This window comes from Trachurus trachurus (assembly GCF_905171665.1).
Source record: "Trachurus trachurus genome assembly, chromosome: 21".
Lineage (NCBI taxonomy): Eukaryota > Metazoa > Chordata > Actinopteri > Carangiformes > Carangidae > Trachurus > Trachurus trachurus.
The window spans coordinates 11,974,414-12,118,592 of NC_139899.1; the positions used below are offsets into that span (position 1 = coordinate 11,974,414).

Here is a 144,179-nt window from a genome sequence, read left to right on the forward strand (position 1 = left end):
GATTTGTAAGTAAAAACATGTACAGAGGATTAACAATATGAAGATGCAGAAGATTAATTTTAACACTAGCAGGAGCAAAAAGTTGTATAACCGTATAAAAAAAACAGCAGTGAGTCTCACCAGGGGTCACAGACAACAGGAATCAGCGGTTGTATTCACAGGAGAAAGCTTTAGGCTACATGAATGAATATAGTGAGGCCCAAAGCTCACAAACTAAACTATCTCTTTGGCGGCATTCTGTACTGTAGGAAGTGCCGAGGGAGAAACAGTATGTTGAAGAGCTCATACCAACAGCAGCAGCAGCAACACTGAACATATGGGATTGTATGGCTGGCTATGTGATAATGAACAGTGTCATCAAAGGGAAGAGCATGTCAGTTAGTCACAACTTGCACTGCTTAATGCTAAACCTTGTCAAATAGCACTCAAGTGAGTTTAAAACACTATTTAAGATTGTAATGCAGCCATTTATATGACTGGCAGTTTAATATAGAAGTCAGGCAGCGGTGAGAAGGTGAAATCTTTTGTCATGGCAGCCTTCAGAGTGAAGGCATATTCAAAGCACTAGCTACATAACAGTGCAAACCCTGAAAAATGCTAGTGTTAAAGATCAGTTTGTTCATTTTTGGACAGTGCAGCTGTGACAGCTTTGTGCTCCCTGCGATATAATGCAATGTATATGTACACCCACTTACTGTCAGCGCTGTTATTTATGCACATTCTGTACATCTCTGGAGGTCAACACATTAATTCTTCCGCAGTCCACTTCTGCAGACAGATAAACATGGTGTGCAACGATGGTAATTAACACATGACATCGTGGCCCTTTATCAGTGACCTATGAACCCAGTTAGTGAGCTCATGAGGGTAACAGCCTCACAACAGACAGTGAGGCTGAGCTGAGCATTATGAGTTTGCAACATGGAGCAGGGTCTTTCAAAGCAGCTGCACACAGCTGGAGGGCAGTTTTTTAACAGGAAACAGGAGACAAAGGCGATAGAAAGATGTGGATACAAGCAGCGGTCCATCGGGAATTCTTCCATCATCTCTATTTAAGTAACTAAACATGCTTTTTAAAATACAAACAGCAAAAAGGTGTAAAAATGTTTCTCAAGAACTGGATAAATTCACACAGTGCTCTGGTATAAATGACTGAACAAGTCAAAACTCAGATAAACAAACTCTGGACCCATAATCATGATGAAGGGAAGGGTTTAAAGTAGTTAGGTTACCAGAGATATGAAGCAGTCAATCAAATTAGCATAATTCATTAAATGGATTTTCACTGTATACAGGCCAACTGGCACAACAAATGGAAACAACAAAATAAAAAAAGGTTCAGTGTTATGTTTTGAATCACAACCTATGACCGCATGGAATTGGTTCCCGTAGACAGAGACAGACCAAGACCATGAGAGACAGAGAGTAAAAGATAGTGGGAGATAGAGACGTGAAGGGTAGATACAGTGGACGATTGACAGTGAAAGACATAGACGCAAAAAACAGTGAGCGGTCGAACCAACCAACACCGGCTCACATCTTCAAACCGTGATAAAGACACATCACTGCAGGGAAAGGACGCTGAAACCCACTGGTCAGACAGAGAGGATAGTTCAGAAGGTTAAACATATCAGCTATGCTACTAAAACAACCACTATTCACCAACGTGTCAAAGACACGCACATTAGGTCTGACATTAACATCAGCATTGACTGCAATAAAGTTTACCAGTTTCTCTCTCACTATGACCACGCCTGTCCGACCTCACCTGGACAATCAGACAGCATCCACAGCATAATTGTACCTACACAACTCGTTTAACTGAAGATCTGCAATAGCCCATGGCCACAAATGGGAAAGAAAAAAAAACTGTTTGTTCTCATGACTGTACAGAGGGTATTTTTTTCATGTCTTCCCCCAGCTAGTTGTGCACGTTGTGTATCGCAGGGTCAGGGGACATAGGCCTATACACTGCTATGTTAGCGTTATGATCATTATTATTATTATGGGGGGGGGGGGGGGGGGGGGGGGGGGGTAATCTCGCCTAGGACACCAAAATGGCTAGAGCCGGCCCTGGGTTAGTGAGCCACAATTGTTTGCCCTAAAACTAATATCAGTGAGTCAACACACAGTCCTCAGCGAGAGGCCACAGCTGATGCAAACCTCCAAGATTTCAAGGAAATAATGTCTTACCTTGACTCCTGGTATCCACCTAAAACAGTCAGTCAGTAGCAGTCATCCAGCAGCTCTCCAATAGGACAGGTAGATAGTCCACTGATGTTATCCCCATTTCCATCATGTCCCTCCCTCGCTGTCCTCTTGTCGCATCCAGTCTCATCCATCCACAGAAAAGTTTTTAGCTAGCTTTAGCTTCTCATGTCCTGGCAACAGTAAATCCTTCAGACATGCGTCAAAAAATATTATAGGCCTATGCCTATGGCTCTGATCATATCCCACGGGAACAACCTTAAGGGAAGATAATTTACTTTTGGAACATACCAATTTTTTGGATGAATGTGTAGTCTAATTCTCAAACTGCCGACCGTCTCTCCAGGAACCGCGCTGCACACCTGTCTTCTGATTATGTTGAGTAGTGGACTGCGTCACTGCGTCACTGCTGCTTCCACCTGTAGCTACTGTAGGCCTACTGTATATGGGTCGCTGCACGGTTTGGACGCTGTACCAGGCTCGAAAGTACAGGCAACGGCGTGTTTCACGCACCATTTGGACACTGACCTGCAGCCACCAGGTGAGTGTTTCACTGTCCACAGAAACAGACCAATGGTACCAACTAACCGCGATACGTAGTGACGTCACATCAGCATGGCTGCTGACTAGCCAGGTAGGTAAAAATTATTGCAACGTTCAATAAAGTTGAAGAGAAAAAAAAACAGGTAGGTAAAAATTACGAGGATAATAATAATGACTTCAATTTATATACGGTAGTGCCTTTCAAGAAACCCAAGGTCGCTTTATAATGAAAAATAAATAAATTAAATATAATTAAAAATAAATAAATTGTATGATTAAAAATAAATATAAATACATAAAATGAATGAATAAAGTAGATAACTAATTGGCTGATTTGGAAAAGCCATGGAAAAAATGAAGAAAAATTAATTCTCATACTTGTGAAATGTATTTTTTAGCCCTTTTTTTTCAAGGCGTTTTGGTAACAAAAAACAGACTAAAAAAAGAAGGAACAAATAGGAACATTTTTTTTAGGTCTGTATGCACTGTTTAGAGATTGAGTCAATATTTTTTAAATGACATGTGCTTATTTTCCTGTGTTCTTTTTCCTTTCCTCCTTCCTGCAGAGGGTTAAAGAGATGGTTAGGCCTCGTGCAAATAAAATTCAAGTTGAAGACCATTGTCAGTGATGATTCTGTGACACCCAGCACCGTATAGAATAAACAAGTGTTGTCAAAAATGTGGTAAGAGGAGTAATGTCTTATTGCAGAGCTGTATTTCTACTGATGGCATATTACCACTGTTTAAAGTAGGAAATCTATTTTACACATCAAGACTTTGTTTTCTCATTATCATTACTCTCCAAGTGGAACTGTGCTTCCTTTATCTGCAGCAGCTAGGGGAGCGCATTTCAACAGCGCGCTGACAAGCAGGATGATGAATGGTGGTTAATCTTCTCCTGCGTTATTGTGTTATCGTATGCCATTGTTGGCAAAGTTCTTATCTAGTTGGACAGAACTGACAGGCTTTGCACCTCCAGCACACCTGCCTTCTATCCCCCTCTCTAAGGTTTCATCTCAACTTTCACTCTTTTTCCCTCCCCCACTTCCACCCTTGTTCTGTTTTTGGTGGATTTAGATTGAGGTTTCATAGATAATAAAAAAAAAGAAAAAGAAAAAAGAAACAAGGCTGAATTGGTGGCTTTGTCAAGCATAGACTGTGTTCATTGTTTCCTGACTTGGGGAAGGCAATGTCATGTTTTCTCTATGTGCACATCTGCCTCAGAGCATCTGGATAGTGTCTGCCTTTCAGCATTGAGCAGAGTGACCATCACTCTTTCCCCTCTCTGACACATCTCAACCCCTCCCAGTTGGCAAACAGAGAGAAAAGGCAGATCTTCCACATTTAAATCATACAACAAATCCACTAACTATGCGTGTTCGGAAACAAGATGCTTTATTAGATGTGGCCGAGGAAATAGGGAGCTGGCAGCATGGTGGACAGGATTAGAAACAGAGACTGAAGTGGTTTGGTTGGAGGCTGGTTCACAGATGTGGGAAGACTTGTGGACAAAGTGTAGTAGGTCCTAACACGTGGAATCAAAGGTAGTGAGAACACATCTTGTGACAAGACAGAACATTGATATTGAAACATATTTATGCATATGGGAAATGAAAGACACGAACACACAAGAAAGGGGAAAAATGTCTGTGGGAGTCCTGACAAAGTAGACATAATAATTTGATCTAATTATACAGCTTCATCTTCCATTTGTGTGTACATGGTGGATAAAACTTATAGTTGCTGCCACCCAGTTCTGCTTCTCAAGGTTTCAGCCTCTTGAAAAAACACACAAGAAAAAACATTTTTGTTGGTTTATTCGTTTGTGTTTCGAAAGTAAGTTTTATTTTTCCCTTGCCACTGTCACCAATTGCTTGCTCTTGGTGGGAATTATGGTCTCTCTGTGAATACTATTACAAAGAAAGGCTCTAGACCTCTATTTGAAAAGTGCTTTGTGATAACTTCAGCTGTGAATTGGCACTTTACAAATAAAATCTGACTTGATTTGACATGTTACATTCATGTTCTTTTCTCATAAGGGAAGAAGTCACATCAGCCTCTTTTATAAAAATTTGTCAAAGCCACCGAGCAAAACCACAGATCAGGTTGACATTTCAAGTAGTTGTTGGAAAATGAAAAGTCTCGACATAACGGTAATTCAACCACAACTTTAAATATGATAATTTTATACCTTTATTTTTTACACATTGATTTAAGAAACTGTGAAAACTAAAATATCTACAGTATAGTATACTGTGTAGAGATTTAGACCCTCCCTGGCTATAGATGACCTTTCTATGGACTCCTCCTCTGTTATTTGAAACACCTGTCCTGTATGTTATACATTCCAGTTTTTCTTCATCTTTTATCCTGGAGGCAAGATGTGCCAGCAGACTGATCTATGGAGTCTAAAATAAAAAATATGGCAACTGAGTTATGAGTGTTTCACTTCCACTTCTGATCTTATAAACACATGGGAACACAATTACAGTTAAAAGAAAAGCCAACATTTAGTGTCGGGTCTGTCACATCATCATCTGTTAAAATGAAAACACAGGAGCAGGTCTATCATCATCCATTTTTTGGAAAATATTTTGCGAATATTTATTATAAAAATATAAATGTTTCCACTACAAATCATTTTACAATTAGTAGACAAGGCCATCTACATTTGCACACGTAAACTCTCACACAGACACACAGGTCAGTCTTGAGACAGAAAATGAGGGATCTGGATATAGGGTGCATAACAGTATTGCTCTCTCAGATGTCCCAGGTTTATAAAGTAAGTCAAAAACCAAAACACAGATAGCATTGACACATAATTTACTGTACGCTACAAAAAAGACATCAACATTGCGCTGTATAATGTTAACAAATAAATAATAACGTAATCATAATTGTCTTTTTATTGTAGAAAAAAACAAACAAAGCTGACAATTATAATTCAAAATAAGATAAAATATAATACAGATGATTTTTGTCTCTTTTCTTTTAATTAAAATGTTGCACAATTTTTTTTTATTTGTTCTTTTATACATACAAACATTTTTACAAAGAGGGATGGCCATGTACATATAGTGGGATCTGTAGCGCTAGTTGCTATCATTACGATGGTTTACATTATGTACATGCTAACTAGAACACATAGCAGCAACAGCAGCATCCACAGGTAGACCAAGTAACAAAGGACCAACTGATACACTGAACAGGGCTGGGTTTCCCAAAAGCACCAAAAATCAACCCTGTCCATAGGTCTATAGCCAAGGCAATAACATTTCCATTCAAAGTGCTCAAATATTCTGTACTAAGTGCTGAGAACAAGCTTAAAGATATGTATCCTCGTGGTTAAATATAACCCATCCAACAGCACAAAGTACCAAAGTGCCAGTGTAGAAATACTGGGTATGTGTTGCACTGACGGATTGACTGGGTGACATCAAAGCAGGAGAGTAGCATCTTTAATATGTACTTCATTGTACAAAAGTCATCTAAGTTCTAAAGGTGCCTTTAGGAAATCCCATCCTGGACGAATGATATATCAGAAAGCAATCATCTCTTGCAAGTGTTGCATCTCTTTCAGGGCATTTGCACTCTTTGGGCAGTGATGGTAAACCCCCATACCCTGATGAGAACACAGAAAAACAAGACCAAGGCTGAAGGTTGAAAACAAGTAAAACTTGGAGCGTTTTGCTTGGTGATCCCACCATGAACCAACCCAACACACAAGCTACAGGAGGCACTCTACTTTTTGCATTTAACACACCAGGATTATGGATTAAGAGCAAATTTTTAAACTAGATCAAACTCTTTTTACAGCAAATTTTCAAATTCAAAAGTAGAAAATGACAGATCGCATGTAGCTTTTGTTAATAAGTTATGGATTCAGACCAAAACAGACTATAGGTTATGGAGAAGCAGTGTGATAATCTAAAAAGGCTGAACAGAGAATATATCCACTGCTTGGAAAAGTAAATTATACCTGGTGTTGTGTGGGTTTCATGATTCTAACCTGCCCTATTGGAAGAAGAAACTCAAGTACAAACTCACGACTAGTTCAAAACACTTCCTCAACACAACATCTGAAACAGAGGCCTGAATAACACTGCTTCAATTTAGTTATCTTTCCGCTCTCTAATTTCTCTCTCGGCGCTTCCCGCTTTCTCTCACACTTGTCTATCTTCAACTGCTCTCTCAGTTCCTGGATCTGCTCCATCTCTCTATCTGTTTCTCCTTCTTAGAGAAAATAGAGTGAACATATACATCCTGAGATTTCACATAAAGGGCATTGGGTTGAGGGAACAGCACTAAAACTGTACAATATCTGCTCTTAAGCACATAGAAACATAGATGTCACCATAAAGGAAAATTCTGTGTGTGTGAAGTGCATTATGGCCCCTGTACCATCAGAGCACAGCGTTCGTTAGATTATGTGACAGACTCATGGCTTCCATACTACAGACTATTTAACTGATTATCATAATTATTGCTTTTATGTGACATGTCTACTGAATGCAAATGCTATAGGTTAGAGCTAGAGAAAAATGGCTCGGTTATTGTCTTGGTGTGTTCATACCAGCTCAGCTCTCTCATGGATAGAGACAGGAAATGCAGGCAGCTACAAGAAAATCTCACGCCTCAGACTTCATTAGTCCAGGAAGGGCCCACATCCAGGTGAGCTGCTGTTGTCTGCCATGCTTGTCTACACAAGGCATCTCATCCATTTCACCGCCTCATTCCACAGGCTGGTGGGAGGAGACTGTGAGCATGCCCGTCCATTATTAGCTGTAAAGGGAAGACTGAGCTATCCAGCTTAGCCAATAATGGAGAGCTCCGGCTTTTATGTTAGTCCAGTCCTTGCCCCGTATCCCAGTCCAGTCCCAGTTTGAATCACCGACCAGGTCTCGTGGACCTCCTTGGCTCTCCTCTGCTCTCTCTACCCTCCTATTAGTCTGTAAGGCATCTCATCTTGGGCATGGAGGGATGGAGGATTGAAGAGTCAGCCAATTAACCAGCTGGCAGATCTGCACTGAACTCTTCCTGTTTCTCTCTCAGGACTTGATATCGTCTTTCAACGAAACAATGAAAGCCCTCATCTGAATCATACATCCCCCCCCCCCCCCCATTTCCATCTGTTTCTAGCTTGGATACGCAGCCACTGTGTTAGAGTGCAATTAACAACCACAGTCTGTTAACACAGACGGAAAGACAGGTTCAATTTTTAAACAGGTACTGGGCCATTCTTGGTGTGGGAATCTAGGGCTTTGAGGCTGCTCACGATCTTCTTCTGCGGTCCTACGATAGTCACTCCAACCTTTTTAAGATCCCTGATTTGTGAAGGAGATAGAGAGAGAGATAGAGAGAGAGAGAGAGAGAGAGAGAGAGAGAGAGAGAGAGAGAGAGAGAGGGAGAGAGAGAGAGAGAAGAAAGGGGGCCGGGGTTGAAAATGGGACACAGCAAAAGAGTGAAAGACATGACAGAGGGGGAAAATGGGGAGAGAAAAAAATGTGTGTTAGCAATAGAGGATGTGACACACATGGCTTTAATGACACACTCACAGTGCTGCTCCTTCCACCTTCCCATGCAGCTGTCACTCACAAAGGACCGCATTTCCCAGAAGACCACTGGGCTGCCACATCTCTGAAGGAGATATGTGTGTGTGGGCATGAGCTGCTGTACCGCCTCCACTCTCCATCACTAACAAACATGGAGGTGGGCCTGTGGGGCTACACTGACAGCTGCTATTATGACCCTGTCAGCGGAGGAAACAATTGCATGCATGAGCCCCAGTGGTAGAGAAGAAGACCTAGTTTTCCTGGGCTGATCTGGATTTCTTTGACAGGGCAGGTGTATGTGGAGAGGAGCAGCACTGGATCTGGTGCAGGATATAACACTTTGATTCAGGTGTGTCTGTTAACTTGTTAATAGTCTGAAAAACTCTTCAGAGATTATTAGTTACTACATGCATTCAAGTGTAGCAAAACACATTTGTTTATGAGACTAGTTTAAATCATTTAGAGCTATAGAGTCAGTTTCACACTTGTATCATACATATCAAATGCACACAGTAGTTAGTCAGCTTAATTCAAACAGAAGCACATTTGAAAGATACAGCAACAACCTTTAAATGTGTTTTACATACAGAGCAACACACAGCATTATTGTACATTACAGTAAACAAGAAGTCAAAGCACATAGAGACTCATCTCTTCTGCTTGTCTAGTAAAAACATTGCATTAGTAGAAGCAGTGGAGGTGCAGTTGGAGTTGTGGTATTTCTACAGTACAACAGATAACAGTTCTGTAGGTGTTATTGAAATACATCACAGATAGAGTTTTATTATCTGCAAGCAAAAGATTTAGTTTGCCAAAGCAGCCAAAAGACATTTAGAAAAGGAAAGCCGTTTAGAAAGTTTTCAACTACCCAGAAAATCACAGACTTTCACTTTTTGTCACAATACAAAGGGATAGTTACCACAAAAGTAAACAGTACAATTTAGTGTGTATTTCCCAATAACTAGTTTTTTCAAAGCTCAGATTCCATCCATGCATTAACAATGCCATATTTTTTTTTATGTACGATGTAATTACCAATAATACTCGACTAACACATTTACAAAATAATATCACCACTCACTCTTTACTCTGCTTGTTTGAAATGTTCCTTTGCATGCTGGTACCATGAAATATTGTGAGTTTATATAAAGTAACTATCCCTTTACATATCAGACAAGTGAAAGCCTAGCAGTGATTCTGGAGGTCGGGTACTGCTCCCTGGTGTGGGGCCTTGACCCTCAGACTCCACCCACCATCCAGAGCCTGAGGAGGCGGAGAGGAGCTGGGCGTTAGAGAGTGGTGATCCCCATGGATGGCTCCCATTCTGGGCAAGTGGCGGGTGTGACGTGGACCTCCGTCAGAACCACTCTACTGAGACAGAGCCAGGCCCGGCAACGTTAACACATGAAACTGGAAATCATCAATGTTTTTTATCACTAGGAGGATATCTAAAGCACACTAAAGCTGTAATAATTCAGGCTAAATCATTTGGATTTACCTTCCAGTATACTTTAGAAGGGAAGATGCTCATAAAAAACAAACGCAATACTTTTATGACCATGAAATATAAAGAAAATCCCATATTTATTGGTCCTCATAGAGAGCCCTTATCCAAAAGAATAACAATCTACCATTAATCTGACAAATAATAGTATATGATACACAATACGCTGAAAGTAATACAGCTCAAAAAATTGCAAATACAACACATTTTTTATATAATAATCCTATGTGATGAGAAAACAGTGTTAAGTTGCAGACAATGTGATATTATACAACAGGGAGATAAACTTGAAATTACAGTCACTAAAGATGTTCTTAAACTCGGCCAAAAAGTGTGCAACACACTGTTCCAGCATCATTACAGCTATACTTATACGATTAATTTAAAGCTACATCTGAAACACTGACATACAAATAATTAATGCCAGCTGAGCCTCAGTGCAGTCCTATTTAGAGTCAAAGCAGTTGTGCTGACATCTTTTCAAAAACTGTGTTTCACAATGTTAAGCCACTTTACTCTCCTTATGGCATGAGTAGTGATGAGCATAAATTATTTTTTTCCACATCTTAATCAGACGGGATGTTTTACTGTCAGGAAAACTGCATGAATCATCTCAAGAAGAGACAGTCATGATGAAAAAACAATAAGCTACAATTAACGAGTACAACATGAAACACATGCGACATGATTATAAATCAGAACCAGGGATACGTCGTCAACATATAGAAATACACACACAGCATCACACGAGACGGATTAGCAGTTGAAAGTTTCCCTCTACAGCGTGTCACATCGTTGACTTAACAATTCCCATCATCCCACAGCAATACCTCTACTGGGGGTTTTTTCTGCAGTTTGGTTAGCACTGAACCCTGCTGTAAATCAGTTTGCCATGAACAGAAAGCAAATAAACACAACCACTGTGTCAACTTACAAATACACATGGGCACAAGTAACTGTCTCATTTGTAATGTCACTTTTTGATCTGCTGAAAGGAAGGGGATGCTGCGTGTTTTCACAGCCTGTACCACAAAGGGTTGTTGGCCCTGTCATGATTAGCAGAGAAGCGCAAAGCCGTTGTATAGACCCTGAAACGTACATACCACCCGCATCAAATTTTATCACCCCATTACTTGCCTGTTATCAGTTGCCATCCGGACCATAAACATGTGAGTTAGGGGGGTTCTCCTCGTTGCCTCAGTGGGCTCTTATTTTGTGCGTGGATTGTGGGCATTGTGTCATTATGGTTACAAAGATAAAAGTGGAGCATACCAGATTTAAACTAAATAAATCAAAATAAGTACTTAGTATGAACAGCTGGCCATTTGGAAGTCAGATGATGTTACCAACTTCGCCAGACCTTTGCTTCTGTTGATACTGTGGCAAATAGAGGTTATCTAATTATAAAAACCTAATACTAGTATAATAGTGTCAGCGATACGCATTTTCTTGGTTTCTGGTAGTTACAGTTTACTTCTCTTTAAGCATTATTATGTGAGTGATGACAACTGATACCAGCCAAGGGTGGTGTTATACAAGAAATTCTGCTGGTTTGAACACTTTAGACTTCTTTTCTTTGTTCAGCAGATAAGTCAAGTTAGTCATCACTTCCTCTATCAAATAATGGAAATGAACCTTTCATGCACCCTGCGCAGATGAAGGAAATAGTCCTAATGATGGGGTATTTCCTGGTCTGTCTATCCCGTCCCGTCTTGAAAAAGGACTTCAATTACTCCAGCAGATGAGTCAGCACGCTACAGCCAAGTATGATTACTGCTCCTCAGAGGTCACAGCATTGCCAAGCCTTGTGCTGAATATCAAGAACTAGATTAAGACTGTACAAATCAATAGAGCAATCTGTATTGAGCAATGCATGGTGTCAGCCAAGGCTAGCCTTGTAGCTGAGCTAGCCTTGGCTGTCTTAGCCTCTATCTTCAGTGGATTAATACCACTGTGATCCAATTTAGCACCTAACCACAGAAAAAGCATTGTAGGTCAATATGATTTCTCCAATATGAGGTTACTCTGCTGCAGTGCATCTCTAATGCATTTTGCAAATACCAAATGTGGATTTGTTCCATTTCTGCAGTGTGAGCTATTTTCTTTTGTAACACGTTGACAGAGGAGAAAGTTCCATTGATTGGAGGTATTTGTTGATTAAATTGCACAAGGAATGCATGGAGGAAAAACTATGCATCTACTGTGCTGTAGCCCAGACAGACAGAAATGTAGAATGAAACTTAAACACAGAAAATAAGTTAAGAAAGAAATCAAAGCTTGAACTCCAGACAAGTGTCCTCCACCTTCTTTCTAACACCTTCAGCCTGACATTGCTGCTGATGTGTGGTTTGGTAAGTTATAGACAGCAGAGCTATAGCTGCAGTACTGACCACCCTTTCCCAACTGCCCCAGCTGCTGCTATCACCACAGTGAATGGCTGCCTTTGATCACATTAATTAGAAATGTCCAATTATTTACCCGGTCACATTCCACATCAATTAAAACAGCAGTGAGCCAACAGAGCAAGAGAGGCAGGGAGAGAGAGACAAAGAGAGGGAGGTTTCTGCACTTTAAATTCACACAAAAGAAAAAAAGAACAAAAAGATTAAAACTAGCCCGGTATCCTTGATATTTCTCAAGTTGCTGCACTCTGAACTGTAAATCTGAAGGTTTGCTCGTAATTATAATGTCCAAGTCTGTTATCACTGTGCTTGGGATTCAAAATTCCTTTAAGCCTGCCAGTACAGGACTCTGGCCAAAACCTGATCCACTATGTCAGAACCTTTTTTTTTCAGACTGAGGATCCTGTCAACAGGCTCACATACCTCTGCTTCGTCTCAGAGTAAACCCTATGATGTGACAAATACCTTGCATCTTTGTTTTTCCCTCCAAGATCTATACACAACCACAAAAAACAAAACAAAACAAAACAAAAAAAAACCTTTGTACAGAAATAATTTGTTCCACAAAATACATTGTCAACAATTCTGACATCCAGGATGTGTGAACATGCCTTGACTTGTACGTAAAATCAGTGTTGACGTTACACAAAACCATCACATTGTTATGTTTAGGAAACCAGAGCTGCTTAAATCAAACCATGAAAATATCAACCATGCTTTGGTTGACAGGAGCAGATGTTTAAGATGTTTTAGGGGGAACAGTAATACAGATATTTGAAATTCATTTGTCTTAAAGCCACCACTCATCTAAATCAGTGGGGCACTGCTTTCTTCTTTTTTTTTACACAAAATATAGACCATAGAAAACTAGCTTTATATGTCTGTATATTTTAGAAGATATGCTCAAATGAGTATGGGATTGATGGAACAATGACTGATGTTACCATATGGTCAGCGTGACATTAGTATGTTATCATATACTCAGTGTGACCCAGGTCAGTATACTCAACCTGGACAGAACATTGAGTTGTGAGTTGCTGAGTGAGCTCTCCAAATGTGATTCCTGGAGAGTGACATATTTTTGCATACCTAGTTGACAGCTACAAAATTGTTTGTCTTTCCATGGTCTCTCTCTCTCTCACTCCACTCTTTTATCTTGTCAAATCTCGCTTCTTATTCCCACCGCAATAGCTTCTCTCTCATTCCCTCATGGATCCCACAGGCAGCCCAGGCTCTCTCTCTCTTTTAGTGTCTTGTCTCTCTATTTATCTCTCTTTCTTTTCATGCTCTCACCTTCTCCCACTGTGGTCACTGTGCTTGCAACACTGAGAGCGTGGCTAAAGCCCTGTCATTATGAGTTACCATGAGTCTCATCTGGACACTTTTAGTAATGGTTGTATAGCTTTCTTTACTTGCTGAGAACAAGAGTATGTGTGTGTGTATGTGTGTGCGTGTGTACTTCACCAAGAGCCTCTTCGAGTTCCTGGGCCTTGCCACGGGTACTGGGTCCCTGTAGTGACATGAATAGACAGAATGTGTGTGTCTGCGTGTGTTGTTGCCTTACTCTGTGGAGGTCTTGGCCAGGGTGTCGCAGGAGCTGTAGCTGACCCCCGAGAAGGCCTCCTTGCAGGGTAAGGTCCTCATTCCATCCATCCAGTCACCCATCGTCCCCATGGAGGGGGCCTCTGAACTGCTCCTGTCCAGCAACAAGTTGGCCGGCCTTAAGAAGAGAGAGAGAGGAAGGAATAACGTCATCGACTATTGTTCAAAGACTAATTTCTTCGAGCAATGACCTGTAATGTTGTCATCTAGTAAAACAACATAGTTTCAGAAAAGGAAGGTCACTCCACTTGACACTTTAACCGTACTGCCACTGCAGCTGCTGTTGTCATAGAGGTGATAGTTACTGTCTGGGCACAGACCTCATCCCCTGAAGCATGCACAAAGAAAGCATAGAACAGAATGGGGACAAAAATACCCCCACCCTTCAATATGAGTCAGAGTCTACAGGTGGACACTAGGTTGGAAAAACAGGGTTTATGTAATGCAATGTGAGCAGCAGCAGCAGCCTGTGTATTAGCCTTAATAAATTCAACTTGGCAGAAGACATAGCAGAGGAGTAAAGAAGCTGTGACAATAAGAATGAGGACTAATTATATTTGCTTCTACTTGAATTAATGGTTTGTGCATTTTAATATACAGTGCATAGTGTCCTATGAAGAGAAATAATTCTTTATCTGATAGGGCATCTCTCTCTCTCTCTCTCTCTCTCTCTCTCTCTCTCTCTCTCTCTCTCTCTCTCTCTCTCTCTCTCTCTCTCTCTCTCTCTCTCTCTCTCTCTGTGTTTCACACACACCCACACACACACATACAGACACAAATCTGCACAGTGCCTTTGGGCTTTGAGTACGGGGAGGGAAATCAAACAGTCACACAAAACATTTCAATAATATTTTTAACATATTCAAGAATAAGATTACTAACAAAAGCGGCATTCGTTTCTGTCTAATTTCATTATGGTTTCCTGTACCATGAGGCAAACATGCTGTATTAGATTTGATTAGACTTGATGGTTTCAATTGGATCAAATCAAATCAAATGCACTGCGTTGGGCTTTAGTGTGCTCAGTCAACAGTAGAGGGTAAAGGAATCACTTTGATTCTGACTCTGGTCGCTCTGATTGATGTTTGCTGAAGATAGGGGAAGAGGAAGGATGAGAGAGGTAGACAGACATACAGGAGCAAGAGCTGGAGAGTGTGTGGGAAGCTGAAGACTACTTTATCAGTAATCTCTGATGTTACCACTGATGCTGCACTTTACTCATATGTGGTTGATTCTATTGTGAAACGTAATCACATCAAGGCAAGAAATGATAAACTAGGTCAAAGCACATTAGGTCAAACAGGAACTAAAACACAATGATCAATTAAAAAATGCCCAAATAACAGGTAGGCTCAGTCACTTTTGTGTGGTTACTGCTGTGTTTGTGAGCGGCATTTAAAACTGGGTTGCAAGGCCACTCTGTTTTTTTGTTGTTGTTTTTTTCTAAGGACGTGCTGCACCTGTCTTGCAGATTAGACAAAGGCACCTGCGTCAGAAGAAGCACAAACACACATGCACATACACAGGGGAATAGAGCTTTGAGAAAAAGGCAGGACAGGACTGAACAGAAAAAGTGCATTTCTCCCTGAGGGAACGCTATTCATAGCTTTGTAAATAAATTGGTTAGAATACCAGGAAGTCCACCTCCGCCTGACTGACTTGGATTGGCAGGAAGGTTTGGCGCCACTGTGCGCATTTATGTGTGTGGAATATCTGGGAGATATTACTTAGGTTAGGACACCTTCATGGAATAAGGAGTATTTAATTCATTAAAGCATTAAAAAACCTAAAAAAGGTTTAGCAAGTATATGTGTATGACTGATGTACATAGATATGAATATTATTTCATCTTTTTAAGAAAGCATTTTGTAAAAGTGCAAAAGTCTTCTCAGTTTTTTTTGATGATCATCCTTAAGGTTAGGGATGTGATGCACCTTGTTGCAGTGGTACAAATTATTCTCTTTTCATGTTGATATGATATATTTTGATTCAAAGGATCAAAATCAAAACACTTTACAACAGATCATCAAGCTTCCATCCAGCAGCAATGTCAGAAACAGCACACTGAGCCAACAAAAGTGAGATGACATCTCCAACAGAGGCAGGAAAAAAGGAAGAAAAAATGGGAAGGAAAAAGCGATGCATTTGAGGCAGTGAAGTGGGTGTTGTTACAAAGATTGAGTCTTTTCCTGCCAGATCAGAGGCCTGTCAAAATGCTGAGGGTCCCCGAGGACCCCCTGGAGAGACTGGTTTGTAGGAAAGGGGAGGGGAATTGAGGGCTTGACGGTGGGGGTGGTTTGCATTAGGGGAAAAGAAGGAAGCCTGTAAATCTCCCAGAGAGGACAGTATTATTATTCTAATGAGAAACAAAATGCAGCAATATAGTTACCATTATATTGTGTTAATGGGGCATAAAGGAGTGATTATGATGGGTGTGACTGATTTACATTTGCTGAAAAAGAAGTTGGGACACAAATTCAAAAATGTCAGACAGTTTTATATTGTATGTTTTGGGATGTTGTGATGCGGATGTTCAGATTATTGATCCTCTCCTCTTCTGTACCCCCTCTCTTCTTTTTCTCCTCTGATCTCATGTCCTTCATCCTTTGCTTTCTTTCCACTTCTCCTGTCTCCTCCGAGAGGTAAACTGCAAATGACCCTGTTTCCCCTCCCTTATCGTTTTCTTTCTTTCCTTTGTTGTTACATTTTCGGCAACTTCTCACAGCAGCTCAGGAGACAAGATGATGCGAAAGGAAACAGAGAAACAGAGGGATGTGATGAAGGGGAAAATAAAGAGAAAAGAAAGCATCTGTCTCATGGCAGAGGAGGGTTTCAAAACCCCTTGTGGACTTAACAGCATATAGCATCGCACAACAGACCTGCTCAAACAGAAGGAAGTAGAAGATCACCACAGAGAGAGTAAAAAAATCACCCCCCTCTTCTTATTTTCATTTCCCTTCCCCTCTTTTGCTCAATATCTCATTCTTTTGACCTCTAAATAACCAGAGCAGTGTAGTCTCTTGTTTTAGAGCTCTCAAGGGAGGCATGAGGTGGATGAGGAGTCGAGCATGAACAGATTCATGTGGGTAGGACAGTGTGGGAGGAATTCACCTCTCACTGTGTTACTGGGACTATTCCCATGGTGTCCTTAGGAGGGGTTAGACTGATGTGCAGGGCCAGTGTCAGCCCTTTTAATTGAAATTTTGATAGATGGTGATGAGGTTTCATCTGCCTCTGCTGGATATGATGAATATGATGAAGTTTTAATCAATACTACTCAGGTGGTCTGCTGTATTTATATCACTGGCCAAAGTCTGACTGTAGAATTTTACCATTGTTCAAGAGTTTTTGACTTTGTGTATACAGTATGAGCTTTATTTGCATATGAAACAGACATAATGTTAGTAATCGGCTACTTAATCAAATGATACTGGCCTTCAATGTGCTGTATCTGCAATGTGTTGTATCTTCTTATATATTCATATCTCTGCATTAATGTTGGTGCTCTTCAGTACCCTTACCTGATTTGCTTTCACCATCAGAAACCTCATTTCCATTCCCAGTCTCAGCCATACCCTACAGGCCAAGATACATACTGTAGATCTCAGCTGAATTCCTTGTGAAGCTCCTGGCTCCGGTCCCTGTTACTTTCTCCCAAGCCCGTTACCAGGAAGCTGGTTAGCTCTTGTTTCAGCTCCAACCTCATTTCCAGCACAGACCTAACTACTGAAAATGATCCAAAGCCTCTTATCCCCTGGACAGAGTTTGTTTGAAAATTAAGTAGAAGAGTAATATTATAAATTTGATTTGTTGTTACATGTTCACAGAGGCTTGTCACCATTCATTTTGTCTTGCATGGAGAGAAAGTTAATTATGTAAGAAGTCCAAACTGGCTACATCTGTAGCAGCACATTATTGACCACAGCATATTAACGCTGGTTGACATCTATTTAGAATGAGCTCTAGGCCCAGTTGTGCTTTAGTACCGCCAGGCTGTGCTTTGTTAATCACATATACAGACAGGTTTTCAGCCTTAAAACAGGATGACCTGTGATCTCATATGTTTTAGACACCCCGTAAAGCCAATGGGACAGACAGCGGCCTCTAACCCTGACTTGACTCCTTTTGGCCCCATAATTAGTCTCTGGTGGCCAACCTTGGCCTACTGACTCCAGTCCCTCTTCATCCACATGCAGGGACACTAAACTCTGACCAGGTCCTACCCCTAAAGTCTCCAGATGCTCTACCCCAATCCCAGGCTTTGGTCTGGGCTTTGTGGAGGAGGGGGAACTCCATTAGCCAGTCAGGACAGCCCTGAAACAAACGAGGTGTGTGGAGCTGAGTGCAGCTGCTCCTGCTGTGCAACTGTGCTCCACCACACACACACATGCACGCACCATTCTCATAAATCACTACAGCCGCCTCCGTCGGCCAGCCTGTGCTCGCCCAGTGTTAAAAGCCAATCAAGAAAATTACATGCAAACTCCAAGGGACCTATTTTCACTTTCTTAAGAAATCATTAGTCAATGTTATGAGCTCTGACGTCTCCATAATACCGTGACCGTCTGCTGCAGACCCAGCCCCTTCTCCCTACCCAGACACAACTGACAACTGTACATGGGTTGTTCTGGTTCCCCATGGCCCCCTGGGAGATAACGGTGGTCCCAACAAAGGACAGAAGTCCAAGGGGGGAAGTAAAAAGGAGGGAAAAGTAAGGGAGAATACTGCAAAAGAAAAAATAAATATTAACTGAAATTGTAAATAGAAGGGGAGGAGGGTGGTGATTAAGTGGAGCTAATTTCCACAGAACACCATGCAAACACAAGAAGCAGGAAGGCAGTGTTTATGCTGTGCTTCTGTGCTGCCTGGTTCCAAAAACAAACAGCCGTGCACCAGGGGAGAAGCAAATGTAAATCTAAAATCACTTTTCTGTATCCCTTTTTTTTTTATTATTGTCCGTTACATGAATAATGAGTGCTCCGTTTATGGAAATGAAACTGCAACAGTCATTGTTACCCTAGTGCATTACGATGGCAGAGCAGCAAGTGCTATGCTCTGCAATAACATTGTGTGTGAAAACTTTCTAGCACTTTCTGGAGCCAGCTTTCTGTAAGTCAGGTACTGTAAGGTATATGGGAAGCCAAGCAGAGAAAGGCAATGAGGAGAAGAACAGCTAGGATGGATGTACCGTTTCTGCTGTGGAACTCAACAAAGACTGGGGGGCAAAACAAATAAAAGTTTTGTGTGAGGTTTACCTGGATGTGGTGTTGGCCGTGATTTTGAGGCTACCAGGGTTGCGGATGAGTTTATCCAGGATGCTGACTATCTGTTCAAACTTGGGCCGGTTGTTCCTCTCCTTCTGCCAACAGTCCAGCATCAGCTGGTAGAGGGTAGCTGGGCAGTCCATTGGTGGGGGGAGGCGGTAACCCTCATCTACAGCCTTTATTACCTTCATTTATTAAGGAGAAAATAATGGATGAGATATAGAATAGAATAAATACCATAATTATTATACAGAATTAAAACAACTCCATTAGTTGGTGTTTTTACTATAGGGGTTATACTTATAATGAAGTATTTTGAAAATGTCATTGTCAACAATCATAATGTTACATGTTTTAGATCCTTTCAAAAACACTGAAATACTGACTTCTTGGCGCTACAAGTATTTTCTGTCTAGGGAGCCTGGTGTGTCCCACTTCATGTGAGACAAGGTTTCCCACTTACGTGCCATACATACATTCACACAACTCTGAACTTCGAATCTAAACATCTCATTAAAAACAGTGGGAGTTGCTGGTACCCTCAATTACATCCTAAGAATGAAACTTGTCACATGTGCCAAGCTGGCAGCACTGTTGCAATGGTGGGTGCGGCACACAGACGTTGCCTGCTAAAGGAAATCAATTTGGCAACTTGGCAGTACTGTACTTACATCCTGATTGGACATCTCCCAGTATGGCCGTTCCCCGTATGACATCACTTCCCAAAGCACAATGCCATAACTCCAAGCATCACTGGCTGATGTAAACTTCCTGTAGGCAATCGCCTCTGGCGCTGTCCACCGAATGGGGATCTTACCTCCCTGAGAGATCGAAAGTAGAGGAAAATGAATCAGTGACCAGTCATTCAGTTTATCAATCAATTCAGTATTCTTCAGCAGGAAAGTACAAATACAGTATGAGACATAAAATAATATCTTCAAAAACTATAGCTCCCAGCACATTGGCTAAAACGACAATGAAAAATGATGAATCAGCTAAAATGTTCCTGCAAAACATATGCTACATGATGCACCGTATGTAATATCATATGTAGTCCAGTGACATGAAACAAGCTGTTCTGAAACCTGTTAACTCTGTGGGGCTCTGTGGTCTGGACTCTTAACCTCAGATCCAGAGCTGAAACAGTTATCTGAAGGATTATTGTTATTATTTCCAGTGTGGTGAGGAGGACCTGCAGTGAAACTCGCTTCACGTTGCGTAAAGGAGCTACTAGTGTTTGTTAGGTTTGACTTGCTATGGAAGACTTCAGCGTCCACTTCATTAATTTTCTCTCCCACACTGTCGAGTATTAACATTCCAACAGAAATGTATGGCTCAGACATATTTTTTTATTTGAAATGTCATGTAAGGAAACATTCAACCTTGCTGTAACAAAAATATTAGTTGAGCTCATGGTTCATCAAAAAGTATTGATATCAACCTTCAAGAAAACCTTATTAATCAAAGCATAATCCAACTTTTCCTCTCACAGTAGTGTCGGCTACATTTGTCATTTCAGCAGAGCATCGGGACAAGTGAAGAAAACAGAGCTGAGGAAAGTAGGCTGATGGCAGCCAAAGCTAACACAGACACTTGCCAACTCACTCAGCTCTTGCCCGGTGCTGTGCAGTCACACACACACACACACACACACACACACACACACACACACACACACACACACACACACACACACACACACACACACACACACACACACACACACACACACACACACACACACACACACACACACACACACACACACACACACACACACACACACACACACACACACACACACACACACACACACACTGCCTGCCCCCTTACATTGATATTGTGCCTACCTGCTACACTAAGAGGTTAAAGTGTAAGATGTGAAAGCACACAGTGGACACGCATCCAAATAGAAGTGAGGAAAAAAGCTGAGACTCTGCAGGCATGTGTCAGTTACTGTAACATGCCAGAGCTTATTATTCTGTCTTATTATTTTAGATTATGTATTTCTGGGAGAAAGGCAAAAGGCCTACTAACTGTTTATTTGACAAGCAATTCTCAGCCAGCAAATTATACTGTGTTTAAAGGGGCTGCACGCATAGTCTAGACCAAATGTCCGATGATGAAAATGACCACACACAAACGCTGTAAAACCTTCATACAAATGGCGTGGCATGTTTATTTTGTGACATGAGCATCAAGTACTAGAAAAAACCAACTCTTTTTCTCTTTTAACTGTACGTCAGCTGTCACCTTACATTACTGTATCTAGCATCACTGGCTGACAACCTGAAGCGATTTTGTTCTTAAGGTTTCTTTGCCTGTTGTGTTATACAGTACGTTGTAAGGGTGTGGTGATCTTTAACAAACTCCAAGGAGCTTCAAAATGCAATTTGAAGTAAGTATTTGTGTGGATCTCGAAGGACAGCAAAGTACTTGACCGCACAAACACACACAACTTCTCATTGATGTCATGCATCCCTTCAGGGCACTCAGTGCTTGAATTGGTCTCAATTTGTTTATGCTGTTTGTCGTTTCTGTGATCTAGGGAGGCGAAGCTTTTGGTTTGATGTTGGTCTTATCACAACTCTTGTAACAACTCTTGCCATAGCAGGGGGATGTAGTGAGTCTAGTTATATATCTTCAGTAGAGTGTGTGTGTGTGTGAGGAATGCTCCCCAGAACGTTGCAAAACATATTTGTTCATGTTGTTATTCATGTCCTTGGTGTGTGTGTGACAGCTAACCCTGGTGGTGTAGGCAGCCTCCGGGTCGTCCTCCAGCACTCGAGACAGGCCGAAGTCGGACACTTTACACACCAAGTTGCTGTTGACCAGGATGTTTCGAGCTGCCAGGTCTCTGTGAACGTAGCCCATGTCTGACAGGTACTTCATGCCCGAGGCGATGCCACGCAGCATGCCCACCAACTGGATCCCTGTAAACTGGGCGTCATGTTTCTACAAGACAGAGAGGAAGGAGAAATTAAATGAAGGAAGATTTGCACCGGTAATGCCACGGTTTTTAATGTAAAGTATATTCTATGGAACACAGAGGGAGTCTGACCTTTCTCACTATTTGCATAAAGTGAAGTCTCTCTACATTAGTATCCACAGCATTTTCATTAACCTTTAAAAACCACCTTTGACATTCTGCACCTCATCTTCAACTAAACTGTGAAATCCCAAAGACACAGTAATGTATGGAAATTAGGATCAGAACGATACGTGTTTTTTTCTTTTTCATAGTACAGTTACTTTTCACTACTTATATGAAGCTATATAATACATATTTATTGTATAGTGGTTAGCGTCACAATCAATGAGAACTATTTATCTTGCATTAACTGGACAGATTTCTGTGACATTTTGTTTGGATTCCCCTTGGATTTTTTCAGTACTGTTCTTACGGGAAGAAAGAATAGAGAAAATGCTTAAATGAACACATAACACACAATACATACACATAACTGTTCAATTCAAAGGATATAAAGAAAAAGCCAGAGGGCTTTGTAAAACCTACGGACATGGACATTTCCAGAAGGCCACATCAGGTAAAAACTTGCAATGCAATGCAAGTGGATATCCAACTGATGTTTTGTCTTTCTACAACAGCATATCAAATTGTTGAGAAATCTGTTTATGATTCAAATACTGACAGCCTCATTTCCTTTATCCGGTCTATTTTGATAGCTCTAAAAATTGTTTGCAAAGGGGTTAGGATGATGCAACATTCAAACACAGAGTGGCCATGAAACTGTTTTTTTTTCTGTTTGCATTGGCAAGCAGGAGAATTTACACTGGCGAGTGTTTATTATGAGTATGGGTCTCTATGTTCGATGATGCTCTGCTGCTGCCTGGATGTGAAAGACATATAAAGAGAGAAGGGATGAAAAGCTCAAGGTGATTGAATACTTGTTGCTGTCTACATCTTCCATACTTTTGCCAGTACAGTTGGTCTGCTGCTCCCTGCATTTACCTCCTTTGCTGCTCACATACCACGCATTTACAAGATGATGGCATGATGAGTGTGTTTTCCCTGTGAAAACCAACCGCGTCCTCCCTCACCTCCCATTTCACTCTGAGCAATTAGTGGCCAGACCACCTGGCTTAGTCACTTCAAAGCTTTGCAGATTCAGAACACGGACATAAGCTATAATGCATATGCTATGAATTTGCTCGAGTGTGTTTGCGCAGATGACACATTCTCAATGATAAAGTGCAGGCCTCTGGGAAAATGTCAGGAAACAAGAGCTACTCCTGCTGTATGTGTCTGGATGCTGTGCAGACACGTGGAAAAGAGCTAAAACAGGCATCAGTACGCATGCTTTCATGCCAGTGTTGCGGCTTGGCTGTTGTGCTGCTTTGGCTAATTTCAGTGAGGCAGGTCTCTCCCTCTTTAAGAGACAAATTGGCATGACAAGAAGCAAATTCACTTCAGAATGAGGAGTGAGGATACAGTTCATAAAACTGTATAATCTGATGAGCCCTATATGGACAGCACAGCAGAGACAGTCAGAATCAGTTTCTCTCGGATTCTAGGTATTTTTTACTATTATTATTATTTTTGGCCACATCTACTACTTGACAGAACCCAGAGGAAGCATTTAAATTTATTGAGTTCAGATTTATCTGTACAGCTATTTCTCCAACTCCGCTACTCCATGTTTTCATAGACTACTGCACTTCATGGTGAATAGTTGGACTTTTCAGCATTTAACAGCCATTTGAACCAAATGTCATGGTTGTACATTTGATAGATGAAACCTGTATAGACAGATGGCATTCTTAAAATGTAAAAGCAAAGATTTACTGAGCTGCTCTCCAGAAAGAGTGACCTGATGCGTGATGTTTGAACTGAACTCTGAACTGAGTGTTGTGCAGGTGCAGACTTTCTTCCTTTTTTTTTTTTCTTTTTACCACACTGTGGTGTTTGCTCTGGTTTGTCTGGCCATGTATGTGCTCCCCTAGCTGCCTCAGGGTGTGTACTTGTATGATCCATTCAGTGCAATGTACAAAGTGTGTGTGTGTGTGTTTGTTGTTACATACTCTTAGGAAACTGTCCAGGGATCCGTTCTCCATGTATTCCGTGACAATCATGACGGGTTTACCTGTGACAGAACACAAGATTTCAGTTTGTGGTCACATCATGTTAGATGTTTTACTCAGTAATGAGTGCAATGCTTCTGTTTGCGGCGCAACAGGAACACAGAACAAAGAAAAAGTCTCTCATGCTCACATATCACGCTGATCTATGATTTATTCTTTGGAAGTCAGAGGGAGTAAACAGGGAGGGCTGGAAACTGACTTAAAGCAGATCTAGATGTTCATGGGCCCTGATGGGGACCAGGCTGAACTTATTCTCTCTCCTGTCTGTCACACACACACACACACACACACACACACACACACACACACACACACACACACACACACACACACACACACACACACACACACACACACACACACACACACACACACACACACACACACACACACACACACACACCCATGTGCACAGCAGAATGAAATGATCTTAGTCATAGTTTAAGGCCCCAGCAGGTCAGCTGTCAACGTGTGACATCTTTATTTCTGTGGAAGATCTGGCTGTAAATCCACGCTGCCTGCTATCATCTGTACCTGATCAGACTACGGCCAACACAAGGTTTATTACTGGGGGAAAAAAGGAAAAAAAGTCTCTTTAAGAAACCTGTAAATCAGCCATTGTTAAATGAACAGCGTCTGTGTCAGGACTTGTTTGTGTCCCAGATGGGCCTCACTCTTGACTTACCACCAGCCGTATGCTTCTTCTCCGTTTTATTCAGATTAATGTGTCCTCCCATCCCCTTTGTACCTCCCCTTTTCTACTTTCATTCTTGACCTACCTTTACTCTGTCATCCATACGTGTCTTTCCCCCCATCACCCCGCCCACCCCATTTCCTTGTATTCAGCTTGCATGCATCGCAAACCCTCCCCACATCTGGCGAGACAGGAGGGGAATGACACCAGCTGAGTGGAGAGGGTGATGGAATCGGTTGTTAAAAGAAACAAGTCTATTACTCTCATTGGAAAAAACATAAACTTTCCATTAACAACGATCGAAGCTGGCTGACTCATTATCTTTGATGAAACCAGATCTGGTGTGAATTACAATTTCGAAATGTCCTCATAAGTCAATCATAAGAAAAAAGTTAATTTGTCTCTGCAAACAGGTTCAGAAAATTACTCAGGAGAGTTTGTTTGTTTTTCGTAAATGAAGTCAGTATTGTTGGAATTAAAAAACATTACTATTACTTCCAGTTTGTCAACATCAACAAGCAAACAGCTCACAGATTAGACAATTTTGTTCTTGGCTTGACTTTACAGTTTTCACCAAAAGTAAATTAATACTGTTATGTTTTCCGGTTTTTAACCACTGTCAACAAGGAGATATCACTCCTCCAAAGGCACGGAGCGCCTCCACTCTCTCACAATTACAGTAAAAATTCCCCCAGCCTTTAAACACAGTCACCGATCCAGTTGGCTGTGATGAATCGCTCCGTTTACCAGCGGGCGGTTTTTATAGTCACAGACGGGAACTCACACACACACACGGTCCTCCCCGCTGTCCTCTGTCCACTTCCCTTCCCTCTGTCTCTCTATTCCCAACATTGGCAGCATAGATAAAGGCCCCACAGCCCCTTTATTCCGTGAACGTGAGTGTGTGTAAATGTGGATCTGTGTGTACGAGTGCAGTGCAGGAAAAAAAAGAGTACATGCCTGTGTGTGTGTGTGCGTGTGTGTGTATGCTCACAAATATGCAGCCTGTGGATCAGCCAAAAGCAGCAGCAAGGTAAATGGGGTGTGAAAGTCTCAGGATTATTAAGAATTAACAGGAGCAGCTTAATAAATCACCCTACAGCATTGTACGTGTGTGTGTGTGTGTGTGTGTGTGTTTGTGTGTGTGTGAGAGGGAGGAAAAGAGAATATCAAATGGTGCTCCCTAAACTATGTCCTGAACTCTTACTGCTGTACCTCACGCACATGTGTTCAGGGTATCCCTCCAAATGTCATACACATACACACACATGCACACCCACACACACAGAACTGAGTTTACTGAGGCTCCACCTATTAGTCTAAAAGCAGCAATCCTGTGTTACTGCAGCATATCTCACTGGCTGGACATTAATAGGAAGAGTGGTGTAAGATGTATTACACAAACAGTCTTGTGGATGAAAGATTACACACACATACAAACAGCTCTCGTTCACTTTCAAGATTGTGTTCAAGGCTGAATAACAAAGACCTCGGAGCAAGGCTCAGACTGAACAGTGTATGAACGTTCTTTGTAAAATCTTTTAAAGAGGGATTTTACCTCTGGTGTCCTTCACAAGTTTTGGTTTATTCTCTATAAAAGTTGTTTATTTGCTAATTCCCCCCCAAAAATTTAAAGAAGACTCAACTTAAAGCAGAAGTAAGTGATATATTTGTGTTAATATAAGTCTTAAATAGTTATATCTTTCGACAGCAATCACTTACATAGAGTGTTTGGTCTGAAACACGGGTCTGTCAGTCACTCTGCTCTGCTCTGAGCCGATGAGAAAACATTTATCGTATCCTACAGTTTTTATCCAATGAGGAGAGAGAACGGCATGCAGGGCTGTGTGTGCAGCCAAGGGACGCCGTGAATGTGGCGACGTAGGGACGAGGACTGTTATGGTGCGTTCAAGGAAACTCGTATTTTTCCGACCGTGAAGTCGTACCAGTTCGATCTGGTACGAGTTCACCGGTCGGAAGTTACGAGTGGCCGTTATAGTGACTTTCACCGGTAAAACAGGTCGGAAAAACACGAGTGGGTTGCCTGGAACGCTACAAAGTCGTAAGTTGTGACTTGAAGCTGTAATTTACGATTTCAAAAGCCTGCCTGGAACGCAGCATTAGCGAAAACGACCGGACCACTTCTGCTTTAAGACCACTAACAAGTATTTATGTTGTTTGTTTTTGCACCAAAGAGGGCGGATATAGAACGTACAATTTCCACAAGTGAAACAGTGAAAAAAGACCTCTAATTAATTGATTAAAACAACATGATTGGATCATCCATCTGTGGCCATTTGGACAGCACACTTTGAAATCTTGGTGATTGTGATTAAAAGAAGTCACGCCAATAAGTCAGTGAATGCAAATTTAAGAGGCAGGAAGCAATTAAAGTTCTGAGATTACACTACAGAGGGGGAGATGAAAAAAAACCAAAACAAATGAGGAAAAAATATGTAGAACTGAAAATCGAGGACAATAAAATGAGGCAAATTTCTCCAGGTATTTTATTCTACTCTTTAGAATAACCATACTGGCAGAACTACTTAACAAGCCCGGTGCCGCAGGGAGAGATAGAGGCCAGGCCCGTTTCTCAGCGACAAAGTTCAGACTCATTATTTCCCGTTTTTCTGCAGTCATTCCTTTTTAAAGAGGCCTTCTGTGTGCTAATGATAGTCTTATAAAGAGGCCCAGAGGGGAGCGAGTCAGAGATATGGATTTATGGATTTATGCCCGCTTTGGACACAGGCTTTGATCAGAGCACATTGATCTGCAGAGATTTACACCACGGCAACTCAATAAAACTCCTGCGTTCTTTCACAGAAGTGTCAGGCACTTTAGAGCCATTTGTCAAAGACAATAACAAATCCGGAATCAGTAAAAAATACTCTCTGGAGATGTTGGATCTGCGATGCAATGTGAATGCAAAATATGGCTGCGTTCTGATCGCCTGGAGTTGTTCCCTGTGAAGTGGACGGATCATGTCACGCAGCTATTTTAAGTAAAATTTGAAACTGTGGGGAAGAATTGATTAAGGGTCATCAGATTACAGCACGATTACCCATCATTCATTGCACCTTGTTATATCACCAAAAACACATTTTTTGGTGGGCCCACAGTATTAATGACTGTCTTAATTAAATCAATGAATGTGTCCACATTTCTTCTGTAAAATATCAGTTTTTGTTCCAATACACATTCAGCATTTTTATTTTAGTAGTGCACTATTTCCACAGAAGCAGTGAGGTGTTTATGTTCCTGATAACATCTCATTCTATTACATTTGAAGGACTTTACTGAAATGTATTTTAACCCAAAATAAATAATTTAAATAATTTGATGAACTTTAAGCAAGACTGAGTTGCCGTGGTAAATCTATCCAGCTTGCCTTACAGTCATGAGTGTATGAATGCACTTACTGCGTGTCACCACCCCCTCCAGCCTGATGATATTAGGGTGGTCAAATTGTCCCATGATTGACGCCTCAGCGAGGAAGTCCCGCCTCTGTTTATCTGTGTATCCTCCTTTGAGAGTCTTGATGGCCACGCAGATCTCCTTCTTGCTGGGCAGCTTCAGGCGACCGCTGCATACCTCGCCAAACTCACCTAAAGAAAGAAAAATATACAATCATGGAAGATGTAACAAAACATTTTTTTTTTTTTAATTTTGATAATACTGTACACAAGTATAGGCTAGATGTCAGTTCTCTGAATAATGACTTATAGCTACTGTATCACCATAAAAGCCTTGGGGAAAGAAATGGTCCAAATGTTCCTCCATGCGTATGAGAAATTAAGCTGCATTGTGCTTTAAGGAATACATTAAGATTTATAATTGATTTCTTCATAGAACTTTTTCATCAGTAATTAATAAATTATGGAAACGCAAAAGCAATAAACTGTACGGAAACCTCTCCAATCTGGGTCTTCTTCTCATGGGTCGTGCTAACTCTACACTCATCGCCTCTGTTGCTGATAATTGGGAAACAAAGAAAAAGGAAATAAGGAACGTTTGGTGCCAAAACTGAAGATCAAAAAGGATCTTAATCATGGAGTAATTTATTTCCAAAATGAATAAATACTTTTACTGATTAAAAGTGGTCAAGAAATAATTCAAACGCTAACTTTATAAAATAGCAATGACAGCAGTCATAATAAATTCTGAGACTGATCAACCAAACTCCACAGTCCAGATAACAAACCCAAGCTGAACAGAGAGCACAACGACCTTTCAACTCTTTCTATGTCAAATTAAAACTCTGCATGACTCAACATCCCCAACTCTGGGAGAGATCAATTAGCATTCCTTGCCAGTGAGGGGATGTGTGTGTTTATGTCAGCCCTCATGCGTGTGTGTATGTGTTCACAAGGTACAGTAAGCCGTGTAGGCAGGCTGGCCACTTCAAAGGCAGCCGGCCATGTTACAGCTGGTGACAGGGATTTGGCTTGGACTGTACAAGATGAGTGGAGAGTGTGGAGCTGTGCCTATATGTTTGTGTGTGTGTGTGTGTGTGTTATTCCATAATGTATATGCATATTGAGTGCGCTCATGCGTGGTGATGTCAGTGCTAAGACATGTGCAGATCTCTCTCTGTCTTGTACAATCATTTCCCATAGCAGCTCTGGATCAGAGAGCATGGGTCAGACCTTGGACTTTAAGCAACAGGGTCTGGAAGAACTTAGCCAGAATAATTACAACCAAATTCAAATACCAAGAGCATGCCTGTCCTTTCCTGCTCTGCTCCGTGCTTCTGGCCCTCAGCAGTGGACAGACATGCCAGACCAACGCAACTTTTTTTTTTTATGTGGTCACTCCGGGAAAGAAGATCACGGTCTAATAAGGCTTGATTAGGGACGCTCACTCCTTTCCTGTTGCGAGCAGGGTAGGTATTCAACTTTGATGTCAACGTCTGACCCATGTAAGCAGAGTGGAGCATGTGATCTGTCTTTTAACACACAATCACCGATTGGCAAGAGGATCAAAGTGTTGTTAACATGTTTAATGAAGACAGATGGGGATTGAGGCAGGGGAAATAAGAAGCATGTTGTATATTGTTCATAAAAATCACACAGAGGGGTGGTACCCTGCATTCAGTGCTGATGGACAGTATGTTTACATCATATTGTTCAAGTCAAATTTTCTTGTGCTAAAATAGAATTAAAGCGTTCAAGACCCACTCCTGTTCCTGGCTAATCTCTCTCCCTGGAGTGTTAGCAATTAGTGCCATAGCCTCAAGGGAGCTGTAGCTGTTGAATGCTAATACAATTATCATTAGTTTGTCTTTGCTGAAGTGAAAAGGTGTAATTTCTATAATGAATGTCAGCACTGGACAATTCAAAACAGTTGCCTCAAGTCGCTCCAATCATCTAACACTTAATGCCAGTGAAAACAAGCCAATTGCTTGTTACCAAGACAGGCATGAGGTGATAACACAGTAGCTTTGCATCATATATAAAGTAGACTCATTACACAATGCATTGCTGAATAACTTCTGCAACTGTGTGTGTGTGTGTGTGTGTGTGTGAGTGAGGGTTCAGCTGCTGTTGGTTTTATAAAGATGATACAGATACTTTTCAACTAAGGGTATTAAATACTGTATATGACATTTGAATTAATTCCATTTTTATTTATACAGGGACACTGTACAGTATATTAACACATCCTTTTTCTTTTTCTTCTTATTTCTAACAAGCTTTAAAGTTAGACAGAAAAATGTCCCATATTTGAAAACAAACAGCAGCCTACAGCAATAGCATTATGTAGCATTATGTAACCATTCAGCGTAATCTATGAACATTTCCGTGTAACTTGTCTGGCAGATTAATGCCGTGTGAAATCAGGAGAAGGATTTCCCACAGAAAACCAGCATTGTGTAAGTATTGACAGATTCTACAGCGAATAAAAATTGAACACCAATACTTCATATGAGAAGTGGACGATACTGACTTGCCCATATTTGATTTCTATTTAAAAAAAAATCAATTGCTACCCACTCCACCTCCATAGAGATAAATATGCTTTGTCTCTGATATATACTATGAAATATGCATTGTGGAGTGTAGAGGAGTCCAGTGTGGAGTCAGGTATTAAACTCTCAGGCCGTCCTGACAGCTTTACAGTGTGGAGATCTGCTGGGACTCTGGAGACCAGCCTGCTGTTATGCGCTGTGTGGTTTAGTCTCCATCTATTCTGCCTGCACTCCACATGAATCACAATGCTTTACCTTCCCGTCTGCACTCCTGCTCAACTTATCAAGGAGTACAGTGGAAGAGAGAGAGAAGAAGAGAGGGGAGGGGAGGAGATGAGAAGAGAGGAAAGGAGAGGAGAGGAGGATAGTTTGTTTTACTGTTGCCATCATTAGAATTTAGGACTAGAGCATCAGGCAAAAAATGGTAAGGCAAGAAAAAAGGAAAGGGAGAAACAAACTTATCATTTCCCCGTCTTTCCCTCCATTATAGTGTGGGACTGGAAAGAAGGGACGTCCAGCTGTGGCATTAAATGCTTTCTCTTTCCCAGCTGTGTGGTATATGGCACAGTTAAACTAGCCTGCTGCTATGAAAATGAGGATATATAGGAATGGTACACGCGCGTCATTTTTTCTGGGAGTGCTTATGCACTTGGTGTGTCTTTGTCACTTTAATAGAGCATGAAAGAGTAAGAAAGCAAAGGAAGGACTCTGAGGTGAAAGTGGGAAAGAGGAGGCCTGGGAGAGGAAGAAATCATTTATTTCCCTAAATCTATTTTCTATTTCCATACTCTTTTTTTCTTTTTATCTGGACCGACCGCTCAGTCCCTTTTTTCTGCACTGGCGACTTTCTTTTGCATTGACAACTCCACCAAACTGGTGACTCGCTCTTGTACTGAGCCAAGGTATCTTAATTTATGTCCCTATTTCATTCAATAAGGTCACAGCTAACTGGTGAAACTTCACACAATTCAGAGAGAATTCATATCAAGAGTTAAGTTCAACACATGGAAAGTGAGTGGAAGAAGCACATTTTCAAAAACGTCTACATTATGAATTAAATTAAATGGATTTTGCATTTTGCCTGCGTGGAATGATCTCAAAGAATGATGACCACGATTTCTCACCTGCTCCCACCACTTTATCGATGGCGATACAGGAGGCATCCAGCTCTTTGGCAAACTCATGCACAGCCTGGCTTGGGTCCTCGTATGTGTGGGGGTCCACGTAGGTCCTGATACCCGGCAGACGCACTGCAGCAGCAGAGAACAACTTCAATTAATGACTATTTAAAAACTCTGTCCCTCTTTGTGTGTGTGTGTGTTCACATCCATATATCCTCTACTTGTGTTAATGACTTTAAACTTTCTGAGGACTTTACTCCTTAGCAGTGTTCAGCTATATAATATAAATCAGGGGTTCTGAAAATACTGGTGTCTGCTGTGTATACTAAATAAAACTTTAAAGATGCCATAGTCCTCTGTGTGTCAGTAAATGAGTTCTGGTGAACAGGTCAGGATGAGCTTTCAACAGGGGGCAGTTAAACAGTAAATTGTATGTTAGAATAACAGTGGCTCTCAGATGCTGCTAAGTTAACCAATATGGCGTGTCTCCAAGGAAAACTGCTTTTATATGTTCAAATAAATCTCACTTAGAAAAACTCCTAGCAAGATAAACACACAGTTATTAACATGCAGCAGATTTACCATACAGACATAAGAAACTCAGCAGCTCAACCCACTTGAATTGTGTGCACACAAAAAGAAAGAAGATTCTGGATTTTGTTGTTTCATGACCACTGTGTATCGGGCACATGTGCTTGTGAGTATTGTTTTAGGACAGACATGAAGAATGTGATTGTGTGAACCTGTATTTTTTAGTAATAAAGTTGTATTTTATTGCTCACAGTGCGGTCTTTTTACACACTGCATCTGAACCACCTTAACTACTCATGAAGGAGCAGACAGATGCTGTTCAGTTCAGCTCTGGGGCCAATGCCTGGGTCAAGATTAAAGACAGGAGTACTCCTAATACTGTAAATAACATATCATATATAAATTAAACAGAAGTTGGAAGGATGATGTAGAGAAAATGAGAGTTAAGTGTGAGGATCTTTTAAAAATCTTTTAACCTTGTCTTTTACACACAATGTTTACTATAATAATGACGTGGGTGAGGCTTTTTCATCACTGGTCAAATATGTATCAATGGAAAGGCCTTTTGCTCAGGAGTAAACACTATAATTAGGGCTAGTTTAAAGCTTAATTCTCAGTCCTTGCTGGATCTGGCCACAGGAACGGTCTGAACTTGTTCCCTTTCCGAATAAAGCCTTCGGGATTGGTTTGCAAATGGACCGAGAAACCTCCTTCTCAATATGGTCTCGGTCCGATTACTGTCTTCTCATATGACCAAACGAACCGAAGTAAAGGGGAAACCACTTAAAGCATGGAAGTATCTGCTCTAAAACAACCACCACTGGTTTAGCGGTGTGAAAATGCTCTGAGAAAGACGTTCCTTCAGACGAAACTATGACACTACCAATAATGTAACTACATCTACCTCTGTGAGCCGAATGTACAGAAAAGAGCAGAGGGGATGGATCGAACCACGCTTGAAGGGGAAACTGAGTCCAGTACTTACAGTGGCCGTTGCCAAAGTGCAGTCGTTTCTCATCAGGATGTTTGGATTTGCTGCGGCAACAAAACCTGCCAATCCAAACAGAGAAAGGTCAGAAATAGTGCCACATCTTCCAATAAGATGTGGCCCAGCCTGGAGGCTAGCGAGAGACGTGTGTGTGTTTGTGTGTACATGTGTGTATGTGTGAGTGTGAGTGTAATCCCAGCTCTTATAAGCCAAGAGAGGATCAGTAAGTCTTATAATGAGCCATGGATTTATACTCTCTCTGAACAGTAGTGACTGCCAACTTTAGCCACACACAAAGGACACACACACACACACATATGCACACATTTCTTCGCTCTCTCCAATGAACATACTGACACACCTAAATACAACTGTTACAATGTGTTTTATGGGAACTGCAGTCATACAGGGGAAAACTAGGGAGGGGGCAACAACATTTACAGTGTGTTGTTTTGTGTCACTCATGGTAGCAGGCAAAAGGAGATCTGTGATTGAAGAGGTCGCCCTAAAATTTAGAATCAAGTCAGACAGACCTGCCAATCAGGACGTAGAGCAGCACGGTGAGGAGGATGATGGCCACGGCAGAGGAGATGGCGATGAGAACAACCTGACTGCTCTCACTGGAGATAGAGAAGGCTGCTGAAAGACGGAGACGGAAAAGTATAAGCGACAAAAAATAAAAAAATAAAATACCACCTGTACTGTCTATGAAATATAATCAATAACAAATAGTAATTAAATGCAAGATACAATATGTTCCATGAAGAACATATGAAGAGTTAATTTTCAAAAGCATATAACAAAAAATTTCAATTTTTTAAAAATGATTATTTACACCAGATGATTTCAGTCAAACCAAAGTTGAGTGGCTTTGACCAAGGAGATGAGATGTAACAAAACAGACGTATCTCAAAAAAATTAAGCTTTATTGAAAACAACACTATGCAAAGAATAATTCACAAGCGTCAGCTCATTTCTTTTCAAAATGGCGTTTATCTGCTTTTGCAAATGAACTCTTCATATGAGCAATAAATAAACTGAACATTAAAGCAGAAGTAAGCGATCCGGTCGTTTTCGCTAATGCTGCGTTACAGGCAGGCTTTTGAAATCGTAAATTACAGCTTCAAGTCACAACTTACGACTTTGTAGCGTTCCAGGCAACCCACTCGTGTTTTTCCGACCTGTTTTACCTGTGAAAAGTGCACTATACGGCCACTCGTAACTTCCGACCCGTGAACTCGTACCAGATCAAACTGGTACAACTTCACAGTTCGGAAAAACAGGAGTTACGAGTTGCCTTGAACGCACCATAACAGTCCTCGTCCCTACGTCTCCACATGCACGGCGTCCCTTGGCTGCACACACAGCCCTGCATGCCGTTCTCTCTCCTCATTGGATAAAAACTGTAGGATACGATAAATGTTTTCTCCTCGGCTCAGAGCAGAGCAGAGTGACTGACAGACCCGTGTTTCGGTCCAAACACTCTATGTAAGTGATTGCTGTCAGAAGATATAACTATTTAAGACTTATATTAACACAAATATATCACTTACTTCTGCTTTAAGACAAAAACAAAAAAAATGTATATTATATATTAATATACAGATATTTAAAAAAGGGTTAGCTTATATGCACAGGCATGAAAGGTTGTTTTAACTCTTGTTGACCTTTCCAACAAAGTTCATGTACCATGGGATTGAATATAAGAACTGTTGAGAAGGTTTTGTTGTGTTGTTGGTCAGTTTCATGGAAAAAATGTTCCCTACAATGAAAGACTGTTCTTACAACAGCAATAAGTCACAATGTTAGACCGCTGGACACAAAGACTCTTTGAAAACTCTGCAGCACAAAAAAACCCCAAAAAAACATCTGTGGTTTGCGATCAGAAGAGCAGTAATAAATCCTCACTATTCATTATCAGTTATCTTATATAAAGGGCCAGTGTTGGCCTTGTGTCTGACCGTCAATCCCAACATTTCAGTCTAGCTCTATTCTACTGCAGCAGTAAAGCAGCAACTGTGAAGCCTCCTCTCTGCACTGCGCTTACAGTCAGGGCTGGTCTCAAACTGGAAGCTGGGGCTGCTGGCTCCATATCCAGCGGCGGTGCGAGCTCTGATCTGCAGCAGGTAGGCAGTGTTGGGCTTCAAACCATTCAGAGTCACATTACAACCCCGGGCACGGAGGATAGTGTAGCTGGTCTCCTGCTCCTCCTGTAAGACAAGAAGGACAGAAGAAAAGAAGGATTGTGAGAGGAATGAAATATTTGTGAGACAGCTGCTGGCAACGCTTGAGAAAAAAAAAGAAAAGAAAAACAATTTAGTCCGGGTTCAAACAGCTAATGAATACAACATACGTAATACAATTTGGTGCAGTACAACATAATATACGGGTATTTGCAAATTTTCACACATACACAAACACACACACATATTTCCCAGACAGTTTGGCAGCTTTCTTCCCAATCTGATGAATTATGCCCTTTATATTTTATGACTTCTCTCCTATTGATCTTCACTGATAAAACAACAGGAGGATTTACACGCCAGGTTTGCATTTGGCATATTGTTTCCAGATGTGAGAGGAAGGAAAAGTGAAAGAGAGAAGATGAGAGGGTGGCAGATAGACGCAGAAGAGAAAAGACAGAAAGTAGCCCTTTGCAGTGACATTTTCACAGGCAGAATAACGGGAGGAGCCAATCCAGTGAAGCTGTCAGAGTTTTCTAAGAGTTTTTGTGCGTCCTTCATAGTTGCCGGATGAAACACAGGCATCAAGAGGGAGATGTATTTAACAGATTAAACAACAATCATCATAAAATGACTATTAAATAATTACGACTAATAATGGGTGGTTAAAACCGCTTTTAACAAAGATGACATAAAATCAATATCAATGATAAATGCAATACTGAGGCTACATTAAATTACATTAGGCAGCCTGTCAGTACCAAGGAGATGTGTAGGACACTAAACAGAAGGCAACACCAGTGCAACAATCCTGGAGCTAACCTCGACATATGACATAATAAATTAAGAAATATTCAAATGACACAAAGTGGTGACACTGTCACTGTGGAAGTGTTTGTTTCAAACTGACTGGCATGGAAATCTGCAGGAGGGCTAAACTAGACATTTAGGGAGGCTAAATTATGGCTTGAACAAAAACGGTTGTCAACAAATGTCATGTTTCTCTGTCTGTGCTTCGTCGTCGTCCATTTAAATTGTCCAGAGTGAAAATTGCTGAGGCCGTTGATGCCCTAGACAGGCGTGCAATTATATCATTACCATGCTCGGTGCCATGAAACAAAAGTTCGATGGGAGAAAAATAGGACAAAGCTCATCCTAAATCTTAATGACAACCTATTAGTGATGACTTCAACAATCCTAAAAATGAGCTACATGTTTTGCAACACAGCCGAGCTCATAAAAATCATTCAAGGCGAAAAACTTGTTCGGAGTCAGATCCTTCTCATTCGAGACCCAGTTATTAACAGGGACTCCGCGGCATAAATACTCACAGAAACACACACACACATGCACAAGCAGCCGCGTCCAAGAGAAACTTCACGCCCATTAATGGAGTGGATCAGAGTTTTATGGTGCACAAAGCTTTTTAAACTGGTATGTGTGGGAGGAGGTAACCGATACACCAGACCTGCACTGAGACAGCTCTTCATCGAAACTATAAATCTACTCGCAGCTTGTCATCGGTCAGCGCTCGGGACGGCACGTGATCCCTGATAATCATACACAGGTGTGTCGCTCAGGCACCTTTGTATGTGTGCGTGAGAGTGAGAGAGAGAGAGAGAGAGAGAGAGAGGACACTCAGGTCAGACACCTCTCCTGTATGCGTACTGCAGCCAAACAAGTGGTGTGATTGTGGATATTCCCCTTGTGTGTGTGTATGGGTCTGTGTGTGTCTCACCAGAATGGCCTCTGTGTTACGTTCTGCTTTGATAGTGTAAACAAAGCTGTAGCAAATTATAGCTTGTATAACGCTGACACACACACACACACACACACACACACACACACACACACACACACACACACACACACACACACACACACACACACACACACAGATGCAGATGCGTACAGACTCAAAAACAGGAGATGTACAGCGGGAGTCTTGTAAATAGTGTTTCAGACTTCCAGCATTCCTTTGACCTAAAACTAAATAAACAGCCCGAATTAAAATGGATTTTAAGCTCTATCTCTGCTCTTTAGATGATGATGATAAAACATGCAAAAACAATCAGCGAAGTGTATTCCCACAAATTCTATTTTCACAAAGTGCACTTGAAAATGCCTTATCGGCTGCAGAGCACCCTCTAGCCTGTTAAAGTGACAGCTCATACAGTTGGCCTGGGATTTCCAAAGATGAAACACCTCTCGTCTTCTGGGAAGCTGTCTGGTTAGGAATTCCCAAGAACATCATCAAACATTCCCAAAGAAATTCCCATATATAGGACACATAAGACATGTGCAGCACTAACTCTATAGACAGTCTTGGGCCTTTGGTTTCATGATCGTGTGACGTGGTGGTTGGTGCTGGTGGAAAGAGCTGTGTGGGCAAAGCCAGAGGCAAAACACTGGTTAGGTGGATTTGATTAAAAATAATGAGCTACAAAGATTTTTCTGGAATGTCCTATGCCAGCTACTAATATTGCAAACCTCTTAAAAGTTTACAGTAGCATTATTTTAAGATCTGCAGAATTTCAGTTCACCACATCCAACAGCCTCCAAAGAAAAAAAAAAAACACGGCCAAATGGGTGATTCTTGGATTGTTTATTTAACAACTAGCCTAAATATTAAATTTGCTGTCAACCATACTTAGTTGTATTTGTGTAATGAAAACAGCACAGATGCATTCCTAACATGGCTACATGAAAAAATAAAAGTATAGAGAGCTGGTGTTATTAGTAACTACTGAATTATCAAAAAATAAATGTATTTCATATCCTGCTCCTGATTTTTATATAATCTTATTTTATATTTGTCTTTTATATCAAATAGAGACATTTGGTGCTTATACACTGAGTTAAATGTAAAAAACACTTTACATTCTTATCTAAAATATTCCTACAATAATAACTGACATTTCTCTGTCATCAGCTCAGTATATACAGTAGGTTGGCTGCATTCAATGTAACCAGTTTTATTTCATTGCACTTTGTCATTAGTGACTCAACAGTGAGCTTGTGAAAACATCATCTGGGATAATATAAAATTATTGGGATTGTCAGAGCACAAGTTCCAAGTGCTTTTCCTTTTAATTTGTTACAAATGTGGTGATACTAATGTGATAACTCCAGTTGCAAAGTATTTCTCATTTCATTTGCGCTCACAGAGACTTCTATGACAAATTACAACAACTTCCTACTTTGGACAGAAAGTTTAAAAGCTTTTTCAGTTTTTAAATCACTGGTTCACTGATCAGTGTAATATTAAATATCTTGGAAACAATAACTGTTATTGATTATTGAAAGTTATTTATGATGATGGATTGTTATTGCTTGTGTAGCTCTGACATTGTCAGTGGGCTTCTAATAATGCAGGGACATTAAAGGGATAGTTCACCCAAAATTCAAATTTCACTCATTATCTACTCACCCTCATGTTGACTAAGGGCTGGGAGAAGTTTCAGAGTCCTCCGTGCCTTCTCTGAGTTACAGCGGGGCTCCGTGCAGCACTGCACGTCCATATGACGGTTGCGAACGGAGCTCACTTTTCTTCGTCCAAAAAGACACACCAAAAAACATCAAAATTCCTCCATAGTGCTCGTCTGTAATGTCCCTCTTGTATTGAAGCCCCAACATGAGAAATTGTTCCGAAAAAAATTAAATAAGTCTATGTTTTAAGCTTGTTTGTAGCGGAAGCTCCCAGCACTGCTCTGAAGGCACGGAGGATTCTGAAACTTCTCCCAACCCTTAGTCGACATGAGGGTGAGTAGATAATGAGTGAAATTTGAATTTTGGGTGAACTATCCCTTTAAGGTTAAAATGATCTATTAGGTACCCATGGGTGAGTTTGAGGTCTGTGTTTTCAACAGCTGGCAGGAAAGCATGAGAAGTCAAATTAGAGCATAGAATTTATTGTGATATGAATCATATTTTTGTTCTGCCTCATATCAGCACTCAAAGCGGAGAAAGCCACTTGTTGATTTACATTCTGCCGATGACATATCTCAACTTTCAAACTGCTTCTAAACCAAAGCAGAGATGTATCTGCATGACTTTGCTGGCCACCACTGAAAAATCAGTTCCATTGACTTTTCCATCTTTTCCATGAAAGCACTCTGCTTTGAGGAGATGTTGTGTGGTTGTTGGCAAAATCTTCACTTCTCTATTATAAGGGAAGCTCGAGTCATTGGTAAATTGCTATTGGATTACACGATAATGTACACTGTGTACGTCTGTTTTAAACTTGTGTAAATACAGACCGAGAAAACCACAAACACAGAGAAGCAGAGTCCGTCTTGTGCTGCAGATCTGAACATCTTCTTCTTCTTCTTGCTAAAAGCTCTCTCTTTTAATCTCTGTCCATCTGTTTGTGTGTTCTGTTTCACCATCCTGTTTATGTGTGCATGCAATTATGTCTGCGTGTGTATGTGAGCCTCTGTCTGCCTCACAACTGAGTCATGGTGTGGTCTTGGTGTGGGTGCTTTGTGCTCCAACTCTTGTCCTCCTGTGGCCTTGATCTTTGGCATGCTAGAGGTCGTCGGCGTCCCTCTGCCTGCCACAGCGAGAGGCCTCTGTCCCGGGTTGTTATGGGGGTCTCCCCTGGTTGTCCCAGTTTATTCTTCTGCATGGGAGAGCCTTTTGTTTGGGGTCTGAATTGCCTGAGTGTGTATGGCTGCTGTGGAGAATCTTCTGGGAACTCGGCTGTGTGTGTATGCTGTGTGCGCGTGTGTATGTGTTGTGTTTGTGTTTGTGTGTGTCTGTCCCAGTGGTGTCTCCGGTAATTCCTGAGAGACGATGTGATTAACTGGGATCAGTACAAATGCCCAGAGAGTTTGTCACACAGACTCTTCTTTACACTCCCCTCCTACTTTTTCCCCCTTCCTTTGTATGAATATGCATTTGTGTTGAGTGAGCATGTGCGTGCGTTTGGAAAAACCACAGTTGAGAATCAGACCTGCACTGAGCTCTGACCCAGTATCAGTCATTAACTTTTCCTCTCGCTGTTTCCCGGCCTTGTTTTAACATCTTAGGTAAGGATGGCTGAGCAGGGAAGAGTTTAGAGAGGAAGCAGCTTCTGTCGGCCTACTAATCAAGAGATTAGGGGCCACTGTTGGCATTCAAGCAAACTGTGATCTGGGACACACACATACACACACACACACAGACACACACACTGAATCTGCCAGAGTGATTAAACTTGCATCCACGGTTAATTTCACCATCAAATGTCAGCCATAGCACAGCATTGGCGCTGAAAGCCAGTGTAATTCGTTCTGCACTAATTTCCCTCACAGAGGAATGAGCGACCCCACAGACGCATTTACTGTCTGCCATAAAACTTGTCTCCATTAAGGAGAGGAGCGGAGAGGAGGACAGAATGAGAGATAGAAGGAGCGATGGAAAGGGGAGATAAGAGGTAAAAAGTAAAGAGAGAGAGGGGCAGACAGGGAAGCAGAGGAATGACAACGAAAGAAAAACAAGAGGAGGAAGAGGAGAAGATAAGAATGAGAGGAAAGAGGAGGAGTTGTGAGGGTGGATGGAATTAGAGAAGGGAGAAGAGGATACAGGATGATAAAACAAAAAACAAACATAAAAACAATAAGAACCATGAGAGTGTTTTTGGCTTGTTATAGTTAGAGATCCTGGACAACACTGTGTTCACGCCATGTTTGCACTTGACAAGAATTCAAGTGAAACAACAAACAAACAGATGATGCAATACCTTTGAAACAAACATAACTGGGATACTCAAATCTGCAGATAAGACTGTTTTCAACTGCTTTGATTCAGTCTCATCCATAATGAAGAAAGTTTCCACACTTAGAGCCTTAAGGCATTTTTAAATGTGAACATAAATGTATAAAACCGCATTTTCATTCAAATACTTAGTCAAACCTGGGTCTTCTCTGTGTATAAGGGAATCAGGATTCAAACTAATCAAATCTAATCTAAACTACTTGCATTAAGGGTAATATGATCTTTCTGAACAACATTTTTTTGGCTTCAAACTCATTCTAATCTGTGAGGAACAAAAACAACCAAGCAAACTGTGCAGTTGTTTGTCACTTAAGAAATGTTCTCTGTTTCTTTCTTTTTTTTTTACCAAGAAAGTTGAAGAAATGTAAATCTTGTGTTGGATGTGCACACTCACTCCCTGCTCAGCTGGCGGAGGACTGTTGTGACACACACCCTTTGGGCCCAAACACAGAGAAATGTGTGAGGAAGCCTGTGGAGACTGTTTTGGCTTATGTGCCCAGTGAGAGCAGCTTTCATGGTAATGAATGTGGAACTATCTTTGAATGTGGTTTTCAGTTTTCCTTTATATTCCCACGGACGACACAGCTTGTCTGACTCTGTGTGAATAACAAAATCCAACAACTATACCTCTCACTAATTGCAACCTTAGATTTACCAGCCTTATCATTCCCATCAAACCGCGAATAAGGGTATTTCTTCTTCTAAATGTTAAACAATTCTTCTAAGAAGTGGAGCTTATGGTGCTGCCTTGCTCAAAGGCACATGTGGCAAAGCTTTAACAGTGATATATTCTCCACCGACCTTTTCGTAGTACTTGATCTCATAGTCCAGGATAATGCCGTTGGGCCTTTCTGGTTCCTGCCAGGACAGAGAGACGCTGTTTCGAGATGTCTTCTCCTTTTTGATCACTGTTACCGGAGAGGGAGCTGGATAGAAGACACACACACACACAGCGAAAAAGAGAGAGAGAGAGAGTGAGCACCTTCATATTGAGGTTCAGTGGAAGTTCAGTCCCCGGTGTTGCATCCTGACAATTGTCTATGGTTCCTGTTAGCCTAATTCAGTTTACCGGAGCCCAGTGGGGCCACATTTAAGGCTGTGGCCCAGGGTTGCTGGTTTAAATGAGACAGTGTGGGGCCTAGACTGTATACACCAAGCACACACAGGCTTAAAATGCATACAATATTCACAGTCAGAGACATTTGCATTTAACCACTGTCAGAGCAATACAGTAAAAAAGTGCTTAGGCCAAAATATTCAGCTGTGAAGTGAAAGAAAAAATAATCAAAAAGAAAAACTTTCTATTTGAATGAAACTTCCATGGGTGAATCCAGTAGTTCTATATGGTTTTATAATGTTTTTCATATTGAATGTGGCAGTAAAAAAAACTGTCAGCTGTAGCAACACTGGTGCCTCCACACTCTCCATCTTTTTCCTCTCATAGACTAATACTAATATTCACTGATTTCCTGACAGACCCTCACTGATTAAAGCTAACCTCAACTAAGTGCTCATATTTTCTTCTTACATCAACATAATAAAAAACAAAAAACAATGATGTTTTTCTGCAGGAGAAACGCAGGGAAATAGACTAGTTACTCTGAGCAGCAATAACTACCATTGCTGAGCAGACAGAAAAGTCTGCCAATTTAAATTTAAGAGGCAATCTCTGGGAGGAATCCCTGGCCAATTCTATCAAAATAAAGAAAAACAAGGCTATGTTTGGTTACCACATTAGGCTGGAGCTGGTGAGAATGTGAAAGTGCTGTTCAATCGCTTACATGTACTAGGTTTCACACAAAAACATTACATTAGTTCCTGCTTTGCCAAAGTAGGAAATTCTCACCATTGTACGTTGCTTTGGTTTACTGAAGTCTATAGCGTTCCACTGCATTTTGAGCAAGTGTTGTATTTTCAATTCAAAACCCTTTAAACCGCCTCTTTCCTTTTCTCTCCCCGCTTGTCCCCATCCCTTTCGGTTTGGTGCTTTCTCCCTCGCCAATCTTCCTCGCCAATTCTTCATCCATGCATCGCCTAGCCTCAGGGAGTTCACATGGTCCCAATCTAGTAATTCAGCACATCCCTCCCTCTATCAAGCCCTGCACCCCTCCCTCGGTCTTTCTCTCTCTCTCTCTCTCTCCCGTTCTCTTCACTCTTTTTCTCATTTCCCTTTTTTACTGCTCTCTAATTGCCAGGCAGCTCCGGGGCCAGCCCGGCATCTGAGGCATCGACTTTTAATTTTATTAGACCACAGGAAAAAACATGTTTGTCTTTGAAATGTTCGAGCCTTTCTTGATTGTGATTATATGGCTGCATAGTGCATCTGTGTGTGTGTGTGTGTTTGTGTATGTGTGTTTGTGTCTTTTTGTGCATATACTCGTGTGTATTTCCGCGGGAAGTTATTTTTTCTCCTGTAATGAATCCAGATGGGGAGAATCTGTTTCTATACCCCCTGCTCCTCCTCTCCTCCTCTCCCTCTGGTTCTTATAGCCGGGTGAGGCTATGCTTTTTATTGGCTCTGTGGTTTATGGTGGTAATGATTTACTGTGTCTGGGCTGCTAGGAGGCAGCTTCAAGTTCCTCTCCTCCTCCCTTTCCCTCTTCTTGCCTCCCTCTCTTTCCCTCGCTCTCTCTCTCGCGCTGAATGTCTATTGCCAGGCACTTAATTTTCTGTCACTCTCTCTTTCTATCTGTGGTGTAAAACTGATACAGCGCACCAGGCCCATAATGGCCTTAAAAACTGGCCTTCAGCATCATTCACCTGTGATGTCAGGGACATGATACAGCTGTTGGAACACATCTATTTATTCAGCGCAACCCTGGTGGATTATTGAAAGCGGTCGTAGTTTATTGCTGAAATTAATTTACACCCCATGAAAAGGTAATAGTAATACATGATACATTTAAAATGCAAATTGAATCACAGACTGCTGAAAAAACACATTAATTATAGCCCAAACTCAATTTCTACTCTCTCTCTCCTTTTTTCCCGTCCTACAATTTTGTTTGTACATTCTCTTGTACCGCACAAGTATTGACTACCACTGCCTCCAGACTTCGTTGGAATGCATTATTGATATGCAAACACGTTTTAATATGAAATATTGACGAGGTGGCAGAAACTGAAAGAATGTCTCTATCGATACATGGTTGGCAAAACTCTACAATCACATCGTTAAGCAGGTAAAAACCAAGGGATTTGCCTCTGTTTTCACTGTACAAACCTGTTTCCTCCTAACAAACCCGCCGTGCCAAGTTCAGCCGCAGTTCAGACTGTTGATATTACAATACCTACCCTACATGTGGATCACAGTTCGTCTGTTGTTAGCATAGTTATGACAATAAGTGGAGGGCAAAGGAGGAGAGAGGAGAAGCGCTGTCTGACAGCACCTTGACAGCACAGCCAGGACACACTGCTCCTTCCCAGGGAAACACTTAATCCAGCTTTTAACAATTTTGGCATCTGTACGTGTGTGTGTGTGTGTGTGTGTGTGTGTGTGAGAGAGAGAAAGTGCCTAGACGGGTGGAGCTAGTGCACTGACATACCTAATCCTTGTAAACTCTCAGGGCTGATGGAGGGTGTGCAGCTGCAGGCTGAGATATTTGTCAGAGAGCGAAAGAGGACTGAGTGTGTGTGGTGACAAAGGTGGGTATAGTGTCAAGGTGTGTGTTTAGTGTATGTGTGTAAATGTTCTTGCATGTGTGGACTTGAAAACACCAAAATCTATCTCTTGTTATGATCACTTGAGCATTTAAGATGGATTTCAATATTCTGAGCACACACTGGCTTCTTAGCGTGGATGAGCTCTCTAATATAATATATATTCAGATCACAGAGACTAACCACACACAGATTACAATGCTTACTAGGAGGAGACGCCAAGGCTTTGTAAACTCCTCTGTCATTTGGATTGTCTTTACTTAAAATGTGGAGCTGTTAATCCCTCTCCTCATAACAAAAAAGTGACTTGAGTCCGGATTCATCTTCAGCCAAGATGTGTGTTTGTAAAGTATGTGAACACACACAAACACACACACACAAAATCCATATTGACTACTCATTCCCATCTTGTCACTTTAAAGAGGTCACGTCTGGCCCCTGTCACTTTTAATACAGGCCGGCTGTGACAACACCGAGCAAACACAGCCGACATCTGTCTGTGTGCATTGTGTGTACACAACACAACCTTTCACATTTACATTTAAGTCACACACACAACTTTCTTCTTTCGAAAGTTTACATATATGTACAATATGACCAAATCTATTCTTTACACTGCATGTATACTGTACTGTATGTCTGTTTTTACCATTTAGTTTTTCTCTTATAGCAGTAAAAGTTTTAGTATTGTACGGCCACTGTGATCCCTACTACGCACAGAGCAAGAATTTCCAACAATTCAAGGACATCATCGGTCTTTCACTAAATTAGTGCAACAAGACAACTGACATATATGCAAAACACAATGTCAAATGTCTTTGTCTCTGAATGAATAGATGCTTCAGTAAGCTTTCGGTAACAGAGGAACTACAGATCATCAGGTATCAGACCTGTGCTGCTGCAGCTGCTTGGTCTACACAGTATAAATCCCCCCCGCCCTTTTTTTTTTTTTTTACAGTGGCCCTGAGAGCTCAGTGCACTTTGTGATTTTTCTTCTTTTTTTTTTTTGCAGCGCATGTGTTGTCAAATTGATGAAGAAGTTTTCAGAATTTGCCAGTGCCTTTGTCTATTGCGACTATTTTCTTACTGTAAGTTGTGGTGCATAGAACTCTCAGGGCCAGTGTACAGTACTTTTTCTTTGGAAATACCACAACAGAAAAAAGAGACTTTAATCCCCACTCCCCTCTCCTTGCCAGAATACTTGTGTTGAGGACACCCAGTGAACGTAAGAGTTTACTCTGATGGCTGAATACTTCTGTGACACCGTCTTAACATTCAGTTAACTTGACTTGTGTCACTTTTTAATGTTCAGCTGTCTTGATATGCTTTTGATTTCCGATAATCCATTGTCCAGCCTCACTGATTTCATCTGAAAAGAGCCAATGCTCCCATAGTAACCTCTAAACTACAGTCCAATTCAATGTATCCCCACTCTGAGCAGTTTAAATTCAGACTCCTGCCGCCTGCCCATCATCATTGATATGATGGATTGTGTAAGCCTGACCTTGCTGTACGACAACTCATGAGAGAAAACTCCCATCTGTTAACTCTGCTCAAAAAATATTCTCTGAGCGCTAAATCACACTCCAGGATTTTGGATCAAAACGTCCCACAGTGAAATGTGGAAACACATAAAGAAGGAGAGAATCGCTGGGCGTTGGTTGGTTTTGGACAGTGACAGGTAGAAATAATGGGTCCTCTGTCCATGTGTAGATAGAAAAGGAAAGGAGGACCAAAGAGAGAGATAATGATTGAGAAGAAAGCACAAGAAAATGCTGAGCTGCCAAAACAAAAATACGAACAAAGGCAAACTGTGTAAGAGAACATGAAGGGAGAGGGAATAAACTGATGAACTACAGACAGACGTTTGTGCATTCCTTGCTAGAGTCAGGGATTTCTGAGGTTTGGCTTTTTCTACTGCAGCTAGATTTATTTTACTCTTGGAATTTCACAACACCACTTCCCCTTGCCTTCTGATTCTTCTAAGGACGGGATGCGTGGAGAGATATTTGTATAAAGGATTGATGGGAGTTTTAGGAGTCCATCCTTACGGTAAGAGTGTCTGCTAAAAGAATGAGTTTTTTTTTTTCATGGTGAAGGAGGAAGATATTCGATCCTGGTCGTTAAACAGGAGAATAGTGGTCTGGGATTGCCTTGTAAATGTCGAGGGCTGATGGTTGAAGTGCATATGTTTGAGCACATAAACCATAAGCTGGTGTATGAAATGAAAAGGAAAGTTAGATGGAGCTGGAGACAGACGTTTTCTTCATGAAACCATATTGTGTTTGGGCTTCAATCAATGAATTTAGAGGAGGGTTCAGACGAGATGGTGATGCAACTCATCAACTCAAATTCTAATTTTAACCAGGAAATGCAGAGATAAAAAATATGTGTATAACCTGTCAGTAATTGCATATTGCTAGACCTTAATATACTATGTAAAACTATGTGGCTGCCAACAATCAACTTCATCTGTTCTCTGACTTCTGTAAGTCAAAGACTGTGTCATGGCCATCAAAGTCATAGTCATATATCTACAGCGTCAGAGAGAGCTGGGCTTGCTGATTGGTTTTGAGAGGGGATTCTCTTCACAGCTAAAGCTTATCATGCAGACAGTACAGTAATGTTCATTTCGCTACCAGGCACTTTCCCTCTTGTGTGATATGAATATGTTAATGACCAGCAGAAATATAAAAGCCTTGAACTCAATATCAGACAAGAGAAGTGAGTAGAGAGAGAGAGAGAGAGAGAGAGAGGATCTCAGCCAGAGTTAGACTGGGGCCATTGTGGTTCACTTCTTGTAACAACAAGGTTGGATTGCGGTTTGTCTATTGAAAAAGAATAAAAATATATATATGTCGGCCTGATTGTCTGAGTTCATGCCATGTAGTCATTCTGCTGTGACATCTTACCAGCTTGGTTGGTGGTGATGGTGACAGCGGCGTACTGCCTCATCTTGGGTGCTAGGTCCGAGACGCCGTTCAGAGCCTCGATCTCAAACGTGTAGTTGGTGTGAGCTAGCAGGTCGCCCACCGTCACCGTGGTGTTGTGGAGGCCCGTGGCTCTTGGCAGGAAGCGAACGTTGCTCCTACACGGCTCACAACGCTGAGCGCTGCCGTTGCCGGTGACGCCGCGGCAGCGTTTGCAGAGCACAGTGAAGGTGATGTCCCTGCGCCCGCCGGCATCCTCCGGCCAGCTCCAGTCCAGGATAACCGAGGTCTCGTTGATGGAGGAGATCACGTTTCGAGGAGCTGATGGAGGACCTGGTGGAGGAAAATGAAAGGAGGTGGAGGGGAGAAAATAAGAAGGTCATGAGAGAGAAGGAAAAAAGGTAGAAATAAGTGTCCATTTAAGGGGACATTAGATGTGCATATAAAAATGTCATAATGAATGCTGAGACTGCACACAACCTCCACCATTGAAGTTTCATTATGATAATATCAGGCTTCAGTCAATGTGAGTCTGCGTATGAACGGTGTTATAAGATATGTCTGTTTCCTGTCTGTGTGTTTGGATCAGAAAGAGAAGAGTTCATGACTTTTTCAAGAAAAGAAAGGCTCAAAGTTAGACCAACATATAAAAGTACAAACATCTTATTACAAACAGATTACTCTGAATATTTCCAGATTTTTATATCAAAGCTATGACTGTAATTACACAGAGGCCAGGACAAAAACTGCCAAATAACTCCGTCGAGAACTCGGGCAGGAGGAGAAGGAGGGAAAGAGAGTGAAACAGGCTTTGTGGATTGTGTCTTGAGATATAGGGCTTTGTTTGACTTGACAAGAATTTATTTCAGTCCCAAACTGTCCGTTCTTGAGTAAAGATAGGCTCCAGAGACCAGTTAAGGAAACTGATAACCATGCTCTGGCACTGACACTGTTCAATGAAGAATATAGTGGAAATAAAACTAATTTGACATAGTCCGTTATATATGCTTACGTGCATATGCATGGATCAAACATATTGTGACGTGTGGGAGAGGAAAAGGCTGGAATTACAAGATAATCTCTAGATACTGTTCATTTCCCTTAATTTGACAATTGATGAGGCTTTTGATGATGAATGTGACATCCTGTTACAAACAATGGTATTAGCTTGAGAGCATCTGATTTACACAGACAACTCACCTCCTGGAAATCATATAATTTTTTATCAATAACTCAGTATTCCAGATCAAAGTTATTGTTTCTTATCGTTCATATTTCAGAGACACTCTCTGTAGAGAATGCAATCTGTTTACTAAAAACACGTATCTGTGTGTGTATGTGAATTCTTAAAAGTGAATGGTCTTCTCTTTTCTAGTAATCTCTCCCTGACAGTCCTCTGACTCGCCTTTACATTTACCTCCCACCTGCACCTGCACAGCCATTCACATACGTACACGCAGGCGATCATTCACTAATTCCAAATGTCAAAATAATACGTGGACATTGAGATTAACATGTCACATGAGTTATGACGCATCTGTAATCTCGATTGTGGGCTCTTTCCAGCCTCCTACTTATCACTGCAGATGCTACAGCTTTACATTTTGGAATAAGTGATTGCACAGGATCTTCCAGCGAGGTACAGTCAGTAATGGTGATGAGGAGCGAGGTGGACGGGCTCTTTTGGAGCTCATTTGGAAGCGGTGCTGTGGGATGTAAAGGGAAAGCATTGATGCACTTTTAATTGCTGGAACTGAATTCTTGGGAGTAGACAAACTATACTTTATCTGCTGTTAAGACAGCTGTTACAGAAACGTCTCATGATGAATACAGCTGGAAATACCTTGCGGTTAAAAGCAGAGGTTTCTGCCAACATCTTCAAACGTACAGAGTCAACTCTAAACAACCTCTGTCACATTGCTAACAGTAAGCCCTCCTATTCTGAGATAATCATGATCATTATCTTCCAACAACTTATCTATTCATTTGCAGCCCTTGCGTCGCTCAATCTGTCCCGATGAGGTGGAATTTGCCTCGTTGACAAGATGCCGTTGAGATAAACACAACAGGGTCCTGTCGTGACTGTCTTTCTAATTAGGATTCTGTCTATGGCTGTGGGCGTCAATTTGTATTTTCTACTGTTCTCCACACGGTGAAAGCTTCTTTTTTAATTTTTTTTTCTCTCTCCCAAGCCCCTTTAGTAACGGATGTATCTATAATCTGACATCAGGGAATGCAGTGATTTATAGTTTTATGGGGGAATGCAGTTTGGAAGGCTTGCAGGAGGCATCTGCATCTGCAATCCATTTGCATCAGTTGGAAACAAAAGAGAACCATGTAGGGAGCAGAAAAGGTGATAAAGAGCAGTTGGGCAGCCGAGGCTTCGGTGACCTTTAAACAAATCAGGGATCATAACCCTCTTTGTCTATTGGTAAGCTATTTCACAGGCGAATCAGGAAATTGCACACTGTGAGGAATCATCATTCTTTATGTGTGGAATTCAACAGTGTTAGAAAAAAATTTACTATTTTTTTTTTTTTTTTTTTTTACATACAGATCCAATGTGTCTGGATTTAATAACAGGTAGATAGTGTATCTTTACTGTCATCTTCACTGATTTTATCTGTACATGTTTACAACACCTTAATGTTGTAGTTTATCACAAGGGCAATATTTCAAAAAAAAAAAAAGCATCTGAAAGCAATAGAGTGTAAGTGGATAAGCGGCTCGTTGAGGTTAAGACAGGTTTCACTGCTTGTTTTATGGGCTAATGAGAAAAATCCTCCCTCACCACATAGGAGGGTTCCTTTGACTGGTCAGATATCTGATAGAAAAATAACATGCAGCTGAGGTCATCGTACGAGGGCGCCACCGACTCCTCGTGTAACGTATAACCCAAAAACCTTAAGCTAATCGCACAAAGGGCGCATGCACACACACTTACGGGTACACGCCATGGAGGCGGGGTCTCCCTCAGCACGGAAGTAGTTCTTCTCACAGCTACAGTGCAACGACCCCTCGTGGTGGGAGAAGCTGTGAGGCGGACACTTTGCACACTCCATGTTCCCCAGCGTAGACTTGTAGAAGCCCGCCCTGCACACTGGAGACAAAGGAACACAGACGGATACATGAGCGTCATGCTGAACCAGCACATCGGCAGCTATCTAATAGCTGCATTTTTTCTTCACAGCACCTACAATGAGAGCAAGTGAGAAATGAAAGATGGGGAGTATTTAATGCACACACACACACACAGTGGGAAGAGGACTGAATGTAAATCTGCTACTCATGTAACAAGAATCCATTGACTGCCAGTAAAAAACAATAATTCTCTGAAATGCCTTTGTCTCTATTTCTCTCTCTCGCCATCTCTCAGAAGGCTCAGCATTAATAATGCAAATTGTCCCCTCAGATAAAAGGACTGTTCTCTTTAAATATCTGTGGTACTAAATCAGCACTCAGCAGCTCTTTTAACTCCTACTCACCACAAATCTGTTGCAATCTGTGCAAGTTAGGTGACACACCACCTGTGTAAAGTTTAATGCAAGTGTGTCTGTGTGTGTAGGAAGGAAGATCAAGGAGAGGGGATGTGGGAAATAAAAGACTTCTATTTATGTTTTTTTTTGTCTATTTAGTTCCAATGCACTCTTTTACTCTGAACTTTTTTCTTCAGCTTTGTCACAGGTTTAGACATTGCCATTGGGATACAAAGCATTTACTGTAAGCTTCGCTAATAAGGACATTTTACTGGCCACACACTATTAACATCAATTAATCACTGGATTTATTTAACAGTAAATTTAAATAACACAGGCCACAGGATTAATGCTGCATTCTACCAGTAATTTACTAATATGGCAGAAATTCAGGATCTTTAAACCATGACTGCTTTTGTGCCTTAAGCAGCATTTAAAGCCACTAGGGGAAACTGTGTGTGGGTAAAATACTGCATTTAGATCACTTCAAATTAAATGCTTCCCACAGACATGAACAGGCTAGTGTTGATTAATTATACAATATACCAGTAATTAGCCAATCGTCTAAAACTGAATTGTATTTACCACTGTAAATAGGACATGGATGACATTGATTGGCTGGACCTTATTTTTTATTAAAATGAAAAAAAAAACAGAACTTAATCTGACACTGTTGCACAGATATTCAAACAAACAGTCTCTCTCTCTCTCTCTCACACACACACACGCACACACAAACACAAACACAGAGATAGACATGTGCCCTCGCACACACACAGACACACACACAGACACACACACTCACACCACACCACACCAGATTTAAAAAATGGCTAGCAGCAACAGCAGCAAGCCAGCAGAATGTGTGGGCTCAGCAGAACAGGTCTGACAGATCCCAGTGGTGGACAACACGCGCCTGCAAAAGCCAACACTGCTGATACTACTGCCATATCCATCACTGACACTGGCACACCAAGGTCCCCACGCTACACTAAATACTGCACTACCTCCCGGCTACAGCATGTGTGAGTGTGTGCGTGCGAGTAACAGAATGTGATGCGGGTTTAAACAGCCCAATATGATCCTACTGATGGAATGACAAGCACAACACTTGCTGACACACACAAAACAGACCACCCTGATTGGAAGACGCACCAGGAAATCAGACTTGACAGCCAGTGCCCCTAGCCAATCAGGTAACGGAGGCGCGCTAGGTCAGCAGAAATGCACTGGGAACATAAAACAGAAGTGTGGACTAACAGATGAACGTTAAAAAGAATTAATCTCATAACCTTTGACAGAGCACACAACAGTTTGCCCCTGGATAACGCCAAGCAAAGCTGCTGTCACTGTATTCACTGAGTTCATTGAGCTGCTGGGCTCAAGTCCAACTGTTTAGCTACTGTATGTACTGGCTCCTGGCAGCGTTCTCACTGTAGATTAAAAACTAATCAATTATGGAGATATATAATTAAATTCAAATGAAAAGCTGTTGGCAAGAGTAATTTTTGGTCATATTTATATTTCAGAGACATTTTTTTTTTTTTTTTTTTTTTTTACTTTAGTTTGATTTTTTTGTTCCGTTAGGCAGGATTAGCGTTATGAAGACAAATTTAGCAAGAATGTGCAATTGCAAGTTTGGATCTCACAAATATGCTTGTACATAGACCTCTTAGCCACAAGCCCATTGGCTGGTACTGATGACAAACTGTAAATGGGTCATAAAAACATAACATTTGAACAATTTGTTTGCCTTAAGTCAGTGTTACTCACACATAAGAAATCTAGCTACTGTATGACTATTTTCAAATGCAGCTTAACACACATTTAAAGCAGTTGTGTTTATTTATGACACCAAGAGTGTGTGTGTGTGATTGGCTAAAGTTAAATGACACGGCATGTGTTCATTGTAATGAAGGAACACATTGTGCAACAGCATGGCCAAGTGATGTGTTTTCACAGGAAGGAGCTGTGTCAGGGTTTGACTATGTGAAAAATATTTTTTAGCAGGATCAATTTGTACATATTAGGGGAAAATCCTGTAAGCTTGACCCTCTGCAACTGCTGCATGAACAAAACATCTCACTGCCCTTGGATGAATGACTCTAGCAAATCAACACTCCCCAAATGTAAGAAAAACAGCCATATTTCCCCTTGGAAGTTAAAAATATACAGGGACTTTTCAGTGCATAACACAGCCGTGAAACTTATTAGGCACAGAGTAGATCTCATAAACTTCCAGTGTAAAAATTAATAACCAAAGCTGCACTTACGGTATGAGCTTTTCATATGACAGTTAGTGATATGTTGTATTTTCATGACCACAACCCTAAAAATATTTTTATAACAGCTGGAAATGGATAATAAAGGTCCCGTTTCTTTCCCGTGTGTCTGCCAGGACAAAAAGCAGCTCTGACAGAGGCTGATGGTAAAATCAGATTTGGCTTGCAGGAGGTTAACTCCTCATCTGGAGGAGAAGTGGGATGTGTTACACCGACATTCACCAGCGGTGTACGTGTGTGCGGGGGCATGAGTGGATCTTATGATAACGTGTGTGGTGGTGTTTGAGTGTGCATGTTCCCCAGGAGAGGAAACACGGCACTTCTTCAGATGACAGAGTATGTGTGATTAATTAGGAAATGTGTGTACTGTACATGTGCACGTGTGTGTGTATGTGTGTATATGTGTGTGTAAAAAAACACATTCTGTAGAGAGCCACACTCTTTCACACAAGCATCACTGCCTTGAGAAATAGAAAGAAAATCCAATATTTGTAGAAGAGAAAAATATGAAGTTTATTGGCCATGAATCATTTTTTTTATTTATTCTCAAACCAATAACACCATGTGAGGGCTGTACCACTGTCAATGCAAGTAGTCTTTTGTGACACAGACTTTTTTGCAAAATATTGCACACTCAAAGGGCTTCAACACTTTGCTGTCTTTACAGAACGATGAAGATGGCTGAAACATAATCTCATCACTCACTTTTAAAGAGCACTAACACACTAACATTTACACTCACATGCACAGAGATGCATGTGTGCACATATACGACTGCAGCCGCCACATGATACGCTGGCTGTAAAATAAGTGGGGCTGCAATTTGCTCAATCAATAGTCTAGGTCATAGGACACCCTCATCAATAATTAACGTGACAGCTGGATGGTAGTGGTCACATGCAATCCCTCTTTTCAACACATATTACTGGACTTGGGACCTGACCTGACCCTTGTGGGACCAGATTTCATTCCTGTGCATCTTTAAAAAGGAATTGGTTTCATAGTATTTTAAGACAACAAGGAGAATATAATGTTTAAAGAGGTGATTCTGAAAAACAGATTTTCACTGTTTTGTTTTTTATGGAACGTGGAAATCCATTTGTGACCGGCAGCTCAATACTTTCAATTCATCAGTCATAAAGTGCAACGAACCCATATGGTCACTGTGTGAGGAAATGACTGCAACTTTAGAATCAGAAATCTATTACAAGGATATAATCTAATTAGAGGCATAGATAATCCTTCATTAGAATATTCTTTTCGTCATCAGAAAAATGTGACCACACAGATTAAACTCAGCAGCATCACCTCTCACATGACTCACATCCTCTTGACCCCTGACCTCATCCGTAACTTGCAAATTGATTGGTGTCACATAGGGGAAGTGGGAAAGTACCTCTGCCCTTGACCCCCATCTTTGCATTGGCCTAATCTGAGGCTCAGGATATGCTGTTTCTCACTCAGTCCCTCTCTCTCGTTTTGTTCAGTCAGAGACCATATTCAAATGTTTTGGATTCTCTTATGGTAAAAACAATAAGAGTAAAGGTCGACTATTGGATTTCCTTTTTGGTCAAGCAAAGTTGGCAATTCATCTAGAGAAAAATTGGGCAGACGACAAAGGTGTGATTGTTTATTAAATTAAAAGAGTTTGGTTAGAGCATGATTATTGTTAATATTGTGTAAAGATGGCGGATGTGGAAACTTTTCGAAATGTGTGGGATTATGAAGGTGCTTTTTTTTCTTTAAATGAATTGGAAATAACTTTTGTTGATGTGGTGATTTAATTTGCTTTTGTTTTGTTATTTATGACTGTTTGTCATGTAAATGTACATTCATTTTATGTGAATAAATGATTATTTAAAACTCAAGACTCTCTCTCCTTTCTCTCTTTCACACACACACACACACACACACACACCCACACACACAACTTCTAAGTTTCAGTCTTACTACGGACACAGCCAAAGCAGAACAACCTCACAATTGATTTCCTGTTTCCATACCACCTCCGCCTCCTTTCTTTCTAAATCCGAAAAGATCGCAATGACTTTCACTCCCTCTCTCCTCCCCTTCCATCTCCCTCTTTCTCCACCTCCATGTCATCCTGCCCTCCCTTCTCCAGTTCTTTTCTGTGGCTTTCCCCTTCTCTTTCTGTTGCTCCATCCTTCTTTCTTTAATTGGAATAGCTCTCTTTGAAATGGAAAAGTTATTCACTTTGACAGCTCAGGCATTTGGCTGGCGGTCTTATCCGGAGCCACTTGTAATGTTACTGGAAACATGGCAACAGTAAACATCTTGCCCCCTGCCATGCAATCTCCCTTTGGGCCAAACCAGTAACAAGTTACAAACATTTTAAAAAGGTCAAAGTCTTTCATGAAACCATGGTATACTTTGTTGAGAAGTACTCAAGTCCATGACATTTTCTAAAGACACATTATTGACAAAAGTAAAGGTATAAAAATGTAAATATAGCTACATTTTCAACAATTCAATTAAAGCGATCTTTTCTACCATATATCTGGTTACCAGTGGAGAGTTTACTGCATACTGACATATTTCAAGCTGACATTTACACTAAATTGTGGAACAAAACACTCCTACGATATACAAAATATCATCATCTGTATTATCTTCCACAAAAAACAGAGAATTAAGCACAGCTACAGGCACATTCTTCATAGATAGAGACACGCTGAGACACTGAAGGCTCTAATTCATGACTGACTGTGTTACTCTTACGCACAAAGTGACACAGATATCCATTATGAAGAATTACAATCAATTTGTTGAAGCTAATATGTCTTAACCTGATAAAATAGACTCATTTTTGTCAGAAATACAAATGAAAGTAATCATCAGAATTGATAGGTTGCGTCTTGAGGCAAATTGCTTCACATTCCATCTTTCTTATGTCCAATTATTGTGTCATTTGCCATGATAATCACATTGGCAACCTATTGGAGTTTATTCATGTGTCAGCATGGTGCACCAATGTGCTTTAGTCTGCCTGTCTGAGCAGAGAAGTCCGTTGGTACATCAGTGAGCCTCCAGAGCCTCCAGAGCCACTATCCATCAACTGGATGACACATTAACTGTCCAAACTAAACCTTTCAAGTAATTCAGTTTAGGCCTGTATGATGAGAGCTGCCAAAGCTAATCAGAATATAACAAAGGCCTGCGAACAGGCCCTTAGCTCTTAAGGTCGTAATTGCTGATGGTTACATATTGTGGTTGCTGCATAGAGAAAGGATCAGGTGGGATAAACCAGACAATTTGGCATCATTTAGTGGTTTCTTTGTGATCTCTGACAGATATGTTTATATGTCTGTGGAGTTTGCAGTGATGACATGAATTCATCTTTAAGCTGGAATAAAGTGGAATGGACATAGTCTGGATCAAGGGGAAACAATAAAGGAGATAAAAGGCAGTAATCTCAGAGAAATCTTTGCACTGTTTCATTGAATGAGCTCATCACTGTCGTGTTTGAAAATGGAATTGCCCATCACATTTCCCGCCAGCTTCTGCAAAAATACAATAGCTTATTTTTTTTACGATCATCTAAGATATCCAAATCTGTGTAATGACATGGCTTAAACTGTATCAATGTGGTATTACTGATCCTATGATTCCAGATGGTTTAGGTTCATTGTTTTAATTTTACTTTGACTTGGTCAAATGTAAATATAAAAAGAACAACAAAAAAAAGAACAAAAAATGACAGGAAGCAACTGTGCTGATCAGGGTTTCACTAACACCTACAAATGGGCCACAAGATCAGTTTCTGCCCTGTATATTCATTTTTAATCACCACCATGGCCTCATAAGCTGCATTTCAGCAGCCATACAAATGAAGCACTTGGCTTCATAAGTTGAGCCGTAGAGGCCAGATTGGAGTTTGTGATGCTAACTGCAGGCTAATGGCCTGGAGAGACCCTGCTATTCAAGTCTGTTTATCTATACGCACTTAAGGAGACTCTTCTGCTGCTTAGATGCTTAGTGTGTGTGTGTGTGTGCACGTGTGAGTCCAGAATACTAATCATTAAACCGCACAACCAACAGCAGTTTCTGTCAGTGTGAAAGAAAGTTGCCGTGCGAGTGTGAGTGCACACACAAACTGGCACAGTAAAGCTTAATTAAGTGATTTGATCCAACACTTATTTGCATAATAAAGCAGCCTGATGAGGGGGATAAGAGGAAGGACGAAAGGAAGCTGAGGAAGATGAAGGGAGGTAGAGGAGGAGGATGGGGTCAAGTGAAAGAAAGGAGGAGGAGGAGGAGGAAGAGGAAGAAAAGAAAGAGGCACAAGGTGAGGGAGGTGTACAATTGTGGTACGGCGCTGGGAGGAAGGCAGACAGGAAAAATATTGTTGCAAGGAGAAACACTCCTAACCACACAGGCACATTATCGTACTAATAAACCAAATATTGCATGTGTGTGTGTGTGTGTGTGTGTGTGTGTGTGTGTGTGTGTGTGTGTGTGTGTGTGTGTGTGTGTGTGTGTGTGCTTATTACAAGTTATTACACCCTGAGAAACCTGATACTGAGTTTGTGAACTGTGAAATGATACATCTTTCCCACTGCCCCCCCTCCCAAAAAAAACTACTTCACCTTAATTTCTGTTCAAAATTATGTCCAGTCAATTAGTGATAATGTTATGTAATTACAGCAGCAGCCCAGCCAAAGTATGCTGACTGCACTAAATTAGATTTTAATAGCAGCAAATATTGGCCTTCATACACCAGTCTAGCCTTGAGATTGAAACAACAAGAGACTTAACTCTTCCCTATTTTAATCCCCTCTCTCTTTGATGCTCATAGAACCCCTTTCTTACAGTAGTTCAAGGGGATGTTATATGTTTATTAAAAAGCATTTGTTTTCGGAGCTGCTGTAAGCAGATCCTTTCATTCTCATAAAAACACTGAGGAGCGTATTAGACACGACTCATTCTTGAGATATTTGTGCATATTTGTGTTAAGAAAGGTTTGAAATGACACATTTTCACAATGTTATCATGAATAACTCAGTGAAAGTCACTTTAAAATGTACTCACACATCTGTATTAAAAACCAATCAGCCACAACATTATAAAACTTAATTATGACAGTATTGAAGTACACCACATGCTGTGCCCTTTCTTAATTCTAAATAAATGGAGCATGGGAGAGCAATAGCTTCTCTGTTACAATAGTGCATCTGTGTGTGTCTATGAGGGTGTGTGAGAGAAGCTGCTGTTATGAGAAGGACAATAAACTGGGGCAAAACAGGGCAAGTGCTGTACAAGCCCCACACACGCAGAGGCATGGATCAACTCCCTGCTGTATCCATCAAGGATAACGGTTTCCTACACCCTCCACACTCCAGAGATTAGCCAGGTCAGTAAGAAAATCCAGGACAACCAGTACGCCAGCGCAACACTCTCGAAACACACATACACTTATGTGTGTGAAACAGAGAGAGATGAGTGAAAGAGGAGGCGGAGAGTGGGGTACGTTGAGAGGGAGGAACAGAGCGAGATGGACAGAAATAGAGAGAGAGCATGAGAACATTTTATAGGAATATAATGAGTTGTCTGTTTCTCTCTCTGTCTTTGTGTGTGTTTGCGTCTGTCTCTCGTTTAAACACACACATGCACCCACAGTTCTCAGTCATATGAGCACATTCCCACACACAAACAATAACCATGCACACAAACCCACGCACCCACAACAAATCTATTTGCCTTGACCGATCACACACAGTGCCACCACTACTGTTTACATTTTCACAAACCCAATGCACCCGGTGTATGTGTGTCTGTATGTGTGTATGCCTGGCATTGTGTTATGTTTGAGGATGACGCTGACCTCCCAATGCCCTCTCACTTGCACAAACAGATACACATACACACACATGCACATACCACTGTTACATTCCCTGGAAACACACACTGCACAACATCCTAACTGGGCTTTAAACCAATTTGCCTCTACTCATCCTTTACAGGACTATTGTGCTGCTTTGAATAACACAGATAACCAGCCATGTACACCAACACACACATTTACACAGACACACTGGCTGTCGTCATCTCGGTGATTTAGCTGGCCACGCCATTGTGTCATAATCCCATGTGTGACAATAGTAGCCAGTGGCAACCATGTTGTCATGTCCTTGCTGATATGGGAAAATGTAGGGATGTGGAACTCACACAGATTCCCATCCTTTGACCAGATTACAGTCAGTAAGTAGGAGATTTAGCCAGGTTTCATTACTGAAAGGAAAGTCTTTATAGTTTTAAGTAGTCTATTGCTTATACTGGATTGACTTTCTGTTACATGTCCTATAACGTCATATTGTTACAGTAAAGTCAAAGTTTGTACGTATGCTCCAGTTTGGATTACTTTTTTTTTTCAACTTAGACAAAGACAAGAATTTAGTGTTGCTATTATTCTTTATATATTTTAGTAGCAGACAAAAGTTGTTCATTATTTGCAAATATATTGACTTAATTAAATACAAACATACAAGAGCTATAGGCAGTTATTCCAGTGTGTGGATGTGCACAGTCCCTGTCTCTAGGAGACAAGCAACATCAGAGCAGTTTCATTGACCAGAACCAGACAGGACACACTCTACTTTAAAAGAGAAAATAGGTCATCTACAATGCTACTGGACACGCACACACACACGCTCAATGATGGTGACCCACTTCGTTCACCAAGCTCAATCGGCAATACTTAAAGAAACTGATGTTAGGCACTTTTATAATCCCACTGACACAGTTTACATCCATATTTCAATCTAATCCGACCCCCCTTCCCAATTTTACTGATTATATTAAATATGTTTTAATGCAAATAGAATTTATAATTAAATTCATAAATAACATGATATCGCTATCAGAAAATCGAAACATAAAGGGCATAAGATTAAATTTTTTGACAAAAGATAAATCAATTTAATTTTATCATACTTTTCATTTTTATTACATACAGCATTATGGCAATGCTGCCTCAGAAGGTTTTCCACTATTATGTCTATATATTAATTCTTCCATATGTTTTCAATTTGGTTTAAAATACATTACATATAACCATAAGCTACATGTCACTTAGTATGCAGCAAATCTCTATTTTCCATCATTTTTGAATGAACAGACTTATTTTATCTCTTATAAATATGACCTCTTTGTTCCAACTCCAGTTTGAGGTCGCTCATTGTGTCTTGTAATTCAAATTAATAGGCGTCCATATGGTTGCTGACATTGAGCCACAGTCAGGGAGAAGCTAGTCTGCCTGCTGAGCTCTAGGTGGAGATTTGTAGTAAAGCCCACTAGGGAAGACCACTTTCACTGCTGGAGCACCTGAGGACAGCTGAAGGACACATACACACACATAAACACGCACATGGATATGCATATGCTGACAGACACCTGCACACAAGCCTCAGAACGTGGCTGCTGCCATATGCTAAGGAGCCCCCGGGCTCCTCTCACTTCAGACAACATGACATTCTGGCTTTCATACTGCCCACAGTGTTACTCTCACTGGGATCTGCACAACCCAGACAGGAGAACGGAGATAGGACAAACTGGGTATGCGAAAGAAAACAGAACTTATAACTCCCGATTGTTGATTTCTAGTGCTTCCTCAGCATTATTATTAGTGGATTACCACATATTGCATATTGTGCGGACAACAGGCTAGATTTCTCATTCAGACACAAATAACAGCATCACTACAGCTTGACAGTTCTCCAGTTTGATATTTCCACATGTTCTGAATATGAATATGATCAAAATATTATCGTTAATAATAATAATATCGTTTGAAATATTTTTTTCTTAGATTAAAATGTCTTCAAAATTCAATAGAAAACTGATCTGGGCAGCAGTAATCAGAAGGTTGGAGGTGCATTGATGTCATATACTACAGAACCTAAGGCTGACACTTCAGCTAAAGGTGGATAATCCTTCCAAGGCCAGCTCGTTTAACAATTATAGTATGTGTTTTTGCTAAATAATACACCTTACCTCATTAAATCACACATAACCAAATATTTCACTTGTAGTCATTAGTTCTCACCTTGAAAGTGAAAATCACCCCATGAATCTCTGACAGAGGTGGGAAGGTCACAATCTATTTGCTAAGGTCTGAGAATTCCTCTGTGTGGTCTACGCCCAAGGCGGCTAATAAGATTCTCCTGCATGCCGCAGGGGATAAAATGAGAGGCAATTTGATCAAGGTTTCATATAACAAAATAATAATCACATTCACAGCTTCATGCCAGTGTTGCTACCCCGTCCATTTGCAGTGTGGCGCATTCAAATTAGTCCGATCTCATTTGATGCTCTGTTATTTACCCTGGTGAAATTATTAACCTGTGACACTCTTTTGTAAGAGTAAATACTTTAAAAAAACAGAGAAGAGAAGAATGTGAAGCAAAAATCAGATACGGGCAGTTACAGACAGGGATATCGCTACATGCATGTCCTACGTATGTCTCAACTGTATATTGTTCAGCAGGGTTTGTACAGAGGGGTCTAGAAATAAGTGGCGCCTCCCTTCAAAGTGAAAGTAGGAAGCTGTTCTCAGAGTGTCTGTTATTTCTTTTTATCATCGTCAACCAAAAACAGTAAATCAAGATGAGCCTGGAAGCTATTTATTGAACTGCTGCGGATAATGATTTGTTATTTTTTGGAGTGTTCTTTGGGGTAACAGCCAATAACTGTTTTATATAGTTGTCATGGAAAGACACATCTGCTGGAAAGAAAAATGTGAAGTGCGTTGCCATGGAAGAGGCTACATATTTGAACTTTATGCCTCCTCTGTACTGTCCACACATGGAAAAAATATCAGTGGCCTCCCTGTGGAAGTCGTCCAACCTGAACGACCACATAGCTGGTTTATCCCGACCCTCTGATACGACCCATAGGAGCATCTCCTCAAACAGAACCCCTGCGGCCACAGGTGTACCACACATCTGTTGACATGGTTACAGTAATAAACACCTAGTGTGGACAGGACATTGGTTTACACTAAGTTGCCGTCCTTACCCTGAGGTTCTTGTCTTATAGCTTTAGCCAGAGTGTGATGCTGATTGGGTCTATTGGCTGATACCAGCTCTAGTATTGGTTTGATAAGAGTGTGGTCATTTGTGTGTGTGTGTGTGTGTTGAACTATTAGGGGTGTTTCCCTCCTTTGAATCTCCAATGCAAACTGGGACAGTGTCCAGTCTTGGGTCCCTCTGGAAAATATTAAGCGGTTAGAGATAATTCAGGAATTCATAACTGAACTTCATAGTTGACTGAGGGGCTGGTATGCAACGCTTTGCGGAAATGGCACAATGGGGTCTCCTCAGGCAACAGGAACTATTTGTGCATCAGGAGGTTCGGGTAGAGCTAAACTACTGTGTATCTGTGCCCGTCATGTGCATGCATCTGTGTGTATCCCTAGAAATATGTATGTGTGTCTCTGTGTGTGTGTGTGTGTGCAGTAGGATTCCTGGGGCAGGTGTCTCAGCAGTGGTTGGGGCAGAGCAGCACTAAATCACTCCTCAACTGACACACCTCTCCACAGGGTGTCCCGCCATGTGTTACTGCTGAGACTGAGAGAAAGAGGGAGTGAGAGACCCAGGGGTGGTTACTGGGTCAGAGAGCGAGAGAGAGAGAGAGAGAGAGAGAGAGAAAGAGAGAGAGAGCTCTCTATAAATCAGCATCTTATGATTTAGCTGTTGTGCATGTGAGAGAATGTACGTAGTATACATACTTTGCCCTTGAAAGTGTGTTTGTGTGTTATCACATGAATGTGGATTCATTCCAGTATGTGTGTGTGTGTATGTGTGTGTGAGAGAGAGTGTATGAATGTGTGTGTGTGTGTGTGTGTGTGACAGACCAGCGCAGGTGAGCTACAGACAGGGCCAGACATCCTGGCACGATCCAAGTGCACATCAAGACTCTCGCCTTACCCCCCCCCCCCCCTCCTCCTCCACCCCCCTCCTCCTCCTCCTCCTCCTCCCCAAGTCTCCTCTGGCTGCTTTGCTCCCTCTCCCATCATCCTCAGCTGCTGGAGTGTATGTGTTACACACACACACACGTTCACGGATGCAAACACCTATTTATGCTCACAGTTAATATCAATTATATCATAAATAAAATAATTGGTCATACTCATTTCACAAGTAGGCGTGTGTTGCTGTATGTTACATATGTTGTGGACGTGTATTTCACACACATGCTATGCACAGGCAGAGACACTGATTGTAAACAACATGTTGAGTGTACAGTGCCTGAGCAATGATGAGTCATGACCGAGGTCACAAGCAGCGATAATATCCACATGGGTCCATTCAAAACAAACTTCCTGTACTAATCTTAGAACACGAACACACACGCAGACACACTGTTGTGGAGATCCATTAGAGATCTGTGTATAAGGCAACACACTGGAGACCAATTAAGAATAAGAAATGACTTCAACAAAGAATATTAAGATTATTTATGATGAGAGACCGAGCAATTCATGTAGATAAAAAAAGCTGCAGCCGCTATACTGTATTGTAAATGGAAACAAGCATCACTGGGACTGTGGATCAAATGTACATCAACTCAGTGTTGTATGTAGATAGATGAGATATGTAGATAGATGAGATAAAGAGAGAAAATAATGAAGAGAAGAAAGAAATTATTTCTTTTAGCACCTGCTACCTGTCTACCCATACAAAACACCACAAATGTGAATGTGTCATGTGTTACCTTTGTTCAGGAATGACTCAGTCACAACTTTCTAAACTCTCATTTCTGTGACATGGGGGTGTTTAGTAGTGGTGGTGGGGTTGAGACACTTGAAGAAGTGCAGGTTCTGCAGAAGTGTAATTCCAGCGTGGCGTCCTGCTGAGCTGATGTTAGTGGGAGTCTGTGCAGCCCCAGCTCATCGCAGTGGGAAACAACAGTTAAATAACCAGATTCTGGTCATCATCTGCCCAAAGCACTTCTCACAGGTTTCACTGGAGCTGCTGATACAGTACCCTCTGTTCTCAGCCTTACATGTTCTGTCTCTTTCTCACACACACACACAATGCCCAAACTGACACACTGAAGCGCACATATTGACAACTATTCACCTCCCATATCACCTTATCTATCATTATTATTCTTGGATTGTTTGTAGAGCAGGATGTGTATTTGTCAGATTTAGTCATACTGATGGAGCCACTTCCTGAGAACTAAGGCAGCATAATAAGTGGAGGTAAACACCACTTTCACTTGCTCTGTCAACATACACACACACACATACACCAGGCCATCAATCAAGCAACACTTCTTTTGGGCAGCAAAACCCAAAGCTGACGCACATTGTCAAGTGAATATAGGTCTTTTATTAGAAATCAGATACTGACCAGTGTGTGTCATCCACATTTCCCTCCCTGACCACAGCTAGTGAAACTGAACTCAACACTCTGTAAAACCTGCAATGAAACCCGCCTCAGCCCATCTTAAAACTCTACGGAGTTATAGTGACCCATGATGGTCCGAATGCTCTTTCAGAAGCTTTACTGGCCCCGAGAAAAGCCACATTCAGTGGAAGTATTGGATTTCTATTTTAATTTTCACTAGAAATAATAAGCTTTCAGCCACTAGAAGCTTTAGAAAACATCTTAAAATGTCTCAGTCAAAGGCTTCTTTTCCCACAGTCTACATTGTGATGAAAGTCAGAGTATCTAACTCCCCACAAGAACAGGACACCAGCAAAACCAATCAATTAACTCTTGCTCCGGAGGTCTCCCTCTGTTCTTCTTAGCATCATTGGTTAGCTTTACTGTTGGGTAATGTTATGAGAAATGGCAAGAGGAAGAAAGGCTCTTGCTGCTGTCATTCGTCAAGGGAGAAAGTGGACATTCATCATAGGGTTACTAAAGCATCCTGTAATGAATGGCCCCGCCACGGCCCATTTAAGCTCAAGCCACAATTTTAATGCCTTTGTGTATTATTCCAGTATTAAGCAGCATTATTAAGAAGCCAAGTATATTGTTTCTTTCTATTTGAGAAATTATTCGCAATTAGTGTAATGGTGACTATTTGGAAAAACACAAAGCTGGCTGGACAGTCCTTTTTCCCCCTCACACAGTCACACACATACACACACACACATACACACACTGGTGTCCCCCTTAATACTGGGGCCAGTGACAGGTTGAAAGGCGAGAGTGATGGATGGGCAGGGCTTAATCACCTTTAATCAGCCCCGTCCTTGAATAATGATGAACAGCCTATTTTACTCACACAGAGAATTCAGCTGGAGGGAGACGCTTGGAGAAAAGATGTCCGTCGCACACTCTTTGTTGCATTCATAAGTAGTGGCAGATGCCGTCCCTCCTCCTCTGCTTTCATTCCATACATCCACTGGGTCAATGCAGCACAGGCGCTCCTCACAAGCTACACACCGCTGTGTTTTTTTTCTGCTTGGCTCACACGTTCTCATCCGTGTATGTTGACCGAACAACAAAATAAAGTGACAACAGACGACGACGTCCTCATTTAGCTCAGCATGCTGGAAAGAGTTACTGTTTTGTGCTGCAACTGCCACTTTAGTGTAGGAACTGCACAGAAAGCAGAGATAGAAATACATATACTGCAGAACTCAGGCGGATGCTGTGAATGCTGAAACACGCTCTCCGCTCTCCAGGAGTGCAAAAAAAAAAAATGCTGGTATTCAAAAGCAAAGCTCCCGTAGAAGACACAAAGTTCAAGAATTTCAATTCAGCTAGCTTGTTTTAATATTCAGCATCTATTGGAGATAAAGTACATCACTTATGAAATACACAGCACACTGCATGAAAGAGAACCAAAAATGTAAAAACAACCTTGAATGAAAAATTCAGCTTTCACCAAACACGGATGAAGGTGATTTCAGCATACAAGTGCATTTTTTATCACATTCACCATCATTTTCATGTAACCTGAAAGCAGAGTGATCCCCAGCTGCGGCCTCATCCTCTTAAAACCTCCCACTCTCCAATCAACCACCCCATGGCGCGGCGTGGTTGACAGGCAGCTAAGGGGCAGTGCTGTCAGGGAGGCCAAAGGCTGAAGCGTGGGGGGCCTGGCAGGGCAGCTGAGCCCCAGGACAATGCCATTACAGTGGGGATGAGGACTTCATGAATGACCTAAGGAAATCATGGGGCCAGCAAGAATGTTCTCCCGCTGGGCGCACACATGGTATTTCACTCTGCAGCAGGGTGATAACCCCCACTCTCACCAATAACAGCCACCCAGAACAGTCCATCATTAAAAAGAAACCTGGGAAAGAGTTCTCATTGCATGGAAATGCAGAACGCTGCATTATGCAAAAAGATGCACACAGTTCATGATCCTCACAGACTCCCCTTTGAGTCCGCCAAGTATGTGCGTGCACACTTTTTAGATTACTGACCTATTCTATTGTATGAAATGTTTCACAGTCATGATGATGCTCCCAGGCTCTTTATGATGACAAAGAAGTGAAATACAGATCCACAAACACACATAAGTGTGTTGCTTTAACTGAACACCTGTACAAAAACAGCTACTTAACTTTCATTTCCCCACACAGAGTATAGAGAGCCTTCCATCCCTTTTAACAACAGTACACATGCGTGAGTGGCCTCCCATTGGAGAGGACTCTGAGCCTTATAGCCTCATGTGGCCCCATGAGTTAAGCCACAAAGGAACCAACAGGAGCATGTTACAACCTCACACACCGGCCTTTAGTGTCCTCCTTGGTGGGAATGATAACCCAAAGACTATCTGCCAGCTCATACAGCTTCCCAATACATTGAAATAAGGTCAATGAAAAAAAAGAAAAAAAAAATGCTGATATAAACTGAATAGATCCTGCTTCATCTCCAATAGATTCCACAAAAAGGCTAGTCCCATTTTTTCCCCCTGAAGCACTGATTTTGATCATGGTTTTGAAAAAGCATCCTGTTGCTGCTAGGCAACAGGACATCAATTTCCTGGAGAGCTACAGGTCCATCAGGTAGCTTGTTATTGTGTGACTTGGAGGGAGAAGTATTCAGATCACAATAACACACACAAACTAACCGATCCAGACCAGCAACTCCAGTGTAAAATGACTGTTCTCGTCCATGGAGTCTGGTAGCCATATGACGGCTTGTTAAGCAGCTCATTAACAGAGCGGTCTACCTCTACAGGAATCCTATCCATAATGTTGTCAGACACTTACAGTAACCATCTGAGTCGGTCAGTGGCATGAAAAACAAAAAAAAAAACCCAAGCTCTTCAGTAGATGTACTTCAGTTTGGACAGCTGCTTCGTTGTTTACACTGCAGCAGCTGTTTGCTGGTTGCCGGGTACCGTCCTCAGTCAATACTGCACCATTTCCAAAGATTTTTGTCCCCGTCAACCATTTAAACCAAAAAACACAGGGAAATAGTGTTATAGCCCAAACTCAAAAATCCCAAATGTATCTTTTAACCTGTGACTGTTCAAACTGAATTTGGCTGTAACATTTCAAATAATTGAACCTGGGCTGTCAGGCGGCTTTGAAGGGAGTCAGACAATGTACTTTCAGGTGTCTATTACACACTCTGCCATACTGAGTTACCTTTTTCAACTGACCACAACAGTCAAATGACAAGACATCAATACCTGCAATTTCTAATCTCAAATTATAAGATTGTATTGTGTTATTGCATTCCTAAAAGATTGTCTGTATAGATAGACTTAATTTTAACTTAAGTTCTGAAATATCAAACAGACAAGCTGTAATATTTCAAAAAAGCGTTTGTGAAAACATTGTCCAATGTTAACCAGATGTCAAGAATCTAGTGCAATTAAGTGAAAGTGATGTGGTATGCTCCATCTAACTCAACAGGCTTCCCCATCTTTCCCATGCACTGGAAGCGTCTGTCGTGCCAGTAAAACCCTTCTTCTCTTTCCTTATTGTTTTTATAGGCCCATAAATAGTCCAGGCTAAATTAATGAGGCCACAGAGACGGTGATGGAGGAGCAAGGGGATAAAGGAATGGAAAGATGAAGGGAGTGATAGATGGCATCATTATAACGCAGCACATCTCACTTAACAGTACTGTTGGCTTTGGAAGTTGCATGTTTTACCATGTGCCAACTCCAGCCTCGCCTTCCTTGAACGCACAAATGTACACAGACACATGTACAGTACACACACACACGGAAAAACAAAGTAGAGAGGCGAACAACGCTCTCTGAAGCACCACATTCACACATGCACACGCTCTAAATAGACATTTTCACACAAGTAGACGCAATCTGGACCAATGGGCTAAGTATCACATTCTGTACAAACACCAAATCACGCACAGTCGCACACACAACACATCCAGAAGCTCATACACTGAAGTGGCCAATAAACTCACACACACACAAAGAAAGGGAAAAAAAACATTTCAAGCACAATTCAGTTACACACACACACACACACACACACACTCACCATCATAATTAGCTCAACTGCAGCTATGAGAAATGAAGATAGAGCCTATTCTTTCCGCACCTGGGGACAATTTACTGAGTATCTCAGTTAAGCTGAGCACAGTGGTAATTAACACCGAGTCCCAGTCAGTTAGCTGGCTGATAGCACAACTCTGCAATACTGCATTGTTTTACGTGAAAAGACTTTACAGGGCCCATTTTCTACAAACCAGAATGAGCCATTATTCACAGCAGCATCCTCACATTAGAGGGAGAACTTCAAATTCACGTGGAGAGAAAGAGTCATTACTGTAAAACAAGAGGCCCTTAAAGAGTGCTCTACCGAACAACCCTTCAACTCCCCCGTTGGACCCAAAGACACAATTCCACTATTGATTGCTGAACTAATGTACACGGTGCTTCAAATAGGCTAATTTGGAATCAGGTTGCTTATTGTGGTTTTTAAATCATTATAACGTTGCTTTTCTATGTGAAAACGGACAGAAATCCCAAATATTTACTTCATTTTCAACTACAGGCCTGTATTTCACAGTTTTCACCAACATCTTTGTGATATAATGTTGGTAGATAAATGCACAAACAAAACAACAGACGGTGATAACATTTTGACTTCCGTACACACTGATTTGCAGGGAAGTTTGAGGAGATTGACAGAGCAGATGAAAGTTGTTAGCTTCATTATTGCTTAAATGTATGACACTGCAATTAACACCTTATTTTGATAATGGGATGCAGTGCAATTATTCAGCGATCACGTACTCATGTCTCGCTCTCTCACACTTTCTGTCTCTCTGCCTTTAAATATCTACACGCATGTCGAGGGTGCTCGTGTCACTCAGAACGACATTAGCATGGCAAGTACATGCAGATGTCAGTCACAGCCAGTAACCTTTCAGGAGCCATTTACATATAAATCAATGGATTAATTGGCTAAAGCTTATTAGAGTTGGGGTCTCATCAATACCACCCACCTCAATTACCCCTATTATTGAGCTGTCATCTCCATACCCACTCACCCCCACACACCAGAATCAGTGAACACAAGGGCTGGTGATTGTGAACTTGTGATCCACCACCTCATGTGTCAATTTATCACACAGATTCTTCATTTTCTACTTTTGTAACACTAATTAACTGTGGTTTGATTCTTTAAAAATAGCTGTTAACTCCCAATTTATTATATTACCCAACCACAAGTGACAAAATGTCTAAATGTCCATTGCAGCATTTAGCCATTCCTCCATTAGATTGGTGGATTCAATGGCTCAGAGGTTGAAGAATCCCTCAGATTATCCAGATTAAACCTTACTGCTTTCCTGTGTTATGTGTTTTGTTTTAACTAGATGAAAAAAAAAAAGAACATATCCGATGTGGAGGTCAGAAACTGATCTTCAGCTTTTATTGGAAGGTCAGTATCAGCCCCCACATATCGATATAGCTGTTGGCACCAACAGCAATATACAAAGGCAGCCAGGAAAGCAGGGAATCATGCAGGAGTCAGTGAGGAGGTCTTGAATTAATCAGTTAGATTTCTCTAACACTCCTTGAGGCTTTGCACTTTGGCATCGCCTCCAGGTGCTGAAATTGAACATTTAATAGCAAAAGACTAGCAGAGCGTAAGAAATGGAAAAATTGGTCGGTTGTATCACGAGGCGTGGGCTGTGCTACCTTCACCTTGACAAATGCTTGGTGCCATCCATTTGAACAGGCAGAGATGAAGGGAAATGAATCGAAGGAGGTGGGAAATCTGTGGATGATGAGTACAGTAATCTTGTTGGACACTGCTGTCTGCCATTTTTCTCTGCTCATCTTCACACTGCGTACAACGTCCTATGCATATTTGTGTGTGTGTGTGTGTGTGTGTGTATGGAAGAGAGAGAGGGAATATGTGTGTAGTGTGTGTAATTTGTAAGAAAGGTCAGTGCTCATCTCTGCAGTATCCCTCAACCTTTAAAGGTTGAATCCTTTGTCCTGGTATAAGTGACACTTTATTCCAGCATCTACAGGAGAAGAGAGGCTTCGGGTTTGAAAGAGAGAGGTACTGTAGCATTAAACATTTTGACAGAACAACTTGTTGACATACAGCTACTGTATCAATGAAGTCGGTGCTATGGAGCTAAAATGAAGAAGTTTACAAAAAATACACCACTGCAACGGTGTTGACTTAATGAGCTCTAAGTACTAATATCATTGACTATTATCACAGTTTACCACTACGAACAATATTACCTTATTTCACACCCACTGAATTTAATTTCACTTTTGAGACTAAACAGTCTCAAAACACAACCAACTATTTACAGGCGAGTGGCAACAGATTAAAAAAAAGGTACAATAAAAAGAAAATACCTCTCCTTTACAATAGGTGCAGTAAATTCACACTGGTGAGCTGGAGAGGTGCAAACAGAACTCACAATAAGGTATAATGAAAGAAAAAATGTGGGTGAAACACAGACAATAAGATTTGTGTATCATATAATTGTAGATTGATTGGGAATTAATAAAGAATTGATTACAATCAATACCTTACCCTAACCCAGAAATGTATATTTGAGCACTATATGTTGGCTTTTCTCCTGCTATCTGTGTTCACACAAAGCTCATAAAGCTGAATTTCCAAAAAAGCTGCTCTCATTTACATGTTTTTTTTTCTGTTTCTCTTGTCAGATGATGAAACAAGCATGTGACAGTGAGAAGATTGAGACCACATGTTATGAGTAGTCGCTTCCAAGCTGCCGCTAAAGTCCTGATTTTACAACCGCTGTATTGTCTGACAAAATCACCCATCAAATTAAGTAAAAACAGAGCTTGCTCTAAATTTGAGCTGTTTGTTAGAAAATGATCACAGGGATCGAAGCGAGTCACTAGATCTGTCACTAGTTGCTTTTCTGGAAAAAAAAAAGACAAAAAAGGTTGTTTAAGGGCAATGAGCAATGGAGGCTCTCTAACACTCAGACCACTGGTTCAACTTTGTCACTTAGTGACATTTACAAATTAATCAAATCTACTTTTTTTTCCTGCCACACTGGATATGGACAAAATGTTTTTCATATTTCTACAGATTCAGATCCATTCTACAGAAGTTATTATGAATATCCTGATTAAGACATCTAAACATCTGTGATTCATTATATAGTTTTTGTTGTAGATACAAATGATTTAAATGAGACTGACTCATTTGCAACAGTAAAAACAAACACAATCAGTTTGGCTCCCAGGACCAGTGGTGTTCAGTTTAGAAGCTGTAAATTGGCAGTAGGAGATACAAAACAAGTGTATTCAGTGAAAATGGTCTTTATCTAGATTGCTTGGCATGGTCAATAAAGACTCACACGAAGATGTGCAAAAAACACACACACACGCAAACGTATACACAGCTGCAGGCCTTTAAGGTTGTCCAGTGCGGTTTAGCGTTGCAGTCTCCATGCTTGGTTGCTCTGGGCATGCTCTGTTGTGCTTGGCATTCAGTGTGCAGGGACAGCTAAAGGCCTGATCACTGAGGCCTGACCGTCTTTAATCAGCACGCCCAAACTGACACACACTCTTATGCATACACAACACATCTCACACGCAAATCACCCCCCCACCCCCACCCCCCCACCCTCTCTCCTCCTCTCTCATTGATGTACATATTCACATGCATACACACACACCAGAGGGCACGTCATTTTCCATCTGACAACATTTCTAAGTCAACCGCCATGGCTGAAGGTAAAATGTCACCACTCATCTTGCTGCTTGCTGCGCGTGGATAGGGATGGATAGAGTTTGCAGTAAGTGAGTGCAGGGACCTTTTCCTTTATCTCTATCAAATGCTGAAGTAGGGGGAGTCAGGGATGCATGGAGTCTAGTCAATGGATCATTTGAAAAAGACAAGACTGTCTGGCACATCAGTGACTCTTCAACAGGCGTCCAAGGTGAAAAATTACTTGAGATAAGTCACTATATTTTGTGTGCGTTCATGTATGGGATAGTAGAATCCACTTGAATGGGAATGTTAAATTTCTTTGCAGATTCTGCATCATTCATGGAAAACCCAAGTTTTAGCTCTCATCTTCTCTGGTGTCCCGCCCACTCAGCTCTCCCCTGGGTCCATGAGAGATCTTTACCAGGTTTTCCACCTCCTAAACCACCTCTTCTCAGTATTACTCAGTAAAATTCTCCACGCTGACCTCTGTCACAGAGAGTGAGGCCGACATCCATTAAAAGAAAGGTTACTCCAGCTGCTTGTCTCCACAGAGTCATTTTTCCAAGCACTAGCTCAAGCTTATTCTAGTGGCTGAGGTCGTATTTGAGGGTCACAACAAAAATTGACTTGTAACTCAAAGAGCTTTTGCGGCTTTGCAGCTCCACTCTCTTTACTGTAGTGGCCCGATATAGCCTTGGGTTATCTCTTTAACCAACACTTATGAACAAAATTCAAACATACAGTATAACCTCCAGCTACGATATCAGGTGCTTCACCAGAGTGTGGCAGTCCAGTGTCTTTCCTGGAGAGAATCTTAAAAGCTGACCACAGCTTTTCAGATTTCTACGTATGTGACATCCTTAACTGAATAGGTCCAAGAGGAAGGCACAAGGCTTCAGTCTGACTCTCACCTTAAACAAACCCCAATTGAAGCCAGCTACATTCACTGTATAAAGGCCAAATAGATTGTAACAACCTTATACTGCCGAAGTGCCTCGTACAGGATTCCTGGGCAAACTCAGTCACACTTTGAATAAAAAGAGTTCAATAGAAACTGTACCTAAAAACTCGAGTGACGCCTTTTCAAAGCCTTTCATTCTAAAACTGGAAATGCACGACTTTTTACAGCTCACTTCTGACCAGGTTCCTTTGATCTGTTCCACTGTGCTCAGAGCCAAAAGCAGAGAAAGACTCTTGAGAGGCAGCCAATGCATCCCAAGGCTGTGAAAAATGTATATGCATTTTGAAGATGAAAGATGAAAATTGATGTCTTAATCTATGAATATAAACAGAGTTTATATTATTATATTATATTAGTTTATATAGATGTTTGAACGCATGATATTTTGAAAATATCATTAAAACAGTGGTTTGAAAGGTAAAAATGCAGAGAGCAAGTTAAACCATTTTTAAATTCACTTTCTAAAGCATGCATGTATGTATATATATGTGTGTGTGTGTGTGTGTGTGTGTGTGTGTGTGTGTGTGTGTGTCAGTCAGAAGTGGTTTCTGCTGCGGTAAGCACTTTGTCTTCCTCTCTTCACCTCTGCTCACTTTTGGTTTACTAATGACCTGTATATATTGACAGACATGTCTCTCACACTTATGCTGTGCACTCATCCCCTCCCTCTCACACACATAGACACACACAGATCCCAGAGGAGCTGTGATGCCTCACTTCCTGCGGACCTGATTAAGATGGAAGACACGAACAATAAAAACACCAAGGTTACCATAGCAAGGTCAGCAACTCACAAGTAGACACACACAGGTACAAGGAAATCAACACATTCAAAAACACAGTGTAGGTGAGGGTGCAGATTAATCTTCAGCTTTTTTGTTTATTCATTGTTCAAACCTCCTGAAGCTCACTGTGACCAATATATATATATATAATTATTAGTAACATGTTTCCCTACAGTTACTGTACATATATTTATTATCCATTATTTCCATTATACAGTGTGGAGAGCAGGTGGCTACTCAGTTGTATACAATATAACTCAACTCTCAATGTGGGCTGCTTTTAGCAGGCTGATAGCTGGTCAAGACTCTGATTATTTTAATACGTGAAAAAAATCTGAAAAAAAACAAAAACAACTAAAAACAGAAATAAATGACTGAGGAATTATATTTTTACCACCCTGCCCTGCTCCTCTGCCTGTCAGTCTCTCAGCTTGTTAAGTTTGTGTATGACAGTCTGGGCTTGATTCTGTTGTACTTTACCATAAGAAAGAAGTCTTAGTGCTGTCAATGGAAACTGTGCATCCCCACCAAATAAGTGTGTTTGTGAGTTTTCTGTGAGGCAGAAAAAGCCAAAGCTGTTGGACAGTTGAGTGCCGCAACCGTACCACGTCATTACATCAGCAGTAACTGTCTATATGGCTGAGACGTAGCATCACTGCAGAATTGCCACTAGATCTTCATGCATGTGCCTTGACTCTACAAAGTGTTAGACTTTGGTGTCTTTGCTTGGCTGTCATTAACCCTTTGATGCACAACATATGCACACCCCCTCTAATGCGCAACATGGGTCTAAAATGACCCGCATTCATTTTCCATGTGAATTCATGCTGGGTGAGTGTTTCTTTGTGGTATCTTTTAAAATCAATATATTTTATGATTGAATCCTCCAAGTATCATTTGAATATCTTGTTTTTAATTAATACAGGGTGTTATTTCCATTTTCACTTTCTTATTTTATGAACAAATAGACAAAAAGTCTCAGAGAGTGGACCAGTTAGCTAGCTAGCAGTTGACATTTCTACATTCTACTGTATTAGTTAACTACAGTAGAACATGTCACCAGCTAGCTAGCTAGGTAGCTGTTGACATGTTCTAGCTGGTGTCTACAATAGAATATTATTCTATTGTTGTCACCAGCTAGAACATGTCATCATGTTAACAGTTAGCTAACTTGCTAATATTAAGGTATTTCCCTTTATGACAAGTAATGTAGCTACTTATTCAAGGTAACTAAAACCTTATCAATTATGCACAGTTATCTTTAACGAGTCATCAAATGTTTCTTTAGGTAAATTGGAATAATTGTAAAACAAGTAAATATGATTATATGTGCTTAAAAAAGAATATTTACTGAAGAAAATGATAAATACTGTGCAGTGATTTCAAAGATATAACATTGAAATAGCCTACTCAGATAGAATAAACTATGGCTAGCTGTTGACCACAGTAGAATATGTCAACAGAGCTATTAATGGGGAAAAATGACAAGTAATGACTAGTCATTATTGATAATCAAGGAAACAATGGTCTGTTGTTGGTATAGATAGTGAGGGAATGCTAAAATTAAAGTATTCTTGCTATACTTGTTTTTTCAACTGGTCCACTCACTGAGACATTTTTGTTCATTTTTGTTCACAAGTAAGAAATGAAAAATGGAAATAATGACCCCACTAATAAAAAACAATATATTAAATAATACTTGGAACATTCAATCATAAAATAGATAGATTTCAAAAGTTACAGCAAAGAAACTATCACTCAGCATGAAATCACATTGGAAATGACTGTGGGTCATTTTAGACCCATGTTGCGCATTAGAGGGGTAGTGATACAAAATGTGTTTTTATTAAAAAAGTGAAAAAGTAAAAAATAAAATAAGGATGTATTATGATCAAAAACAAGTTAATTGAGGAATACCTGGAATTCTATATGATGAAATACATTTTTCGCAAAGATATAGCACAAAAAAACTCACTCGGGTCACTTTAGACCCATGTTGTGCATCAAAGGGTTAAAGAGTGCAGTGTTTGCTGAAATGGAAAGGTTGTTATGCTGACATCTGTGATGTAGCAACACGGCGAGATCAGACAGCTGCTGGAAGACAGACATTTATGCGGTGACGCTTGGGTGTTTCGAAACGAAATGACACTGAGAGGCCCCTTCACTGAACGCATCGCAGCTGTACAATGAGATGATGCGTCTGACAACTACTCACGGGCTCACGACGCATGCCTACAGGACGTGTTTAGATAAGTGAGACACTTGACAGCCACAGCCCCAAATCTGAGCGAGGCTGCAGCTGAGGGCGCTGCCACATCTTCAGCACCAAGGACAGCAGACATCACACAACATAGGTTTATAGGAAAAAGGCCCGTTTCAAATATGATATTATCTTAGTAGACGTGTTATGAAGTGGTATTACAGTCAGGTTATTTGACTGGCTATGATTGCTGACAGGTGGACATCAGGACAAAGCGCATTAAAAAACAAAAGAGAATTTTGAGGTGAAACTCTCAAAAGTGTAATGGACGGTGGTGACAGAAATGATAGGAAGTAGTGTAGAAAGAAAAAATGCAAATGAGCTGCACATTATCCTGTAGATCAGCAAAAGCACTAACTTTCTGGAATTTTGAAAGCAGTGCACAAGAAAATGATTTGTGGAGAGATGCTGGAAAAAAAAAGAACACGTCGGCCTCTGAGGATGTTGATAGCGGTGACGTCACAAATGACAAAACATTCTGTGAAATGACAAAACATTCTGCGACAAAAAACTCTCCATCAGGGGGTCTACATCCCAGTGACAGCTTGCTTTTCTTCCTCTCAACCCCCTCCCCTCCTTCCTCCACCCTCCTCCAGCTCGCTCCCTCTCATCCATCAGGAATGATGGAGTGACTCCCCCGTTCAACTCCTCCATTTCCCTCCCCTGTTACATTACATGTGTATCCAAACATCCACTGTGTCTGTCAAACAGGATGTTTCCCACTGTGTCCACCATCCCCTCCGTCCTTGTCTGTCCACTGACGCGCACCCTCGCACACATCCACACACAAATCCGGTAGCAGTAACGTTAGTAGCTCCACAGTGATCATCCATCAGTTTGAAGCTACACCCATACTGTAGGTTGAGTCTGGATGTGAACAGAAGCACATAAACACATGTAACTATGCACACATCTCCATATACAGATGAATTGCATGAGCTCTTCTCTTGTGCTTATGTTCTGTATGCACACCAAGTCTCAGAGTACAGTCCGCACACATACACATACGCATACACACACAAACGCACACTATCTAACAGAAAGACTGACCACTGTGAAGTGGTTGGGGGCCTCTCCAACAAATAAACACCCCGTCTATTTATCCCTCCATTTCTGTTTTGGTGCACACACACACACACACAACTGGGCCTTGTTTCTGTGTGTGTTAAGTTGAATTCCTGAGCCTGTGGTTACCAACAGCTTTGAAGTCCCAACAGCACCAGGGCCCCGGGGTGATGGGCTTACCCGCCACCCCCAGCCTGCGCTGGATGGCCCATAAAGAGAAAAGCAAACAGGCAATAATACCCCAAATGAACAAACCTTTCCTCCATCCTTCACTAGTCCCTCCTCCTTGGCCTCGCACAACACACACCAACAGAAAAACCACATCAGTATGAGTTGTATGAGTGCACACAGAGATAAAGAAGTTGACCCTGATTTAATAGGGACTAAGACTCAAACATGCAGTATGTGGATGCGATATTTCACTCTTCTTGTGTAAAGTGATGATGGGCAAGCATATAAATGCGCAAACTTTCTCTCAGCAGCTGTGTGTATACTATACACTGTATAAGCATATACAAGATCATCAATGACTTCCCTTGTTTAGTGAGTAATTTCTGCCTTTAGACTACGGCATAATAGTGTCTCTAATTAATGCTATGCTCATCATCTCTCTTCTCCCTCCCTCCCCCTCTCTCTCTCTTTCTTTTTCCCTCTCCCTCTCCCTCCCTCCAGTCAGATTTCCCTCCTGGCTGCCTGGTGTTGTGGTGTGGTGTGGGAGTCAGTATGATTGCTGTGGGCTTCTCAGCATGCTTTAATTAGCTCTGTTTTATTTTTCACATCAAGGTTATGGAAGTTCCTAAAAAGTTAAACAGTACTGGAGGTGCTCAGAATGTGGGCAGCAATGGAAACAGTATGAAAATGAACCTAAAAACAAAAAACAAACATGTCTATCCGAATCGAAGATGCACCTCTAAACACAGAAGGTCACACATTACTGTTTGATTTCCCCTCATCTTCAGCCACAACACAGTTGAAGTCAATAAAAGAAGGTAAACAGCACAAGAACTAACAAAACTGGACACACATGAGGTGATGTCTGAGGTGTGGACTGGTGTCACAAGAAATCCATCAACTCTCTCTGGAGAGGGAGCCCAGTTGCCAGCTGTAATGTGAATTCAGGGAAAGGAAAAGAAAAAGCTTGTATTTCTCTCTTCTTTTTTTTTTTTTTTAGATTTGGCAAAATTTGTACAGTGTTAAATCAAGACCTTCCTCACTGGAGCACTCATTCCAGGCCTGGTCCTCCCTTCCAACCTCTTGGCTCCTTCTTGGCTCCAAAAAGGCTCGATGCAGGCAGCACACAGCCAAAAGGCTGCAGCAGAAAAAGCCTCCACACTAAGCTAAACTGACAGGAGAGGAGGAGACTGACGCAATGGAACCGCAGCATTAGAGCAGAGCCATGTACAGTATAACACTTCATTCACCCAAACAAACACACACAGGTTAGCAAGAAGTCATCTCTGGATTGGTTTTTTGAAAATGTGCATGTGTGGCAGAAATGTATGAATAACACCTGCTCTATGAAGGTGCCCAATCGTAACAGGCTATTGTTACACTCTGCTGAACTGTGCAGCTCCCATTGTAAATGTGTGAAAGTCTAGTATATGATGTGTAGCAGGGTGCAGCTGTAACAAGGAACAATGGCACAGAGGATGCAGTGAACTGGATAAATAAAAGGCTGCAAAAAAGAGATGCGCACACGGACAAACGCACACACATACACACACATACAGTAGGACATGTAAACACATATTTGAAGACCAAAAGAAGACAACAGCGGAAGCAGTGGGGTTTATTAGCCTGTTGCTGGATTAGAAATACTGGTTTTGGGAATGTGGCCCTGTTTTGCGTGTGTACTGTATTTGTGTGTCTGTGCGTGTATGGATTTTGATGTGTTTGTGAGCGTGCGTGCGTGTCTAGAACTGACATGTTCTTGTGGAGAGCGGGTCGTTATATAATGGCTAACACAAACAAACAGAGTCGTTCCAAGGGACGGGAGGGGAGCCAATAGCCCCATGAATTCACAGCACTCAACCTCAACAGACTGGCAGACAAATATACAAAAAAACACAGCACATAAAACAATGTGGATGAAGAGAAGGAAAAAAAAAGCATGACTGTGGGACTGAAACGCTTCTGATCTTATCAGTATTTGACCAATAAATATTCCTAGCTGGCACAAAACTGAAGTGTTGAACACTGATGCTGATAAATCTTATCAGGAAAAGAGACTACATGTCATTTTCTGTAAATTGCACAGAACCATGTTGGATCTCTTTAAAAAAACACATATCTATATCTAAATGTATTAAAGAAAAAAAATACTGTGATAAGTTGTTTAGATTTAAGTTATTTCTTGGGATTCTTTTTCAATAGGACAGTTGAGTGAGACAGGAAAGTCAGGGAGAGAGGAGGGATGACACACAGCAAAAGGCTGCAGATCTTGACCAGGTGAAGATCGTCTTGGTTTGTACTGAACAGCAGCAGTCTCTCTCGTGATAAACAAGTATTGCGAAACTCTACTGTAGAAACATGGCAACACCAGCAGCCACACTGAAGCCCTCAGTAATGAACAACAGTCCAATATTCACTGGCATTTTAGCTTTGGTGTGGTCTAACCAAGTATGTGTGTGTTCCTTTTGGAGATCTAAATGTTAAACAAGTCTGTTCACCCGCCATGTTGAATCTCCACCATTTCACATCCACCCCGGGAACCAGTGAACCAAAACAATAAGATGAGATAGAGATAGAGGTTGAGCAGGATTGGCAGAGCAGACAAACCCTAATGGCATTATAGAGATTCATTGTTTAGGCTGAATAGAGCGTTCCCTCAATTCAAATGATGCGGAGTCTTTCTCAGAGGGCTAAGTGTTTGATTGGTCAGGTTGATGTAGGCTTGCGTGACAAAGTCAATGAAAGATGTATAATGTGAGTACGGCATGTCTGCTTGAAAGCTAAGCATCTCTGTGCATGAGGGCAGCAGCTAAATCACTTAAGCGAGAGTGGAGAGTGATATAAAACATTCGACACGAAATGGACGGCGGGCTTTGAACCGGCGGCCAAGACCATCAGCCACTGGGGTGAGTTGAGAAGGGGGGTAGGGGGTGGAAGAAGTAAACAAGGAGAAAAGGCCAGTCTTATTTGGGAATACTGCAGTCAACGCTGTCATTAAAAATAAATGATTTTAGAACAAAATCATTACAATTCCATTTTCTTTGTATTGCTTTAAAGTTTTATGCCATTTTCAAAACTGTGTTTCGTCTCTCATCTTCCACTTAATTAAAGCAAGTTAAGGAATATAAGCAAAACCTGAAATTCAGTTTTAAGTGTGTGTGTCCGTGTTGGTGTGTATTGATTCAATGCATATGTGTGACTGTAATAAACGTTATGCTGCCGGCAAGTTTGACGATTGTGTGTCCAGCAAGAATGTAAACCTGGGTCTCTCCTTGAACACACAACAGAACAGCTGCTTGCAGTTGCAACACACGCGAACACACACACACACACACACACACACAGACACGCAGACGCATGCACGCATGCAAACTCCACAGACAGACATCCGTTTGCTGTTTTAGGATCAAATTAGGGTTGCAGGAATTTCACACCGATGGTAGATAGGAGTTAGTTCACCTGCTCCAGTCTGTTCTAATGACAGATGAAAGACTGACTTAGCGAGATTAGATCTGTGGCCTCACATTCTCTGTGGAAAGGCCGAAGCCCGCTCACAAAACATACAATAATCCTGACGATGACTGACGTGCGAATTCATGTCGTACGGTGTGAAAACCTCCCGGTCCACTCACTGCCCTCCCGCTCTGACAAAAGATCCGATGACACCTCCTGCTCCGATAACGATGATGGAATATCAAAATATGTTCACAGCAATATTCGCTGCATCCTGTGAAATGTGTAATGACACATACACACTGCGGCCATCAAACACACACACGGACACCCCCCCCCCACACACACACACACACACACACACCGATAAGAACAGCTCACGCATATAGTGACCCACTGCTGTAGCCAGACAGAATTCATGCACTCGTTTGAAGGCGCCACTGGAAAAAAAAACATCCTCCCTCTCACAAACATTTCTGGCTATACACACAAATACACACATACACAAATACACAACCCAGCAAGATAATGACAGTCTAATACTGGAGTGTACTCTACTAAAGCCCTTAAACACACTTCGGAGTCTGTATAAACAAAGACAACTGCTCTTATGTACTCTCTCTCTCTCTCTCTGTCTCTCTCTCTCTCTCTCACACACACACACACACACACACACACATATATAGAACAGAGACTCGGCTAAGTTGAAAATGCTGCATCAAGGCGTCTTGTCAAAAAAAAAAAAAAAACAAAGTATGAAATATTCAGCAAAGGTGTTCCATCTACATCTGACTCAGAGCTGCGAGTCAACGCTCAGCCCCAACACCTCTCTCATTGCTCTCTGCCTCCTCAATTTACCTCAGTGTTTTATCAATTCAATATTTTTTGGCTGAATTTTGAGGTGTTTATTTAAGTGAAACAACACCGTGGACAATTATTTTATTTCCAGGACACCAAGGAGTCACTGAAGCAGCTCCTAGAATTGACAGTCCATTAACTAACAGATCAACAACAACCAATCTCCTTGTGTATGAAGTCATCAGGAAAAATCTTACCAAATGGGTTTTGGGGCCCAGTATGTGTGTGTGACATGTAATGACGAGAGAAACCACAGTTTCGACATCTGTTTCTATCTGTTTTAGCTGGCTGCTGCACTGTAAATATGTTTTCATCTTTTCTCGCTATCTGTCTGTACGGTGACCTAACCCCATGCAGTCATCTATCTGTTAACACAGAGGGCCTGCAGAGCGAGCTGCGCGCTGGGGCCCCGACGGCTGCACGCGGGGACAGAGGGGGCCTGTTGGTGCAGCTGTCTCACTCCAGGGTAACATAAGACCTTATTAGAGTCCATTAGACCTCTCTGAAACTAATAAGAGATTGTCAAATACATCCAAACATTCACACAATTCACAGAGGGACAGGAAGTGAAAGGAGGGCGGTAGGAAGGGGGACAGGGGTCTGCCATTTGTCTACATAATGTCCCATCCTTGTATCTCCAACTTTTTCCTCAGTCAAACTAAGGAGGTAAAGGCAACATTTTAGGATGAAAGCTGGCAACACTTTTGAATTAATGTAGAGTAAAAACGCATTAAAAATAATTTATTTGCCATTTTAATTTATCAATATAATTTGGATTCAGGTAATCTTTTAAATCTATGATTATTCTAATGAAGCTTAATATCTTCAATCAACCAAAAAATCCAGAGGTCGTTGTTCCAGGCCCAGTGTCTGTTGTTTTATATCACATTCTAATCCATGGTTTTCATCCATGGTTGTAATTTTATCCCTATGATTTTACATCTCGCTTAACCTGTTTACATTTTGTACATACAAGCTTTTCACCCGACAGCTGTGTCTAACTTTCTACTCGCATCTGGGTAGAGAGTCAGGCTCATCTGGAGTCCACAGCCCCCCAGAAAAAGAGCTTCCCTTGGCCCTGACAGCAGGGGCTTGACCTGGGAGACAGCCTTTGATCTTTAATTAACACTGGGCCCGGATCAGTAGAGGAGGGAGCTGATGAACATGGAGGCATTTGGGAGCAGCTATAATAGTTAGTCAGAGTGTTGTCTTTTTTTTTTTAAATTCTTTCTTTTGAAACTCCGGCACAGTTTTAACTTGAAGTCATTGTAGAACAGCCGCAGTGCAGAGGTGGCTGCTTTCAAACAGATGATGTGGCTGGGTACGTGCGCAGAGCGAGGAGCTCTCTGAAACTGAGAAAAGAGCAGCACATATAGAAGGACATGGACCACAGCATCCTGCCACAACAAAGAGAAAGTGGGGTTTCATGGCACATGCAGCTGGTGCTTCTGTCTCCTTTGCCAAAGCCTCTGGGAGCAGCTTTCTTTTGGCCAAACCAAATGTACAGAAATGCAAAACAGAGGAGAATGAAGTAAGCAAATATATATACACTGCATGTACCGCCGCTCTATGTAGCGTTTGCATTAAAGCAGATATCAGTGGAATGTTTTTGTTAATATAAGTCCTAAATAGTCCTATTTTCCGTCAGCAATCACTTACATGAAGTATTTCAGCCTAAACACGAGTCTCTCCGTCACTCTGCTCTGCTGTAACCCGAGGAGAAAATTTTCCTTGTGGGATACAAGTGTTATCCAATGAGGAGAGAGAACGGCATGAAGGGCTGTGTGTGCAGCCAAGGGATGCGCGTGAATGTGGTGACGTAGCACGAGGACCAATTGATGCCTGACAAGGGCGGGGGCTGCTAACTCATGGTGCGTTCAAAGAAACTCGTACTTTGTGTTTTTCCTTCCTGTGAAGTCATACCAGTTCGATCTGGTACGAGTTCACGGGTCGGAAGTTACGAGTGGCCGTTATAGGGAACTTTCACAGACAACAGGATGGTAAAAACACGAGCTACGGGTTACCTGGAACGCTACCAAGTCGTAGTTGTGACTTGAAGCTGTAACTTACGGTTTCAAAAGCCTGCCTTGAACGCAGCATTAGCCGAAACGGCCGTGAAGCTGATATCTGCTTTAAGTTCGTCAAAAATGAAATGAATGTAAATTTCACTTTATATAAAAATACAGGGCACTTTGAAAACCTGCTGCGTGGAACAAGCTACTGTGCAGATGCCAAACATTCCTATTGCAGAGAATCACAAATGAAATAGTGTTAAGTGTAATTGATGAAAGCTGTTACACCAGACACAGAAACCACACACAGGAAATTTAAGTTTTTCCTTAAATGGTCCAGCTGTGTTTTGTCTATGCTCATACAGTATATGCATCCCTTTATATGAAAAAAAAGAGGTATTAAAATGTGTTACATGAATACTGTGGTGGAAAATATAGAGCCTTTAGAGAAGTTTATAATCAACTAGAGCGATTTTAAAACAGACTGGGATGTAGTTTCATTATGACATTTAACCCCTGAACCTGCTGTTTGCACAATCCCAAAGGGAATAACAGTTGTCATAGGGATATCATTAACTTATTATTTAAGCTTAAATAGCTTAGGTGAAATGATACGAGGAGAAACAAGGACAAAGGATAAAAGCAATAAACAACTTTTCTGCAGGTTAAAACGCAGACACAGATCAATGTGTCAGTACACGACTCTGCAGCACCAGGACTCATGCTGAGAATTCTTCAGTGACTTCAATGGTTTTGACATTTTGATTCTCTCTGACAACCGACTGGCGAAACCCCAAATCCCCTGAAAACCATGTGTGATGATGATATAGCACATGGAAAGAAAGTCAACAGTCAGGATGGACTGAAAATTAAAGGCAGACAGGCGGGTACTGTACTTTCTGACTTTTTTCAACCACCCCCAAGGCGACAACAGAGTTTGGGGCGAGATCGAGTATCTCCAGACTCAAGTTTCTACCAACTCATGCCTCCACCAACACCCACAACCATCACCACAGCTATGCCATTATTCACCATCCACTCTGGGCCCACTCCTTTCTTCTGCATTATCAGTCCCATCCTTGCTTCTCTTCCCATAGCTAATGAAGTGTCACAGAGAAAATTACTGTTGAACTATACTGAACACTGAGACCTATTGCTCAAAGACCTGGATAACGCAGCACACACGTGCGTGGAAATAGAAACGTGGGACTGCAGATTTATCCACCAACACTCTTGGGATTTTTGAATTTGTTTGAAGGCAGCACGCATACAGAAAGCTCACGCACGCACAAACATCCACATACACACATGCATACATCAAGGTTGGCCATTTGACATCAAAGGTTCTGCGATGACAGATATGAAGTGTCAGAGTCTTCACATCAAACACTCCACTTCTGCAGCCTTGCCAAACTTTGCATTGTATCAAACAGTGTTAGAAATAAGGGCAGGAATTCAGGCTCTAGTTTCTACTGAGAAATAGATGCAAAGGAGAAATTAGATTTTACAGGGGAAGAAAGACATACAACAGAGAGAATGAGGAAAGGCTTGAGAGATAAAATGATATTGAAAGAATATGCTTCTTACTTTGGCAGGTGTTGCTTCTCTCTTCGTACCCTGGGTTACATAGACACTTTCCAATAGGCACCAGCCACTCCCCCTCTGTGCTGCAGTACATTCGTGGAGGCTCCTCCTCTTTGGAGTGATTGACACAAGAGCCTTTGACCTCCACCAGCGACTGGGAGTCCATGGGCACCGTGTCGGGGAAGGAGGCCAGATTCCTCACAGTGTACGGGCACTTCTTAAAGTAAACCCTCACTGAAACTAAAGCTACGCAGGCGCCCACGTCCTGGAACGCCAGATAGAAGCCCTTCTTGGTCATAGGACCCACTTCACGCACCTCAGTGTTGAGCTTGAGGATGCGATCGCCAAGGTCCATTTGGGTGAAACTCTCGTCGGCAGCGATGGTGTCGATCTTGGAGAACTGGTGCTCTCTGAAGTGGCTGCCCTGGTCGTCGTCTGTCTCCTGGTAGAGGAGGTTGAAGGTCTCCTTGCAGGTGCCCAGGACCAGCGGGATGGAGTTGCAGTCCCTCAGGGTGAACTTCAGCTCCACGTAGATCTTCTGGGCTGACTGGCGGGGGATCCAGTTGGTGCGAAGCCAGTTGTTCTGGCTGTACTCCATCACGTTGCAGACCTGGAAGGTCCTGATGGGAGTGTAGTGCTCATCCACGCCACTGATCTCTTCCCACTGAAAAAGAAGGAGAGGTGGAGGAGAGAGAGAGAGGGTAGGAGAGAGAGAACCAAATACAGGAGAAATAAAGAGGGCAGATTAAAGGGAAAATAGAAAGGAAAAGAGGCAAGAGGTACAGCAAGGGGTTGTCAAAGAAGCAGGCAGCGTTTTAAGAGCAAGATAGGAATTTTAAGAAATGGTAAGAGGGTGAAGGTAAAGAAAGAATGAAAGGGTAGGGAAGGGAAATTAGTGAAAAGATGTGAAGAAAGTAGTAAAGAGAGGAAAGAGGGATGAAGCAGAAAGCAAGAGAATGAAAAATTAGAATATTTTGAGTGACAAGAAAGGTGAGTAAAGAAAGTTGAGGAGAGTAGCAGAGGAACAGGGGAATAGAAAGGAGGGAATACAAGGAAAAGGGGGGAAGATAACAGAGAGAAAAATAAAGTTATATCCACCCTGTAAGCATTCACAGATGAATTATTTAGATTCTGAGTCATTCTTGCTGAATACTAAGCATCTAATAAACACTTAAGGGTGAAAAATCACGCTACCAGATCTCGTGTAAATTACTCAAATTAATTAAAAGCAAACTTGCTGCCTTAGCCAAATTTTCTAGATTAGGGCTCTGTGAAAATATCTCAGAGAAAAAACCACCGAGCGTGATTCCCCGTCTCAATCTTACTGAAATTGTGGGAAGCTGCTTAATTGCTGTTAAATATTAACAAAATCTCATAGCGTTCTCTTCCACCCTTATACTAACATGTTTTTCTCTACAAGTGAGGACTTTCAAGCTGCAGTCTTGGTTATTTGCATCACAGTACTACTGCTACTAAAGGAAACGTGCTCAATCCACTATGAAACAAAAGAAACTACGAAGTATAGACAGATGTGAGTGTATACCAGGAACGTTCGTGTCTATCTTACATTTTCCCTCCACTGGGAGAAAGCAATGAGAGAGGAGAGGAGAAAAAGAAAGCGGGGGTCATTCCTTTTTGAATTCAACACAGCGGGAAGACTCATTGATCATACGCTTTGGCTTCGCTGTCCGGGCAGATCAACACTGAATCAGAGCAATGATGAATGAGCAAACACCTGAAACACTGGGCTCATTGTGGTTAAAATGACAGTCATTAGAAGGAATGGGTGTAAATGTGTAAATGGATGCGTTTCCCTATTTCTTTGGTCTCTGTGAAATTCAGAATGGACGTATGTTTGAATGAGCGGTGCTTTCTTCAGAGAGAGAGAGAGAGAGAGAGAGACTTTGTGGGTAAGAGGAGACTGAATTAACGCTCCTTTCACACAAGAACCGATGGAAACATAAACCCACACACACACACTCACATACACTCACATAAGGCTCATGTGAAGTGTTTAAAGTCCCAAAGCAGGCGGACACAGCAGGTGCTTTCAGCCCGAACACAGAAATTAATGACGAGCTAAGAAAGTGTAGGTTCTCTATTACATGTTTTTGTGTGCCCATGTGTGTGTATGCGTGTGTGAGCGGGTGTGTGTGAGATTGTGTGTGCGTGGGGGAGTAAAGCACATCTATGAGCGTAGTGTTTAAGGAGCTCTCAGGCTGAAGGATGGCCACTTGTTTTTCATCTCACAGTAAAGTTAATGAAACATCCCTGAGAGGCGGAGAGGATGAGGGAGAGAGGGAGAAAACAGCCAAAGGAGGAAGAAGAAGCAGAAGAAGGGAGAGAAAACCTAAGGGGAGAGATTCCATTGGTGTTTAGTCTCCCCCGTCTTGCTTTCCTTGGCGTCACCTCATTCATCAGAGTGTAGTCTGAGCTCTCTATAGGCCTAACAATAACATGGGTAAGTGGACAGAATTGAGTGGGACTAAATATAGAGAGGTAAAGCTTGAACTTAAGATTTCACCTCACTTCACTCACAAGTGTAACAGCTTGACTTTAAATGTACGTGTAAAAATGAAGTGATGACATGTAAAAAGGTACGCTGAGAGACTGTGACACAACAGAAAGGCACTGAGCCACTAAGATTAGTGGGTCCGTTGACATTAAGTTTGATAAGACAACACCCTCACTTGAATATAATGAAAAGCCTATAACTCACTCACTGCTTCAGCTTTCTATACATTTCTCTTTGTCAGGGGTTAATGGCTTCTTTTTCCAGGATTAGAAGCAGCACAACCGGGGATCTAGCTTTTGCGGTGCAGATGTGATCTGTCAGTGCTGTTTGATTAAAAATACACATTGGAAATGTTACCTGCTAAAAATACTCAGTATACTGTATAAATACAGAAATAGAAGGGTTCACATTTGGTCCCAAAATATATGAAAATAGGCCACTTATGTCGATGAGGGTGTTGATACTTAAAACCTTACCACACAAAGCTGAAAAGTGTTTATAATATTAGAGCACATTATGTTGTTGCAAGTATGTATCATTGAAATTATATATAATTTATAAACACAATGAGAAACATACAGCATAAGAACGTCTCTGTAAAGTTATTCATTGTCATTCCTTTGTTTGTCCTATAATAAATGTTTGTGGCCTTGTAGCATAAAGCACAATGGACATTTTCATGGTTATATTTGTGAACTGAACTAAAGAAGACAAAGAAAATGTTGATCTTGTTTAGATACTGATGAAGTCTCCCTGACATATTTCCTTCTATATTTAACCAAAGACACAATCTGTTCCCTAACTTAATTGGACTTTTTTTTTGTAGTGTTAAGCTTGAGTAAATTTTGTTTTGCATTTTGTTTAAGGATGTACCATATCACTGCCAAGAACAAAAAATTACATAAGTGTTCTTTAAAGGTAAAGTAAAGCAAATCATCTTAATGAATGTAACATCTGAGACATGTTTCTTGTCAGGATACCTTTTTGCTCTCTGTGAAAAATGTTTAAGAACATTACAAGGTTACTGCTCCTCCACACATTTAGATAGTAGTTTGGTCATGTAATTCAACATGGTAGCTGTTAAAGTTGGTTGTCTTTGTGGCCTCTTATCTACCCCTCCATGATCTACGGTCTAATGAAAACGATGGAGTTTGTGTACTAAGTGGAGCAGACTAGAGTATGGGCTCTGGATTGTGTCTGCTCTGTCTCACTCCAAGAGCTTTTCTACTTAGTGAACAAATTGCTGCAATATTTCATCGTGTGCTTTACATATACCTACATGCAGTATACTGTGTAAACAAGTGTGTGCGTATATGTTCCATTAATTTTCTTATTTTCATGAACATGTTGTGCATTTACATTTGTGTGTGTGTGTGAGAGAGAACAACTCAGTCTTTGTATGCAGATGTCTTTGTGAGCTGCAGCCTTCATGTCATATTCCTTTATGTCCTTTCATGTCAAGCACAATGATACAAACCGGGCTGAAGGGTGGGGTGGGGCTGGGGGGGCTGAAGTTAAACACATACAGGGATCAGAATCAAACCCAGGTGTGTATGTGTGTGTGCGTGTGTGTGTGTTTGTGTTAGGTATACTATATCCTATTCCAGAGAAGATGACTCGATTTGAGCCAGTCTCTGCCAAAGTAAACGAGACCTCCGCTATGATGTGAAGATCCCACTCTAGAGGATAGCATCTATTACATGGAGTTACCTCCTCATCCCCATCCCCAAAGATTACATCATAAGAAATGAAGTCCTCCAACCTTGAATCACGTCCCGGGTTAGTTAGCCAAGGCTTGCTTTATCTGTCCTTCACTTGACAAGGAGCAAGAGGGAGTGAGGAAATAAGGAGAGAATGTCTTAGCATCTATCTCCAGATCTGGCAGTGGATTAGTGCAGAGAGTGTGACATGCTCCATGGTTCTCTGGACGAGTCTCAAGAGCCACCTCTGGGAGGCCCTGACCAACTACAGACACAAGATTACTGCTCTTGCACTTATTTTATGAAAAATCATATCGCCAGACAAGAGCAACGGTGTTCAATTCTGCTAAACTCCAGATTACATTTAATGGCTTGTTTAAAAAAAAAAAATCCAGAGCCACCAGCCAGAGCAGGATCTGAAAGCTGTGCCACCATCAGAGACAGCTCCCACTGAGAGTGTTTGGAGCTGTCTGTGTCAACCAGAATAAATACAGGTCTAAAGTAAGCAACAACCCCCTTGTTTCTCTGCAGGGGGGCGTAACTCACCTCTCCCTGCCCTCTAATTGATATATAACAACACTAGGACCCTACAGCAGTCCTTGCGACCTCCGACCTCCCCCGAGCCCTGATGGTCACAGCCGGGGCACGGTTTGGTGTGATCTTGCCCCTGGTTTTCTCTGATCTGTGCTGTAGGTAGGTGTGGCAGCTAAAGGGACAGTAAAATGGAGTGTGGTAACTTGATCCTCTCAAGACATTAAAACTACTGCAACAGGCATGTCTCAGAATCACGTAGTCAGCATGCCAGTTCACCCACTTCAAAGGCATGGAGGTCAATGGGAGTTAATGGACCAGTAAATGGACCAGTGTAGGGTAACAATGCATTTAGCCCAAGACTAGCTGTGATGCAGGAAACAAGATTGAAATTATCCTCTATTCCAAATGATATGTCCTTTCTAATAGGAATCTGCAATCTGCAGTGTAACAATAATTATTAGTCTCATATCCAATTTCCAAAAATAAAGTACAAATAAATTAAATTAAATTACAGCACCACAATTTATATTATAGGTTATACACATACATTTGTATCTTTTAATTTTTTTTTCATATATGTGAAAGAAACATATTGCAATGTGATTTTATTGTTTGTTTGTTTTTAATTACTAAATGGGGTTTAATAATAAAAAATCACAGGGGAAGCTGAGCTTATACTTTCACATGTGTCTGTTACTTCCTGATCTAAAAACTGGAGTGTCTACAACAAGTGTGGAGCCAGCTTACGTTTTGGGAACCATAGAGGTCAAAGGGGTCACAGACACGACAACTGCAGCGTATCAGTCAGAGGACATTTCATCAGCCGGTCTTACCAAAGGGAAACCTGAATACACTCTTCATACCACCTCATCTTCCTCAATCCCCCCATTTTTGAATGAGCCCCAAGCCTGGCCGTGCTAATCCTCATATATGCTTTGCCCAAGGACACATCAACAGCAATTGATGAAGGATAATGGAAATAAGAGGGATAAGAAGGATGTGGACTGTCTGGTTGCAAATGTTATTAAATGATTTTTAAGGCCACCAATGTTTGTCTATTATTATTCATTTAATCTGTGTATTTTCAACTGTCTCCAAAGATCCACATATGATGTACATCAATAAAAACAACAGGATAATATATCTGTATATTTGCTCAGTGTATTCCATAATATTGAGGACAAACATTTTTGTTGGGTATTATTAATACAACTGGGATGTATTCCTTGTACTACAGAGTGTGTGTGATATGATTATACTGTAGGTTAGCATTAGCTGATCTTAAGAAAGCAGCTATAACAAACTATACTTCCTCCTCATCTTCCACTTCTCTGGTCCCTTGCCTCGCCCTGTTAATCCTCGTTTATGGATGGACTATTCTCTACTCTCCCACTTTCTGTGGGTTGGGGTGGGGGGAGTGTGGGGGCAGTGTATGCTGGTAAGGCTGATTTCACAGATGGGATGGCAGCAGAGCACGGGGGGCTTTAAGAGCCCTTGGGTGACTGAAGAAGTTGAAACAGCAGTCTCTACTCTAAGAGCAAAAAAAAAAAAAGAAAGGCTAGCTGACTGAAATGGTGGACCCCGTCCAAAATATAAAAAGCCATGCCATTACACATGCCCCCACCCTCCTCCTCCAGACCTGAGAATTGGAATGTGAGATGTGAGTGTGTGTGTGTGTGTGTGTGTGCGTGTGTGTGAAATATTTCTCATTATTCCTGACAGTAAATGCAGAGTGCACTCACTGTGACCACTGGCCGTTTTCTATAGTTGTCAAGCTTCTTCATTGTGACACAAAAGTTCAGTCAATGCCTTTGTTACTTAGCCTATAATAGACTTATATAAGTCTCCTGTGGAGGGTATAGGCTTTGACATGTAAGAAGAAAAAAAAACAATTACAAGGAAGACATTGCAATACACATGCAACAGAATCTTTCATTTTCCTTTTGCTAATTCAGCAGTTGCATTGATTTCTTATAATTAATGCATCAATACATTTTCCCTTTGCCCTTGTTTTATAAAATATGATTGACTAAACCTATTTTAAATCAAGTGTCAAAAAGAAATGCTGTTGAAACTGTAGAAGTGTTTGCCGAACTTCAGCGAATTTGTGATTTTCATTGGCCAACTGTCAACATGTGAAATATCTTAGATTTCAGCATTTCAGCTGAACAGATCAAATTGCTAATTTTTTCCATGTGTAGGCAAAAACTTTAATTAAAACAAAACAAAACAAAACAATCAAGGCGATACACATCAGCTCTGACAAAATCAGGAATGCTGTTGTATCCCCTGTTGGTTCCTATGAAAAATGGACTTCACTTTGAATGTGCCCATTAATTCTATTTTGTATGCAGAGCCAGCGTCTGGGGTGTTGGTTTGTTACTGAAGAATGCTTTCAAAGCACGCAAGAATGTAATCTTTAACACTCTTTAGTCTTGTGAAGGGCTAAGCCCCCTGGACACTGCTCGGCAATCAGCCTGCCTCCCAGACAGATAAAAGTGTATCTGGATCACACACACTCAAACACACACACACACAAACATAAACACAGATACACACACAAACTGGTCGGTCAGTATAGCTCCAGAGTGAACATCCTGGGGAGGCTAAGCTCTTAATTTGTTCTGACCGGAGCACGTTGTGTCTCGGTAGGCCAGCAGCAGCGGCCTCTCCATCAATGTGAATGACTGTTTGTGTCTGTGCTTGTGTGTGTGTGTGTGTGTGTGTGTGTGTAAGGAGGCTCAGTGCCACTGCCACATTATGAGAAATCATTTGTGAGCAGCAGTCTCCCAGGGCAGACTGCTTATCGGAGCGCAGTCAGTGGATGACGTGAGTAATTACAGATGATTCACCTTGAGGACTTGATCATCAGCAATCTCTCTTGCTTGCTCTAGCTCTCTCTCTCTTTCTCTCTGTCTCTTTCTCATCCTCTCCTGTCCTTCCCTCCCTCCTCTCTCTTTCTTCCTCTCCCCCTCTCTCTCTTTATCCCTTTTGCCTTTCTCCCTCTTCCTCTTTTTGATCTTCCTCTATCCTCTCCTCTCCTTTTCTCTGGAGTCATTCTCATTTAAAAATGACATTGGCTGCCATTCCTGCAGCATTTACTGTACAATCGCATGCTTTTCTTCTGTGAACTTGGTCAAAGAAAGTAACTTGAAATAAAGCAGGCCTCGCTGCACACACTGCAAAACCTCCGACACACATTCCAATGTCCAGCGCTGGATCAAGTCCCCGATATCGGTGTGCATTTTCCTACTTGCTCACACGTGAATAACTTCTATCAGCACAACATAAATCTCTCCCTTCAATTGATCACGCAATTGTCCTGTAGCCTGCAATTGTCTTTGGACTAAATGCATTTTTAAAAAAGCTTCCAGTTTTTCCTTTGAGCCATTTTTTTCGTTGTGGTTCAACCTCATGGAGAAACTCTGAGCGTTTTGACGGTGCCAGTGCTTTACATGGCCGAGGGAAACAAGGTTTGGCAGCTCCACGGAACAAATGACTGGATTACCTTAAGCCACTGCCAAGGAGTAATTCTAACACTTAATAAAGGAAAAACGAGGAAGTGTGCTGTGTGTGCACGTATGTGTGTGTGTGTGCGTCCGTGTCAGTGGACCAGCCCCGAGGCACAGTAGTCTAACTAGTTAAGCAAATAAACACTGAGTGAGAGCTCACTAGAGGGACATTGGTAGCACAGAGAAGCTGATAAATGGGGCTGCAGAGAGAAGTATGGCATGACGCTGCTGCAACATTGCTGGTTTGTTTTTATTAAAGCTGTATAACTCCCATGGTTGGGAAAAAGTTAGAGAAGTGCAGCAGAAACTATTGTTATGCATAGATCTTTGGAATTACAGAGTGTATAGCTGAAGTTGTTTATGTTAAAAGAGTAATAACTATGTTAAAGTGTATGTGACAGAACAAAGTGGAGCAAAAAAAAAATGAAATAAGTGAAAAATCAAAAAAATGGAATTACAATGTTTACATGCAACAGCTGTAAAATGATATGTCTGTTGTTGATGTGATATTAAAAAGGGGGCTCAGCCTATCAACATTCTTATGTGGATGCTTTTGTGCCTACAACATAAAATCCTTTAATGCCTTAATCTTTCTTTAAACACACGCACAGTCAAATACTGAAACGCCTGCATGCAGTACATTTCCTTTAAGCGTCTTGACCATATGGCAAGCTCCGAATGCTTAACCTTTAACCTGCGAGAGGGAGAATGGACAAAAAAATGTCTAAAGAAAAGTGGGTTAATCTGCACTTGGCTCATTGAGTCAACATGACATAGTGGGAACCGCAGGAGTTTGAAAATCCTGATTTCATGTGGTGCGGGGGATGAAGTCCGCACCCAGTTCATGTCGGTTCACGTCTGTCTCCCAAAATGTAATGCAAATGAAAACGCTACGTGGGTAAATAAAGACATAGAAAATACTCACCCCATGCGATGGGTAGGAAATCCATCCTAACTCCCCCTGGCTTGCTTTAGAGTCTAACAGGTTGACTGTGGTGAGAAGAGAGGGAGAGAGAGAGGGAAAACAAAGAGAACATATGAGTGTCTAGTTCTTGTTAGCCCCAATTAGCCCTTATCTAATCCCACAGGAGGGATCACCAACCTCAAGCACTGATCATGACTCTATTTACTCAGCTGCCACACACACAGGCGTACAGACACACAGACACACACACTGCATATCCTATGTTAACTAACAGAAGAGAAGGCTGGCTGTCTTGTCCTGCCGTGAGAAGCATCAAAGCAGAAGTTGGCTGGTCAAACTGGCTACAACACACAGACATCCTGAAGAGGTACAGATCTAAAATAGAGCTAACCTTTCACAAAACCACAACAGGAAGTGTTTATTTTCTAAGGCTTATGCTTTTGACCCATTTGACCCCTCCCCGCCATCCCATGTAGCCACACATCCACCCATGGTGACTGGACGGCACCCAGGTGAAACAAAAAAGGGATCAAATCTAAATTCAGTTGCAACTGCCAGATTCAGAGGTGGTCAGAAATTGGCCACTCTGAGAACAAAATCTAGATCCATTTATAATGAATGGAAATACAATTTTATTTGTGTGTCCTGCCAAGAATTCACTCTTCTCAAACAGAAACCCAGCAGCCGAGAGGGAGATTCATGTCGTATAAAAGGAGTTTGACAGAGAACAAACAAGACAAGGAGCTCCATTAGCATGATGGTGCGAGTTGACACTTCCAGTTAGTCAAAAAGGTTTCAGAATGGTGAACTTTACGGTGCCGTGGGTGACATTTTGTGCAAATTCCTCTGACTGACCTGTGAATGCGAACATGTCTGCGAAATCAACATTGACGTACAGAATCTTCCTCAAGCACAGAAAAATAGGATACAATCTTTTCTATTCTTAGTGTATACACATGGCTCTAGTGTGAATTATTGTCATCGAGTACACCTGTCAGCACAGGCCATGACATACTGACAGATGGGCCATGACTGGGGAATGTGGAGGCAGCCTTATGCTCGATAGATTCCTCTCCTCTTCTGCAGTGGCTTGTGAGAATGGTTCCGGTACTTTGGGCGTTAAGGCTTTTTGTTTCTACGCTTTCAGCCTCTGCGGTAAGAAAGTGGTAAAGTCCAAGTCAAAATAAAATTAAAATGGTACGCCACCAAATTAAATTTGTGTCCGAATTGTGTGTTTGCTTTAGTTTGTCTAAGTGAGAGACATTAAGGGCCGTAAAGGTCCCCAACCACTTTCCATAATTTCAAAATGTGAGTGCCACGTAGAGGCATTGCTTGTTGGGAGGCCACTGCATTAAAAAAAAAACACACACACACACACAAAAAAAAAAAACGAAAACCTGCTAGCATTTTGGTCTGGAAGTACCGTGAGAGGAGGGAATGTATCTCCCCAGATTAGTCGTGCAAAAGCAGTCGGCTAGGATTGGGTTGGAAGGTAGAAAAACATTCACAGCCTTCACCGTCGGAAGACAAAAGCGTCATTAAAGTGATGGAAATCGCTTGAAAATATTTATTACTCGAAATAATTTTAAGATGAATGTTTAATGTGATTTTCTTGTTTTTGTTGTGTCAATGAACAGAAAAAACCAATGGGTTAAAATTTAAAAAAAATTGTGATACAAGCCTTGTAAATATGTATTGTTTATTTTATTTATTTTATTATTTTGCCTTTTTCTTTTAATAAAGCTTTAATATGGCTTTTTTTATTAAGCCAAAAAATAAAAAAGAAGAGATAAAAAAAATCTTTCTGAAAACATAATTTTCCAAAGCCTCTCTGGGTCCTTGAATTTTAAATAATTAATTTATGTTCAGGGTGACCCATTATGATTTTGGTATCACCCCCCAAAAATAAAATAAAATAAATAAAAATAAAATAAATGCAGGTTAAAATTATAAACATGCACACAGTGATCTGCATGAGCAAAGGGGATAAATCAGAGAAGACAAATTGGATATAGAGCAATAAAGTTTCACTGGTTCCCTTTGAGTTGGAACCTGAATCTGACTCAGCCTCTTTCTTCTCATCCTGCTGAGAGCAAATCAGTCCACAGCTCAAGACTCACACAGACAAGTGCACACACAGGCACACACACAGGCACACACACACACACACACACACACACACACACACACACACACACACACACGAACACACACACGTATGCAAGAAAGCACACACACATTCACAGCAAAATGGAGCAGCAGTGCAGTACGGCCCTGCAGCTGTAACTCTATTCACTGTGGAAATATGAAGAATAAAACCTCCCTTTATTCTCCCATTCAAAGCCCAGTCATGGGCAAGTATGTACACATGTCCGATGACAGTCACTGAGAGGACTTGTGGGCAACGAAGGGCCGATGTGGCTCTGTGAAAACTGTTTTAGTCACGATATTTTACTCCTCACGAGCAGCACAAACTCTATTAGCGGAGAAGTGATTTCACTGCTCTGTGAACTCATTGTTTTACACTAGAATAAAGGCTGAGATGGAAATCACCAATTTCTTCAGGCATGTCTGATAACTATCAGCCAGCGTGGCAAGAAAAAAAAAAGCCTAAAAGGGAAGCAAAGAAGGAAAGAAAGACGTAGACATACACACACAGACACGTACAGGCTTATTATCAAATTCCAGCCTCAAAAAGCCACTAAATTGAGGCTCACCTGAGCTGTAGCTGTGCTAAGGCACTCAGCCAGTTGAGTGGCAGTAGACACATTCCTATTAGAGTCTAATGAAGCTATCTGTTCATGTCAGATAATAGCAGCTCAGCATCCAGGGCCATTGCTTCCAATTTACATTTCTCAACGAGCCGAGCCCACCACTCAAATTGAGCCGAGCGGGGGAATTTGAGAGCAGAAAATTAGATGGCTCTCATATCGCAGGAGGAAAAAGCCCCCTCCAGCTGCAGTTGGCTGGGGAAATCAGCACACACGCACGCCAGCACACACATACGCACAAATATTGTACATGCATAAACACTCTTTGTGCTTCTACAAAGAAAAAGACAGAGTCACACTCAAGGATGTAGCCTTGTCCAAGAAACAAAGTCGGGTAAACACACATCCATATACACAAAAATTATGCACACAAAGGAAAAACACACTCTCTCTCTCTCACACACACACACACACACACAGACGCACGCACACACAGTAGGCTATATGCTTGCACCCACATACATCACATACTGTATGCATGCACACTTGAGATGCTCACAAAAAACATTCACATGTTCCTGCACATGCGCAATGAAGCAGGGACGAAATAAGAGCAAACACAAACATTTGCTGACAGTCTTTCGCACTCCCCGTCTCCCTCTCTCTCTCTCTCACACACACACACACACACGCAGTCAGTTAGCAAGCTAGCGTCAGCCAAGCATATAGCCCCTGCCCCATCAGGGAGTGCCTCTAAACGGGAACTAGGAGTATTAATAGCAAACCAAGCCAGCCTGTCTGGGAGGGAGCAAAACATCAGAGGTAGAAACAGGTGAATCAATAATATGCCACATACTAAGCTGCCATCCCACACACGTAAACCACCACCTACAAAACAATAGGTGACACATCGCCACCGGGATGTCCTGCAAGTTTCTATAATGAAATTATCCGATACTGCACCATCCAGCCAGTAAACGCAATGAGCACCTTGCAAACACAGTTTAAGACCGCTGCCATGTGGCATTAATTCTCATTTTATCATTTGCTAGTGACCTAGTATCGCCTGGCACAGCATATGTTGAAATATTAACATGAAACACTAGAGCAAAGATCCACAGGGTGCCGATTCCGATGTCTCTGTTCTCATGATTTAACGGCTAAGTTCACCATTATGAGTATCTGGGCAAAGTTTAAATCAATACTACCCATAATTTTCCCTCACTGCCTGGCACTCACTAACACGCCCCCAGTAAAATATGATGAAAGAAACTGGTTCCCAGCAGATGCACATGGAAATTTAATCCTCAGCCAGAGATGAGTGGAGGGAGAAGCTGTCAGTCGGATATGCTGAGGTAGAATAGAATGGAACAGAACAGAACAGAACAGAATAGAACAGAATAGAACAGAATAGAATAGAATAGAATAGAATAGAAGCATGGGCATGCTCCTCTGATATCTTCCACCAGTAAACAAAGTGGATAGGGCTTTGTCTTTGCAGCCTGGCTCTGAGCATGTGAAGGCTGGCAGGCCGCAGTGCAGGCAAAGCAAGGCGACTTGTGTCTGTGTTAAAGGGTGAAGTGTTCACCTCCCATTATGAATTATTCAAGTGCAGAGTCGCTCTGTCTGATGTTGCTGCTGCTTGCCCAACCCCTCTGCCCCCATTCTTTCTTTCTTTCTTTCTTTCTTTCTTTCTTTCTTTCTTTCTACCTACCTACCTTATACTTATGTTTTGTATAAGCACACTTCAACACTGTAACACTCACATAACCATAGAGCACTCCAGCACACAAAGGTTACTCTATAATCTTATATCTCTACGTATAAACCTTCACACAGCGGCACACAAAACACCTTAATCAGAACTCTGGAGCCTGGCCCACCCGCTGCTCAACTGAGGATGCCACTCTCGATCCTCAGCTCACTGTTTGGTCAAGGCACACAAATAAATATAGGCCTACAGTGTATGTACATAGCGGAGGTGTGTGGGTTGTATTTTTAAAGGTGGGTCATGTCTAAGCACATTTCAAGCACCTTTGGAAGGTACCATCGCTCACGAACGCCCATTCGTCCCAGTGGGAGCGCTGCGCCGGGCTGTCCGGGCCAAGCCTCCCGACCGCCGGCTAAAAATACCAGAGGCCTCCGGACGCCCCGCGGAGGGCCAACGTCACTCCAGGCAGCGGGGCACATTCACCACAGCGAAACGCAGCGAACAACTTTGTCCTTTTGTTTTTTCGATTCAATATGGAGAAAACAAACAATCTCTCATATCTCATATGTGCCCAAAGCTGAAATGAATCCTCGCCACTAATATTTTCGGGGATTTTCTCTGTATTTCCACCAACTGTTCCCAAAAGTTTTACACAGGATCATTGCGCCCTAATGAAAGCCACACAGCAGAAATGCTATTATTAAAAAAAAAAAAATGATGGTGGAGGCACACAGCCGACTGTTGGGAGGGCGGGGGGGGACTGAAGGAACTATAACTAGACTTCTGGTCTCCTTATAAATGCGGAGGAAGATAATAAAATACTTACGAAAGTTTGCTGTCGTAGTTGAGGTTTGTTTTCCATGAAAAAAATGTTCTCTTCACTTAGTAAGTGATGGATGCATTTATCACCCTGCAAGTCTGTGGTTAATGAGGCATTTGATTCATTTCCTAATTCGCTGATAGCTTTCATGGAAACTCTCCACCCGAATTTACAACACATCAGTTTATGACCATCGATTTGAAAGTTTACAAAGAGCCACTCCTGATCTGCTGCGCGCCTGCAGGCTGGACCTGATCCCCAGCAGCCTGGCCATATGAAAATAATATATAAATATAAAAAAAAACTTGATTTAATTTATTTTTAACTCATGTGAACTCTGACCTACAGTGCAGCACAGGCAAACCGATCCGGGTGAGGTAAGAAAACAGAGAAAAATGAGTGAGGTTCCTTGATTTGTTCGCCACCGTGACTAATTCTAAACATGAATATAATTTTCAAAGGGAGCGCATGTCCATATAGTTAATCAATCCAAGATCTGGTACTTTCCCATAATCAAAGTCTGCTGATTGCACTTTTTTTCTCAACTCAAGAACCACATCAGACAACTGGTCTAGATACAACTACAGGTTACAGTGTCCCTTTATTTACTTTGATCCATGACTGAGTTTGGATCTTCATGTTCCACTCCGCCGCTTCTCCGTGGGTGCACATTAACATCAGGACCTGATCTTTCTGACTGTGGCTGGAGACTGGAGCCTAAACCCACTGTTGTTAGGTGTGTAACCAGATCAGATCTAAAGTTCAAACTGTGATGTGTGCTCCCGGATATCCTTATTGTGTGTGCCTAAGTGTGTGTATGTGTGTGTGAGTGTGAGAGAGGAACTATGAGTTCGTCTATAATGTAGAGACGCAGCGACTCGATACTGACACTCTCTGGTAGATGTATGTCTGGGAAAGGTGAACTGAAATATCCGATTGTCTTTTTTCTTATTGATACGTCGCAACGGTGAGATGACTCATCTCTCTACGCTCTCTTCCTCTCTCCCCCTGTCACACACACACACACATACACAAACTCCCCTCTCCGTCTCTGATCCACTCTCCAGCGCACACACTCGTAGCGGTGTATTTTGTTAGGATAATGTGTTTTCTATGTGCTCCTGTTTCTTCCTCGGAGCTGAGCGCGCTGATGCTCTGTGTCCATCAGACTTTTATTTCAATAAACTACTCTCATCCTCTCAGTTACGTAATCCCAAAGTTTCTGGGGGCAGAGGAAAGATTTGCAGTAGGCCTGGTTGACCTTGGCTGACTTTATTTCCACAGAATGGCACATTTTATCCTGACTTCCGATTAATAGGCTTCATAGGCTATCGCAAATTAAACCCATTGATCTCTGGCACAGCAGGAACTTAATAGACAAAAAAAGCAGGACTACAGGCCACAGGCTACATTGTACAACAAGACAAAACTTCAACAGTCGTTATTTTTCAATATTGGATGAGTGGTCTACGTACAGCAAACCAGCCAGCCGTTCAGAAAAAAATATGAATAAAAAAGTTTTCAAAGAAATGTTCTTGGCAAAACAATCTGGGTTTAGGAGGAAATCGGGTTTAGATTGACTGTGACACAATAAAAGAAAATAAAACAGCCTTCAGATGCCTGGTTTTCTGTCTATCAGTTAAAGGAGTCCTCATCAGTGTGGATTAGATAAATAAACTCAAAGGCCGCAACACTCAGGGTGGTTTCTATCAGACATGGGCTGCTCCTCTGCCCGGGCCTGTACACCCAAACTTTCCTAACTCATCGTCCATCACCATGACTGACCTGTGACTTTTCTTTCTCACTGTTCCGGCCGCAGGACGACCAAAAACCTCACTTGTGTGTGTGCGCACACATTTAATTACTGCAGAGTAGATTAGGCGCCACGAAGGATCGCTCTGATTCATTTAATCACTTTATAGGCATTACTCTTTAAACCATTCACATCTGTGAGGGTCTATCTGACTAATTTAGCGAAATATCATACAATACTGAGCACAGACTTTTATTTTATTTATTCGTTAAATATTCTTTTTTACAGAGGATATTGTGATGTCTCACACTATGTCCCTTTGGACAGTGTGACCCAAATCTTAACTCAAGTGTATTTTGTGTGTAGTTTTAACCTCAGAGCAGCCTGCTTCATTTTTTTTTTACTTTGAGCCCGCCACTAAACATACTTTAACCTCTGTCATGATTTACAGTGCGAAAAAGTGGCAATATTATATAAAAAAAAATAAAGTAACAATAAAGGAGCTAAACAAATGATTAAGTAAAGGGGGAGAGTGTTGAAGTTGCTTCCAGCGCAGATTCACATGTTCCCGAAGTGAGTGTGCAGGGAGAGGACCGCTCTGCCTCATTCTGCCCGATTTGAAAATAAACAAGTAAAACTTGCACTGGAAATAAGTGAATTGATCTCTTCAATACCGCCGCCCCTTTATTCATGCGTTTAACCCAAAACATTGGATCTGAATGTATCTTTCAGGCTATAAAACGCAGACATGACACGACTTGTGAGATGGACAGTTTACGAAATCCCCCTCAGTGGCACACGAGTCAACTGCTTTGGTTTTTATTCAGGTCATCTTCTATTGTGCTCATCTTCTATTTATTGCCTTTAAGTCGGTGCGACTGCGAGCACTAACTGGGGCGTCTACCCCAAAAGGGTTCTGGGATAAAACACATCAACACGAGCCCCTCGTGGAGACACAAGACAGCGGAGTTTCTTTCCATCAGTCCGCCGCGTAATAACTCCAACACAGGCGCGTTCAGGACATGCCGCCGCCGTTTTATTCATTCTAATTTAAACAACTCTTAACCCACCGTGAGCGATGTTACCCCCAAATTAGGCTGCCCCGTCTGCCTTGTTTGGACCCATTTCCAAGTTCAGTATCTAATTTGTGTAGTGTAGTGATCAGACGCCGGCTCTGTGATCCGCAGTGGCACCGCCATGCGCTTTGGATCAGCTTGTTATTGTTATCACTGTAGAATTTGGACAAGTAGCAAGTCCGCGGCGAGCGCACGGCACCGGGCTCGATGTGTATACCGTAGCGCACCGTTCACACACGCATATACACACACACACACATACACGAGAGAGCGTGCATAGACACTAACATACACACGCACGTAAACACACACATTTCCGCAGCCGGAGAGTTTCCTTACCTTCATTTGGGGGATAGATGATGGCAAACGCAGGAATAACACAGGGCAATAAAAGAGGTAAAATGAAGAGGAGTGATCGCGGATTGCAATCCATGGCGGCGGATCAGAGGTACATAACTCCATGAAGCCACTGACTGATCTGAGAGCGTCCTCTCTCCACTCAGCTTTCTCCCTCTCTCTTGCTCCGTCTCCCTCCGGTTGGAGCAGTTTTCCGCTGGGTCCTACAGAGTCTGACAGACAGCACACAAACACAGCCCGCAAGTTCACCACAGGTCAGTTTAATTCCTCTACCACGGGCGTCTTCTTGACGTGAATGACAAACTTGGCTATTCAGCATATTTTACGGCCCGGGTCAATCCAAAATAGAAAACAGAAGAGAACTATTAGAAATGTATCTGGGAACAAAGGGTAATACCATATGCTCCTGTGACCTCCTACTGTAATAATTCAATCACATTTACCTACAGTGCTCTCTCTCTCCACTTACTGTATTTCTCTGCTTTATTCTCCCAGGAAGTTAGTGGAATAAAAAAAAGTGGTATGGTGTGGGAAATATGCTGTTATATCAGAGAATGAGTCCGGCTTTATTTGGCCCAGTCAAAGTAGCCTGCAGCAGATGAATCCAGTATAAAGGCCTTTCCTCCGACAAGGGAGTGTAAATCAAATGTACTTTCTTTAATTTATTTTTTCAACCAACACTGTAGAACAGTCAAACAGAACCTGATGTTTTTAATAAGACAGCCAAAAGTAGCCTGTGATTTTTGTTCATGCATAAGGAACAACTTGGTTTTATTTGGAACAACTAATATTGCCCATTTGCTTTAAATCTAAAACCTGGATCAGCCAGCAGGATCCTGTCATGTGTAATGTTGATTTTGGAAGAGCCAGGAGGGGGCATGTTTAGAAGCTTATTTTGGATTCAATAGAACCTAGTTGTTTTATTTTACAATGTTTTTTTTTTGAAAAGCATACAGGAAAATATAACGTATGACAATAATAGTTTTTTTCCCCCCTTATTAGCTGTTCCACTTAACTTTTGTTTTTGGTTTATTTTCTTCTCCTTTTTGTTACCATTTCACATATAATTCACATTAAAGTACAAGATAGGACCAATAACTTGAAAGAGAGAAAAAAAAATACATATTGCTGATTTCCATGTTGTAATGACTGCCAACCGAAACACAAAGTCCATCGGTGTGTGAATGGACATACATGATGTGTTTGCATTGGGTGTGCATTTTTCTGTGCAGGCCATTAGGGGCCCCGGACACCACAATACTTGATCCACGCTGAAAGGCTGGGGTGGCAGTGTAACGTCAGGGCCGTCCATGAGATGCCAGCTGTTGTGGTGGGGGGTTGGAGGCTGGAGTTTGGGAAGGCATCTGACGTATGTGAAAAAGTTAAACAACACGGCAGACACCGAGGCCAACAGCACAGCTACACATGCATTTGTAGGAGCTGTAAAAACATTCAAATTACTTTTGAATTTCCTGAACGTAATTTACGATAAGCTATAGCAGGAGGTCTCAGTAAGACTAGTCTCTCTTGCATTATTATAAGCCCTCGTTGTAAATTGTAACTTATTTGTGTATTTCAATACTTGGCATATTTCCATATCTTTTAAAAACAATGTGTGTTGCCAGAAGTCACAGTAGAATTGTTTAACTACTGCTCATGTTATGCTCTTACTAAGTTACATAATGAACTTTTTTTCAGACCATTAAGAAATAGGAAGCATGGCTTAATTTGTGGAAATGTTTCTACGACTATGCAAATTATATAGTACATTTTGAAAATTTGCTACACGTGTGCTTCTTTGCTTGGTCACGCTACTGCTATTTCAGAAGAAAGTCTTTTCTTTTATTATTTGTCATGCTCCGTATACTATGCAGCCAGCAGTGTGCTCGGAAGTCCTTTTAAAATTAACTGAGGTATTTTTTACAGTGCATTTAATGCAGATATTTTAGAACAAATGACTTAACAGCAAACTCAGAGCAGCGTCTTAATGCGGAGAGATTTATGAGTTTCAGGTTGTCAGTGCATACAGTGAATAATGATGCCAGGAGGTCTCCGGCCACATTATTAAGTGGCGGTGGCGTGTGGATTTACAGCAGATTTCAGACGTGCCAGCCTCCATCGTACATCATCTTCTACATCCCACTAATTCACTTATTACATTGTGAAATAGATTGGCCCATGGCTAACAATCAATTCAAAGGCTGGTTGTTCTGGACTCGCAGTTTGTATCTGTGAGGATTTAGTTTCAGTAGGGACCTTTCAAAGCAAACAAATGGATGTTTTTTTGTTTTTTTTTTAATTTTATTATAAAACACACTGTGCAGCATATTCATTGGGAACTGATAGACTTGTGTAGGCTATAAGCCAGATTTTGAAATGAAATCAGGCATTCAGGAATTATTTATGTGCCTCATTTGATTTTAATTTGAATAATATTACGCTTTACTTGTTTTTTCTAAGAAAAACTGAAACAATTATGAGCTGCAAATTGAGGTTAAATTGAAACTAAATGTTCCAAAATTTAAATATTTGCAGCAATACAGTAAAGAAAAATGACAGTCAACAAAGAAAAAAAAAGTGATTACATGCATCCTGGATAAGACAGTATTGCTGAATGTGATTATAATATGGTCTGTAAAGGAACTTCATGCTGACAATCATATATAATCAGTAGTAATTGTTTTCATTTGGTTGTCTGAGAGGCACTGTCACCGTTTTTTAGTCAATAAACCTGCAAGTTGGTTCAGACTAATTGCTAAAAATCTGTTTCTGATTGTGGTGAATTGGAAAAATGCGACGGGTCCCTCCTGTCTATCCACTCCAACATTTTTCCCCTCTTCTCAATGAGCGCTTGTCCATTCTTGAACTTGGGCCAGTGGAACAATCCAGTATGAGATGGAGGAAAATATTGATTTAGAGCTGCAATTGTAAGTCATGATGTGTCCTGACATGGCTGTGTGGAGCTCCAAACTCACAGAACAGATGTTGTTTAGGAGCAGCTTTGAAACTGCCAAGGCCTGGCCTCCTTACACCGTAACACACACAAACAAACAAACAAACAAACAGATAGGCTGACTGTGTTTACTGCATGCTGTCAGTACCCTCTTCCTCCCTGTGGTTCTGAAACGGCACATTCCTCCATATTCGCAGCATACAGAAGGAGGAGAAGTCAGCGGGCTGCTGGCATGTAACTCTATCCCCCCACACCAAACATCATACCAGAGACGCTTTCTTACCATTGCCAGCACCACTGCTCTTCAGACTTTTCCCTTGTCCTTTTATTTTCTTACAGCACTACAGGGGATTCTAAAGCTGAAGAAAACTGCACTGCCCTGTTCACTGTTCTCATTTCTGCACAATTATAGAGCTATTTTTTTATATTTTCAGCACACCCCTGTGTATTATAACTAAACTCTAACAATTTCTTAATGTTTATTCAGCGAGAATAATCATAATTCTTATCACACTAATATTTGTCAGACAGAACCATTTGTTCTTTTTGTTCGGAGAAACTGAATAAACACACTGTGTTTATTTGGGTCTGTTGGAAGCACCACACTGCTGCGCACAATATATTCAGCAACATTCAGGAGGGACAGTTGTGCTTATCTCCCTTCAGGAATTCAGTGATATTGTCAAATAGATTGAAAGCAGTTAAAGTAAAGTCAGAGCCTTTTTCTCCGCACAGTTGCAACCGATTTCAGGCCCAAGTTTTGCGATTCATCATCAGGGCAGACGGGACCGAGTTTGAAACAGACGCTAAAATCATCATCATCACACAAGAAGTGTTTATTCTTATCTCATGAAGAATGTGCCTAGTTGACTGAGTCTGTTTAAACAGAGAAATCAAGTGGCTCTATATATCTTGGATTTGCACCAGTGATTAATTGGGTTATGGTCCATGTGGCGAAGTCTCCCTCTCACCCTCAGAGAGGCAAGTGGGAGGCTGCTCTGATAGGATGGACTGACCTGCCATAACAGGGTCCTGTGAGACGGAGCTGGGCCTCCCTCCCACTATGAACAACTCTCTCTCTCTCTTTCCACATTCAGCCACGATCATGTCCCATCATGCTGCTGGTGCAGTGGGAAGAGACTGGCTGGTAGGGGGGAGTATGAAGTAGACTGGGCGTAGATTTCTTTTTTGTTATGGCCTTTTTTTCCATACAAAAGATGGGATTATCGCCCACTATTGAAAGAATGGACCACACCCCTCTATTTAAATGATTTTACTCAATAGAACATGGAAAAAACAACATGCCTTTAATTTAAATTCCTAGTTTCCTGTGATTTGTGGTTTAAAATGTTTTTTCTTCAATTTTTTTTCCTCCGCCCCCACAAGAACATTGGTCAAATCTTTGGTCACACACGTGTCTGTGTGAGTGACAGCGGTGTAAGCACATAGCTGTGTTATTCCCTGGGAAAAGCAGCAACAGCACAGCAAAACTGAGTCGTAGGTACAATTTAAATCCTTTATACTAAAGTAAAAGCAGCTTGTTACTGTGTTAAAAATGTTACGTAAAAGCTGAGCAGATTCCAATATCAACATAAAAATGAAAAGCATCTGCCTCAAAGTGATCATCTTCACATTCCTCCATCTTTGTATAAGGAATGTATTGCTCAATTGGTTCTGTTACACATGATCAAGATCCCTACCTACTGTAGTTAATCAGCAAAGATGCTGCTCTTTTCTTTGTTCTTGTTCAGCCAGGGTGGACATCGTTGCTCACGCTCACCCACCAGTTCAAACTAGTTAACCAGCAAAACACGGAACTTCCCCACATCCCACATGCATGAGGCTTTTCCTGGGAAACACTGACCAGAACAAAGAAGTCATAAGGTGGTTAAAGGTTCCACCTCTACTTTCCTACATCTACAGTCAGCGACAGAGAATAGAGTAACACACATTCTAATATATGTGAATATGTTTCTGATTATCCTTCTAAGAAATATACAACACTGTCCTACCTGGGGAACACATTTAGCCCCTGAGGCCGCAGGCTGGGGAAAGTCCTGAAACAAAACAGTCTGACATGAGGGTTTATTTACTGGAGGACAACTAAACAGGGCTAAACCATAAGAGCTGGTAATTAGAGAGGGAGGAAACAACATTTGGTCTCCTTGATGGCTGCCACTGAGGTTTTGTCACAAAGAGACACACAAAAATGCAAACAAGCAGAAAGAAACTCTCTCACTCCTTCACCTCTCTCTCTCTGTAGAGTTGAAATCGGTCGTCACTTTCTGCCTTTGAATGCGAAACAATTCATTATTTTAACTGTGAAAAATAACTGTTGGGAGCAAAATACTTGATCTCCTGTTTGGCTGTAATAATGAATGCATTTCATAGTGTTGCAACATGAGAGTCAGAGCCAAGTTAAGGCCTGAGGTGATCAGATGAAGTGAATGAATGTACTGTGTTGTCTGTGAAGGAACTCTGTCTTAATACAGGAAGACCTCCGTCATGGAATCAGTGCTCATCAATCTTTGAAGGACAGTGACTTAACCCCCCACCGCCCACCGCCCCATCTCACTGCCTCAGCTATCCCTTCTGCCAATGTTGTCTTGGATACTATTCCTCCTCCATCTGCTTTAGGATTAGATTCCTGGACATTCACGCACGCATGCATGCACGCACGCACGCACACACACATACACACACTAGCCTGGGTTTTACAACAATGTGTGCCAAACAAGAACTTGGCATAGATGCACTTGACTTCCGTTAACAAATCTAATCTAGTTTTTGCTTTTTTTTTCATAAACTTTCATATGGACATAATGTGACCCGTTGCAAAAAAAAATGTTTAAAAAAATTAATTAATTAATTAATTAAATAAATGGTGTAAAAACATGGGAATGTTGACTCATTTTAAGAGGATATGTATGTTTTATGTGTATTATTTGGTCAAAACTCAAAGAATGATGAAGCAATAATAGCCCCAAATGAGAAAACATGAAGTTCATGGCATGATGTGATATCAGTCACTGTAACAATGTGTGTGTGAGTGAGTGAGAGAGGAGCAGCAGTCTGCATCGCAAAGACGGTCAGGTCTGTTGCTGCACTGTTGCAGAGACATTTAACTAAAATATTCAGGAGAAAAGCACCTTAATTATACAGATGATGGAGTACAGGCCCTGAAGTTGTGTGTGTGTGTGAGAGAGAGAGACAGTATCTCACAGCTTTCATAATAGCATCTAATTAGCATCATGTTTCCCTGTCTCCCACTCTCATTGGGTACATCTGTGTGCCGCACCTTTTTCTTGATGTTACATATTTATATTTTCATATTTTGTGTACAGCATGTGTGTATATGTATCCATTCTGCACATTATGGAATAGACACGTATGCAAACATGCAAACACACACAAACGTAGACAGGAGTGCACAAGCAGCCACTCACCATACTGTGACAGACTGGTGTTTACTTCTGGTGCTGCGGGATAGGAAGACGAGACAAAATGGAAGACACTGTGGAATTAGGAGGCATGAACGCACACATACACAGTAAACACACACACACACACACACACACACACACACACACACACACACACACACACACACACACACACACACACACAGAGACACACTTGTTGCCTACTCCCTGCCAAAGCTATTAAATGAGGTGTTCCTTTTTCATTAATCATGGCTGTTACCTAAGGTTATCTGAGTGACAGTCGAGCAGTCGGGCAGGAGAGAAAATGCAGCTGAAGCGACGAGTGACACTGAACAGCCGAGCATACGTGCTAATTATATTACATTAATATGATTATTTCAGCGCCTACTCATTTTATTACACTTTCTCGGCCTACACACAGCATTGTCATCAGGGGTATGTGGCTGATTTATTTGTGCAGGAAAAACACATGGGGCTTTGACACAGAACGACATGAGGATTAATGTGCCCTGCAGATGGATGAGGTAAAACGTGTTGCTTTGAGATTGACCAGTTTCAAGCCAAAACTAAAACAGAACTGAATGGAACACAAACATCTTAATAGTAATGTCTTTGTCTCCTACTGTAAACCACCCTAATGTGGATTTCTGTGTTTCTCTCTTCTGCTTCTGGCCTCGCCTGTGGAGCTGAACAGTTTGGCAAGCTTGGTGAAAACCAAGGCTACGGGTGTGGCACACATCTACAAACATAATCCCAACAGCATTTGTAAGACCTTCTGTTGAAACATCAGAGCGAGCTGGATAAATCCTCACTGGAAGCCTCAGTGGAATGTCGTTTTGTTTGTGGCAACACTCCTTAAGTGTGCTACGATGCATAATATGCAGATTACCAGCCAACTGGAAAAATAGCAAAACATTTCTTTCTTACAATATAGCTATTCATTAGTCAAACATCACAAGACTAACATCTCAACCACAAGGCATTTTAACCACTGTGTCAAGAAATGCTTCCGTCAATATGCAATGTGTTTAAAAAGGCAAATTACAAGCAGAGGAAAAAAACTTTTTCTCGTAACAACTGCGACACGACTTATGTTAGGTGAACTATCATCCTCAAAGACAGCTATCGCCAAAAAAAGTATTAAACCCATATTTTTACAGTACATATCAGGTTCCCGCCTCGAGTGCAGTAATAAACAAGTATTTACAAGGAGCTTATAGAGCATTAAAAAGCTTTATAGAAACTGTTCCGAGTTCACTTGACTGTGTTCATGTATAAGAAAACCAAATGTCACAGGAAAGTGATGTCGAGCTGCTGCTGCTGATGCGCGCAAGTGAACAATTATGTGTGCTTTTTGGACTGGGAATGATTATGTTTGCTCGGTTGAAAATAATCACATCAACTCATAATCAGAGGTTGTCACATTAGTGATTACACATTGCAGACAATGCCCAAATCGCATGCTCATCAAATAAATTTGCACACCGAGACAAAAAAACCCCACGTATGAAATAAGACACAAGTGTCAACTTTTTATTGCCCACAGTGAGTCTGCCATATGTGTCCACAAGCTTCAAGCAACACAATGACACCTTATAGCTAGTGCTGTTCCATCTGAGTCTGTTATAGTAACAGGAGCTCTTGAAAGCATCACTTATCTACTTTACTTTTCCACTCTGGGAGTTCAAACTAGTTTGGTTGTTAGATGGCGTGTTATGACTTGAGTAGAGTGACTACTGGTTATACAAATAAACCAACCTTGCCTAACCAACCTAACTAATATAATGCATGTTCTACATTATAGTTTATGAATAAATGAAAGCAACAGTGCTGCTCAAACCCAATATGACTCCATCGTTGCTCATCATAACCAACCCTGTTCCCGTAAAAGCCAGCACTTCATCATGGACCAGGTATGTTGGCATACATTATCCCATTATTTGTCAGTGCAGTCCCAGTATGTGTATCCTCCACCACACATGGTTACCATCAACACGACTCCAACCACAAAACCACAGTGTTAGTCTAATCTCTAAATACCATGTGTAATGGGCCCGTGTCATTATGTATGCTTCTCTTTATGACACACACACAGTCTTCTAAATGGCACAGAGTTTGTACCACATCCGACTAAAACACTGTAATACTGAACGGTAAAACAGTCATCAGTCGTCAGGGGCTGTCTTTCATGTGAAGAGTGTCTGATGCTCTTCCTGCCCTGTTTCAGACGCTGCATTCTGGTGAAGGCTTAACATGCTTTTACTGACAAGCAGGCACAGGGCCCGAGCGGTGTAAGGCTCAGTGTTTTTGTGTCAGGCTTTTATCTGTCTGACTTGATGGCGAAGGTGGGGTTATGACGTGGCAAAAAAAAAAAAAAAAAAAAGCAGAGAAGCTCTGGGTAAACCCATGTTATCCTCTGGCTGTCTTTTAACTGTCAGCACCTCTCTCTGTGTCTCTCTAACTTTCTTCCTCTGCATCCTGAGAACAGAGAGATCACCTCCATTTGTCTTCATTAGCATATTAGCTAACAGACCCTTCGCTGGAGCCCGTGGGAAACTGCTGTAATTGCTAAGATAGCTGTAGACTAAACCGCTGAAGGAATCTACAGAGCAGTGTGTACGCGTGTTCCAGTAATGGGGGGGATTTCAGAGATGAACTTCACCTTGACTCGCGTGACTCTTCTCCTCCGTCTTCTATCTCTGTGTGCGCACATACTGAGAGTGCAGGGAGCATCGAGGAAACAACGGCCCAGAAAATTACTCTGAGCAGCCAGCTGTTTCTGAATCTCATCATAGGAATTTATCAACAAGCATAATTCTGGCACCAACCTCCTATGGCGCAGCAAACATTTCCATGAAAAGAACCACCACACAATTTCCCCATCCCCACTTATGAGAGCTATAGCTGCGTATGAAGGGGTATTTTTGACTTTTTAGCTCTTTCAGATGAATTCAGAAACAAGTTATCCTCACACATCTGAACTACGAGGGAGGAGAGGTTGTTTGATCCATTCTAATATATGGATGATTGCGATACACTGTGATTCAAATTATGAAGCTTGCACTCATCCTCAAAAACATCCTATACAGTCCAACTGGCAGCTGAAATGCTCCTAATTGCAAGGCACAAACAAACACGAAAATTACAGCAACTGTGCCCAATTAGGGGATATTTCTGCGTTGCTTTCTGTAGTTTCTGTGGGTCTATGGTTGATTAGCTGCCTGTTCAGGTAAGCAGTTAGCATGAAACGCATCTAGGGTTCAGGTCCACAGTGCAGCCCAAAATTTTACTACAAATTTAAAGAATATGTGGAAATTTCACAATATTTATTGATTATATGAATTCAGCAGTGAACCGAAGGCTGAAGGTTACTCTTGCTGTGTGCACCAGAGTGCTGCCTTCAGGCAGTTAACACCATCCTTCCTCTCGTCCAATTGTCTCTATCTTATTGTTTAAAGGGATATTTAAACATTTTGGCAAATTTGCCTATTGCCATAATCCCTATAGTTTTAGGAGTAGGTTCGTTACCTTTAATTGTCGGTGCAAGCTGTTTTGAGATCAGCTGGGCAGAGACCTGAGCTGCTCAGCCAACACAACGGAGCCTGCACATTCACCACGCTATGAAATAATAACATATAATTTTGTAACATTACGACACATACAGTATATAATAAAGCAAATACTCATAACTACAGTACAGTACTTTCGCTTTTAAAGTCACTCTGCCAAGCAGCCGTGTCTGGGATGTAGTTCTGGTTATGTATTTACCTCGAAAACAACTCAGTCTTGTAACGTTCCATTATTATCTTGGAGTTGTTGGATTGTGTATTTGATGAGTTTGACGAGGGCCCAGAAATACCACACGCCATGCAGAGCTCACGTCTGCCCCGCGGATCTCAAGACAGCTTGCAAGGTAATGAACCTACCCCTAAGACTATAGGGATTATGGCAATGGGCCAATTTGCCAAAATGTTGAAATATCCCTTTAAAGAAGAACAGGGATAGGGAACCCACAATGGGGGATGCCTACAGTAAGAACCTTGCTTGCAAAAAGTATAAATAGCTCACATTAGTCGACAAGTGGAACGTTGCGTCATTGTTGACAAAGAGGGCAAAAGCAGAGAATGTCAAGCAGGAATAGAGAGAAACACACACAGTTCTTGCAATTATCATGCATACAAACTATACATAAGCACACAATATGCCAATTTGTCCTGGGGGGTGCTCGGCTTGCGTGTACAATCCAGCCAACGTATACACGCATGCTTGTTAGGCGGTCTAAAGTGTTGTGACACAGGCCCAGTGGCACAATTTCACTGACACACACACTTAGTATCACCCTACCCCCTTACCTCCACATGACCATTTGTTCTCCAGATCCTTCCAGTAACAGCGGACAGCAGAACCCAGTGCAGCGGAGAAACCTTGCGTTGTCCAGTCGAGTGAGATGCTGTAAGAGACACAGTATGATTCATAACTTGGGTGGAAAAAAAAACTAATTTAGTTTAAGTCTTGCTGTCACCCATCGTGGCTGGCCTTGAGCCAAACATGCTCATTCTTTTCACAATCTGTACAACAATGCACATAACTATTGTGCCCCTTCTCAAGCGATTATCTCAGGTCAGTGGAGTGTCTAACCAAGGGTGGAATTCACAAATAAGGACACTTACTGTACAGTTTCTTTCATCTCAGCTGATCTGTCACAGCAGAGTGAGAGGCTGTGTTACAAAGTTGCCAGAGCGAAAAATACTTTCTTAGCATGACGTAGACTTCTCATTTGCAAAACACCATTCATAAAGTTTGGCCTTCAGCAGCAAATAAATTAGACCATACCTTGAACACATTACAAAATGATAATTTACCAAATCAGGAGATCTGAACATAAACATATAATAGCTTCACAAACTGTAGCATAACTTACAAAAAAAACATTATGATACTTATCTACAAAATGCATTTATAATAGTACTTTAAAAATATAAAATTGTTTTTCAAAGCTAGTACTGTAAATACGCTAACTTAACCAACCAAACTTTTTATATTGTTTCTGTAAAATATAAAAGGACATTGCACCAGTTTAATGGTAATAAAACAACATTTTGTTATGGGGTAGATATGTAAATTTTTTTGGGAGATAAATGCTAGGCAGCCGCTTTGTTTGTTTGAATGAAAAGTAAAGCCTTAGGTGCAGATTTTGTTTTTGTTTGTACAGTATACTGCATACTACATCCTGCCCCATGTTCCTTTAAAAGAGACAAATTATGCCCCCCTTTCCACGAATTAAAATAGTTCCCAGGTGTCTTATAAAGACATATCTGTGACATGCTTTGGTCAAAAGGATCAAACATCAGGTCTCATTTATAACCGTTGCGTACGCACAAAACGGGGCTGAAAGTGGCGTACGTGACTTTTCACGCCAAGGTTGTGATCTATAAAAAACAAACTTGACGGGAGAATGTGCGCAGCCCTAAGCAAACTCTGACCCATGCGTACGCATGGTTTGGAAGAAAGGGGGAATTGGCGACACAGACGGTGTGGTGGTGAACTGAAGTCAGACTCAGGAAATGATGATTGAGAAGAACGATTATGTTTTTATTATCGGCCGTCACACATTTAATTTCAACCCGTATGCGTTAGATCCATGTTGCCACGGTGATTTAATTCAACAGCGCCCTTATTTTGCATCGGACTGGTGTTTCAGAAACATCTTCTTAGGATCTAACTTAAAATTCAAAATCAAAATTCCTTCTCTATATTTAATCACCACCATCTCTCCGTCATATTGTCCACTCCCAGAGCGCAGGAGGAGGAGAGGACGGCGCGGCTGCATGGGATAAATACATGGTGTAAATAACTATATGTTCCTATGATACTGTGTGAACATATGATCGAGAGTCAATTAAATCTCAAACCCTGGAAAAAAAATCCAGTAATCGTTCGCACAATTGTTACATTATGTTTTCTTGTTATCAAGAGAAGTGTCATGTTTGATCATTCCTCAGAATGTAGCCTAACTGATTCCGCTAATTATTCAAAGTTTTATCGATCAGTCTAATTACTGTAAATGTATAAATACAGCGGTGAGCCCCGTGCGTAATTCTGCACCACGGCACCGCTGGAGGAGAAAGGAGGGAGAGGGAGACCATGATGAATGGTTAATAACTCGTTTCAAATTAAAACTGTTGTCACTGTTGTAACTATGTGCCGAACCGGGTCCAGCATGTGAGAGGGCAGCACCAAAACAACACCGCGTGCGCTCTGAGCCGCTGACGCCGTTAACAGCTGCAGCAACACGTCACGTCGCTACTTTCACACCTGCAGCCAATTCACAACACCGACAGAACAAGAGCACGTCAGGCTCATTGACATGCAGATCGCATTCATGTGGTGGTTTGCATTGACCATCTACGGTTAAAACAGGGCGTGTACAGGGCGGAACGTGAAGCGAATTCAGCTGCGCACACTTGTAGGAACTCTGTGATTTATAAAGGGAAGTTTGCCTGCAAGTGTGCGTACGCAGGGTTTTATAAGTCTGAATATTTACTGGCGCACGCAAAACTTGGCTTTTGGACGTAAGTACACTTTTAGTAACGATCCCACGCACAGTTTTATAAATGAGACCCCAGCTCTTTTCATCCTCTCAAAACAGCCCTGTTTAGAACGGCTGGTTTCAGTGCCTGTCCCTTTAAATGCAACTGAACCACTGCTTGCCCCACCCCTTCTACCGGCCCCAGGTAGGGTGGTATTATGCAAATTTGAGTCCTACATCACTGGAAGACATCTGAGGGAACAGCTCATAAAACCACATGGATTTCAACCTAGCGAGCCTGCACATTACGTTTTTTGTCAATACTCACATTTTGGGGGCCTGAAGGCGAGACAAACACCCAAATATATGTTAAAGAGCCTTCAAAAAGTGACATTTCCATAATATGTCCTCTTTAAGAACAGCTGGTGCAACTGGTGGTGTAGCACCTCCTGTTTTGTATGTAGTGTAGCTGGCAGGGAGAAAGGTAAGCTGAGGAAAGTGGAGAGATGGATGAAAAAGGTGAGAGACTGATAGGGTTTGGTATTGAGGTTGGCCTGGGACTTCTACACAGGATTGATTGAATGTGATTAGAGGTGCCATGCTGTCTGCCAGGCTGCCCCTGCACCACTTAGATTCTGCTCACTTTGCCAACCCACCCAGGCTTACACTTTCACTGTCCTCACATCTCTCCTCTGCTCCTCTTCATCCATCTATCCAACCATAGTAGAGTGAGTGCCAGGGGCAGAACCACATGGGCAATTCCAGAGAGAACAGCACTGTAATTGCGCCGACTGAGAAAGAGAAAAAAGTTCTCTATTGACCTGTCTGGTTAAATGAGGAGGGGCGATACCATCCTCCTTTTTCCACACATGATCTCTCCTGTCTTCCTTTCCATCCCTCCCCCTTGCTGCTCTCTGTACTTCAGAGCCAAGGCCATTCCAGGCCCTGCCAGGGCGAAGAACTCAGCCGCATGTCAGACATCTCACCCTGACACACTATCCCTCCCTTTCTTCTTTGTCTGCCAAACCTCCACCTCATCCTCCCACAGGCTTTCATGGAAAGTTGTCTTTTTTTTGTGCCAGAAGCTGCATCCTAACACTCCTCCATTGCGTCTCAATCATGCCAAACAGGGGTAGCAGAGGTTTTCAAGATGGATTATTTTACTTCTTAGAAGAGCAATAAATCCTGTTTTGGACAATCTGGGCAGGGCTGTACAGTTCTTTCCTGTGTCATACCTATCAGCAATCACAGCAGTCTTGACAGCTGGGATGCCTGCTCAAGGATTCAGAGGATACTGAGTTACTATGCTATCCTCTGCTGGCCTCAAATAAATACTAAGTCTGTCAGTCAAAGTAAAAACATCATTTGTAGTTCTGTGCATAATAAAATAGAAAAAGCACACACATCCCTAAATCTAAATGCTGGGTGCCGGACAAAACAAGTAAATGATAATGATCTGAGGAAGGGTTTTCAACCAGAAACGTCACTCTTCTTTTGGGTGATAATAAATTACTGCTCTGGAGCTTTTGGTTGGTGTGCGGACTTTGCTTTTTCTTATAGTTCTGTGCATAAAACATGCCCTGTTGTCATTGTTAGGTTGGAATAGAAATACATGAAAAAACTAATTTGAAACTCAAGATCTTACTACCGGTATATATTGCTACTACCTCTTGTAATGACATTTATAATTGTGCTCATAATTTCATTCATGAATCTGTTTTCACAACCCCTGTAATTTCCATAGCTATAAACTCACATGTAGGCTACATGGCAGCATGCAGGCCTGGTGCTTTTATTAAAAAGTAAATTTAGCCTGATGTACTGGCAAGCTGATATGCTGGCCTAAACCAGCTACATAAACACACACAGGCAGAGTGCCAGAACAGTGGGCCAAAAGTGAGACAGTTTTACACAAGATACATCCAGACTCCCACCATCACACCTCATGGCCATTTATGTTCTGTTTGTTTCTGTCTGATCACCTATAGATTTACAGCGTCCCACCTGCGAGGCTCACAAACCAAGCAGGCCGACAGCAACCCTCTCTCACATCCACACACATATACAAACACACACACACACACACACATACAAAATACAACCAGCTGGGACACAGCAGAGATCAACTCAAGGAAGGCAATGATTGATGTCTAAACACAGAGGAACAAATGAAACCAATCAAAACTAATCAGAAACGGCAGCTCGATGCAGCAGAGGCTGGGCAAGCATAAGGAATATGTCCGCAGGTTGACAAGGATGCAGCTACATCCTGATTACAATAGCAGCCTGACACACTGTATACAATCTGTTTCACTGTTAGTCTCAGCTCAGTGTACAAATGTTTACCTTGAGCAGCCCACGGTGAACAATGACTTTCATGGGAAATAGATGAACAATGTTTTACTTTGACATTGAAAACACTGGCTGGAAACACTCAGGCGGTGTTTTGGCTGAAGCTGTGCAGCAGCAGCAGCTTCGTTCCATCCTTACAGTGCAAAACACAGCAGGCATGTCCAAACTGCAACATGTGGATTATTGACCACTGATGTATTTAAAGATTATGTCATCTTTACATTGTGTTTGCACCATGGTTACTGGCCAAAAATAAATGCTGTATTATACTGTCACAATACCTCAGAGGAAGTAATTAAGGGATTATGGGGTAGCAGTGGAGAGGAAGCACTGTCAAGGGAGTTAAAGCTTTTATAAGAGGTTTTCTATTATACCGTAAAGTATGTATAATTCACTATAAGGTCTATCTCAGGAGTCCTTTTTAAAGTGGTTATGATCAATATACTTCGAAGGACAGTGTATCAAAGTCAAATATAGGGATGAGCTTACAGAACATTTTCACCAAAGTTCTCCTAATAGGTATATGAAGCTTTTTGTTCAGCTTCAGCTCATTCCGTGCACGTCCCATCCACCATGCCACTGCTTTGGTTCATTGTCACTGCACTCATACTGTCGGAATTTAAGTAAAAAGCTCCTAAATCGAACTTTAAACTACCTGGCCTGCACCCAACAGCAGACAGAGACTGTTTATGACCAGCTGGTGAACATGGTGGAGCATTTAGCAGCTACTGGCTAAAGAACCAGATTTCCCTCAGGAGTTGGGTGGTAAACCAAACTGAACTTTGATTCATCAACTGGCCAGACACATGACTCCAAATGAATGCTTTATTGCTCTATGACTGCTGTATGAGTATAGAAGCTAAAAAGTTGCTAAAAAAGTTCAACATATCAACTTAAAGGGGATAATAATAATATTCTGTATAGAAATTGTCTCTGTTGCCCCCAAGTGGTCAAAAAATGAGCTATTTCAGGTATAAAGTAATGATAAGCGATTACAAGATGCTACTTGATTAACAGTTAAGGGAGTAAACTATACGATGCAATGTGCACTGTATTTTTTGTAATTAATTAAAAGAATGGAAAATATACGCATCAGTTAATATGGGACCTTTAAGTGTTACCAGAGGTGCAACATATACTGTATGGGTGTATGTTTTTCTCTGAAAATCTGTGGTTGGGTGTATCCTGTGGAGCTGGAGGTGTTAAGACATGATTTAAGTGGGACCAGTGAAATGCAGCAGAATGAATGTCTCTCTCTAAACTGAAGGTTATTCATTAAGCCTTCCTCATTGTTAGTGGGCTCCAAACATGTTGACGACAGATGTCCTCTGTCTCAGCCTGTTACTGGCATCGCAAACTGCTGGTAATAAAATATAGTCACAGTAACTGTACCATTAACTCTGCGGTGAATGTACTCTCTCCCCCTCGCTCTCTCTCTCACACACACACACACAAACATACACATTAACACATCACGGCGGTGCAGCTACTCACTCTTCATAAAGCAACAATGTTTACTTAAGCAACCGCACAAAGGAAATTAACTTAAATTCCTGTGTGTTTATCTCTTTTTCCCCTTACACACATGCATACACACACACACTTTCTAACACTTGAATCACTTCAGGGGATATATCTACAAAATTTTCTCTTGTAAGATTACAACGAAGCGGACCAAAGAGAATATGTGAAAACAGGATATATAGCTGGAGGCTGAGAAGAGCAGAGACGGACTCACCTGGCTGAGCCACTGCCAAGATACTAAAGTACCGGGCTGTTCAGCAGGGTGTTGTTTATTGGGTTGCACACTACACTGTGTAATGCAGTGTAATTAGCAATACAAGCTGCACAGTGAAAGCTGAATGTTAAAAAAAGGTTGATTATCACAACAAATGATCACGTTTCACAAGAAATCTGCTGAGCGGCAAACCGCTGTACTGCTATAGCAACTGCAGCATTGTTAGCTGATGTAGCCTATGGTGTCTTAATTCTGGATTTTAGGCCGTGAAAGGATGCTGTGGCTTTCTATATTTTAGACTTTGTATGATGATTATCCTTAAGGGGTCAACAGTGTGGGTGTGGGAAACTTAAATGTTACATCCGTTTTGGATAAAGCCTCTGGAAAAAAAATCCCATCTGAGGTTTGTTGAGCTTGATTTCTACTCCTTGGATTTTGAAATTTCATCAAATGTGACAGTATGGCAACAAGATGACAAACTTGGTCAAAGAAGTAATCACTGCTTGTTATCAATGATGTCTGCATTAGTAGACGTATCAGTATAGACAAGGTAAGACTTGGAATCTCTCTGTGACGGATCGGCTCACTGACTGTGCACAGCGTGGAGAGTCACACGCGTGCACGCACACATGCCAATTTCCTCCGTTCATTCTACATCGTTAGTCAAAACAAACCCCCTCCTCTCCCTCCCACATTTGTATCCAAGGCTGCACTCCTGGTAGGCCTAGTCCTATTTTCATTTAGGTCTATGCATAGTCCTACATCTGAACTTATCTCACTTCCACTTACTTCCAACCCACCTGCAGCAAGACAAAACACTTCCTCTGATATATGCACGGTCCTCTCGCACAATTTTTTTTTGTTCATGTGACTGGTATTTGTATTGCTTGGTTATGATTTTTTTTTCCTATGAAAAACATGTAGGTATGGAAGGAAATAGTGACAAATTAGATAATCAAAACATGTGATGGCCTATCCTGCTGTTTTCTGGTCAACTTTTTGAAGTGTACATAGGATGCCACAGTTCACTGACATAGCCGCTGACCTGTTTGGTTTTCACTGAAGAGGTTCTGTCCTATGATGTTGTAAATGGTGGTAAATGGTGGATTTCTCAACCCACTAAGAGTACCATTCTCAAACAATGAAAAGTATTTAACATAATCCAAATTTGTATAACTTCAAACCCAACCAGAAATGTTGCATTAAATGTAATGGATGGTAGAGCTACTCTTTAGTTTTAAAAGGCACAGTCCAGCTGGAGGCTCTGAGGCCACGTGCCATCAGTGAACTAACTTGGAAAGGAGTACATCCTGTTTTTCAGACAATCACAGCATTGAGTTGTTCCCCCAACAGGCCTTTCCTCTGCTGTGGTTAGATTAAGTCACTACACAGTGAGAGGACGATGGCGTCTCCCCTGGAGGTGGTAAAGAGGTAAATTGGAGCTGAAGTGAGGGGTTCTGTGTCCACTGTGCAGAGCAGAGCCCGGCCGAACCCCGGGGTCTCCCGGCCGCTCGTTAGCAGACTGGCCTACATGTTTTCATTCGCTGGCAAACTGCAGGAGGTCAATTGCTACTAAATTACCAGCTTTGGCTGGGAAAACAGCGTGCAGATAATTAGTTCACTCTGCCTGTCCACACGATTAAGTTTTCTGAAAAACAGTCTAAGAGATGATTCAGGGCTCCAGTGCTGCAATTAGACCAACATGAGTCCGACATTTGTGTTTGTATGTGTATCTGTGTTTGAAGTGGGAGGCAAAGGGAAATGCTGATCTTTGTTTAGCAGACAAAACATCTTGTGACTAATGCAACAGTAAAGCTGAGACACGACATCCATATTAAATATTAGCTACTTACTACTTACAAAGTGCCCTCAGTTTATGCTCATTAAATAAATCTGTTCACTCTGGACATAAAACTATATGGAAAAATTATGGTTCTCATAAATACAAGAAGCTTCTATTAACATATGGAGATAGAATAGGATAGAATAGAGGACTTTTATCTGAAGAGTTAAGGAACAGACTTTTTACTTAGTAAGGCTAAATACTTTTGGAGGGAAAAAAAGGTGACTCAGTGTCATGAGTTTGAATTTACCAGCTGGCTCAGGGTGTTTCTCTTCAAGCCAGTGAGTTTTTCCTTCCTGGAACTTTTCTCCTCACAATTTTAGGTGAGTTGGAAACTATACCAAAACTGTGAATGTGAGTGTAATGGTTGTCCAGGGTTCAACTGACTGGCTCCAGCCAGGAGCAGGATACAGCATGTAGAGTATAGGGAAGTAGAAAATTGACTGATGGACTGGAAGATAAAATAGTTCAATAGAGATGGGCAAACTATGGAGGTGGACACCTGAGGACAAACAGGAAGACAAGTGTAATGACATCCAAACAGTGTCACAAATATAAAATGGAGTTTGTCCCAGCGTGCATCATGTGAAAGGCAAGAAAAAACTGAGGACAGGTCTCCAGTCAAACAGTTTCTGCTTGTATTCCCCCCCCCCCCCACAAATTGCACTGCCCAGTTAACCACTGGATATGGAGCATTTCAAGATTTCCACTCTGTTCCCTGTCTAATACAGCAATATCATTACACTCATGCGCAACATCAACTTCAGGCTTCTCCTCTGGCCGACTGGGGACTAGAGTTTTCAGTGAGCCCTGCAGACCGGAGAGGACTCTGCCTCCGCTCTTCCCTCAGGTTTCATACATAGCCTAAGGTATTCTGAGCCAATGAGATCCTCAGTGGTTGGCCTATTTCTGAGATTATTGTATAGGAAACAATAAGAAAACCTACAGTATGTAATCTGCACATGGGGAAAAAAGGGGGAAAAGGAAACACAGCTAATGACAAGTGAGTTAGCCTTTACATGGTGTTATGTAAATAATTAACAATAAGAAACTTTTTAACAAAACAGAAAGAAGCAGCTGAGCACGACCCTTTCTTCTTTAAAAGAATCCACAATACTTAATTTTGATGACAGCACTGACTGAGAACAATAGAGTGAGGCTCACTAACCTGACAAAGTAAAATGGGAGATTTGCTGTAATTCAGTGAGAAAACACAATGTACCTCAAACTTGATGTCAGTGGCAGGTAGCTATTCTTTTTTCTGTTATTGCTTTTCGAGACATTTAATCAAGTTAAATGAGGCTCATTTTTCTATAACTGTTTTTCATTTACTCCTCGCTTCTCTCCACTTATCATAATTACACTGTTTCAGTTCACTTTCACAGTCTTCCCTTTCACACTCGTTGTCGTCTTTGTTTTATTTGACATTTCTCAGTTATTTCAAGACACTTCCTCTACCTCGTACGTGTGGTTGTGTGTGTCTGTGTGTCTTGACTGTGTCTGCCTCTATAGACACTACATTTATCTCGCTCTTCAGGACATAAATTATGTATCATATCAGGCGTCTGTAGCAGGTCAAACCAAAGAGAAAGCTGAAGAACATATTGTATGAAACTGTTTCCTTTTCCTATTTGCATTACATTTACGGATTTAAGCTCAAACACTGCACCTAAAATTGAAAATGAATACTTAAAATAATCTATTTACAATGCTGCTGGTCATTTTCAAATCTGTTAAGTCTTTCATGAGGTCTTTTTGTGTAAGTCCAAAAACAAATATTGATATTTGAAATGGAATAGATAATGGAATTACAGCCAGGTGGAAGCAACACTGACAGGCGCTCTGTGCAACCCTGTTATCTCCAATTATCTGTAGTATATAATCCAGGGGGTAAACAGAAAGTAATATTTGGGCTGTGGACACAAGGATTTCCTCCTGCATGTGTGTGTGGAGACAGAGATGCAAACACAGTTATCTGCTGCACATTCACCTCGCCGCGGGCAAACTGCTCAGCTTTTAATAGTGGACTGACCATTACCAGCGCAGTACACACAGGCCAACAGACAGCACAGACACATCAGCACACGCACTTGTGCACAAAATGCTTGCATGCATGCTCAGTGTGCAAACACGTTGAATGGGGAGACTCATGCATGTATGCAAGACAGGCTCACAGGCTCATAACACACAACACATATATTGTCATTCTATTATCTGACCCTCTCTAGCTATCTCCATCATACAGGCCTCGTCTGACCCCTGGGGTCAAAGCAGGCTGTGTGCCTCCCCCACAATGACCTTTGTTGAGGTTAGCAGGGGAAACCCCCAGGGAGGATGTCCAGTCAGGACAGAGCCACACACACGCACATACATACTAAACTTAGTGATAGTCATAGTTGTAAATAAGTGAGTAATTATGATTTATAAAGAAGTTGTCCTACATACATACCTGGCAACTTATACATGTAAATGCATATAACCCCATAGCATCTATTGAAAATGTTTGGTTGTTTTAATCTGAATCAATTTAGTTAAATTGCAAATGGAACAATAACATACACTCATAGTAAAGACAATCATTTGTGGCCTTTTATATGAACTGAGTTTATATATTTTTGACCAAGAATACAGTACCTTGGTTATCATCTCTGAGACATTTATCTCTAAGTATCTCTAGTAGTGTCTGGACTTTTGGAGGATGCACGCACAGCTTTCCCCTCAAGAGCTAAATTAAATAGTTTTCTCATGCTGAGACACTTAACTCCTCTGCACCTGCAGCTGCATCCTATTACACTGAATCACTACTGAAGAGATGAACAATGACTGCTACTCTGTCATTTTCAGAAATGTTATCTATTCTTTGCACGTATCTTATTGTCATTATCTTATGAAGTTTTTTTTATCTATTAAATGGACAACACAGTGAGGTTGATTCAGTAATCTTCCTCTTATACAGTAAATACCTAACAGTCTAGTTGATAGAGTATTCAGCAGTAAACTGAGTTTTGAATCTTTTTTTTTATGTCATTATGGCACAGTGAATTGTCAATTTGTAAATGATAATAAGTAAACAACCAAGTTAACAATTATTTCAATAGTTCTCTTTCAAAAATACCAGTAAACTGTGGGACGAAATAACCGTCAACCATGAGATTCTATCAAAATGCTCCAAACAGTGGAAATGAACCTGTGAGAACATTTTGTGACATTGTCCAGTTTGCAGAACACAATAACTTCCATTCTCACTGTGCAAATTTCTAGGACATTATTGTCCAAATCTCCTCTCTATCAGGGATTGGCTTCCTGTTAATCCACCTATTGTTATTCATTAGGTCTGTCTCTTATCGCGGCCTCATCTGTGACCTTTGACTCTTCTGTCGAGATAGATTAGCTCATTGACTCTGATTAGCACATCATCTGTCCCACCTCGAGGGTCAAGTTCATTATGCACCATCCTAATTACACATTTTCCTTGTTTAATTGGATGGGTCATGTATAGATGGATTAACAGTTACAGATTCAAGTAAGTAAATCAAATTTCAACAAATTAAGGGAGACTCAAGGAAAAAGACCGTCAGTATGGCTCCGCTGATATCAGCGAGGACGACATTTCAGCTTGCAATAAATAAGTCTCCACAAGGCTCCACTGGGACTAAATGAGTCATTGTGAGACATTTCCCGAGACCAATCATCAAAATAATTGAACCTTTCATCCAAGTGCTTCACCTGGTTCTGTCATCTATTTCCAATTCCAGTTGCAAAGGCCCCCTTTATCTGGAGTTGGTAGATGTGAGTGGTGGCTATAACTCAGGCAGATCGAGTGAGAAGAGAAGAAGAGGAGGGAGGGAGAGGCCCTTATATGAACAGCAAAATGAAATATACACCTGACGTTCAGAAAGGACCATTTCTTTCTTCCTTTTTTTTTTTTGAATTTGGCTGGTAAAAATGGAATATATAATGAGGCTATATTTAGGGCTTGATAACATGAAGCCGCAGAGTAATGAAACAGCGAAGGTGGAGATTCATTACCTTCCGCATTATGATTTAATCAAACTGCACAAAAGTATATTAATTTTTCTCCAACAAAGGGCCCCTTCATATCTGGCCTTTTCCCACTTGAGCCTGCATGAGCATAGTGGTGTTACAGAGAAACTACTGTACCGATAGGTAAAGGCCTGCAACAGGGAGGGAGGGAGGGAGATCTTTTAATGGAAGTGGTAGTAGAAAGAAAAAGAGGATCTGATTTTAATATCCAAAGTTGAGCCAATATTCCTTTGCCTAATCATTGGGATGTATCTGCCTTTCATTAGAAATCAGACAGAAGCTTTTTAATACCATCAACAGGAGGCTTTGCATAATTGAATCTAGACTATTTAATTATTGAATCAAAACATGATGTATAGGAAGTCCTAAACCTGAAATCTGATTCCCCACATGCGTGTAAGAAAGAAAGACCCCTTCCAGCTTTCCATTATTAATACCATGTTTCTAAACCCAGCAGCGGTCAGAAATCAGTTTTTTAACAGCAAACACTGTGTAAATTACATATGTCTGCTTTGTTTTAAATCATCTACATGGACGTAGGCTCCATTAGATATGTATAGACATGAACATGAACCTAGCTAGCCGGTAGCTCCTTACACAGGTCAGCAGGGCAAGCAGAGGGAAATAGCTGGAAAATGGGTCTCACCTGTGAATGTGCTTTGTCCCTGTACAGTTTCTATGACTGCTTGGTTTTACTTTAATTTGACAGTTTTTGTGGATGTCAGTGACATGCAGTAGATTAGAATTAGCCTGATAATTACGCTTAATTGATGTTTAGTTTTACTTCAGTCATTCTGTCTGCCATTGTGTTTTGTTTGGCCCTATCCAATCAGTACAGAGCAATGTTTCAAACCTGTCACTGTTGGAGGTGTTCTTTTTTTTTTTATAATAACTTGTAGCAGCAGGTCCTCCAAACTAAATTATAAAATGAGTACAATCCAAAATTTTTGGGATTATCTAGGATTACTTTGGCCACATTTTGTGACAAATCAGATCACTTTTGTTATCAATTGTGTTATAGATACAGTTCTTGATTAGGCTTAGTCATGTTAACCCAATTTGTAATTTGTCACTACTTTGTTTAGCTTGGAGGACCTCTCTGGTGACTCACGCTGTAGAGTGCGTACCATGTAGGCTTGGCCCTAGTTGTAGTGATCATGGGTTCTAATCTGACCTGTGGCCTTTTCTGCAGGTCATTCCCTTCTCTCTTGTTCTCCTAACTTTCCTGTTTCCCGCCTCTGTCCCATGACAAAAATGGTTCAAAAAAGCCTGTGCTGTCTTTGGTTAAAACAGTAACCACTAGGTTCTAGTTACAGTCACAAAAACGTATACTTATTGTTTTTTTTAAAGTATATTTTTTGGCCTTTTTGCCTTTATTTGATAGCACAGTGAGATAGACAGGAAAGGGGGAGGCAGAGAGAGGGGGAATGACATGCAGGAAATGTCTGCCCGACGCGGGATTCGAACCGGGGACGCCTGCGTTGAGGACTATAGCCTCTACATGGCCGCTCTAACCACTGCGCCACGCACCAAAAACATATATTTATTGTTGGTAGGCAATGGGAAACCACCTATCAGTTACATGTTTTGTTTTTTTTCTCTATCATAGCCATCCAACCTGACCCTGGCTCAACGACAACATCACCAGCCTTCCTCCTTTGTTCCTGATGGATTGCCTGTGGGGAATTGTGACTGACATTTTTGTTTTATTTGGGAGGACAGTACCTGTCATATTTTGGTGTCACTATCCCTTCATGAAGCATAGCAAGGCAGCTGGCTGGATAGGAAGATAACAACATTTAGGTTCTGCTTGGTCAACTGGCAAACATTTAAATGTCCCCAAAGCCAGAAACAGCACATCATAAGGGTCACAGGTAACACACCATAGTATGTCAGACAAATATAAAAGTAATGAGCTTGAAATAAGCACACTCCACCTGCTGATAAAGATCATGTGATATATTGAAAAGCTCACAGCAGAAAATATCAGTATTACACCGTTTTGTCAGCTACAGCCACTACGGAAAGTCTGTCTTTCTATTCAGTCTTGAAGATATTGTGATATATTGTAGATGACTTGTCTTTAACTGTATTGTGGCTTTAAGAATAGCCTGAAGGTCGTTGGGGAAAATGCCGTCACAGTCTTTATACCTTGTGATTCCCAGTAAAATACAGTTTGCGTCTATCAGCCTGTCTCCATGTGCCGAGTTAGGTTATCTGCCAGTGGAGACTGTTTGTTAATACCACTGACCCTGTTACGCTTGCTGCCACTGCAATACCTCATTAAGATGCACACTTTGCAAGGTAAACAGCGTTCTAAAGGATCCTAAATGAGGTAATCCAGCAGCGGCCTCTCCTCCTCCTGCCCCAGGCGGGGTTTTGAATGCGAGAACTGTTACACACCCTCTTTTATGTTAATCTGCTCCTCTGGCTGCAAAATAAGAACCACATGTCTGGCAGAAAGTGCTTCAGAATCCACTGACAGACTGGTCTTTCATGGAGAGGATGCTGTAGGCCCTGGCAGGGACACCATCACACTGACTAAAAGGCTGAGGCAGACAATCTTAGTTTGGAAAGATCTACCAAGATATTGAGAGATGTGGTTATTTAATACACTTGACATTTGGCAATCTTGTTAAAGAGGAGCGCCAGCCCTGCAGAGATGAAAACACAATGTATGAGAACCTGGACAATGCTGCTTCTCTCACACTCATACACCTACACAAACACTCACCCGCTTTCTCCGTCTGTCTGGATCGTCCTGATTCAATTAAACCGACATGTAACACACCTACACCTTGAGTTTATGTGCTTCCGTGTGCCTGACAGTTGTTTCAATGGATGGGCATACTGTCACTCCTAAGGCGTGATGGGTTTGTAAGAAATCATGGATGTGGACAAAGCTGATCAGGCTAAGAGCTCGCTCTCGTGCACATGCACACACATACACACACACACAGACACACAATTACCAAGGAAGTGCTGAATAAAAGTGTAAAGAAAAATGTATTTTTGTATTTCATCTGTTACATGTGTTGATTTATCATACCTGACTGATTCTGACTTAACCAAAGGTTCAGGTCTTAATGTCCAAACCGGCTCTGTAGTCAAGGAGTAAATGAGCAGCCCCGCCCATATTTGGTATATTGTTACCTTAGCTTGATACCTAGTCCAGTTTTCTGAATCTGTCCATCTAAGATAAACAAGAGTGTCAGGTGTGTTAGCAAAAGGAAAAAAAGTGTGACAAACTAAGCCAATACGTATTCATTTTCTAATCCAGCATCAGCTCATTAATTTTTTTAGTTTTTTAACCTTGGACACATGTAACCATGGTGAGTAAGCTCAATGTGCTGGTGTCAATGTTGTTTGAAAGTACAAATAACTCATTGCATTTGTGATAGACCAGTGCAATGATTTTAGATATAGAGCCTTCAAGCAGAACGAGAACCCCGACTCTGACCCTGACCACTTTCAAAGTATCAACATTTCTCTTTGTCCCTCCATCTCCGTCTCTGTCTCACAGCTTTTATAAAAAACAGCTCTTCTTCCTGGTCGAAACATTGATTTGCCGTCCACCTGTCCGTTACAATGCAGCCTTGTCCAAGCAACTGCTCCCAGATGTGTTATTCTAATTAAATCTATAGTGTAGTTTACTTCTTTGACAGCCCATTCTCCAAGTTATCCATCTTCCCTTCGAAACAGAGTGGTTATTCACTCTGTGTAATTGAAAGATCTCACTGGAAGTGTTCCAGCCTTTAATGTGTCTGGTATTTGCAGCTCAGAGCTGTTTGCCTATTTCTTTTGCACTTCTAATACATTAGCCAACTTGCTGTGATTCATAGCAGCAATAGATCTTTCAGAACGACAAACAATTGGCCGTTAAAGTTATTGTTTCTCTGAATGCTGTGTGCTTGCAGTATACGTTTAATGACCACATATTATTTCTCTCATGTGTGTTTTCAAAGGGACACATTAACAGCTTTTATTATAAGTAACTGTTTCATATAAGATATTAGTTTGCCTTATTATGTTTCACTCATTTTGCTTGATTGAATAAGAGCAGCTCTGTGGATTGTCTATTTGATGAAACATAAACTGAGACAAAAGAACTAATTTGTCATCCTCATCAACCACACAGAAGTTTAACAAATTCCTTTCTAGGTAATTATGAGGTATTTAGTCTCTTATGTCTCAGTTAAAACAGCACGTAACTCAGTGATGCACATGGGAGGGCCACGCAGCGCAACCCGATCCTTACTGTAGGTTTACTTAACCAGCACTATAAGCACAGTGCAATTATGCCTATTTTCATGTTATAATACCATCTGTAACACTCATACAGGCTTTCTCCGTCTCCTCACCTGAAATTATTACCAGACCAAATACAGACATTCAAGGGAGAAAGGCAATACTGTTTGTTTAGCCTGTGACCAAGCACGGCCACTTCTCTGTTCACCGAGCATGCAGCCACATGAGAAAGGAGCGCGAGCTAATGGAGAAACGGATCACCAACGTGAGAGGGCAGCGGTGGGCTGACTGTGTACATGTGTAACCCATTTCACAGAACCACGCCATGGGAAATATCTACCTTACTCTCAGCTCCTATTTCCATAAGATTAATTCAGGGAGAAATAATAACAAAACTGCAGCACTTGTTAATTGGGTCGTATTTCAACACTTGCACAAACCTGTCCATTAATGATATTAAAAAACACCAGAGTGAAATGTTTTTCTTACAGCTCGCCAAGGTAGGGGCTTCCCCTTGTGCGCACATGCACGGACAAACACACCAAGTTTAGGGGTGAAAAAGATCGACTTTGGTCCAAAACGACCTGCTCAAGCTTTACATGAGCCTTGAGTTTGGAAAAGTCTTTACATGTTGGTGGGAATGAACAGTAGAAGGTGGAGTGGATCACTTGCTCATTTCCCCTTCCTGTTGCTTTAACTCAGGTGCATACGTGTGTGTGTGCATGTGTGTCAGACTGCGTCCAGCCTGGTTAATGGTCATTAACGATGGGAGGGCGTTATTGAACATCTCAGTGGTCATTTCCCTTCCTAAGACCAGCATTTACCACTTGAGCCTTTAATTTCCACTCCTTAGCCAAATGCAGAGAGAGAGGAGAGAAAGAGAGAAAGAACTACTACGCTATCAGTTCCACAGCATGAGCTAATTGTTATGATAAGTTCATGATTTCATACATTTCTCAAAAGAGAAATTATTTTTTCTCGGCTGGAAGGAGTTTTTCTCAAAGATGGTAAATGTGAGAAGATGTGATTAGACTCCATTAATTCAACCAGCCTTGCAGTTCTTAACCAGTGAGCCACCCTGCCACCCTGTAAATTAAAGTTAAAGTTATGACCCTGAGGAGCTTCATCACATCAAACTCAGTTTTAGAAACCAATTATAGGTAGCCTTTATTTTGCTATGGAATTAAATGTATTCTATCTCTATATGTAGTTGATGGTATTTTCAGTGGCAGGGCCCCCTTCCCCATTTATGGGCCAATTCAGATGGCGAGCATGTGCACGATGCATGTACATTCTGGAGGAACATGGGGAGACCCTTGTCTGCAATTAATGTCTATACATTTGTTCTATCAGGGATTAAAACAGTATGACTGCACTTGTAATGCTGGGGCTAAGTTTGAGGTTGTGGAATCCAGGGGTCAGCCCCATCTGAAGCCCCCTCGCACAAACAACAGCCCTAAACTCCCATTAGCCATGCAAATCCAATCTGTGAGTGTTGATTGTCTAAGGGAGAGAAAGAAGCTGGAAGTCTTAACCAAGATCCAGTTCAGCCTTTACCCTTTCTTTACCCCTCCATCTCTCTCTCTGTAACCCTGTATGGCTCATCCTACACTGTGGGCGTCTTTGTGTGTCTCCCCTCACTGTAGCCTGGTTTAACCACAGACACTGTCCTGGCTCTTTAAGTAATTTCTCTCCCTGCCACTGTTGCACAATGCCCCCCTACCAACAACTGTGTTACGGCTGCTCAACTGTACAGACACTGCTATGGCAGCGAAGATTGAGACCATGCTACCGGAATTAGACACACGTGCGCGCGCACCCACACATACACACAACAACTACAAGTGCCACCTGCACGCACGCAAAGATGCACACATAAACACAAAGAAAAGCATACTCTTACTGCCAAGTGAATCGTTGGATTTGCATCTCATTTCACCGGTGTGTGTGCATTAGTTTTAGTGTGTGTGATTTTTTATAGCTCTTTGAATACCTTGGTGGCACACAAAGGCTTTCTCTCTCTCTAGAAAGGCCTGCACCGTTGCAATAGGGAACAGATTTAGATGCACAGTGACAGCTTAATAAACTGGATGTCTTTGGATGCCTCCATCTGCAGGAGGAGGTGTCTGGGTGGCTCAGCTAGCTGCTCAAGATGCATCAATAGGAGGAGGATCTTTCTCTGGTGGTGCTAAGGCCTACACAAAGCCCACACTGGCTGACCTACAAAATGGTGGTCAAGATGGGGCTTTATGTTCGAGGGCTGAAAGGGAGGAGAGGTCTGATTAGTAGGTTAGGGAGAGTTCAGTGGCTCTGTAAGGCTCTGGAAGACCTGCCGAATGGGCTCTCAATAGGCCTGGTGGCATGGTAAACAGCCTGAATAGGAACCCAAGGCGAGGGGAGGGGAGCAATAGCGCTAGATGGGAGGGGCAATGCTTGTCTGGGTTCAGGGAACCCTCACAGGAGCTGTGTAGAGGGCACTGGCCCTGAGTCGAGGAACCTTTGAGGCTGGCGCTCTGCGAAAATGGGGCTCGGTGGCATGGTGTTAAACCAATCCCACTTCACAGCTAACCTCCCATTTATTCATCATCAAAGCAGGAGAAGAGCTTGTGATCATAAGAGCCTTGGGGCAAACTCAGAGAAGTTGTGAATCATTTTTATTACAGTAAGAAACTAGAAAACAGGAGCACACAGGAAAATCCTCCGTATCAAATCTGAACACCTTGTCTCAATACTTTACATCTATTCTGCTCATGCTTACGATGAACCAGGCTAACCAGGACAAAGGAGAAACTCATCCAAACCCCTTCAACAGTGCCATGCTTTCCTAAACTGCTCAAACTATTGTTCTGGCCAAACTCTCCTGATAAAATGTGTTTTTGTCCCTTTCCAGCCATCTTCCTCAAACACACTTTTATTCCTCCATCTGCCTACAATTCATCAGTACTGCAGACATCTCTGGTTTTGTTTTTGCCATTGTCCAACAAAAATTGCTCTGGGACTCTCTGGAGTCCGATTTGAATCATATTCAGTGTCGCTTTTTCTCCCTTTTTTTGATCAAATTCAAAAGGGGAGCCAACATGCGCAGAGTAGGAGGGAAAAGGGATGGGGAGAAGGACAGAGAAAGGCCCATTGCAACTATTGTGCTCAGTCACTTAAATAAAATAGAGAAGTCTCACTTTGTCTTTCTCTCCGTCAAGCAATGTGATGCAGTGAGGGTCAGACTTGTTGTAAAGCGTCTTTATGAGGATAATTATAAGTAGAAGACATGTGCTTGTTCCTTTTACAGTTGCCCTATTTATTTGCCCTTTTCACTCATTTTTATCCAGCAGTGAATAATGAAAGTGTTCATTCACTGCAGTACCACCATGCTCTTCATCCCTGTAGCTCTGCATCCTCTCTAACTGCTTTACCAAAAGATCCATCCATCCTCTTTCCCCATCCCAGGGCCTTTCATTGAGTTCAGCACCAGTCCTCCCACCTCAATAAGAGTGAATTAGGTGAGCTGGAATAGGGATTTCTCAGTACCTTCTGCTGTGCTCCGGTGTCCAGCAATTATGCTAATGCTAAGCAGTGGCCCTGTATGCGTAGCCCCAGGCCAGAGCAAGTGGGCCACTCCCCATTCAGGCGCTTAACCCCAATCTAATGCTCCATTAGTGCCACAATACTATAGCTCTCAGTTTAAATGCTAACTGGCTGCTTTTCTTGTGCAGGCAGGCCAGGAGCACACACAGAAGTCTGTTAGTAATCCACTCTTTAAGTCTCAACATGTGTTTGTTTGAATGGGTTTCCATGAGACCAGAATGAACAATGGCGTGAGCACCATTCACATTTTGGTTCTGTGCAACTGAGGACATATCAGAATGGAAATGTCAAACACATGCAGCACACATCTCCTTTTACATAATGTAGAGACACCTATATTCCATTATCACGTGTGTGTGTGTAAATGTACTGGTGTGTTGGGATAGAATAGAGTCGTCTGTTCTGGATTACGGGCATCACGCCTGTGCCTATTCTTTGTTGTTCGAGGGAGGATGCTGAGCTTCTCCCTCTTTACTGGAACAACTGAATCAGTCAAAACACTTCAGCGTCATAGAGATCGGTGAAAAAGAAATACATCAGTGATGCGCTCCCTTCAGAACAAAACATCCATTATTCAAGTGAAATCTTAGCCACGCTGTCTGTGTATTAGCATTGTCATGAATCTCATAACTCAGCCTGTGTGGGCATCTCCTAATGAGTCTATCTGGGCCTGTTTTCCCATAATATCCTCAGATGCTACCTTACACTGTGACAACATCAGTCTGGAGCCTCAGTCCTTTTCTTCAGAGCGAGACCCAAGTGGAAACCATTATTAAATTCCAGCAGAGATTTTCTCGTTCTGAGGCAGGCCTCGCTCATTAAATTAAAATGACGAGGATCTTTGTTTGCTGCAACAACAGAAGAGCCTGCTAATTGTCTTTTTGATATGAGGAGCTCTCGACTCCAAAATAAATCAATCCGACTTTTTAAATAAGCCACAGGAGCTGAGAGGCACTGATTGTGAACGCATTATGTGAACTCGCAACCAGAAGAGTAAATTGATTGTTGATGTTCAGCTTGAAAAAAAAAAGGATAGTGCAGTGTATTCTGCGCGGGCTCTGCTCAGTTCATGTAAATGCCTCTTCTCAATGCATGTCTGATGTTATTTCTAGAAAAAAGGAGACCTTTACAACAACAAAATGAATGGTGAAAAATAATGCATGATGCTACACCAATGGAATATGTAAGTCAGATAAAGCCTGTTGAAAACCCCATCCCTGCATGGCCTTCTTCGTTTGTTTTGGACAAACCAGAGTTCACTGTGGTTAAGCTGAACCCACTAGCCCACATCTCTTGGCTTACATCGCACTCCTGTGTGTGTGTGTGTGTGTGTGTGTGTGTGTGTGTGTGTGTGTGTATGCGTGCAAACAGGATTTATCTAGCATGTCGTACACAAGGCTGTGGTGACTGGCAATCTGGATGACCACAGTGGGAAACTAAGCCTTACAATATAGAGTAGACTCCCGCTCTACACTCTAACAGACACACATACTCACAAATACACACACAAAAAACACAGTGAGAGAAAGATGGTAGAAAATCCTATTTGCCTTGTGCTTGGACATGGTATCCTAGAGCCACACAAACACACAGCTAAAAACACTAAGCCAAGGCTTTCTTCTTCTGTCCTATACACATAGCAATAGTCTGCACACATAGACTGTGTTGGATCATGTTCTACAACATGTAATCATATGGTTAGGATCACTGAGAGAGACAGTGAGCGTGTATGCAGATGAAGTGTGCAGGTGTGCCTAATTGCATTATCTTTGCATTTCTAAAAGTTTTTATATTCTAATTTTTAAATTGAGAGTCTAAAATGTAAACCTGTTTTCCCCACCTACCTCATATAATTTAAATTGATTGATTATGGTATTCCAAGTGTACAATTAAATAAGTTTTCTCCGGCAGTTAATCCTAACCCAAATCCAATTTTGAAAGATATCTTTGTTCAGAAAGCTTCAACTTTCACTCATGTCATTCCCTCTCACAGCATACAGTACATCGCACCTCTATATTTGCTTCTATATAATAAATATGCCACATTCATAAAAACAGTTCAAAGCAATTACTACCTCAGTCTTCCCTCTCCTCACTTGACGTCTTGCCCTTCAGTCAGCTACCTCAGGCACATGCACACACTCCCTCTCTGAGGCTTTTGGCCAACGCAAGCAGAAACACACCTCTCCACAAGGACAAAGAAGTTGTTTTCCACCCTTTCCTGCTCCAGTCAGCAGCAAAAAATTAATATTCTCTCACGTCAAGCCATACTTGAGGAATACGTGAAAGGAGAGTGGTGTATTTATAGACTGCTTTGACATGCAACCTTTTCTTTCAGCTTCTTCCTAGATTTCTATACCTCTACCACTCCACTGTCATTAAACCAGATTCTTTGCAAGATATTATCTACACATCTACGAGTTAGTGCATCTATCCATCAAATAGGGTTTAACAAACCAACGTCAATACAAATGGCAACCGTATAATAAATCCTTACTGGGAAAACAAGGGCTGTGTATGTACACAAGGCTTTCATGACAGGCATTTAAGGAAACTAATTGAAATAATCTGACATTTTAGCTTTTCAGAGGTTATGCTGCTTTACATATACCAAATTTAGATTTAAAATTATTTGATGACAGTTGAAACATTTGAATTAAATTTTTAACAATACAGGTACAAAACCATTCATATAACGTTATGGTATAATATCCATCCTGAGGAGAGACCAAAGTCACACTCAGAACTGGCTTTTCTTCTCTAAGGTACAGTACATAGCTAAGTAAATTGAGAACTACATAATGTTTCCGATCTCTTTTCATTGGCAGTAATGTGTGCTAATGGTTGTACCTGTGTGTTTTTGATGTCAGGTGTGCACAGGTTATCTTAAGTCAGTTGTTGTGTGTTTAACAGTGGCTTTCATTAACTCATTGAGTGCCGCACTCCTTTCCAAAGTTTACCGGCAATTTAGACCATTTTTGACGATTTTTGTAGAGCCACAGTGTATTCTATATTATTGCCACCAACACATACTGTGGCTCATTTGAAAGGTGAAACTTTCTGCTTCAAATGGCCACAAACCGTTTGTTTCTACGTGCCTCTGTTCCTGAGAAAAGTCAAGCTAAACATGGCTGGGTTTCACCAAAATCCCTGCTTTTTTTCTAGAAAAGGAGATAGAGCGTCTTTTATGAAAGGTGCTCTGTTTGTGCCTGTCGCTCTTCTGACAATCGCATTTCTGGATCAAAGGGCTCGTGTAAGATAAATATATACAACAAATGTTGTTCTATTCACAAAACCACCATCGGGGGCGGGGGGGCGCCACTAAACAACAATAACACAGACCGTGTGCCGTGTCACAGCCTCTCGCCGCAGAGTGTGATGGTCTCTCGGCCACAGCAGGTCCGGAACACCGGTCCCACCGGTGGTCGCGGTCCTTCTGTGGCACGGGTCGGTGCCGGTGGCCTGCTTTGACCGAGGGATCATCACATTTTACCGCGGGAGGACCTTGGGGAGGACACGGTGTTGCTCCAGATGAAGACCAGGCGGGACTGTCGGCTGAGAGCTTCCTGTTTCGGCTCCGAGCTGCTGGAGCCTCGCGGGTGAGAGCAGAGCCAGAGTCATCTACTTGTATTTCAGTTCTACTCGTCGTAGAGTCCCCAAATTTACATATAAGGTGTGTTAAAGTGTCTAGTTTCATAATTAAAAAGTCGCACCACGACGGCAAAATAAAAGCCGCCACACCTTCAGAAAGATGATTTCTTTTTTTTTCTTTTTTTTATGTTAAAACAATGTAAAGCAGGGTTTCCACAACCAGTTACCATTAGACCATGCACCCCTTTCCACTACACAGTTACAACTTTTGACTCATGCTTTTCAATCACAGCTGAGTTCTTTATTTCCTCCTCATTAAAAACTAAACTTATCAACCAGCGCATCCAGCGTTTACCATAAATTAATGACTCTGTGGCGGCCGGGGGACAAGCGCTTCGCCCCTCAGCTCTGTGTGTGTTCATCTCTCGCGCTCTGTTTCGATTAATAAACACAAATAGGCTACAAACGTACACACATTGGCCTCACGTGTTTGTTTGTCATTCCCGGTGTTTTATTTTGAAAATTGACCGGATTATCTCGTGTTTCTTTGTGTTACTTCCTGCAAAGATTGACACTCGCGGCTCGTGCACAAAATAGACCAAACGCAGAAACGATTGCTGCAGGCCGAAATGAAAATGCCCCAGCTTCTCGGCGCTTCCACATCCGGTGGTTTACGAGGCTAACTGGTCCCCTGTCCCTCAAAACTCATAAAATACACAATCAAACAACTCCAAACGCTCTTGTGCACAATCCCCACACAATAAAATAATCATGTATAATTATATAACTTTACAATACGTGAAGCAAATACTCAGAACTACTTGTGCAGCAGCCGTGTCTGGAATGTAGTTCCGGCTGCATTTACCTCGAAAACAACTATCTCGTAATGTTACATTATTAGTTAACAGCATGGTGAATGTTCAGGTCACGACTTGTCCATGAGAGCGTTTTGGAGTTGTTGGATTGTGTATTTGATGAGTTTTGAGGGACAGGGGACCAGTACTGTTCACTTTCATTGTGTTCGTTGAGCAGCTCACGTCTCTGCCCCGCGGATCTCAAAACAACATGCACCGATAATTAAAAGGCAATGAGCCTACTCCTATGACTATAGGGATATGGCGATAGGCAAATTTGCCAAATTGTTGAACTATGATTTTAAGATACTGAAACATCACCGCGGCCATGGGTGGACCGCCAACTTCAGTGTGTACCTCAGCTAAAATGACTGTGACTATCGGCCTTTAACAGATACAATTATAACAGTGGCTGCAAACAACACTTGTGACAGACCAACAACTAACAAACAATAAAAAAATAAAAAAAATAAGCAACTCCAACACCAAGGATGGATTTCGTCCAAAACACATTTTCCCATCAGAAAATATAAAGGACTGTGGAAGCGTAATTCAAATTCCCACACAGACCCTGAAACAGGTAAGTATGGGCAAGGCACAGGTAGGTGAGCAGGCAGCGGGGCAGATCAAATCAGCAGGAGCAGACAGACAGAAGGTTGCGGACAGACAGGGGATTGCAGAACCAGCAGATAAGGTCAGGCCTGGAACACTCACAGAGATGAGGTGTTCCTCTTGGCGGCCAACACTGGAGAGATGGTCGTATGCAAGCCGAGCCAAAATTAGGAAGCAAGTCTCAGAATGAGTGCTGGCGATCTGTATGGACCGGGCCTGCTCGTACTGTATGATGGCTTGATTGGTGATGTGGTGCAGCTGGGAACAACAGGTGAAAATGGTGAGGCTGACGAGGAGGTGTGGCAGGGTGGAGAATAGAGGCGGGGCTACTGTATACTAGTGGAATTTCCACAGCAGCAGGAAAAAGCAGGCAGAGCAGGATGTGTCACACCTAACAACATCCAACCAGGACCTGCACTGAAAAGAGCAGCATGTCTCTCCACTCTCTGGTGAAAAGATCATGTTTTATTCTATTCTTTCAAATAGAAAGTGACTCTGTCGATGACCGACACCTGCTTTAGCCAATTCAACTCTGAAAACGACCACATGTTAATTCTTGTAAAATAGTATGCTGTCTTCTGTGATGTCAGTTTATGTGACATCCTTGTGTATGGTCTTCATCTGCTTTTTTCTTCATGTCACGACATGTAGAAAAACAGTATTATTGATATATTGATAGTATTTTCTCTACATCACATATTCTAATGCTTTGTATGTTAATTCAATTGCAACAATATACATAGCAAATGATAAAGATTTTTAATGTGATCTCCTGGAGACACAGACATTTTTTTTTAGCATTTAACATATCCAACGTCAATCATTAGAAGCATCCATAAAAATCACAGAAAGCACGGAGGCATTGTTTAATATTCCAGGCAAATGGCAATGAATAATTTATTTTCACAATCAAAGTAATCCAGAAATGGTTATCCTTGTTTGTATGTATGAGCACATATTAAGCAGCTAATAGATGATATGGGGGGATGTTTATGGTAATTGGACAAAATTACATAAATATAGGGTGAAAAAAATAAAACGGGCTCAAAGTGTACTCCAAAGCATAAATCACAGAATCCATGCAACATTAAAATTACTGTTCATATCTCCCGCAAACATTATGGGAATTGTCATCATGTAGTAAATTACATTTGTCTGTGTAATTTATTGCATAATGCAATATATATACGTGCATATTTGTTGTGTTATTTTTGGAAGGGAAAAGTTTGACCTGCTAAAAGCTTAACATGAAGACACAACCACTGTACTGACGTAGCTACAGGAAACTCCTTTTTCATAAAGCCTGGCTGGGTTTGTTACATGGTGTGTTTGACTGACACTGAGACCAACAGGTTGAGCCCTGGCCGAGGTGGAGGCAGACAGGCAGAGTAAACAATCTTAGCACTGGTAACTGCATTTTCATAGGAATTTAAACAAATAAGAAATGTTGCAGGAAGCAAAGTTAAAACCACTGCCACAACAAAGCCAAAGTTGGTCATGTTTTGGCACTGTACACAGGCTCCAGGGGTCTTTTTTTTTCTTCATAACAGCACATGGCTTTAGCTAGTGAAGTGGTATTTTTGTCATGGGCACAGGTTTTTGCCTTTTTCATGCATCTGTTTTGGGGCGAGTTAAGCTTGGTAAGTAGTGAAGGATTTGATTAATGCCACATTTATAAGCTTACAGTAAGGCCCTACCCAGTTGTGAGTTTTATTGCAGCACCTTCAGTGAATAACACACAACTGCACAACTTATAACTCCCCACTTTAAGAGGTAAATTACTCACTTGGCGCGAAATACCATGACTTGTTACCAACTTGTTGTGAAATGTTGTGAAAAATAAACTGACAAGATCCAATGTAATGATAAACCCGTCAGGATAAAGGGAGCGTTGAGTTGAATGCTGGCTTGTGTTTGTGAATGTGAATTGAATGGGCGCATCTAAAGAAGACAGAAAGAGAGGGGGAAAAAAAAGAAAAACAAGATTTATGCAGGAAGCAGACAACTGTTGGTGGCAATTTGCAGCTATTGTTCACTCTTCAAAGTGAATCATGTCTGCTATGTCCTTGCCTTGCTCCCTACAGCAGATATGGAGATGAAGACACAGAGAACCAAAGAAAACATTTCTCTTTCTCAATTTCTCACCCTCCATTTATTTCTACTTTCCCTCATTCTCACAAAGGATGGGACCATTACAAGTGTCGCTTTGACAGGTTGGAACTATCCATCACCCTATTAGAGCTCGGGTTTGTGGGATTTGTAGCCACCCAGTTCACAGCATTGCTAAACTGTGGGTGGGCTAAACAAGCAGCACAATTAGTCCCACTCATTGGTGGACCGAAAAAAAAATGTGGCTGTAGAAGTCTAGTATTGAAGAAACACTTCCCTCACACATTACTTGAATTTTACTTACAGCAGATGGAGATTTACTGGTGTAAAATACCATTGAGTAATTTATGGGTAAAAAACACAAAAATGTGTGCAGATGATGTACAGACCTGAGATGAAGAAGATAAGATACAACAATGTTCTTTCAATTGAAATACACAAAACATTGCACTCAAAAGTAAAGCAGGAATTAAAGGGACAATGAGGAGTTTCTATTTGGTTATAAAAAAGTCTCACGTTAATGTGGATGAATCTACGCTACCCACACTTGTTAATGGCTCCATTTTCGATTAATATATCGTTTTGTCTCTATCGTTATTTTGTTATTTTAATTAATGGTAGAGCCGGGTGAGCCGACCAGCGTTTCCTTACTTTCGGTTTCGCGGACGCTGCCCGGCGGGTCATGGGAATAACGCAGCCGAATCACCGTTTGTGGTCGGAACTACGACAGTTATGTGATCGTCTTCGAACCTCAGACTTTGAATGAAAACATTTTTGGCAAGACGGCCGTCTTGCGCCGGTCCAAGAATTTCACCGTGCTCGGGCTCATGGTAAATGTAGTATGAGAACACTTCGCTTTCCAAAACTCCTCGTTGTCCCTTTAATGTATCCGCAACAATAACATGATGATTCTAATTCTTTTGCACCTTTTCACCGTACACAGGTTGTGAATAACGTAATTGTTTAGTCATATATTTAGCCTACCACTGGTAGCCCATGTAGGCACCATGCGAATAGCAACAAACATGTACATCATTACATTCCCATCCCGCTATATTTTATATTACAATATTATTGGTTATCATTACAAAACCTGTCCTGCAAGGGAATACAAAAAAATCAGATGATGTTTCATGACACACAATACTGACACCAAACTGACAGGCAAGCATTTAATTTCTGAAAGAACAATATGGCTCATATTGATCTATCACTCACACATAATGACTACAGCTCCTCTCCCCTCCTCTGGATTGGAACTTGAGGTCACAGTGGTTTGATTAAAACCAGGTGATGAGAAAGAGTCCACTGATGAAAGCTAAATGGCCTTGGGTGATGGAGTGAGCAAAACAAACAGCAAGAGATGGTCAACTAACCGAGCTCTAATGAAACGCTCTGTGGCCACAGTCATTAGGATGAGGAGTAGTCGAGGTCTGCAGGAAAAATGTCTCTGTGTGCATAATTTATGCTTTAGAAACTATCATAGAAATTTGCACAAATTTACATATGCACACACACAACAGCACGCACTTCCCAGCGGAGCTGTTTGGCTGCTGTCATTTAACTTGTTTGCAAAGTGTTGAGCTTTGTCCAGCTCATCTTCTCAGTGTTTGTGTGTCTACTTACTTATTGTAATGCCTATAACATACTCTGAGGATCTGCTACTCAGTCCTGACAGTGTTTGGTATCATAAGTGACAAAGAATATGATGAGGAGCTCCCCAGGTACTGAACATCTCCACAGCTCCTCTGACAGAGAAATGTGCATTCTGCATCTCAGTCTTTTGTTATCCAAGTTTAGTTTATTTTGTTATCTTTGCTGAAAAAAATAACTTTCCCATTAATCCGCCTGGGAGACAAGGCATTAGAGATAATCTTGATATCATTAGAGTTGTTTTAAATAGCCTGACAAATTTCTCTGGTTCAGGTCAGTGAGGTTATTAAAGTCTGCAGAACCGAGGTTCATCCTAAAATGCTGAAGGCTCTGGATGTTCTAATGAAGTCAGGACATACACAAGACAGAGAAGGTGAGGGTGTGTCATTGGAGAAGGACACTTGTCAGTCTTCTTAGGATTATGCCTACTATGTTTTTTTCCTCTAAATACAGGGTTTAAGCATCTGTCACATTCTGTTTGCAAAGCCCTCTGGCTCACATTGAGCTACACAAATAACTTCATTGCAAGAAGTCTACTATTTTCTGTAACTGTTGTACATTGATGTTGGTCTCTGCCAAGGCTGTGCTTGGTCACTTATCAGACCTTCAGAGTATGAACAGGGAAAGGAGGAGCTTTGTTCAAGTTTTCTTTACCAGAATTGTTTGATTTCCCCCAGTTGCTCATGATCAGCAGTAAGATGGAGCATGAGATTAACAGGTAATGCAGACACTGAAAAGAGACATGGGCCAGGGAGACAACGCTCACAAAACTCTAAACTTTACTAATGATTAGAAGATTCGAAGATTTGAACAAAGGAATATAATCAGGAGTAAAGGAGCCAAAGTGAGTTTCTCTTACAGGGTATCTGAGCTCATCCCAGACCAACGTTTGGTGTCTGTCTGGATGTTTCTCTGAGTCAGTAAAGATTTGTATCTCACTCAGACTGCCAACTCTGTGG

General features: G+C 41.5%; 1 protein-coding gene across 3 annotated transcripts; it reads right to left on the bottom strand.

The window, feature by feature from the left end:
* Window positions 1-5,389: 5,389 nt before the first annotated feature.
* Window positions 5,390-103,821, bottom strand: epha3 (eph receptor A3). Of its 3 annotated transcripts, none has more exons than XM_083997237.1 (18): window positions 103,652-103,821; window positions 95,242-95,306; window positions 86,059-86,719; window positions 50,958-51,113; window positions 47,996-48,346; window positions 42,225-42,349; window positions 35,531-35,693; window positions 34,017-34,122; window positions 33,481-33,545; window positions 31,968-32,093; window positions 28,295-28,480; window positions 24,122-24,183; window positions 21,824-22,033; window positions 19,750-19,899; window positions 19,070-19,263; window positions 13,777-13,932; window positions 9,560-9,674; window positions 5,390-8,078 (listed from the first exon to the last, which is right to left on the bottom strand). In XM_083997237.1, exons 1-17 carry the CDS (start codon window positions 103,743-103,745, stop codon window positions 9,596-9,598), a joined length of 2,949 nt encoding a protein of 982 aa, XP_083853363.1. In that variant the 5' UTR covers window positions 103,746-103,821; the 3' UTR covers window positions 5,390-8,078; window positions 9,560-9,595. The 3 variants fall into 3 exon arrangements, with proteins under 3 accessions (XP_083853363.1, XP_083853362.1, XP_083853364.1); XM_083997236.1 differs by having other exon boundaries at window positions 9,560-9,677; XM_083997238.1 differs by lacking the exon at window positions 9,560-9,674.
* Between the last annotated feature and the right edge of the window lie 40,358 nt (window positions 103,822-144,179).

Bases quoted from the DNA above. Each gene is read 5' to 3' on its own strand.
- epha3 (XM_083997238.1), bottom strand. From the start codon at position 103,745: ATGGATTGCAATCCGCGATCACTCCTCTTCATTTTACCTCTTTTATTG. The intron at 51,114-86,058 runs GTAAGAAGCATA...CTTTGTCTCCAG, and splicing joins GAGAAGCAACACCTGCCAAA to TGTGCAGGGCGGGCTTCTAC. The intron at 13,933-19,069 runs GTAAACCTCACA...TCTCTTCTTAAG, and splicing joins ACGGCCAACACCACATCCAG to GCCGGCCAACTTGTTGCTGG.